Source organism: Nyctereutes procyonoides, unplaced genomic scaffold, assembly GCF_905146905.1.
Source record: "Nyctereutes procyonoides isolate TBG_1078 unplaced genomic scaffold, NYPRO_anot_genome, whole genome shotgun sequence".
Taxonomy (NCBI): domain Eukaryota; kingdom Metazoa; phylum Chordata; class Mammalia; order Carnivora; family Canidae; genus Nyctereutes; species Nyctereutes procyonoides.
This window is the reverse complement of record NW_026575142.1, coordinates 72,769,764-72,913,942: the sequence shown is the minus strand read 5'-3', so window position 1 is coordinate 72,913,942 and position 144,179 is coordinate 72,769,764. Positions and strand designations below refer to the sequence as shown.

At 48.3% G+C, this 144,179-nt stretch overlaps 1 pseudogene; it reads right to left on the bottom strand.

The window, feature by feature from the left end:
• Positions 1-61,219: 61,219 nt before the first annotated feature.
• Positions 61,220-129,620, bottom strand: LOC129498485 (inositol 1,4,5-triphosphate receptor associated 2-like; annotated as a pseudogene).
• Positions 129,621-144,179: the final 14,559 nt, after the last annotated feature.

The following is a 144,179-nucleotide window of genomic DNA, read 5'->3' as shown; positions in this document are numbered from 1 at the left end:
CCGAGCAGCAGATCTGGCCATGCCAAAAGTCCGAAAAGCTTCAGACATTTTCACTTATATGAGCCAGAAATTTTATGTTTGCTTGGTTGTCTCTGAGCCGTGTCTCCGTCATTTATATCCAGAGTTCTAAATAACAGACTCCGTTCTTTTGGACCGAGTCCTAATTTTGTCTATTATCCTAAAGATCTCTCGGTATATTCCACGGAGGACGGATGTGTGTACTCGTTCGACGGGACTCCCTGAGCGTCTTTCAAGTGCTGGAGAGGCAAAAAAAAAAAAAAAAAAAAAAAAAAAATAATAATAATAAAAATAAAATAAATAAATAAATAAATAAATGATAAATTAAAAATAAATTTAAAAAATAAAAAATAAATTTAAAAAGTGCTGGAGAGGCAGGGTTATCCCAGCCTTTGTTCCGTCTCCTGCGAGCTGTGAAATGCCATGACCAAGAGACGGATTGGACGTGCCCATGATCATAGCATGGAAGCCACAGAGGGGCCTGTGCTTTCGGAGAGGAGTTCTTTCCTCTGCCCTTGCGGATGCTCAAGATATCACCGGCATGTATGAGTGTGTTTGGAGGGACTCACGTTTTATCTGTGATTTCAAATGGACAAGCAGAGAAATGTCACGGAAGAGCCCCTGGGGCCCTGCCTCCAAGCCAGGGCAGTTACATTTGCAGAAGTGTAGTGATTGGTCCAGTTTCAACAATTTTTCAGCAGCCTTTTAAGTCTGAGATATTTGTGAACTTACTTTGACCCAGAAAAAGGGAAAAAAAGGACACTGTTCTTTCCGCCTTTTGGTTACTTATCCTCTCCTTCACTTGTGTCTGTTTGTTACATTATCAGCCAAGTTTTCATCATCATGCAGCATCACGTATGAACAGCTTTTTCATATTTTCATTTTTTCAAAAACTGGAAATTATCCCCTTACATGGCAATATTGATCTATAGCAGTGAACTGCTTGAAAGGGATCTTTAAGAGTGGATTATATATTTCCATATTTTTTTCAAAGCAAACTATAATAATAACATTAGCTACCATTTAAAAGATATTTAAGTAATCTCTACACCCAACATGGGGCTGGAACTCAAGACCCCGAGGTCGCGAATCGCATGCTCTCTGAGCCAGCCAGGTGCCCTCGGAGCTGCCATTTAATAAGTGGATTCCACGTGGTGACCCCTGTGTTGGCCGTTGATACTAGCGTCTCCCCTGGACCTACTCCCGTCATGGGGGAGATGCAATCCTGCCCCGAGGGAGGAGTAAGCTGAGTATCAGCGGCGTAACCCCGGTCACCAAACCGCAAGGAGCGAGCTGGGACTTGAACTCCGATCGGATTCCACAGCTGCCGTCCTCAGCACAACGTCATCATTTAGAACATAAAGCGCGTGCTCTGCGAAGAGGCTTCAGAGACCCTAAACTACCTACTAATCTACACTACTAATAGTGTAAATGGCCTCACACTATTTTTTCTTTTGGTTTACATCTGACATTCATAGTTTCCTCTCATTGCCAGGATGCTAAGCGCACCCTTCGCTGTTTTCGGCAGGCCTGGCGGGGGCGAAATGTCCTGCGTTCCAGTCACTGCTTCTTTGCTGCTTTAAATCTGAGCACATTTTGTAGGATGGCTGCTCCCAGGCCCTGCGTGGCCACCTGCAGACCGTAATGACGATGACGGCGGCCACGCGGTGGGCATGTGCTCAACACCCAGGAGCCCCCCTCGGTCGGGCCTCCACAGGGGACAGACGGGTGGCAGAGCCCCGGGTGCCGGGAGCCAGGGCCCTGTTGGCCATGGGCCCGTGCTGCTGCAAGTGGCCCTGCAGGAGCCCAGGGTGACGGTGTCACCCGACTCACATGTCGCTGCGCGGCCTCGGGGCCCAGAGCCACAGCACGTGGGAAGCTCATGCCTAATGAACACTTCCCCATCAGACCACCGCCACCGCCGCGGGATACCCCCCGGAGCCAGCGGGTGCTCACTCAGCGCCGTAAGGGCGCACAGGTTAAAGCATGAGTCAGCTTGAGAACGTTGGCAGTTTGCATCGTAAAGGTATCTCCTGTAAAATAATTTTTGCTGAAATATCCCCACCCAAGGAACATTCACAGTTTTCTTGATTTTTACACTCTTACCTAAATGCAAGTCAAGGGCATGGACTTTGATGCCTGTCTGGGTTTTTTTGTATGTTTGTTTGTAATTATTTAGTACTCTGCTCGTGTCTGACAATAGGGTCAAAGCAGAAACTAGAGGGGCGCTGGCTGGCTCCAGCCGTAGAGCCTGGGACTCTGGATCTCAGGGTTGTGACTCTGGGCCCCGTGCTGGGTGTAGAGATTTCTTAGGGGAAACAGAGAGACGAGCCAGTGGTTTTGGGGAAGGAGACAGGATGTATTGACCAGACGGGGTGGCCTGTTCATTTTCATCTGGGTTTGCTGACATTATCGTAGGTGACTGTATGTGGTCCCCAGGAGGGTCTTCTGAGCTAATCCTGCCAGGTTGGTATGTGCACATGCGTGGACGCTGCCTACTTGAATGCTGTGACTGTTTAACTGTCCAGATGTGGCTGAAGTCTATGTTTGAAGCTACATCTGCAAGTGGCTAATGGTGGTTCTCATGATCAAGTCACAGAGTGCTTCCCGTGACCGTTCCTTATTCGGAAGAGCCCATCCCGCTCTAGGGAGACCATTTGCTATCACCAAGTCGTAGTCCCACCCTCCGTGTCCTTGGGACGTCAAAAATACATTTGAGTGTTTGTACCCATGTTCCACTCCACCCCACTTGCTTCAAGCACCTGTGCCTCATTAGTATTCACCATCAGCAGCGCTTGGGAGGCCGCTGATGAGCCCTGAGCCCCCAGCCCCCTCTGGGTCTACATGGCCTTGGCGGGGACGGCGCTGACGGTTGCTGTCCCGGCCTCCGTCCGTGCCCGGACTGCTCTTCCCTGGGAAGTCTTCTCTTCCTCTCAGGGAACTATTTTTCATCATCTCCTGCCCTAGAGACTCAGCTCGGGGAGGTGTGTGTGTGGGGGGAGAGACTTCCCAAACTGCAGACTTAGAAGTGGGTTCTGGAGGAAGCATGGCCTGACTTCCGACTGCCAGCTGCTGCCTGGGCGACACCGCGCTCATCACGACCTCCCATCTTCTTAAAAATGGAACAGCGCATATTTGTTTAAAATCCTTTAAATAATACAGAAGAGCAGGAAGTAGAAAGCGGTCCCCTCCGCCCACCTCCTCGTTCTCATGTTCCCAATGTGACTACTCTCGGTCACTCGCTGTGGAGTATTTCAGACCTTCCACGATGCACATACAGGTCTACGTGTATTTTATTCATAAAAGGTTGACTTTGCTATATAGATATTGTGCCTTGATCTTTACACTCAGAAGTATTTCTGAGATTTCCTTCTGAATGAGTTTGACTTCATCTCCTTCATTCTTTCTATTGCACTGAAAGTGTTCTAGAATATAGTGGTGTGAGTTATTTTACTGAAGAACCCTCAGGTGGTCCCCGGAGTAATGCTGCAGTGAAGACAATTGCAGATAATATCCTTGTGCACTTGTGAAAGTATTTCTGGGGAATAAATGGCCACAAATGGAATTGCTGAGGTCTAGCAATTTTACTCAAGTATTTTTTGATACATTCTGCTGAATTACTCTCCAAAAAGTTTTCATTGATTTATTATCCCTCAAAAGTATATGTAAGAGTTGAATGAGTTTATTACATTGAACTCTAATTTTATTTTGTATAAAATGGGACTAAATTGACTTTTTCTTAAGGCTAACCTGAGAATTAGATGTAACACAGGTAAAGCATCTGGCACTTTGGTCAAGCATTTGGTGCTTGACCAGAAAATAATCTTTATTTTCTCCAATGGCTCTACTTTACAGAAAACAACAATGAAATTAATAAATAAATCCAATTTTTTCACCTATACACAGTGTCCCCCGTGCCCACATCTGCATCAGTGGTGGGTTTCTTAGTCCAGTAAGTTATTCTGGTCATTGTTGTTTCTGTGTTGGTCATCATCCTTCTACAACACGCGGTGCCCATTGTAATCAGAATTTCAGTATTTAAAAAGTCCTTTGCAAACCTCTTCTCAGCCTTTTGTTGTACCTGTTTGTTTCCATGTGATTTGGAGCTTTGAGACCTCGATTTCTGTTTTGAATGATAGAACACGGGCCTGCCCACATCTGTCTGATCCGATAAAAGATCGTACCAGAGGGTTCAAGAGATCCACACGTCCTAAGTTCTGGTGCTATCGCTATGTCCAAGCCGTTCACCTTTTTGCTGGAGGAGCCTGGGGGCATCTGGGCCCTCCTTTACTTGATAGGATCATACATACCCCCCCGCCTCCGCCCACCCCCTGTACTTCAGTTGACTCATCTCAAAGCTCAGATGAGTCTTGCCTGAGAAGTGAGATGCAATGCGTGACCGTTTGGTAAAGGAGAAATGCCTGTTTTTTCTTTCTTTCTTTCTTTGCACATGCAACTGAATCCAAATTTACAGCTTAACCTTAGACAACCATCCAGACCTGGACACGTAACCTCCAAGTCTCAGTGGGTTTTTATCTGTCAAAATACTGGCCCCCATCATCCCTACGAGATGTGCATTGTGCAATCACCCTCCACAGAGCTCATTTAAGCTTTGAACAGCTCTGAATATCAAGTCCATTTCTAAAGAAGTTAATAGGCACTTCTGCATTTCTTAATCGGTGCAGAGACCGTTCTGGGTGCTTTATAAATATTAACTTATTTAATAATTACTGGCTGCCCCTGCTTTTCTGGTTCCAACCCTTAAGGAAAGATAAAACATTTCTAATATCTTCTCTGTAAAACAGCCTTCAAATACTTGGAAGACAATCACCGGGTTCCCCAGGGCCTACTCTTTTTCAAATCAAAGAATTCCAGTTCACTCAGTTGTTTCACATACTGCACGATTATGAGTTATTTTATACCCTGACCACTCTCCTCTGAATGTCCTCTGATTTGTTAATGACTATTTCAGAGACTGCAAGCTGTCTGCTTCTGGCCCACAGATGTGGTTTGCTGGCACAATGTCTTTTTTATTTATTTTGTTAACTAAAACGGAAAAAGCAAGAGAGAACGGTAGCCTTTCCACAGGATATGCGTTCCCGGGCCCCAGGTCCCCGTTAGCACCTTGGCTTAGTTCTGGCTGCTCCCAGCTCGGCCAGGGCAGCTGAGTCTGGGACCCCTGCTGAATTCCACAGGCCTGAACCGGGGTGCAGCCTGGCCCAGGGGCCCAGGCCCCCCCACTGCAGACACAGAGCAGCACTACGGGTCTCCTGGCAGCGCATCTGTGGCTGGGGCCCAGCCTGCACAGGCTTCCGGGGCTGGATTTGAGCAGGTCTCCTCCAGAGTAAAGAATTACCTGCAACAAGTCACTAGCGAAGGGTAGACATGTTCTAGACACTTGAGAGATGGAGGCCAAAGGGTGGGCTTAAAAAGCCCAGGGTGTCCCTTCAGGTCTGTTGCCTTAGGAAACCCCAAGAGCTGTCAGGCTCCTCATCCCCTCCCAGCGCCACGACTTAGCTTTACTGCCCCTGCGGCCTTTCCCAGGCATTTTCAAGGGCTTCTCAATCTCTTCCCCCCTTTTCAAAGACTGAATTTATTTATTTTTTCATGGGAGACAGAGAGGCAGAGACCCAGGCAGAGGGAGAAGCAGGCCCCATGCAGGGACTTGATCCAGGGACCCAGGGTCACGGCCTGGGACACCAGCAGCCGCTCCACCCCGGAGCCCCCCAGGGCCCTTCTCAATCTCTTTCCCTAATAGCCCAGACAACTGGGGCCTGGGCCAGCTGCGCCAAACCTGGTGGTCACAGCACTGTCTTCTCAGCCAGCAGAGCCTCTGCGTGTCAGGAACTACTTTCCAAAGCAGGCGGCCGACGACTGGCACTGCTGGGCATGCCTTCCCGCCTGCAGTCGATCACTTGCTTTGCCCAGAGGCAGCACATCCCTAGTCCAGCGCCCTCCTTCTCCAGACGGAGAAGCCCGACCCAGAAGGGCCATATCCGTGAAGCAGGGGACACAGCTGATGGGTGGGAAGTGGGTTTCTGAGGCCAGCGGGCCTGTGCGCGCCACATTGTCCTGTACGTGCTGCCACCAGGAGCTCTGTCGCCGACCTGAGTGAGGTGATCTTGGCGATACGAAGTTTGCCCCTGTCTACACCCGAGCAGATCACCGACTTCCCCACCCCTGTACCCACGTTACAGTTGCGGCGTCCCAGCATGTGGCCAATCCGCTACAGTATGGTCCCGGGAGGGGTTTCAGAGTCACAAGACCTCACCTGCCGTCTAATCTGATCCTCCCCCCTCTTAGCCACGTGGAGGGTTAGAGCCGAGGGAATCAGCCCTTGCTGAGCCACAGAACAGCTTACTTTCGGGGGCTACTAGAAGCAGGCTGTCCTGGCCAGGCGGGTCGTCGGAGTCCACCCCGCCCTCATGGGAAAACAAATGCACAAGGCCCACTTCCCAGCGTCGTGTGCATTGACGGTGAAGGGGGTCGTGGGCCACTTACACTAATCTCTTAAGATCTTACAATAATCCTCACGTTATCCTGTTAAACTGGCCGTAGCCCTGTGCTTCATAGATTGAGATCTATTATTCATAATGCCACCTGCTCTGTTCAAATAACATTAACCTTACGACTAAAATTTTATGGATCCAAGCTCCACGTCATAGCATGTGAGAGGAAAAAGCCTTAGAACAAGGAGTGTGCACCTGGGAATTCTAGTCACCAGGCATCTTTTTCAAGTACCTCCCCTGAGCCCAGCGTGATCTTTGGCACCCGTGGAGGGTAGTTCAGAGGCGATATATTGCGTGAGACGTTGGAGACTAGCGCACCTTTGTCTCTAAGGAGGTGGGACGCTGGAATGGGTAACGGCACGGACTCAAGGTCACGTGAGGTGGGGTTTGCACCGTGGCTCTTTTATTTCTTCACTGCAGTGTCTTAGTTAAGTCTCAGTGTCCTCATCTGGGGACAAACATAATACTCTATGGGGTTATTTCCAAGGTTCTGTTAAAAGACAAGACCAAAGTCACTTAGCACATGCCTGACGTATGTTGCTCAAAAACGTCACTGATGGCATCACCTGCACAGGTCAAGGTGGAGGAGTCTGTGGGACGGTCCTGCCCTTGGAGAAATGTGCACAATTGTGTGTGGGGCGGGGGCTTCCCGATGGCTGCCACAGCGGGTGGTGTCCTTCAAGCAACTGAAAGTTTTTGCGATTCTCCAGTGGGAGTAAGCCACATGCTACCAGGGAGTTTGACAGCCATTAAAACCAGGGTTTCACGTTGGGAAATTCAAAAAAGAAAGAAAGAAAAATGTTAGCCGGTGTTTAAAATCTTTGTTATCATGTGCCAATAAAGTCACTTCCTGGGATCCCTGGGTGGCTCAGCGGTTTAGCACCTGCCTTTGGCCCAGGGTGTGACCCCAGGGTCCCGGGATCAAGTCCCACGTTGGGCTCCTGCCATGGAGCCTGCTTCTCCCTCTGCCTGTGTCTCTGCCTCTCTCTCTCTCTGTGTGTGTCTCTCATAAATAAATAAATAAATAAATAAATAAATAAATAAATAAATCTATCTTAAAAAAAAGAGAATATTAAAGTCACTTCCTTCAAAGCACATTAGAGAGAAAGACCACACATCTCGACACATTTACGGGAGGGAAACCTGAGCTTCAGATCCGAAATATGTAGACCTGGTATTTGATCGACTAGTGGTTGATTGATGGGCGGAGTTTTGTTCGTGTGCATCCGCAGAGCCCATTCGCCAAAATAGCAATCTTAAGCTTGGAGGAGGAATCCTGAACGTAAGGTGGAAATAGCAATCACCTCCCCCACGGGGCCATTATCCTCAATTTAATTTTAAATTATTTGTTCCTGTGAGAAGTGTCCTCCAGACAGACGTCCCCCTTTCTTTGTCAGGGTTTCCTGTTCTTGTGGTCCTCATTATATACATTTTCTCCTTTTTTTAAAAAAACATTTTGTTTATTTATTTATTCATTTATTTATGAGAGAGAGCAAGCATGAGCGGGAACAGGAGCAGAGGGAGAGGGACAAGCAGCCCTTGTGCTGAGCTCTGAGCCTGACCCCGCGCTCAGTCCCACTGTCCTGAGGTCATGACCTGAGCCGATAGTCCAGCACTCAACCCACTAAACCACCCAGGTGCCTCCTCCTTTTTTTTTTTTTTTTTAAAGATTTTATGTATTTATCCATGAGACACACACAGAGAGAGAGAGAGGAGGAGACACAGGCAGAGGGAGAAGCAGGCTCCATGCAGGGAGCCTGACGTGGGACTCGATCCCGGGTCTCCAGGATCACGCCCTGGGCCAAAAGCAGGTGCTAAACTGCTGAGCCACCCGGACTGCCCTTTTTTATTTTTTTAAACCAGAACAATAAACCAAATATAGGGAAGGAAGATGCCTTTAGCGATGCATCTGTATAATCTGAAAGAGAAAGATCATGCCTAATTTGAAATGAAATGTTTCTTAAACAACTCTGCAGTCAGGTTATTAATAATGATTTTTGCAAAGCTGGTGACAAACACTAGAGCACACTGGAATATTAAGGATCTGTGAACGGCTGTCAGTTTGAATTTGTATATTTTCTCTCACCACTAAAATTGCTGTGATCTACTTTGCAGGGGAAGAAAATCTCCTGGAAAGTGACGCTATTGTCAAACACGTTTGTGCCAGACCATTTGTGTGTGATTAGAGATCTCAGCACAGACTCGGATACTTAGTGCCCGGAAAAAGATCGAAGACCTGTGGCCTAAAATAATCAATTAGGACACCTTTTCTAGAGTCACCTAGACGTTGGTGTCTTTTTCTAGAATCTTCTAGACGTTCGTGTCTAGAGGAGTTCTCCTGCTTGTGTCCTACTCTGTTTGCATGCCTAGACAGAGCTTCTTTCAGAAAGTGGATCAAATAGAAGAAAATTCTGGCAAATAACTGAGCATCGGAAAGGCTGAGAAAAACCCTACAGTCCCATCATGTTAGGGTTGAAACCTGCACCCTGGACACCGACCCCACGCCATTTTTTTTAAAACATGAGAAACTATGCCCTGGACTCAGGAAATGCCCTGATGCAGCGGAGGGAAGGAACCCTTAGTCCCTGGAAGGACGCAGTTGGGCCTCGGGGTCTGCCCGGCACTGCCCAGGTGGGGTCCCAGGGGTCGTCCGGAACAGGGAGCGGCCTGGCTGGTCCTGTGTCCTCGCCCCCCCTCTGACTGCGCCAGCACCCCCCTGCAGCTGCAGCCTCCCCCTGCACAGGGAGCCCCCCTCCCCCCTGCCTGGCTGGTCCTGGGGCCGGCACCCCCCTGCAGCTGCAGCCTCCCCCTGCACAGGGAGCCCCCGCACCGCCGTCTGGCTGGTCCTAGGGCCGGCACCCCACCCGGACCTGCGGCCTCCCCCTGAGCAGATGCAGCCCAGCCCGGGTATCAGGGCGCGTGTGGCCCCCGTGGCACGGCCTGGGTCGGAGCATCCCACCCCCTGGGATGTGGCCTGGTGCCTGGGGAGGGGGGGACTGACCCTGGGGCTCTTCTCCTGAACACGCAGGAAACCAGGGATGGTGAGTGAGTGCGATCTTCCCGCTTAGTAGACAAGTAACCCCCCACCCCGAGGGTCAGGGCCAGACCCCTCCCACCCCGGTGTCAGGGTGGTCCTGAGCCAGGGCCGCCTCTGCTCCGCGGGGAAGGGGAGGAGCTGGGCAGGTGCCCCCAGGGGGCCCTGGGGTCCGGGTGACCTGGCTGCTCCCCCCGCGGGGCCCTGCCCAGGTACATGGGCCTCCTTAAGGTTCCCTCCCCTGGCTGCTCCTCCAGGCCCTGCTGTGCATGAGCCTCCTTTTTCTTCTTTCCCTGAAGAACAACAATGGGGGAGACAGGATCGTCTTCTGTGGGTCGAGAGGTCACCCAGGCGGGAGGGAGAAGGGAAACGGCTTGCGGACTCCCGTGGCCTTGGGACTCGAGGTCTCCTCTGTGACATCACCCCCACCCCACCCCCCGCCCAAACCCAGCCGTTCTCTCTCCCAGGGCTTCCCCGTCACGATGTTTCTACCCTTGGCTCAGCCTTGTGTCTTCCCCTGGCTTCTGTGATTCCGAAGCCCCCGGGGTTCGTTCCCAGGTCCCCAAAGCCTCCTTTAGGATGACACGTCTAAACTGGCCCTAAACTGCATGTGCTTCTCACAGCTGTATCCTGGTTGCACGTAAATTCCCAAATCCCCAGAGTGATCGCTCAGGTTTAAGTGCTCACGTTCACGGAGGTGGCTGTGGGAGCGACACCCGTCTCCGGGGTTGCAGCCTGTACCCCGCAAGGAGACGGTCTTTCCTCCATCTCGAACCCAGTGTCTCCTGGACTGGGCTCCTCCTCTTCCAGCAGTTCCACCCCTTCTCCGTGATCCCTCACCGACTGCACCCGACCCTGTCTCCCCACTTTGCAGGGCCTCGAAAGTCTGGCGATCCGTCACTTTTCCCTTATTCACCCCCCACATCCCTGAATCTCCAAGCTGAGTCTTTCTTCTCTTGTTAGCTTTGAGACCGCCGCTTCTCCTCGTTTCCACCCTCATCCAAGCTGTTGCGTCAAGCCGCGGACCCAATACCCGGTCTTCTACGTCCCGCTGCAAATTCCCTAAGTGAGCCTCTCCTTCCTGCTGGTCCCCGAGCGCTGTGGGCCCACTATGAGGTTTAGCACATCCTGCGCTGTAAGACATCACGGTGTGTACAGTTCCCATTACTTAACTGCAACCTGTGAGCGTCAGAGACCATATTATTTTGAACAGAATTCCTACTAAAACAAGACACGGCTCATCTGAGTAGACAGCGCGCACACACGTGCACGCACAGTGCAGGCGGCGTGGGCGTGCCCCGTGGTTTACTGTGGCTCGGAGCTTCGAGAGCACAGGTGAGGCCTGCGCCCGCCCGACCAGTTCGGGTTGGTCACCCGTCCGGCCCACACACGTCGTCGGTGCGTCACTTCGGCCAACTCCCAGCAGACCTGCAGGATCCACATTGTGGGAATTCGTTTGCTAAACACAGAGTGGCCCTGCAAACGTCGTGGCTCGCCCAGGTCACGGCCGTGAGGGCAGCCGGGGTCAAGCCCGGGCCCAGAGCCTCATAGTCTGCGCCGCGTGGGTCCCTCGGCTCCAGCCCGTCCTGCGCTCACTCGCTGGGGGCGGCGGCCCAGGGAAGAAGGGCCGCGGCCAGGGGAACGCCGTGGGCCCCCGAGAGCTGGCTCATTGCGAAACAGCAAGAGGTGCTGCCCGGGGCTCCTCGGCGTCCCGGATCCTGTCCTCGGTCCTCGGATTAAGAAATCTCCAAGGAAAAAGCATAAAATGACCAGACCCTTGGACTTTTTCACACGTTCTGATCGGGGGACTCCTGGGGAGGAACCTGACGGGCTGGCGAGGGCCTCGGCCCGCAAGGCCCACCTGCAAGGGGTCACCTGCCCAGGCGGGACTGGGGCCTCGGGCGGCACCGACACCGGCCCGTGGGCACCTGCGGGCACGGGACGCGTCCTCTGGTCCTCACGGCCACCTGTGTCCCGGGCCACTGCCCCCGGGGGGCCCGGGCTCCCTTCACGGAAATAGTGCGGACGCGAGCCCTTTGGTTTTAAGGAGAAGCAAAAGCATGAGCACTTTCTCCCCAAAGGGGCCCGTAAGTGTCGCGAGAGCCGAATGGCCTTGATTTGCAGTCGGGTCCCTTCCACGTCGGAGGAAAAGGAAGGATTTATGTTTTCCTAATAGTTTCTGTGCGACCCTGATGAGGAGGGCTCTTTCTTTCCTGTGGACCCACGCTTCCATACACTCTCCGATCTCTGATTTCCAGTTCCCCTCCGTGACAGCAGGTGAGGAAAAGCCGTGTGGTTTCCGGGTCTGACTGTCACAAACATCTCAGCCTTGAATTCTCAGAATTTCATTCAAATTTACCTACAGCCACAATGCTCTAAACGTCATTATTTTATTTTATTTTATTTTATTTTATTTTATTTTATTTTATTTTATTTTATTTTATTTTATTTTATTTTATTTTATTTTATTTTATTTTATTTTATTTTATTTTATTTTATTTTATTTTATTTTATTTTATTTTATTTATTATTTTATTTTTTGTTTGTGTTTATTAAAAAAAAAAAAAAACCTACCAGTAAGAGCCCCCTCGGCTCTTCCTATGCCTGTGGAACAGGGAACCTGATATCACACGGCGCTTCCTAGGAAAGGAGGGAATGTGAACGCCCGAAGGTGCGCCCGGCCGACGGGTTCAGCCGCACGGCTCGCAGGCCTCCGAGGCATAAAGTCTGTCACTTGCTCGGTCGTTGCCTTCGAATACAAATCGTAATAACTTCAGGGTAACGCAGCGTTTCAATATCTATAATTTAACACAAGCAAAAGCAGGACAATTATTATATCTGCCCGAGTTAAAATAGTCACAGGTAACAACGAAACACCAGTAGCAACGGCAAAAGCTTCCAGAAACGGGAGGACCTGTGATGCAGCTTCCACGGAGACTAAGGAAGGTGATTTCACAGGAAAGCGGCCCACGCGCTGCGGCGAGGAGGTCGAGGCCGATGTAGGGGAACACGAGGGGCAGGGGAGGAAAGCTTGTAATGCGACTGACCCATATTAGGTCACGGAAAGTGCTGCACGCACAGAGGTGGGGCGTAATCTATATTTTATCTGAACCGGTCGTCACCCTGAATCATCGTGGAGGTCGGTGGCAGAAGAACGGGGCCGGTTCCTGGTCTTGCTATTCAACAGATGAGACTACAAGGAACACGGTGTGACGATACGCTGGGAACCCGGGGGTCAGGCCCAGCGGTCCCAGGCCCTCGCTTAGGCCCCTGTGCTTTGCTCCCCTCGGTGTGGAAGCTGGGGGGGGGGTCACCCCAGGGAGTCCCTGGTGGGGGCCCGGCCTGTGGGTTTGCTGCGGGGCAAGGGGCAGAGGCCCCTCTCAGACCTCGGTCCTCATTCCTGGGCTGCCCCCGGCTCGGGCCCCCAGCACGCAAGCCCTGCACATGCAGCCCTGTACACGGAGCCCTGCACGCAAGCCCTGCACACGCAGCCCTGCACATGGAGCCCTGTACACGCAGCCCTGTACAGGCAGCCCTGCACATGCAGCCCTGCACACAGAGCCTGGCACGCAAGCCCTGCACACGCAGCCCTGCACATGGAGCCCTGCACACGTAACCCTGCACGTGACCCCTGCACACGCAGCCCTGCACACGGAGCCCTACACGCGGAGCCCTGCATGCAAGCCCTGCACACGCAGCCCTGCACATGGAGCCCTACACACGTAACCCTGCACGTGACCCCTGCACACGCAGCCCTGCACATGGAGCCCTGCACATGGAGCCCTGCACACGTAGCCCTGCACACGGAGCCCTGCACGTGACCCCTGCACATGAAGCCCTACACACGGAGCCTGCACGCGGAGCCCTGTGCATGGAGCCCTGCACACAGAACCCTGCACACGAGCCCTGCACACGCAGCCCTGCACTTGGAGCCCTGCACACGGAGCCCTACACCCCTGCACGTGGAGCCCTCCGCGTCTGTACATGGAGCCCTGCACGCAGAGACCTGCACGCGGAGCCCTGTGCACGAGCCGGGCAGGCGGCTGGCAGGTGCCAAACCCAGTCCCGGGAGGCTGGGGGGTGGGGGCCCCCACTTTGCCCCCTCCACGCGGCGTTGCCTGGCCGCCTCTGCTGCTTCCGAGCCTCAGGTTTCTCACGTGTAAAGTGGGAAGAGCTGGAGCACGCATTTCTCGGTCCTGCTCTGGGCTGGAGGTGAGCAGTGCCCGGGTGGCGCCTTGGACGTGCTGGGGCGCCGCCCGGCAGGCGGTGTGTGCAGAGCTCCTGAGGCCGTGCTGACCGGGGCCCGTCCCGAGCAGCTCTGTGCGTGGCCGTCGGCCCACAGATCCCCTGGGAAGGAAGCAGCGGGCCCGGGCGGGGGCCCAGAGCCGAGGTGGCGCGGCCGCGGTGAGGAGGGCGGCATGGCTGGGGGGCTGGGGGCAGCCCGGGCAGGACTTCGTGTCCTCGAGCCTCAGTTTCCCTCTTAGAAGCCTCCATCTAAGGTGATGCCCGCGCCACCGAGCGCTGCGACTCCGATTAACCCTCGTGAATCCGCGTGTAACACACAAACTGTGCGAGGCCCGGGGGCCTCCCTCCAGAGAGAGGGTATCGGGGCGCCTCCTCCGTCCTTATGGCTCTTTGTCAACCGCCCTCACCCTTGCTTTGCTTTTTGAGGAAAAATCCTTGTAGAGGATGGCCCGCTCCCTCGCTGTCTGCTGGGTCTTTTAGTGACGTGGGACCTGATTGTGATGCTTCGCCCTGTTGGGGAACGTGATCTCGCATTTCACCAACGGATTAGTAAAATCCGAATCACAAACCCAAAGCCCTTCCTATGTGCACCGTCCGTGCCACTTGACACGATTACCTGCTTCCGTCCTAATAATGACAACCGGCCCCACTTCTCGAAAGGCTACTTCCTGCTGCTCGACGCCAGCCCCCTGCCCCTGGGCGGCAGGTATTAAGGCCTCGTTTTATTTAGGAGGAAACTGAGGCACAGGGATGGGAACGGACTTGCTCAACAAACCATAACTGCCCCCACCCCCAGTGTCAACAGGAAAAAAAAAAGGGAGAAGACAGGAGCCCTGTTAACAGCGACGCTTCTCTTTGCAGCTTTGATTTGCCATCTTCCTCTATGAAAATACCCACAGCACTGAGCGCCTTCTTTTTTTTAATTTTTATTTTATTTTATTTTACTGTGCACCTTCTTATGGCATTTGTCTCCTAACCCCTGCATGTGACCTCCTCCAGGACAGCCTTTTTTTTTTTTTATAAATTTATTTTTTGGGATCCCTGGGTGGCGCAGCGGTTTGGCGCCTGCCTTTGGTCCAGGGCGCGATCCTGGAGACCCGGGATCGAATCCCACGTCGGGCTCCCGGTGCATGGAGCCTGCTTCTCCCTCTGCCTGTGTCTCTGTCTCTCTCTCTCCCTCTCTCTGTAACTATCATAAATAAATTTAAAAAAAAATAAAATAAAATCTGTTTTAAAAAATAAATAAATAAATTTATTTTTTATTAGTGTTCAATTTGCCAACATCCAGAATAACACCCAGCGCTCATCCCGTCAAGTGCCCCCCTCAGTGCCCGTCACCCAGCAGGACATCCTTTTTGCCTTGTTGGGACAAAATTATTTTTTTTAGCAGAGGGAGCATGAGACAACGAAAGCCTCGTTGGGCTGACACAGCTGAAGAGTGAAGACTAAGGAGGGACGTGAGCAGCTCAGCTCCTCCCCGGCCCACTCACGACCGACAGGACGCGGCCGCTCTGGAGCTCAGAGGCCGAGGCCTCCTGGTCCGGAGGCTTCTCCCTGCCACTGGCAGGAGGGGAACGTGGCTGAGGAGCCCAAATATCTACATTTTGTTTACAAGTTGGTTCTGAAAATCTCTCTGCTGTTCTGACCGGTGACAAAGATCCCAGCGAGGGGCCGCGTACGCGAGTTAGATCAACTCCGGGTACCTAACACTCAGGGGAGGAATTTGAGCGAGTTCGTGGGATGCCCAGAAGGGCCATAAACAAGAGACAATGAGCGTTGCTCCATTTCCCGCTGACCTTTATTTAACAGGACTTTCTTATTAGAAAAGAGCTTGCTTTAGCTTATTCTTAAAATTGCTGTTTGTTCACCTGCTTTGGAAAAGGAACAGGCAAGAGTGAGCACTTAGGGGGATTAAGGGTTTGCCTGGTTGGTGTTCTCTTGGTCTCTTTTCTCTCTAATATTATATGAATATGATGATAATATTATATGAATTATATAACATTTATGTAATATTATTTAAATATACATATATTTATATATATATGGGGTGAAGAGGCTGATGTGTGAAGTAGAGGCCATCACGGTGTGGGATGAAATGGTATTTTATTTTTTATTTATTATTACTTTTTTCCCATTGTAAATTTTCTATTTTTATTCTTTTATTTTTTTAAATTTATTTTTATTGGTGTTCAATTTGCCAACATACAGAATAACACCCAGTGCTCATCCCGTCAAGTGCCCCCCTCAGTGCCCGTCACCCATTCACCCCCACCTCCCGCCCTCCTCCCCTTCCACCACCCCTAGTTCGTTTCCCAGAGTTAGGAGTCTCTCATGTTGGTATTTTAAAGGAAAGTGTTCTAAAATATAGGAGGACTGCCAGATATAATGACATTTTCACTCTTGTAGGTGGAAATAATTGAATATTAGCAATTTCATATGGTTCAGCTTTTTATAAGACCCCTCGACTTATACTGACCCAAATCCTATAATGCAAGTGACACTATATCATTTAACAGAGACAAAGCTCAGAGACGTTAAAACCGTTTTCCCAAGGACACGCACTAGATGGATTTTGAACCCCGGTCAACTTTCTATTTCATAAAAGTATCTTCGTGTAAACACGTCCATGGAATCTGTAAGTAGAATTCTTTTTTTTTAAAGAAAAATGATGTATGTGCCTATGTAGTAAGTAGCAAAATATAAAACCTGCGGAAAGATCTCAAATCCTGGAGAGGTCCCCTCTAGCCTGGGGGACAAACAACGGGAAGGGAAAAGGAAGAGGAAACGGGTTGAGAGAAGGCTCCATCCAGAAGGGGCCACTGCAGAGGTGGTAGGAGTCTGACAGGTGGAAATGGGTTGGGGTTGGGGGGGGGGGTGTTTCTTGGTGTTGGAAGTGCGCTGGGCCACGGGACGGCGGTGGGTAGCGCAGTTCAATTGTAATATTGGGTGAGAAAGGGGCGGCAGAGATTAGGCTGGAAATCTGTCCGGATCCCCCCAAATTGGCAGACTGTGGTGTCCTGTCCTGCTGGATGAGACCCGATTTGCTGGCTAAGCGAGAGCCCCCGAAGAGCTGCGATTACGGTCGTTCCATGATCAAGGTCATGCTTTGGAGCTACTGGCTAGGAAAGGCTAGAGAGAGAGAACACGGCGGGAAGAGATTAGGACAGTTTCTTTTCCTTCCGAATGTATATATGATCGATCTTCCTCGGGTGCTTATTAAGGCTGCAGGCCTTACCCCAAAAGGTTCCGATGGAATATGGACACATGAGTTGGTATTTTGTGAAGGCTCTCCAGGTACTCCTGATGCCCGTGACTTAGGACAACTCCGGAAGAAGCCAGACTAGAGGCAAGGAGGTTGGCGAACAAGCGATCCCAATACCCAAGGCGAGGGCAGCCCGGGTGGCCCCAGCGGTTTAGCGCTGCCTTCGACCCAGGGTGTGATCCTGGAGTCCCGGGATCGAGTCCCACGTCAGGCTCCATGCATGGAGCCTGCTTCTCCCTCTGCCTGTGTCTCTGCCTCTCTCTCCGTGTCTCTCATGAATAAATAAATAAAATATTTAAAAATTAATAAAAACCATTAAATAAAAAATATTAATACCCAGGGCAAGAACAAAGGGGCTTTGCTTGTAGGACGGATAAAGGCACAGACGCAAAAGAATTTTGAAGGAAGACTCAGCAGGACTCAGGCCACCTGGGCCTATAGGTGGGGAAGGATTCAAAGAACAGTTGGCTTAGAACCTGGGCCATCAGGAGCCCAAAGAGTGGAAGCTTGAGGCAGAGCAGATGTGTTAGGTCTTAACCATGAGCTCGGATCTGCCAAGTGAGTTTGGCAGTGTAGACGGCCGCAGGGAAATGTCCACCAGGTGGCAGGCAACGTGGGACTTGGAGCAAGGTCACAGCTGGAGACATGGTTTGGGATGAAAGTCAGAGACTCTATTTTTTTGTTTTTATTTATTTATGAGAGAGAGAGAGAGAGAGAGAGAGAGGCAGAGACACAGGCAGAGGGAGAAGCAGGCTCCATGCACCGGGAGCCCGACGGGGGATTCGATCCCGGGTCTCCAGGATCGCGCCCTGGGCCAAAGGCAGGCGCCAAACAGCTGCGCCACCCAGGGATCCCCTCTATTTTTCAATTATTGAAAAATTGTAACGAAAAAATAAGGACAGGAAAAACAAGCTCTAGCAAAAGAGGAGAGCTAGGAAAGAACCGTAAACCAGGAAGGAGGGGATCTGGGGAGTGAAACATAATAAAAATCAAGGAAAGAGAGGAATTCGAGAAAAAAAGCCAGTTTCTCTCTCTGGGCCTCTCCGTACACGCGTATGTAGACAGATATGCACAATACCCGCACCCCGGGGTGATGGAGCGTCACGAGGGCTGTGAAAAGCCAAATTGGGTGCAAAAGCCAAACTGGGTGACTTCCCCGGGGTCACAGGAGACCAGTGTGGTCCGCATGCGTGGGCTGGTGCTTCAAACAGACGAACGGGGAGCGAGGAAACGGGGGCGGCGAGCGCATGCTTTTGCTCCAGGAGCGCTCACTCTCGTCCTGTCCCAGGTCCCCAACCTCCCCGCCTACCCCCTACCCCGTTACTCAGAGCCGAGTCCTAAACCCGTCCTCAGCGCTCTTCCTCGTTTGCCCAGGTCCTCCCGGACTTGGCCCATCACCAACTCCATCCCATCCTTGAACGCGGCTCCCACGATGACTGGGACAGCCCTCCCGCTAACTCCCCGGGGTCCCCTTGCCCGCCCCACGCAGCAGGTCGGGGCCAGAGACGGCCCCGCAAGGCACGGCATCTGCTCGGCCCCCTGCCCGGGCCTGGATGACCGTCCGTGGCTCTTGGCGCTGCAAGCAAACCTCCGCAGTGGCCGGGAGCCTGCCCGGGCCGGATGGCGGCTTCTTCAGGCCTCCCCCTGCTCTCAGCCAGCCCCCTCCGCTCGTGTAACAGTCTTGCTTCTAATCTCGTGCGTTAATTTTAAAGAACTGTCTTTCCCCAGCTCCCTGCCCCCTCCCACCGCCCCCACGCGCAGGTGTGATGCCTGGTAAAGGCCGATGCGAGGCGGGCGGGTGCCGCGCCTCAGCCTCGCACCTGCTGCTTCTCTGCCTAGAAAGCTTTTCCTCCAGTCCCTGCGATTCTCACGCTCGCTTTTTCTTTTCTCTTTCACGTTCATGCTTCTTCTTTAGCATCTCAGCCCTTCCTTCTCAGAGAAGCTTTCCCTGACATCCTCGGCTGCACCAGTGTCTCGCGGTAAACGCTCTTAGCGCCCTCTACATTTGTGATTTTACATCTATTCATGTGACGATTTTTTTAATTCTTCTTTTTATTCTTTATTATTATTATTATTATTCATGTGACGATTAGAAAAATAATATCCTTCTCGTCCAGGACTCTGATCTCCATGGTTGGGGATGGGGTCGTGTGTGATTTGGCCCAACACGGCCGCCCCAACACTCATCACAGTGTCCAGTCCACGGTGGATGCTCAGCAAACATTTGTGGAATAAATGAAGAAGCAGCTGAATAAATGCAGGCATGAAATGAGGCCTGATCAGTTAAAAGCTAGCAGAATGGAGGGTAGATATCTAATTTTTACTGTGGACACCTGATGAGCACATGGTTTGGGGTAAGACCCTCTTTCCGGTAAACAAACTGAACCGCGGAGGGAATCAAGATCGCACACCAGCCAGCTTTCCGCACAGGCACGTAAATCAGAGCGCGGCTCCTATTTTTATGCCAGTTTTTTCACAGTTTCATTGCAGCAGACTTCCAGATCCACTTGTCGGGGCGGGGGGGGGGGGGACAGGCCTAGGAGAGCGGGGAGCGGGATGTCGTAGACGGTCTCCGGCCGGCGGTCCTGGTACCGGGGCCACTGATGTGTCTTATGCACCCAGAGAGGATTTCTCAAATTCGGTGACACATTATCTAAGCCTTCCTCCTCCTTTAGGCATGAACTTTCTCTCTCTCAACTGTGTTTTTTTTTTTTTTTAATTCATTCCAACAGAGAATTGAGTCCTGTACTGTTCTATTTTTATGTTTTTAAAGCAAACAGCTACCTTGAGTTGTCCACACAGGAGCCCCACATGACTGTTGCCAAGCACCACACAGGATCAAATAAACCGCCGGGAAGCTGTCATCGGTCGTCCCCGCAGAGAGGAAGAAACTGGATCGATCCTGTTAGACTTTTGCCTCTAAAGTTAGTTATTATTTTCTTCCAGGTTGCTGGTTTTTGTTTTTGTTTTTTTTTTTGTTTTGTTTTGCTTTTTTTTCCCCTTCTTAATTTCTTTATTTGGAATATACCAGGAAATGAAAAAAAAAAAAAAAACCCAAGATGATCAGGGGCCCCAGACTACAGAACTGCAGTCCCTGGGAGGGAATCTCGGTTCACGTTGATGGAGCTGCAAATACTTCACATGGTCAGAAATTTTCAAATCCTTTTACAAAGCCCAACTCAAGACATTCACGAATTATCTCCTGGGCAACATTCATCGCGACGTGCGGGGCCCCGGGGGCTCAGCCGGGTCAGCGTCTGCCTTCAGCCCTGAGCTCGCCGGGATCGAGCCCCGGGGCAGCCTCCTCGCCCAGCAGGGCCTTTGCTCCAGGATTCCTTCTCTCCCTCCGCCCTTCCCCTTGCTTGTGCTCTCTCTCCCTCCCTCTCTCTCTCTGATAAATAAATAAAATCTTAAAAAAAAAAAAAAAAGATTCGCCAGTGCTTCTGTGTCTGCCTCACAAAGTGCTACATGCAGCAGGGCCAGAATGATCTTCTGCATCTAAGCAAAGCAACAAAGATCCTAGGTTTGCATTTGAATTGCCGTAAACACACACACACACACACAAAAAAAATTTCCTAAGAGTTTCGCTTTGAGACATATTTCACTTTTGTGCCTGAGAGTCACAGAGCCAGATGCTTGACCTCCACTAGCTTTCCAGTAAAAAATTTAATGTTTAAAGGACTTAAAAAGTCTAACCAAACTCACTATTTATAAAGTCCCGAACTATGGCGCAGAGTACAAAGGGATTCCCCAGACACGTGTAGGGTCGCGAGGGCTTTATTTCGACGAACCTCCCAACGGACTCCTCCTCTGGCCGGAGCCTACGTGCCCTGGGTTTATAAATCACTTCCAGCGACACAGTGTCTCTGAGTAACATGCCCCCGGGGATAAACAGGCAGCGTCCTCACTCGCGAGTCCCCTTTCCCTCCCCCTCCCGCGAGAGACCGTCTGCACCAGGGCGCACGGAGGGGACGCAGTGCAGACCTGCGCCGTTTCCAGAACCTTCCATCTCCAGCCACGCCGCCTGGTAAATAATGACACGACATTCACCTGGTTTCCCCAATACAGCTTGACCGCAGGGAATAGGGTGAAGAGAAGAGTCAGAGGTCACAATCCACAGGTCACCGTTAACAAAGATCCTATATATTCCATGCAGTTCTGTTCACGTGAGAATCATAAATGCGTCGTGTCTGCTCTCAAGGAGTTTACGACCTACTTACCAGGGCTAAAAATCGTACTGGAAACATCAGCTACGGGTTTTACTACTGGCCTAACTGTTCTTATTCACGCAGTGGGTTTGCTGAGAGCTGGAAAGGAGCTTCCGTGTCCAGAATATTCTGGAGTTTTAACGGCAAGGTGACCAGGAAGCGGCATGTGGCATCCGTCTGACATTTTCCCCATTTAGTACAAATGCTCGCACGTGTAAACCAAAGGCGCTGCCTGGTGGTAGGAGCATCTTCTCTCTCCCAGGAAGTCAGCAGGCCTGACACTTGGACACCCCGATTCAGGGCCCCCCACCCAGGCTGAGGTTCTCACGCAGCTCGTCTGTCACCCTGGCTTCCACGGGCTGAGGGGTTTGCTCTCTGGGGCCGTCAGACTTGGCGGCGGCTTCGAATCAAGGCCCCACCACACTCCTGAGAAAGAGCGTCGTGGCCGTGAGCACACGTGCAGAGAAGGGACGGGCGACACCCGCAGAAGCATCTGGAAGAAGCCAGAGACTATGAGGAGGAGAGGTGGGGGCTGGGCGGGAAGTCAGTGAGCACAGGGCAGGCCTCCTACTGCAAGGGAGCTGCACCGTGTCCTTGGGCCCGCAGGTCACAGGGACGCTCAGCGGGGTGGTACGGACCCCGCTCCCCTTCATCCCCTGGGGAACCGCAGCATCGGCTCCAGGCCTGGAGGCTGAGCTGTGACCCGGCCCGTCAGCCCGAGCGTCCCCCGGGGAGGAGCCGAGGGCCGGGGACGGCGGCCACAGCACAGCAGGCTGGGGGCAAACAGGAGCAACTCCTGCGATGGCTTCTTTTTATATTTATTTATTTGTTTGTTTGTTTGTTTATTTATTTACTTATTCCTGAGAGACAGAGAGAGAGAGAGAGGCAGAGACCCAGGCGGAGGGAGAAGTGGGCTCCGTGCAGGGAGCCGGACGCGGGACTCGATCCCGGGGCTCTGCAGGCAGGCGCCAGAGCGCTGGGCCACCGGGCTGCCCCTGTGAGGGTTTAACACAAAAAAAATCAAACCCTGAAAACTCTGTGACATTTTTAGGACAACGGCATGTGCGGCATGTGCACGCCGCTGGGGCCGGGCCGTGGGTTCCGCTGGGCCCAGCTGCCCTTGCGTGGATTTGAGGAATGACGAAGTATCTAAGGGAACAGAAGCACACGCACCGTCGGGAGTGGCACAGCCCGACCCTCAAGAGCCTGAAATCGTCGAGGCTGTTTGGCGTCCGACGAGGTCCCAAACCAACCAGAGGAAGAGCGGCAGGTGCCCGCTTGAGGCCGTCTCCCGGAGGCCTGGCGGGCGGCGCGCACTTTACCTAAGCCACGAAAGGAAACGGAGTTCTTTGTCTTAAGAGACCAGTGATGTTGGGCACCTGGGCGGGGGGGGGGGGTGGCTCAGCAGGTGAGCGGCCGCCTCGGCCCAGGGCTCAACCTCCTGGGGTCCCGGGATTGAGTCCCACGTCGGGTCCCGCAGGGAGCCTGCTGCTCCCTCTGCCTCTCTCTCAATCTCTCTCTCTGTGTCTCATGCATAAATAAATAAAGTCTTTAAAAAATAATAATAAATAAAAATATAAAAATAAAAACTTCTCCTATTCACAGGCAGCGTAGTCACAGACTACATGAAAGCAGGCTGGTCTGTCATCCGGTTCCGGAGGCATCTCTGCGGCCGAAGGGAGAGTGAATCTCCGTAGTTTGGTACGGGAGTCTTTGCCCTTGAGCAGCCCGGGTGGCTCTGACCCCTGGGTGTTCCTGTCTGTCCAAGGGAAAGGTCAGTACCTGTTACTCGACTACCCCGTGAGGCTAAGACGACGATACCGATGAGAACCGTGTTTTGTGAGCACGTCCCCTGTGCCGGGTGCCCTAGCGGGGCTCCGGCGCCTAGGATCACGTCCCTAACCCAAGAGGTCAGTGCGGTGACTGAGGCTCCCTAAGACTCTCAGAAGTCGCCCCTAGTCACAGAGCTCTGCGTGGAGAAGGTGCGACTCAGGTCGAGCCTGGCGTCCTTGCCACGTCACCCCACCTCCTCTCTGGGCCACAGAACCCTCTACGAATGCCGGGCGTTATTATTTGTACGCGTTTTGGACAATAAGACCCTCGGAGCCCACCCGAGTTATCTGAAGACACTGGGGACCGCCGGAGAGGTCGGGGTTAACGAGACCACGACGGCTCATACTGTCCTGGGAGTGACGAGTGACCCGCGAATGGCCGGGACCACTCTTAGTCATCGGTGCTCGATTCCTGTTGCCAAATACAGTCCCGGGGTGTGTTGCTCACAAAGGGTGTGACCCCACCCTATGTCCCAAGCTGCTGCTGCCACCCCCTGTCACCGCGAGCAGAGAGCAGAGGAAAGCTAGAACAGGTTTAAGCCCCCGGTGACCCGTCCCGATCTGAGAGGATGTCTTTTTGAAAAAGAAGTCCTCTTTGGATAAGATCAAATTCAGGCAAATGGAATTTTTATTTGCTCTGACATAGATTGGAATCAGTGATGTGGTATTTTTTTCCCTCCTGTGTAGAGAGGAGGAAGGAAATCATCTCGATGAATCTCCTTGACTTTCCTCAAGGTGTTGGGCCTCTTTCTCTTTGGAACGAGCCACGGGCCACATGGACAGAGCCCGGCCCTCGAGCTGGGGGCCTCCTCCCTGTGCGTGGGGCCTGGTGCTGCTGGCGGAGGTTGGCGGGGCCGGCAGCAGCTCCTGCATTCACCGGCCAGTCACTCATTGGCAATCGGTGCAGCAGGCACAGCCGGGGGCACGACCAAGTCCCCGTCCCAGAGCGTCTGTTCTAGCAGGAGCGATACACACACTCAACGCACACCAGGGTGGACGGGGCTTGGGGAGAAAGCAGGGGCTGGGGATAGGAACCCTGCAAGAGGACGAGAGAGAAGGGGCTCTTAGGGAAGCGTTCTCTGCCAGAGGGACATCTGGCCGAGACCCGGGGGAAGGGGGAGACTGAGTCCTGCGTAGCGGCCGTAGGCCCTGGGTGTGCAAGTCCACGGCAGGTTGGAGGGAGAGCCGGGGCGCCAGCGCGGCTACACAGAGCGCTCACGGGAGGACCGGAACCCGGGACCGATTGCGCGTGGGCTGTGCAGACCCAGGATCCGGCTTTGCTCTGCCGTCCGACGGCAAGACGTGGAAGGCTTTCCGGCAGGAGATCCTGTGACTTGGCTGCAGCCCCGAACAACCCCTGGCCGTGGACACAGGGCAGAACGTGGCCGCGGGAGCAGGGTGGCCACTTGCCCAGCGTGTTAGCCGTGGGCGTGACAACCGAGCTCTAGGTCCAGCTGGAAGATGGAAGCAATGGGCTTTCCTGTTACACATGAAGGGAAGAAAAGATCGAAAGAGGCCCCAGAACGTGTCTTGTGAGCAAGTGGAGGAAGGGAGTTTTCATTTACGTACATGGGGAAATGGTGGGAGGAGCACGTGTGTGGAAAGTCAGAAATCCGACTTCCAACGTGGCCACGCGAGGTGCCCGTGACACCCCGAAGTGGGGGTGTTACATAGTTGAGCTTGTGACGTTTAGAGGTTCGGGGACCGTCCAGGTTAGGGCCTAGGATCTGTGAGCTCTCTGTGTGTGCACAGTTCCCAAGGTCTTGAGACGAGGGAGTGAGCGAAGATGAGAGATTCACAGCTGAGCCACGGAGCCTTCCACACGTGAAGATTTAGAAGAGAGTCAGGAGCCAGCAAAGGAGACGAAAAACTCTCTACCTATAAAGTAGGGAGAATTACACCCTCACGCTCCTTTTCCGAGACACCCGGGCTAAGACGGAGGAGGAGTCAGTCTACTAGGAAGGATGATGCTGAGCTTTCCTTGATGCTCCAGCCAAGAAACCCAAGGAGAAAGGGGCCGAAATGGGGAACAGAGCCTGTGTGCCCGGTCCTGCTCGGACCAGCAAATGACCTCAGAATCTGGGGTGAGATAAAGTGGATGATATGATGATATGATGATATGATTACGATGATATGGTGCTGGGAGAGATGGCAACACGGTTGCAAAAGGAGATGAAACTGTCTCCGTCTCCCTGTGACTATTAATATAAAGCTGGGCTTTGAAAAAATTTAGTGACTCTATAAATGAAAAAAAGAATAAAATACACCAATAATACACAGTAAGATAACTTCTAACTTTTTTCATACCATTTCTGTAGTATTTCCACACACACACACACACACACACACATACACACAAATGTACGAGGATTGTATTGCATTTACATTAGAGTCTTTTTAGTTTGAAAGACTAGCAAGACTGTCTTGGAAAGATTCATTTGTTGTCCCCTTTTGGTAAGAGGACAGAGCTGATCAAAGAGAAGATTGTGTTAGTCTGAGAAATGTCTGGTCGGACGCCAACCGGTAAAGTACAATGACGCGTGCGTGTGTACACGAGAGGCACGGAGTGTGAGGGTGAGTGTGGACTCGGTGATTTGTGTCCTGGTGACTGATGCGTCCTGGCGGTGCTACCCGGGAGCCGAGAAAACAAGGCTGACTAGAGCTTCGCTTATTCCGCATGTCAGGGTGGGTTCCGGACGCGCTTTCTGGGTAGCTTGCGAATGCGGGTGTTTCATTACCAGATGTAGCAGAAACCCAAAGGGAGAAGTCTGCGTAACGCTCTGGTTGCTGTCTACTGATCTGAAGAGGTAACGAAATCAATTTATGATACAAAGTAGGTTGTTTTGGCTAAATTACTCACTTTGGCTTTCCCCACAGCTCACAAAAAAATAAATTCCATGACCCCCCTCTGTGCCATTTTTCACGTTGTAGGGTCTACTCTAGGCACACATACCAGAAAGCTTTGATATAGGAACTCCTTCCATAAGTCTGTGCACATTGTGAAAGGTCATTTTAGTTTATCAGTAAAAAGTGTTGTGAGCAGGATGACAGCAAAAATAATTTCTCCCATTGACCACTTTTATGGTGAGGACTGCCTCTAAAGTGCACGATGGCGTTACACTCGGAGGACACCGTAAGAGCAGAGCCGGCGAAAATCTCTCTCAAACAAATGAAATCCGTGAAAACAACAGAAATGACAGCCAGTTGTAAACTTCTGACAGCAGTACGTGTGTGTGTGTCTGTGGGTCCCGAGCTCTGTCGTCATGGGTTCTTGGCTGGTGAGCACAGGTGGCCAGAGAACGGGGCTTACAAGGTCAAGGTCGCGGAGCCCACCGGCCACGCAGATGCAGAAAACTGACACCGGCACCAACTGCACCAGACTCTCCACCCTCGTTCCAGGGATGTGCGTCCTGGTCCCACAGCAGCCGGAGCGGCCCGGGCTGCCCCAGTGTCAACCACACTATTAGGGAAAACAGACACACAACTTTAGGAACCTCTGCGGCCCCTACAGGGCAGCTCCCACCTGCGGGCAGGTGCACAGAGGCCGCAGGTGGATGCAATCTCGGGCTCAGGCCAGGGAGCTCCTGGGTCTCGGGGGTGGGCAGCTGTCACCCCTGGGTCCTCCGCCGCATCGGGGGGGGGGGGAGGTACGGCCTCACCGGGAGACCCTGCGCTGCATCCTCCGTGCATCCTCCCTGCATCCTCCCTGGCATCCTAGCCAAGCCGGTGCCTCCGGGCCTCGGGGTTTTCAAAGCCAAAAGCAACGTCCGCGCCCCTTGGAGTCATTGCGCGCAATGACGGACACGAGCCCCGCGGGCCGGGCGGGGACGCAGCAGCCTCCGAGCCCCGCTGCACACCTTGCTGTGGCCTGTGGGCCTGGGGCCAGCAGCCCCGGGGAGGCGCGGGGGCGGGCGGAGGCTCTGCGGCTCCCTCCTCCCTCTGCCCGCGGGGCCGCCTCCTCCGGGAAGCCTCCCGGGCGCTCAGCGACCGGGGCCAAGGGGGCGCTGACCCCGCCCCTCAGCCCGGCCGCCGGCGCCCCGGGGTCCCCAGCCCTCCTCCCGGCCGCGGGGGCTGCACCTGCCGAGGCTGCACCTGCCAGGGCCGCACCTGCCGGGGCTCCACCTGCCGGCGCGCACCGCAGCCGCCCGACCCCCGCGGATGAATTACAGCTCAGGGGTCCCGCGCGGGGTCCCTGCGCCCCGACACCGGCCCCGCGACCGCTCCCCCCCCCGTCTTCGGCCCCGCAGCCCGCTGCCCCCTGTGACCTCCAGGGCGCGCGGGCACCTCGGCGGCTGCACCGGCGGGTCCCGGGGGACCGGCCCCCCCGCGCATCCCCCCCGCGCATCCCCCCCCCGCACCTGGCGGCGCATCCTCGCACCTGGCCGCGCGCCCCTGCACCTGGCGGCCCCCGCGCACCCCCGCGCACCCCCGTCCCCTCCCCGCCCCGGCACCCCGCCCGCCCCGCCCCGCCCCGCCCCGCACACGGCCCGGCGGCCCCGCTCCCTTTGTCCGCCCCGCGGACCCTACCTCGGCCGTCACATCGCGCTCGGCAGCCGCCGTGGGTGGGCGCAGCCCCGGCCCCAGCCCCGGCCCCGGCCCCGGCCCCAGCCGCAGCCGCAGCCCCAGCCCCAGCCCGGCCGGAGGACGCGGAGGCACCGGCGCCCACGGCCCGCGGAGCAGGAGCGCGGGGCGGCGGAGGGCGGGGCGCGGCAGCCTGCGGCGGGAGCCCGCGGGACCGGGCGGCGGCCGCTCTGATAGGTCGGGGCCGCCCCCGCCTTCCAGCCGGGGGACCCGGGCACGCCCCGCGCGCACCCGTCCGGCCCGGGCCGCGGGGAGCGCTCCTGCTGCAGATGGCTCTCGCACCTGGGGGCAGCACCTGCGGGCCGGCGACCGCTGACTCCCGGGCCCCGCAGCTCTTCCCCTTACACACTGGAGTGCTCCCCGCCCCGTAGGAGACGCCCCTCCCCAGGACGAGGTCCGGCCGGGGCGACCCATGTGCCAAATCCCAGGGGAGAGCACGTGGGCTCCACGGATCAACGAGCGCGGACCGCGCAGCTTGGTGCCAGGGGCTCAGCCACCGTGTGTGCACCGTTGTGCGAGCGCACGGAGGAGGGAGGCCCCTGTGCAACGCTGTGCCAGTGCACGGAGGTCTGTGTGCAGAGCGGGGCGAGCGCACGGAGGAGAGGCCCGTGTGTGCACCCCTGTGTGAGCGCACACAGGAGAGGTCCGTGTGTACGCCACCGTGCAAGCCCTGGGGAGAGGTGTGTGTGCACCGCTGTGCGAGTGCCTGGGGAGAGGTGTTTGTGTGCACTGCCTTGCGAGTGCATGGAAGAAAGGTATGTGTGTGTGCACCGCTGTGCGAGTGCATGGAGAGGTGTGTGTGTGCACCACTGTGCGAGTGCCTGGGGAGAGGTGTGTGTGCACCGCTGTGCGAGTGCATGGAGAGGTGTGTGTGTGTGTGTGTGTGCACCGCCGTGCAAGCGCCTGGGGAGAGGTGTGTGTGCACCGCTGTGCGAGTGCATGGAGGAGAGGTGTGTGTGTGTGCACCACTGTGAGTGCATAGAGAGGTGTGTGTGTGCTCCGCCGTGTGAGTGCATGGGGGAGAGGTGTGTGTGTGTGCACCGCTGTGCAAGTGCTTGGGGAGAGGTATGTGTGTGCACCGCCATGCGAGTGCATGGAAGAAAGGTATGTGTGTGTGGACCACCGTGTGAGTGCATGGAGGAGAGGTGTGTGTGTGTACCACTGTGCGAGTGCATGGAGAGGTGTGTGTGTGCACCACGTGGGAGCGCACCGGGGAGGGGAGGTGACAGGGTGACCCACGCGGCAGCCAGGGTCCCGGGTGAGGGAAGAGGGCGGGCACCCAGGACGCTAGAGGCGCTACTCAGGAAAGTCGCTCAGTGTTTCCAAATAGGGAAACGGAAAAAGTTGGTGGGAAGGGGTGGGCCTGGCACGTCCAGGCCCAGGGGAGCCCTCAGGGCTGCTCCCCTCCCCTTCCCCCTCCCAGCCCGGCCTCAGCAGTTGCTATGGCAACTGAGAGGCGGCTGCAGGCGGGGTGGGGGGTGGGGGGGTCAAGGCCAAGCTGCCTCACCCCAGCTGGTCCAGTCGCCCTGTCACCCCCAGGCTTCCTCCCCTGGTGTGTGAGGACCCACTGATTTGTCTAGACGCCTAAGAAAAGAAAGCCACTCTTTTTTGTTGTTACTTTCTCTCTCTCTCTCTCTTTTTAAACTCCTGGTTGTCCGTGTGAACATGCCCCGATTGTATGTGAATTTTGTTATTACTCGACTGGTCGCTATGTCTTCCCGGGAACACGCTGTGATTTAGTGGGGACTCTCCCTGTGTCACAGCCCGTGAAACCACGTTTCATCCCCAATGAGCATCCTCGCAGCGGCTTCTGTGATGCAAAACCAAAGTCACAAAACACTGTAATTTAAATTTCAATGAATAATTCTGTTCCCGTGATGTTGGTAGGACAGAGAAGTTGCTTATTTTTTTTCCCCATTTTTCACATTTGCAGTTCCTGAAGGGAGGGGGGGATTTTTCCATATCCCATGTCCAAAACCTTTCATTAGCCTCGTGATCATGCAAAAGAAACGATTTCTTACCAGACTGATTAAAATGTCACAGCTGTGAGGAGTCTGGGGAATCGGCAATCATCGTCTTCAGTGCCTCAGTGTCATAGTTTGTAATTGGTGTAAGTGGCACCACCGAAGGGAGAACACGAAAATTCCAAAATGAAATTGTTTGGAGGCAATTCTTCAGGATTTTATGAAAATGCTCGTCTTGCACAGGCAGGCATGTCATCCAAACATCTGCAATCGAAGGAGGATTATTTGGGGGATAGAGGATCTACGATACTGTTTTTTTTAAATGATGAGAGTAGTGTTATAAATTGAATATCCCGGGTAGTTTTTTCCGATGTAGGAAAGTATTTAATGTTAATGGTGCTTCAGGGGTCGCACAGCGCCAACACCGTGTACAGTTTGGGGGGCAGGAGGGTGTAGCTGGATCCTGGATCCCCCCCCCCCCCCGCGTCCCACCTGAGGTTGATTTGGGAGCAGCTCCTCCTACAGGAGACAGGTGGGCAGGACTCGGGTGGCGGGAGAGGGTGGACCTGGGGCCGAGATGGCAGGTGCTGCCTCGGGGAGGCCTGTCCCTTGCAGAGCACAGGTCGCATGAGCTCCCTGAAGCCGGACGGGGTCCTGACAGGATGGGTCAGGTGGCCCAAGGTGCTTTGTTGGGGGTCGTGGAGGAGGACCAGGGCACGAAGACAGGAAGCAGAAGGGAGGGAAGGTGGGTAGGCCCAGATGGAGCGAGGGAGGGAGGAGGGAGTGGTTTCCCCAGGAGGAGCACTGTTAACCAGAGGACACAGCTCTGGAATGAGGAGGATGGACTTTGCCCCCTGGACCGTTACCCACTTGGCGTCTTGTGTGAAAGGGGCTGCCCACGTGGTGATGCTGCAGCCGCGGTGACCGTGGACAGGGGTGGGATGGTGGGGAGGGAGGCTGCTGTGTGTGCTGGTCCCACCCAAGCTGCAAGGATGAGGGCTCTGACAGGCAGGGGTCCGCGGGAGGACGCGGAGGGAAGGGTGGGCAGGACAGGCCGTGGGGCGGGAACACGGGAGGTGGACGACAAGGTGTCCTGTGGGATCACGGGACAGACTCCCCTCCTTATTGCCCTGTGTCCCGGATCCCATTTGAGTGTCGGGTTCATGTGAGTCCTGCCTGGGATAGAGCTTCAGAGACTCGGAGTGTTTGGAGTTCACACCTTTTTCAACAAGAGAAAAGCTTCTGCTGAATGCGTTGAAGAGCCTGTGGTACCACTTGGAAGCCGCTGAGCCGAGGGTTGAGCCAGTGGCTCTGAGCTTTACCGATTTGGATGGTTCCCTGCAGGACGAGGGCTGGGGCAGGAGCAGCACCCAAGTGGTATCGGAGCTGTAGAGCCAAACCCGTTCAGCCGGAGGACCCCACACCTCTGACTTGATAACACTCTCAACGGCATCTGTTCCCTGAATGCACGTAAAAAACTGGTTCTGGAAAGAATCTGATATTGTTAACAAATATCAGGTGGAGACGGGGAGCCTGGGCGGGAGGCATGTGGTTCCACATGCAGAGAATTTGCAGTCCACACACGCAGCCTGCAAGTGAACAGTTCAATGAACAGAACAATGAGTGCATAATCCCATTATGAGTCATCACTCATAAAAGAAAAAAAAATTTGATACGTAACCAGGAAGTGCAGCGTTCTGCTGCAGATGCAAGAGCTGATTCTACCCGGGAGCACACAATTCCTGCTCCGAGTAACTGCTCTTCCTTGGCTCTGACTCTTCTTCTAGGAACAGCAGGAAAGTCACTTTAGAAACCACTTCCTTCCTGTCGTATTCCTGCGAATGCTCACGCTGACTCACTGCGACGTCCAAGTTTAGATCCTTGAAAGAGACGTTCTCTAGTATAAACGTGGAATTTTGGCCCTAGAAAATAATGGCAAGAAATCAGTTGAAGACAATGTGACATTTGAAGCACAGCCAAGACGCAAGGAAACGCCTTTCATCGGTCCACGTCGCTTTTCACGAAGGAATTGCCTTCACATTAGAGGTTAAAAAAAAAAAAAGTTCAGAAAGGAAATGATCATTTCTAAAGCTAAGCTTTACATTTATATATATTCACACATATCATGTTTGATCATCAGGACAAAGCGACCGGAAGGCAGGGCGGATATGAATCGTCCCATTTCCATCTGGAGTGGCTGAGGATGAGGGAGGTCAAATGGTTTCCCCAAGACCATAGCCTGTAAGTAGGTCTGACGCAGAATCCGGAGCGATTTTTACTTGCTGAAAGTCTGCACCTTGCTCCAAGATTCCTCCTGACGTATTCACAGATAGAAGCTCTAGAAGAATTTTTTTAACCTTTTTTATAAAAACGTAGAAACGGGAGTGGACTGTCATACCTTTCTTTCTTTCCACCTGGCGTAAATTCATGCCTGATTTTGCACTTCCTATTTACAGCTCTTTATGATTTTAAGGTAGAGTTGGTAAACTCTTTAAAAAGATAAACTGTAGATTTTTACAATCCTGCCAACTACAGAGCATGGACACTGAGGATGATTCCATGTTAATGGCAGCAGCTGAACAAGATGCAGTGATCTACGGGCCGATAGGCACAAACCCACCTAGGAAGGCCATGATTTGGGTCCTCTTCTTGGATTCTTTTTTTTTTTTTTTAAGATTTTGTTTATTTATTCATGAGAGGCATAGAGAGAGAGACAGAGACCCAGGCAGAGGGAGAAGCAGGCTCCATGCAGGGAGCCCAACATGGGACTCGATCCTGGGACCCCGGGGTCACACCCTGGGCTGAAGGCAGCGCTAAACGGCGGGGCCACCGGGGCTGCCCTTCAAGTCTTTTTTTAATGGATGCATATTTTGTCGTATGGATCTTCCCTCATTTAAAAAAAAAATCTGAAAAAAAATTTAAAAAAGTCTGTAATTGAGCACACGGGTTATTATTTTTCCTAGCATCCTGAAGGGCTTTCTACATGAACCTCAGGTTGCGTCTCTGGTGACGTGTGCCTAGGAAGATTTCCTCATCTGCATCGTCGGCCCAAAGTGCCTGAGCATCTCCCAGGCTCTTGGTGCATTTTGCTAAGCTGCTCTCTTAGAAGGGGCACCGTGTCCCTGGTTCCCCCAGAGCCCGCGTCCCCCCCACCTGTGCCAGGGTGACCCTTGGGGGGGCAGTCATGCTCCCCTCCTTCATACATGGCCATTCCCCTTTCCTTTGGCTTTTGGGACTGAGGTGGAAGTCAGGAGCCAGGCAGAAGCAGGGGAAAGGGAGGAGCAAGGAAGAGGGTTGCTCGTGTTGGAATCCTGTTTCAGTCTCCTGAGGTGGAAATGTTTCCATCCCCGGGGTAGGGGGCTGCAGAGTCGGGGGCGTCCTCACACTGGTCCTACTGCTCGGAACACCGTCCCTCCCATGTGGCCTCTGAAGTTCGGGGCGGTCCCCCTCCTGGGAGGCTCTGTTGGGGTCACACACCCACGACTGAAATCTGGTGTATCTTCCCCGAAATCAATTCCCTTGAAAATTTTGGAGGCGGGAGTTTTGAATTTGCATGTTCTGTGAAGTTTGTAGAACAGCTATGAATAAGTAGAAATGCTTTCCCAACATCATTAGACCTGGAATTTTTTAGGTTAAGCTTGGCAAACAGTATCTTCAGGAAGTGGAAATCAATGGAAATCTGGAACTTTCTTTGTCTTCAAGGAACCATCGAGGGATTCATCAAAATGCACAGGGGATATGCCCTTAGCGAGAAGCGGGGATGCTCGTCCAGAAGGGTGGGAGCATGTGATGTCTTGGTAAAGAAGAAGGGAACTTTGTTGCTAATTATATGAAAATGGAGCTTGTTACCTTTCTAAGAATTGAGTAGTTTGGGGACGTCATATGTACAAAAATAGCTGCCACACAAATCAGATCAACATCCTGCCAAAATTTCATTCAATCAAATCTTAATTTACACAGGAGTTAGTGGTTTAATTCCCGCCAGTGAAGAAACTGAGATTGTGTGTGTATTTGTGTCTATGAGAGAGAGAGAGAGAGAGAGAGAGAGAGAGAGAGAGGTTTTAATGCTATTCCTAACTTACCTTTTAAAAGTAAAATAATTCTAAAATCATGTTTGCAACTGGGATTGCTGACTGGTAGTTAAACAGACTACAATTTAGAATTTTTAGACTTCAATTGTTTTTAGAGAGAGAGAGTGTGTGCACACGTGCAGGGGAGGGCAGAGGAGAGGCCGACTCCCCACTGAGCAGAGAGCCTCATGTGGGGCTGACCCCAGGACCCGGGACCATGACCTGAGCCACAGGCAGGCGTTTAGCCCCCTGAGCCACCCAGCATCCCTGGATTATATACTCTTCTTAAGTGAGCCTGAAATATTGGAGAATATGCAAGATAAGAAAGGAAATTCACAATAACCGGAAACCATTGAGTCGTGTCGGAACTGACATCCCTTCAGCTCGCTGCAGAGTGCTTGGTAGCAGCACGGCCAATAACATTACCCAAGTACATCTGGTAAATATGTAATAAAAAGCTGCAGTCAATTAAAACAGAAGTATAGGATGTACCCAAATGTTTGCTTAAAATATGGGTTTATTACTATAGTGATGGAAAATGACCTTTTATCTTATGCAAGACAACACTGGATAAGTATTCCATGAAGTCATCACTTGGCAGGGAAATTTAAATACCAATCATTCAATTTTAGAAGGAAAAAAAAATCCCCAGAATTTTGCCAACTAGAAACAAAGTCTTAGTTAGGGTTACTATAAGGCATTGCATTGTCACAATCAAGCCAACAAAGGTACCTGATGTTATCTAGAAGTTCAAAGCTTTATCTTTTCCATTTCCTTTGAAGGATGAAGCTCATGAGATAGAAGATAACTTGGTAAAATCTTAACTATGGGCATGGCCAGTGGCTGTTTGTGAAAATTAGAAAAAAGCTGTATTTTCATCAGGACACTTGTGAACCACTTAGTAGAAAATTGTATTGATAAGTCGACAAAAAGAGAAGAAGAAGGAAAAGGAGAAGAAGGAGAAAGAGAAGGAGAAGGAGGAGGAGGAGAAGGAGGAGGAGGAGAGGAGGAGGAGGAGGAGGAGGAGAAAGAAAGAAGAAGAAGAAGAAGAAGAAGAAGAAGAAGAAGAAGAAGAAGAAGAAGAAGAAGAAGAAGAAGAAGAAGAGAAGGAGAAGGAGAAGGAGAAGGAGAAGGAGAAGGAAAGAAAGAAACAACCTAGAATTTCTATGAAATGAAGGGTAGCCCCAGAATCCTAGAGTAGAAAACCAGCATGACCGCATACGGTGGCTTTGTATATCTGAACCGAGAAGAGGTAGCAGAGGAAATACAATGCTTCAAAATTTGTCTTTAAAAAATTTTTAAAAAGAATGGGATTAACCCTACTGTCTTTTTTAATCTAAAAAAAATCGCACAGTAACTGTCATACAGCACTGCCTCCGTTTCAGGTGTGCAGCGTGACTCAGTTTGTGTTCCTGTTGCAAAACGACCACCACAGCAAGTCTAGGTAACAGTTATCGTACGTAGTTAAAGAATTAATTTTTTTCTCGTGATAAGAACTTTTTAAGATCCATTTTCTTAGCAACTTTCAAATGCGCGTGCAACGCTCGTAACTATACTTGCCATGCTGTCCACGACACACCCGTGATTTATTTTATAGCCACAAGTTTGTACCTTTCAACTTGTTTACCCATTTTTGCACCTCCCACCCCCCAAGCTCTAGCAACCATCAGTCTGTATCTGTAAGCTTGGCTGTTTTTGATTTTGAAGATTTTATTTACTCATACGGGAAAATGAGAGAGAGGGAGAAGCAGGCTCCACGCAGGGAGCCCAATGTGGGACTCCATCCCAGGATCCCGGGGTCACGACCTGAGCCAAAGGCAGGTGCTCAACCGCTGAGCCCCCGGGCGTCCTTGGTGTCATATTCCACATGTAAGTGAGATTCTATGGTCTGTGTCTTTCTCCTCTGACTTATTCACTTAGCATATATGCCCCGAGGCTCCTCCATGTTGTCACAAATGGCAAAAGCCCATCCTTTTTCGCCCCTGCGTGTCCCCCATTGTATCTACAGACCACATTTTCATCTACTCATCCATCGAGGGGCACGCAGGTGGTTCCATATCTCGGCTACTGTAAATACTGCTGCAGTGAGCGTGGGAGGCGTATATCTGTTCGAGTGAGCGCATTCATTTTCTTCTGAAAAGGACCCAGAAGTGGAATTGCTAGCTTGTATGATGGTTCTATTTTCAGTCTTTTGAGGAACTTCTATAGCGGTTGCACCAATTTATGTTCCCACCAACAGTGCGCAAGGGTTTCCTTTTTTGCCGTATGTTCACCATTATTTCTTAGCTTTCTGATAATAGATATTCTAAGTGACAAGGCGGTATCTCATTGTGGTTTTGATTTGCGTTTTCCCGATGACGAGTGACGTTGGGCATCTTCTCATGTGCCCATTGGCCACCCGGATGTCTTTTTTTTTTTTTTTTTTGGAAAGTGTCTATTCAAGCCCTCTGCTCATTTTTTAAATTGGATTGTTTTTGTTATTTAATTGTAGGAGTTCTTTTTTTTATCTTGGATATTAACCCCTTGTCATAAATGACTTATGAATATCTTCACCTGTCAAGTATGTTGGTTGCCTTTTCATTTTGTGGATGGTTTTCTTACCCATACAAAAGCTTTTTAGTTTAATGGAGTCCCACCTGTTTAGTTTCGCATTTGTTGCCTTTGCTTTTGGTGTCAAATCCAACAAATCATTGCCAAGACCAATGTCAAGGAGATTACCATCTGTCTTTTCTTCTAGTTGTTTTATGGTTTCAGGCTTTACATTCAAGACTTTAATCCATTTTGCGTTCATTTTTGTATATGGTAAACTCTACTCTTTTCCTTAGATTTTCATGATAACTTGGATGTTAGTAATTACTCATTTTTATCTGATAGTTCATTATTAGCGATATTAATTTCTGTGATATGGATTTGAAAACTAATGATAAAATACATGATGAAAAAAATATTTAGTTAGCAATGTCCTTAGGAAAAACAAGAGTAAGTGCAAAAAAACGTGTAGATGAACCGGAGATCCTAAGCCTATAGTAAGCTGAGTGCAGCTCACTTCTCCATTCCAGTCTCCAATCAGAAATAGTTCTGTGCGGATTCGGCCTTAAGCTCTGTTGGACGTCCCATGGGGAAAACGCCAAGGAATGGTTGCATGCCTGGAAACTGACTTCTAGAAGTCACGGGGTGGACACAAGAAAATAGCATGTCCTAGAAGGCACGACCCCTGGGACCTATGAATTCCTAAGGAAGGTCCTTATTGGAATGTTTTTTTTATATTCTAAGGAAAGAAACAGCAAAATGTTTATATGGGTTGACTTCTCTCGGGCCCTGAGTCTGGGAGACACAGCACAGACGCATCTGAAAGAAAGGAGGCTCCTTTTTGGGGCCCAGGGAGGCTTTCTGTCCACTTCTACACCTAAGGCCTGTGGGAGGAGAAGCCACTGCCCAGGAGTGCTGCTCCTTGGCTTCCCTGAGGATCATATGTAAGCCCCAATCAGCCAGCAGAGAAAATAACAAATCCCTAAGGGAATTTAGCACTTAGAGAGAAAAAGATGATCTCAAACAAACTGCATAATGATGAGTAAAATAGAGCTTCCAGAGGAGACAAATAATATATTTACAGAGAGAGAGAGAGGGCATGTGGGCAAGAGCACACTGAATACATGATTTTCTATCTCAACGACCTTACTGGATATCGAGTGTGAGATACAGTCAAGGCACAGAACAAAATACAGATATAAGACTTGGGGATTTAACCCAGAAAACCCAAACAGGTAAAAACAGGTGTTACAGGGGCAGAAGAAGGAAACGTTGAAAAAAAAAAAGGGAGCAATTGTTTTCTTTAAAATACCAAGAAATTGGGGGCAGTCCGGGTGGCTCAGCAGTTTAGCGTCACCTTCGGCCCAGGACATGATCCTGGAGACCCGGGATTGAGTCCCATGTCCGGCCCCCTGCATGGAGCCGGCTTCTCCCTCTGCCTGGGTCTCTGCCTCTCTCTCTCCCTCTCTGTATCTCTCATGAATAAATAAATAAAATCTTTAAAAAAAATAATAAAATACCAAGAAATTGTTTTCCTTGAGCAGAAGAAAGATTTGAAAGCTGTGGCAGGCAAGACTTAGAGTAGTCTCTCACGATCGTCTTCAAGCAGTAGGACCCCAGTGGATTTTTGTTTAGTAAACAAATATTTATTGAAAGAACCAACCAATAGAGGCAGAAAGGGAAGATGTGGTCAGCAGTGACACTGGATGCGCACGTGGGAGGGGGAGGAGCTGACTGGCAGCCCGTCCGGGGCCCTGTGGGGACGGTCCTACGGAGAAGGGAATTTTGACCAAAGCCTGGAATGGAGAGGGAGAGGATACGTAGAAGCATCCGGAAGGACTCCTTCTAGGGGAAAGGAGGAGAGAATCAAGGATTCTGAATCTCCTATTACAGAGGACGGGGGAGGAGACCAGCTGATGAGTAACATCGCATCTCGGTTGTGGAAACAGAATGTTCTGGTGGGAAAAATATTTAGTATTTAAAAATAGGGAGTGTGGAAAGTCAAGATTAAATAATTGATGGAATGGAATAGTGCAGTAAAACTCCCAAATTAACAACAACAAAAATCCATCACACTGGATGACAGCATGATTAAACCAGCAGAAATTGGAAAAAGAAAAAAAAAAACTGCCAGTGTAAAATAAATAAGAGAGTGTGGAAAGGAAGACATAAAATCAAGTATACTGGTTATTTTATTATTTGTAAATGGTACTTTTCCTTTGAAAGACTGATGCTATCGGATGGGGTTAAAAACCAAATTCAACCCATGTACGTACTGTTTATAGGACAATAAAATTAAGGCAATACAGGTTGAAAGGGAATGGGTAGAAAAAGAGGAAGCAAATACAAGCTAGAAGGAAGTACAGGGTGCAGTAGTAATGAAGGGCAAACTGTTTATAAAAACACCACACGGGAGAAGACAAAACATCATATAATGGTAAAATGATCATTTCTGATAAACCTGTATTTACTCTCCGGTTGAGAGAAAAAAATATATAAATCAGCAAATTCATAAAATAACAACCATGAGCGATCCAGAGGAGCGCCTGGGCCCACGGAGCGCCCACCCAGCCGGCAGGCACCTGCCGCTCTGCCCCCCGCGTGCCTCTGCCTGCCCGAGGGCACAAGCAGGTCCCTCTGTTCCCGGGCCCCCCACCCGGGGGCCTGAGCAGGTGCAGCGAGCCGAGCGTGGACGGGGGTGGCCGGGGAATGTCGCACACCCGGGCCCGGGGCTGGCGTTGGCTCCCGGGACAGCGATGGGGTGACCGCCCGCCGCCGGCCTTGCCCTTGGGTGTTGGTGGTTTTAGGCCCCACATGTGCAGGGGCGACGGGGCCTGGGCAGCTTGCTGTGTCTGTACCTGCGAGCGCGTGTGTCCCCCTATTCAGGCCCCGGTGCGCTGACGGCACAGGAGAGACGACCCCGAAGCTCTGTTCGGTGACCTGGGGCGCCTCACCTGGCAGGTGCCACTTGATACCGTCTCGAGCATCCCGCGGGGAGGCCTCCTGCACTGGTGGCCCCGGAACAGCTGGCCGGCCCCCACCTGAGCTCTTGGACTTCAATCCTGAGGTTGTCCAGGGGCCACTCATCCTGGAGGGATTCAGGAAAGTTCCTTCAGTGAGCCCGACTCTACCCACAGCGGCTGAATCGCTGCTTCTCCTAGGATTTATTTATTCATTCATTCATTCATTCATTCATTTATTTATTTATTTATAGTATTATTAATTTATTTATTTATCATCTATTATCAATTAATTAATTCATTATTTATTATTAATCAATCTATTGTTTATTATTTATCATTGATTAATCTATTATTTATTATTAATTGATTTATTTATTATTAATTTATCTATTATTCATTATTTATTATTAATTAATCTATTATTCTTTATTTATTTATTTATTTATTTATTATTTGTTTATTTATAATTCTAGCATCTGCCATCTGCTAGCGTAACCCCGGGTGCGCAGGATTCTCTTGTTCTCCTGGAAACATGACTCTGCTGTCCCGTCTATCTGTCTGGTCATTAGTCACCACCAGAGTGTTGATGGTGTTGACTGACCATTCCTCAAAACGTCTGGTCCAGACACTGCTTCTCCAAGGAGAACGAAGAATAGCCAACATGCGGGCAGTTAGTAGCTTAAGTTGAATTGCTTTCTTCTAATTCGAGTCCACTTTTTGGGTTGTAATGGGTTGCAATGGAGATTATGACACTATCTGTAATCTGTGCGGCTCACGCTCCGTCACCCGGTTGGCCTGGGTGGGTGGGATGCAGCACGTGGAAGTCGACAGCTCGCCCTCCAGCCTCCCAGCCCATGTCAAGCATCGTGTTCTCAGGGAAGGGTCCTCTGACTCCATCCAGGAGGACTTGGGCTTTCCTTCTCTACTCATTTCTGTACTTTTCTATGTGCCTCCTTTCCCAGTAGGTGTTTCCTTCTGCTGAGAAGTGGAGATGGGTTGGGTGCGTCACGCAACTGCGCGACCCCATCTATTAATACAATTGGCAAATTCTTAGAAATTAGCAGATGCTCCGTGGAGACATAGTCTGACCTGCCAGCTTCCATAGTTCGAGCTCCTTGTGTCCGCCCTGGTGAGTCCTCGAAGAATGCAGGAAGGCCGCGGCCGGGAACATGCTAACGAGACCCTCCCGGGAACACTTCTTGGGAAGCACGGTCTTGAGGTGTGAGCACCGTGGTTGCAGGTAGGATATCTGCGCCTCGTTGGCGTGGCTGCGTTTTTTTGAACTGTAGCTCCTCGCGAAAGTCATGCACGTTGGGTCCTCCCGTCTGGAACATGGGGGTACTAACATACCACGGCCACCTCGTAAGGTGCCGTGAGAACCAGAGGGCGTCTGAGAGCGTAAGAAGCAATAGGCGGGAGAACGCTGGCGAGGTTGCTTCTGCTCGTTCTGATAGATCCAACGTACCCATATGGATCGTATAATATGAATCCTTTGCACTTAGACACCATCAGAAAAAATGTTGTGTCTGGGGATCCCTGGGTGGCGCAGCGGTTTGGCGCCTGCCTTTGGCCCAGGGCGTGATCCTGGAGACCCAGATCGAGCCCCACGTCGGGCTCCCTGCGTGGAGCCTGCTTCTCCCTCTGCCTGGGTCTCTGCCTCTCTCTCTCTCTCTCTCTCTGTCTATCATAAATAAATAAATAAATCTTAAAAAAAAAAAGAAAAGAAAAAATGTCATGTCACGCAAGCTGTCCTCAGCCCTCAGAGAGATGACGAAAGTGACCTGCCCTCCGGGCCTCGCCACGACTTTCGCAATCCCTCAAAGATGGAAATACGGCGTGATGCCAAAAAATGAGGAGCGGGTAAATGCCTGGAACATTCATTTGCAAAACTGGTGGCCGACTGCCTTGGGTTCTGAAGCTAAACGGGATTTAGGTCGCGTTCATCTGTGCAGGACTCCTCTGACCCCATCAGACCATGTGCGCGAGAACTGCACGGAGCGATGCCGAAGGACCTGGCACTCTTACCTCCTTGACATGAGGTCCTGGAAATCCCTTGTTTCGAAGGGACCATGTGGCTCTCGGGCAGCTTCTGCGGCTTCCCCGCCTTCTGCACGTTCTCCGGAGCTGCAGGTGGTGCCAGCTGGCCTTCCCTTCCCGGGGCGAGGGGCACTGAGCGAACACCATCTCTCCGACAGAGCCCGGAATGGCTTAGGGATCTTCAAATTTCACTTCCATTTGGGAGTCCCGCAGTCACTGCCAGTTTTACCAATTTCCCCAAAGCCTTCAAATAGCAGTTACCACTGTTCCTTTTTTTTTTTTTTTTTCCACTCTTCCTTTTTTGGAACAAAACTAGCTTAGAGACTGAATTACTCACCTCTCTCCTGAGAAGTTTAGTGCCCAGGGCCTTTAATTGGGACCCTGCACTGCTTTCTTCATCACTTAGGACAGGCAGTTTTTGGTCTATGGCCTTTAATTATTTTTATGCAAACTTGTTGGATTTAGGCTAACTTATTTCTTTAATCTGAAAAAGGATTTAAGGTCTATTATGGTGACGGTAAGGTGGTTGGGAACACGATGTCTGGACGCCGCGGTTACAGCATCCAGAGGAACCCGGCACCTGCTTATGTCCCTGTGCAGCGAAGTAAAGGAGGACACCAAGTGGAAGTGAACCTTTGGGCAAAAATTACCCGGCGGCCGTCATACAGAACACTTGATATTGATGGAACCAACCTAAACTCACTTCAGAAAAAAAATGTGGAAAGGACAACATTTGACAAAAAGACCTCCGGCAGGCAACTGCATTATGTTTGCTATGTGACTGTACCCAAAATCATAACCGAATGTTTGGGGAATAGGAGAATCCATGAATTCATTTCAAAATCATTAAAATCTAGGCTTAAAAAAATTAAAAAAAAATCTAGGCTTATGATCTTAATAAAGTATTCATCAATTTTTTTCTAAAATCTTTTTAAATTTGAATTTGAATTTAATTTTTTTCATCAATTTTTTTCTGAAATCTTTTTAAATTTAAATTTTTTATTTTTATTTTATTTTATTTTTTTACATCTCTTTCCCATATTATCTTTTTTTCGGTTGTAATTACTTGGTGTTTTATAACCGATATACTTAAGAACCGAATGCAATGAAAAGACATACAGACCAGTTCTCTGGAAAAGGACAGAGAGAGCCAACTGAAGGACAGAAACAAAAATGCAGTAAGATGGACCCAAAGTAGGATTTGCAGGGACGTCACACATTTCTCCACTGAACCCTTGGGAGGTCCCGGGTTCAGACGTCGGCTAGCACTATTGCCAAAGGTCGTTCTCTGCTTCTGTCTCTTGTCTGAGGAGCTTTGACCTCGGTCAGCGTCCTCCATGGGTCTCAGCACCCGTGTACCGGGGCTGTTCCCCGGGGTCGTGCCGACAGCTGAGCGGCCGTGGGATCCGAGAATGATTCTTGAAAACTGTTGGTAGCCCCGGGGGCGTAGCCAGTGACGCGGGGTAGGACGGAGGCCTGGGACGGGCCCAGGTCGCAGGCCAGCCAGTGACGCGGTAAGATGCTCTGGCGAGACTGTGAGGTCAGGCTGGTGACAATAGCCTATAAACCGGGTTTTACTCCTTTCACAAGATAGGCTCAGGGTCCTGGTGCCCTTGGTGATTTAGGGCAGGATCAGGAGCAGACAGGGTGAGGTCGCTGTCCCCGGGGCCGGGCCCGGCTGCGGGTGGGCGGGAAGCCCTGGGAGTGCCCGGGTGGCCTGGGGTCGCGCCCCCTGTCATCACAGGGGCCTCCGGGGAAATAGTCCCACAGGGTGGCTGCCTGCAGGGAGGGCCCCGAGCCCGGGACGTCCACCGCCTGGGCCCGGCTCTGCTCCCCAGTGGTGGCCCCGCGACCCCACGGCCTCAGTGCACTGGCCTTGGCTGGGTGTCTCACTTCCCTGGGCTGGGCCCCGTGGCCACAGCAGGCGGGGTTGGGGTGCGAGCCTCTCAGGAGCCCATCGCACCCTTCAGGCTGTGTCTTTGCACCCGGATGGCCGCCCCACGTGTGTCTCGCAGGGCAGGTGCAGGACGGCGTGCAGCCGAGGGCGCTAGTGCCAAACCTCAGAAGCAGCTCAAAACGCAGCCCTGCCGGCCGGGTGTGTAGCCTGAGGCCGAGCCTCCGAGCGTGTCCCCCCCCCGTGCCCCTCCTGGTGGCGGCCCCGGAGCCCAGGGCAGGAGGCCGTGCTGGCCTGTCACCCCTGGCCTGTCACCTGCGGCCCCTGGGCCTTCTCCACCTCATGCTGCGCTTGGGCACCTGTGGCCCTGGGCATGGATGGTCCGAGGCCCCGGGAGAGCCAGGTCAGCGTGCAGCCGCCTCCTCCCACCGGCCTTGTCCCCTGCAGGTCATCCGGGGTCCCGCAAGGACACCCGCTTAGGACGGGCCTGCTGAGGCCCGCGCTGTTGCTCCCGGGCGGGGGCACGGCGGGGCCTTGTGGAGTCTAGGTCTCCGTCCTCACGGGAACTCTGATCAGAGGGTAAAAGGGTCCCCGAGGCTGGTCCCCGGCAGGCAGGGAGGCACCTGCAGCCAGGCCGTCCCCCCCTTTTTAAAAAATTATTTATTTATTTGTTGTTTGTTTATTTATTTATTTATTTATTTATTTATTTATTTATTTATTTATGATAGTCACAGAGAGAGAGAGAGAGAGAGAGAGAGGCAGAGACATAGGCAGAGGGAGAACCGGCCATCCCCCTGAGAGGCGCTGGCCCCCAGCACAGACACCCAGGCGGCCAGCAAGGAACCCGCATCGCCCGTCTGCCTAATGCCTGCAAAGCCCCACCTGCCTCCTCTGCTCCCGCCTGTCTCCGTGGTCCCGCCCGCGGTGCACCCATGGGCCATCGGCAGGTCCCTAAGGGGCCGCGGGGTCCGCGCTCCCCCCGGGGGGGACTCCCACCCACACAGACCGTGATTCTTTCAGGCCTTAGACTCTCAGCAAGTTTATTAACGTCATGATTTAATTGTCTGTTTTAAAATGTTATGGTTTCCACTGTGCCTCACGATTTTATTAGTTTTTTATTGGCTAATGAGTTACGGATATTTTATTTTATTTTTTAAGGTATTTTATTTATTTATTAATGAAAGACACAGAGAGAGAGAGAAAGAGGCAGAGACCCAGGCAGAGGGAGCAGCAGGCTCCATGCAGGGAGCCCGACGTAGGACTCGATTCCAGGACCCCGGGGTCATGCCCTGAGCTGAAGGCGGCCCCAAACCGCTGGGACCCCCCGGGACTGCCCGAGTTACAGATATTTTAATTCATGGCTTGACTTTGAAGAGTCGCGACGCTACAGTTGGTCGCCAGAGACATCAAGACCTCGGCGAGGAGGCACGAGTGAGGGCAGGAGCGTGGGAGCGAGGCTCACTTGAATCCGAATCGTGGCCCCGCCGTGTCCTCGCTTCACGAACAGGGGAGTGAGCTGCTCTGTGCCTCAGTTTCCTCATTTACGACACGAGGTCGACTTCATCACCTTTGTAAAGTTGTCGTTAAGATTAGTCGAGTTACTGTGTGTGAATCTCTTGGTGCAAGTTGAGAGACGTGGGCAAGTTTTGATACATGGTGATTAGCAGGAGGGAGGATGGAGAAGCTCGACGACGCCACTTTGCAGCGGGGGGGCGTCATCCTGCTTTGCAGACCTCAAATCCTTATATGTAAAAGCAAATTTCCCCTTGTAGGAAAGATTGAAAGGCCTTCACTGTGCTCATGGTCCCGTTTCTTGAAAAGTGCAGAACAGCCGCGAGCGTCACCGCTTAGACTCCGTGGGAGCAGCCCTGCAGCTGGGGAGCCCCTTCGACGTAAATCTGGACGCCGCGTTCGTTTATTACTTATTTTCCAAATCTCTAAATGCATGTCCTGGGCCTTTACCTATACACGCGGGTGACGACTGAATTGCAGGAGCCTCCTGTGGGCGTTTCTGTTCGGGTAGATTCTGACAAACAGCAATACTGGGGAGAAATTGCAAGAGAGGATCGAAAGGATCGGTGGGGGAAAAAAAGGTGTTAGTATTTAAAGGTGATTAATATTTTGGTTTCCCGGGCGCTAAAAATAGGACTTCACAGATGGCAGATGTCTTTAGGTCGGTAACGTGGTGCCACGTCTGGAACGAAGAGGTGGGTGGGGGCAGTGTGGTCAGACCCGGGTTCTCAGATGGTACCTGGGCGGCAACCTGAGCTTTGGGACCGGGGGTGGGGGACGCGTGAACACGTAAGGTGCTTTTATCGCGCACGCACATGCCTTCCTCTGTTTTCTTGAGAAAATGTGACTTCTTCAGGTGAAATTGGACACTCGAGGGCTGTGGGATTCTGAGTGTCGGAACCAGAGCAACGTGAAGACCGTAACGTCGATGGCATCTCCGAGCTTGGGTCCTTGGGGGAGTGAGGGGAATGGCTGTGCGAGGGGCCCCGCGGGGACCCAGTGCAGTGGCAGGACAGGCCCGTGTCCCTGCTCAGGACAATGAGAATCGCTCATGGCCCCTTCTGAGACCCCGTTGAGCCCCCAGGAAAGGCATCGGGGAAACAAGGTAGCCCCCGGGGAGCTCACAGGTACATGGAGACACTGTGGCCGGAGCAAGGCCGGAGCAAGGCCAAGGTCTCTCAGCTCTGGCAGCGGGTGGCATTTGCACCCGGGCCCCAGCTGGTCCTCCGCCTTGTGCCCTCTGTGCTCTCCACCCTGCTTTCCGGGGCGCCAAATGGCAGAGCCACGCATGGCCTCAGAGATGATAAAGGCGACATTAACTGACACCTACTCTGTGCTTGAGCCTCCTCAGCTCCCTTGTGAAGCCCCCAGGACACAGGTTTCCCGACGGCTTTGGAACCACAGGGTCACAGCGGCTGAGGAACCAGCTCACGGCCACGCCGCGCTGTCGGTCAAGCCCACATCTTTCTGGGGCCAAAGCCCACATTCTTCCCATGATACCACCCGTCCCCACTTCATGGCTGGGGAGCGAGCCACTCCGTGCCTCAGTTTTCTCCTTTATGACGTAAGGTCAGCTTTGTCTCCTTTGTAGAGCTGCCATTAGCATTCAGGGAGTCGCTGCATGTAGATCTCGTGTAGAATTTGAGATACATCGTGAGGTTTTGATAAACGGTAACCAGCCGTAGTGATGGTGCAGAGATCGCGTGCCTACGTGCTCTGGGTTGTTCTCATTATCTTTAGCCCCAAGACAAGGATGGAAGGACACAGACATGGTTGCACGACAAGACTGTATATCCGTATTTTAATGTGGCTCCAAAACATGAAGAAATAGTGTGTATTAATATTTTTCCCTTTTATTCCCCCCCCCCACGCTGAAGCAGGGTGGTAAGTGGGAAGAGGGGCCATGTGGGTCTTAGTCCGAGTGGTGCCATTAAACGGTGCCACCATGGATAAATCACTTCATCCTCCGGGTCCCAGTTACTTCAGTAAAAATGAGGAGTAGACTAAAGTAGTCTTTGTTTGAATTTTCTTCCAGATCTGATGCTCAGAATCCTTCGCTAACACGAGCTCGTCGTCCCTACCAACCACCCCGTTTCCTGTGGAAGGTCGGGGTGCACGTGGAGCATCTAACTCATCTCAGATCCTCTCGGAGAGCAAATAGGCTCTCGCCCTCCTGATTGAGTCCCCGGTGAAGCTACGAAGTAGATGCGGAAGCACATTTTCCAAGTAATTACCAGTATTCATGAAGATAATTAACTCACGCAGACATTCGGAGGCATAACACAGTGCTTAGAAATATCATCCGAAGCCGGGAATGTTTACTGAAGACTCGTTTATTTCCCCAATCAGTGGAGGCACGAGGGGGAAAGAGAAGATACTCTCCTGGTTTTATGTGCTCTGTGGGTATATTCTTGGAAATCTCCCCAGCTTTATTATTTGCTTCCTAGACTCGTTAATTCTGCTGAGAAGATTAAAGAAGCAAGTGCTAGGAAAAGGATTGAAGACTCTAAAGCGCTCACATCGACGTACGTTATCATAAGGAGACTCTTGGTAGCTGCTGCTTTGTTGAGCACCTTCCGAGCACAGGTCCTCCACACCTATCGTGACCGCTTCTCGCGGTGACATCTTTAGGGTGGCATTGCCATCTGCTCTTCCTAATCAGCTTTATCGAGACGTAATTCACATGGGCATCTTCCTTTTATCAGCAGGGATAAAGCAAATCCTATGGAATTTATGTTATGTACCCCAAAGAGCCTTTTGTTAAGTGGTAAAAATACTACAGGAGCCCAGATATATTTTGTTACAAGGACTGTGTGTTTTCCATTACGTCGCCTTCAAAGGAGGGACCATGACCGCGGGAGGTCAAGAAGGAATAATGTAAAAAAATAAAAATAAGAAAAAAAAAAAAGAAGGAATAACGTTGTGAGATCAGCAATCCAGCTCCTTCTGTCTGTGCCAACCGCGGCACTCCTCGTGCCAGAGCGCGGGCGCTCACGGAGGGCTGCAGGGGGGCACGGTTTCCGGCTGTTCAACAAGCATTTCTCTTAAATCCTATACGCGTGTCTTTAAAGATTTTCTTCTGCTCGTTGTCCACCGTTATCGGAATCTTAGAACCACCGAAATTTAGAGCTTATTTGATTCAAGCTTCAATTTTCCAAACGAGACGAAGGACATTCAGGGAGAGGAAGTAAGTTACTCACGTGCTCGCCTAAGGCGGACTTGGCGTAGAGTGCACACAGCCATATTTAATTTGCTGCCCTCTATATCCTATTAATGTGGGTGAAAATCCACATTAATACTTGATCTGAGTGACCATGGGGCAAGCTCAGGCCTTTGGAGCCCTGGTAATAACCAACCAGGCCCCTGGCGTGTAACAGAAGTGCAAGTTTCCACGTCATGATTAAAACTTTGGAAGAAAGGGATCCCTGGGTGGCGCAGCAGTTTGGCGCCTGCTTTTGGCCCAGGGCGCGATCCTGGAGACCCGGGATCGAATCCCATATCGGGCTCCCGGTGCTTGGAGCCTGCTTCTCCCTCTGCCTGTGTCTCTGCCTCTCTCTCTCGCTCTCTGTGACTATCATAAATAAATAAATTTAAAAAAAAATTAAAAAAAAACTTTGGAAGAAAAAAAAGATTGAAAAAAAAATAAAACCTTTGAAAGACATTGTCTTGTTATCAGGAAAAAAGTTTGTTACATTGGGTTTAATCTAGATATCTTTTAGAACAAAGAAGGCATCTTCCGCTATTGGCTCTAGCAGGATAAATTTAGTAAAGTCCATAATTTAAATATATCAAAAAATTTGGAATGCAGGGGTTTCTATCTAGAGGTAGACTGATGAAATTTCACCTGGAACATTTCCATTCTCTCTCTGTGGTGGGTCCGCAGTATGGCCACAATGTCATGTTACTTAATCAACCCATACTTTTGATATTGTAGGAAGATACTCTTATTATGCTGCTAATTATTTTCCCACATTCTTGACTCTGCAGCTTTTGCCCTGGCCACTGTTTTTGTTTTACTTGTTTTCTTTAAAACACGCACACACACAACCTTTCGTAATATAAATAATTTGAAGCTTGTTGTCCCTGATACACGAATGCGAAACTTTAGGGGTGTTTTTACGCTTTATTTCAGGGCGTGCCACATTTCTGTTTCGTATTTTCAAGTTATTTTTTCTATTAAATGTCGCCTCAGGTTGGCTTCTCTGGAAGTAAGTGCGGAGATGGTGTCTCCGAGTCCCAGGGCTGCCAGGACAAAACACCACCAACTGGGTGCTTTAAACAATCGAAATGTATTGCCCAGAAGTTCTGGAGGCTCAGAGTCCGAGGTCAAGGTGTGGCAGGGCCAGTTCCTTCTGAGGCTGGGGAGGGATCTGGAAGGCTGCTCTCCGGCTTCTGGGAGTTTTCTGGCGATGTTGGCTTTCCTTGGTCGCAACAGCATCACCTCAGTTCCCACCTTCAGGTTCACGTACCCTTTCTCCTTGTGCGTGTCTCCGGCGCCAAGTTTTTCCTCTTCTGCGTCCTGCAGTCATGTGGGATTACAGCCCTCCTTACTTCAGTATGACCCATCATAGTTACACCAGCAATGATTCTATTTCCAGATAAAGTCACATCTGAGGCCTGAGGGGTTAGGGATTCAATATGTGGATTTTGAGGGTACTCAACTCAACCCTCCAAGGGAAAGGTGCAAGAAGCCCTGGGCGGTGGTGGAGGTTAAACCGCCACGTAGGCCCCACAAATCCTGAGAAAATCCGGCAGCAGGCTTCAGAGCAAATGCTGCCCATCGGCAGGTCCCTCCGAGAGGACTTTACACCTTGCCCATCTCAGTCACCAGGTACGGATTGCCTGGGAAAGGCTTCCTTTGGGCAAGACCCCTCGCGGAGTACAGGCAGGTCCTGAAGGAACTGGGAGCTGAAGCCTGGCTGTAGACTATGCTCCTCCGATGAAGGGGTGTCTGGGTGGGGCGTCTCCACGTCTGTCACAAATATAGCATTACTGGCCTCTATGGAGTCAAGAAAAATAAGTCAGTCGGAGAAGGACAAATATTATATGGTCTCATTCATTTGGGGAATATAAATAATAGTGAAAGGGAATAAAGGGGAAGGGATAAGAAATGGGTAGGAAATATCAGAAAGGGAGACAGAACATGAAGACTCCTAACTCTGGGAAATGAACTAGGGGCAGTGGAAGGGGAGGAGGGCGGGGGGTGGGGGTGAGTGGGTGACGGGCACTGAGGGGGGCACTTGACGGGATGAGCACTGGGTGTTATTCTGTATGTTGGCAAATTGAACAATAAAAATAAATTTATTAAAAAAAATAAAATAAAATAAATAAAATAAAATAAAATAATAGCCAAAAAAAAAAGAGAAAGAAAAACACAAACTCTTGATCTCAAAAAAACGAACAAACAAAAAAACAGAATACTCATAGAAATATCTCCATTTCCTGCCTAACTACCTAAAATGTTCTCCACGGCCAGGTTAAGGTATAAATCTCCCAATCTAACACTTAAGGCGCTGCGCCATTGGACTCAAATTTATGTTTCAGCTTCTCTGCTCTTCACCAGAATCCTCTGTTCTAGCCAAGCTAATTTTTCTCTATGTAGGGCATGGAACTCAAGCGGAACTTCTTTAATATCTTTCACCTATTGAGAAGTACAGAGATATTGAAAAGGTAGATTTCAGTCTGGCTGGAAAGGTCTTGAAGCCGGACTGAAAGGGCTATAATTAAATCTATAGTCTAAGCCAAGAATCGACGAAGTGTGGCCTGCAGATCAAATCCAGCCTGCCATCCGTTATGGAAAATACATGTTATGGGAACACAGCCATGCCCTCCCTCGTACACGTAGTCAGTGGCTGTTATTATGCTTCGATTCTGCAGAACCCAGTAGTTCCACAGGTACCGTGTAGCCCACAAAGCCTAAAATATGGACTGTCTGGTCCTTTACGGAAAATGTTTGCTGGCTCTTTCATCCAACCCTCCTTTTACGGTAGAAATAATATGACCTTTCTCTTGAAGTTTTCTGTGGTCCCTGCTCAGACTGGTCTTGACAACCTTTAATCTCATAAGGCACAGATCAGTTTTTCTGTGTTGGAATTTGCTTTTCCAAACTCTATGTCCCTATGAAATTGCAATTTATAATAAGAAATATATATATATATCTTTTAGTTTTCATCTGTTTCTCGGACAGAGCTTCTAAAATCTTTGGGATTTCCAAGGGATGAAAGAATCAAGGTGTCTTTTGTTTTGGCTTTGGAAAGTCCCTAGGTTCCCTAGGGGCTGCTTTCCAGGGAACTAACCAGGTGGTTAGAAGGTTGGAGGTTCAGTCCCCCTCCACCCCCGGGAAGGGTAGGGGGCTGCAGATTGAGAGCCATTGCCAATGGTCAATGATTTAATTAGTTATATCCATGCAATGAAGCCTCCATAAAAGCTCTAAGGAGTGGGGTTGGAGAGCTTCCAGGGTGGTGAACGTGGAGATTTGGGGAGAGTGGTATGACTCAGAGAACATGAAGACTCTACCCCTTTCCCCGCACCCTGCCCTAGGCATCTCTCCCATCTGGCGGGTCCTGAGTCCTGTCCATTTATAATAAACTGGCAAAATAGTAAGTAAACGTTTCTCTGAGTTCTGTGAGGCTCTCTAGCGACTGAATCAACCCCAAGGAGTTGGAGGAGGTGGGGTTGGAACCTCCAACTTGTAGACCATTATTCAGCAGAACAGGTGACAACCTGGAGTTGCAGCTGGCGTCTGAAGTCAGGGCTGGGGTCGTTTCCTGCGACTGAGTGACTCCCTCAGTCCGTGGAGGTCGATGTGTCCCCTGGGAGTGTCAGAATTGAGCGGATTTGTAGGACACCTCCGTCTAGCGTCAGAGGACTGTTCGGTGGGAGGAAAACCCCAGGCATCCGAGCTGGTGCCAGCTCCTCAATCTCATCGCCCCACGCAGATTGTGAGTGCGGGAGCACAGACCGTGCCTTCGTTTCAGTTTGGATTTTCCGCGGTGTTTTGCACAAAGTGTCTGTCGGTGACATGGAGATTCGCGTCACTTGCTTCAGAGGCAACTTGTTGGGATGTGGAAAAAAGGTCTTTGGAGGCCAGTAGCTCCAAGTCTGGGTGTTGCGTGTGTCCCCTTGTGAAGGACCTGATTCCTCTGGGCCCTGCATGGCCCTCCCTGTTCCAGAGCTGCAGGTGTCTGGCAGCCGGGCCTGGCCCTGGGAGAGAGATGCACCACCACGCTCCCGGGGAAGAGCTGGGTGGGGGGGGGCACTGGGCGGAGGGTGTGGTGGCAGGGGGCCATCTACCTCCTGCAAGAGCCAGAGGAACCCTTCCTCTGTGGTGCTTGGGGAAGGTGAGGCTTCGAGCCTCGGTCTCCTCATAAGACATGAGGCGCCTCCGTGCCCACCCGCCTGCTTCCCATAGGGGCCCTGCCCATCGCCGTTTCAGCCACAGGAGTCCACATGCGGCTCAGATGTCCCTTGGGCTCACCACCCCCTGGGCCAGTGGTGTGCTTCGGGTGGAGTTAGGGGTGGCACGAGCCAGGCCTGGACAGCACACCCTGCTCCACTTGGGTACTGAGGTGTTGCTCCGGGGGCGCCTGTAGCTCGAGGCTTTTGGAATAGCAGTGCAGCTGTGGCCTCCCGGTCTGGGGCGCTAGCCGTGGGCAGACCCGTGCACGTGTCAGGGCACAGCTGGGGCCCACTCAGCCGAAGGAGGCCCGGACCTGGGCCAGGAGGGCGAAGGGGCCTTGCCTTGTCCAGGCCAGAGCAGGCCCGGCTTCTGGCAGCAGCTCAGCCCATGCCTCCCGCCCCCGGGGCAGCGCTGGCCATGCTGGGGGCACCTGCGTGGGCCACACCCCCCCAGCTCTTCACCTACACTCCCTGGTGCAGCAGGTTTCAGGCAAAAAGAGCCTCCCGGCAGCAGAGCCCTGGCCCTCCTCCCGCAGGCAGCGGCGACCCGAGCGGGCCGCAAATCCACATTTCACTCGGGAGCTATCGTGCCAAGCTACGAGGGGGTCTATTCTTTGGGATTTGTTCTTCACCGAACATTTCAAATTAGCAAATATTTGCACTGGGCTCTTGCCGTGTTTGCTGTGCTCTCGCTTACATGCTAAAGGCTGCATGTGCGGGGCACCGGAGAAGTTATTTTCTTCCAGTTAATCCACTACGTGTCCTTCTGAGAGTGGCCTTTATGGAGTTAGGTAAGGCCCTTGCAGGGGTGACGGGGCGTGCGAGCCCGGGGAGCCTCTGGGAGGGCATTCAAGGGGTCCCTTGGTTCCGGGGTGGCTATAGTATCTGAATGGCACCTCCACAGCCCATCGTGTTTTTTCCAGCACAGTCTTAGGAATGGTTCTGGGAAGCAAATAAAATACTGCTTGAAAATGGGGGACTTTGGGTTTTCTTAAGCAGAATTAATGTGCGCCACTTACAGGAGCTCTCGTCGGGCCCATGGAGGATGCAGGGGATCATGCCCGGAAGGAGGAAGGAGCAGCAGGTGGGGGCCCCCGAGGAGCCACAGGAGTCTGTCTGCCGAGGTCAGCTGCCTCCCTCCCCGTGCACGAGGTCGCACACGAGAACTTTATGACCTTTACGTGCAGGTCAGTCCTGGCCACTTCCATGAAATGCTAGCGCCAGGCGTCCTCTTCCTTTGCTCATGACGCTTCCTTCCATGTGCTCCGGCTCTGACACCCTGCGACACAGCGGAGGCTGCAGTATTTGTCACCTATGTCCTGGCTTATCACACGGATCAAAGGCCATAGGATGCTTCTCCGGAATTACTGAAGTTTGCTCGTAACAAATGGCCCCGTCATTTCAGGATATGAAGTTCCACGGGAATCTGTAGTCTTTATATGTCTGTCTTAGGGTGTGGTGTTCTGGTGTGTCATGGTCTTCTTTTTTAAGGGATCCCCGGGTGGCTCGGTGGTTTAGCACCATCTTCAGCCCAGGGTGTGATCCTGGGGTCCTGGGATCGAGTCCCGCGTCGGGCTCCCTGCAAGGAGCCTGCTTCTCCCTCTGCCTGTGTCTCTGCCTCTCTCTTTGTGTCTCTCATGAATAAATAAATAAAATCTTTAAAAAAAATAAAAATTTGTTGCAATGGATTGGTTCAACCTACCCTAGATAAGACCGTTTTGGCCAACACGCCAGAGACTTCCCATTTTCCCTCCCCTTCTCTCCACTACATAGTGTCCCTTCGCACATGGTCACCTTGAAGAACGGCCTGATAAAATGAAATCCAGTCGTCAAGTGGGTGAAAGCGTGAGGAGGAGGAGAACACCACACTCGAAGCCCAGGAAACTGGATACTCTTTGCTTCCCGTTTCTTTGCCCAGTTTCTCGACTGGTTGAGTGGCAGTGGGCAAAGCGCTGTCAGCTGAGCTAAGGTGTCCCGCTTGCCAGACGAGCGCGTTGGGGGAGGGACGGGGTGTTCGACAAATGCACCAGCCTCCCGGGCCGCCCCCGTGCTGGGCGGTGTGGATCAGGCCCTACTGCCCACGGGACCACGCCTGGCTCATCGTTCTCCCCGACGGGGCTCCAGGCAGCCCCTCCGAACGAGCAGTTAGTGCAGGTTGTCTCCATCCCCTGTGGACCCCCGGGTGGCTCCTCCCGCTCCCCTTAATCACCTGTCACGCGAGGCCCTTCTCGAGATTTTCCATATGCAGAAGACTGTGGAGGAGTAGAGTATCGAGTGGGAAGCAATGACTTTCTGACAATACAAAGTTAGCGGAATAGAAGATTTGGATGAGGATAGATGGATGGTTGAGGCCTTACTGATGACCTTCCAATCAGTCCTATGCCTTCAGTATCACCCTGCACTGTCTCCCTTTCAAAGCTCATTCCGTTGAGACATTTAAAAAAAAAAAAAAAACAACTAAGGAATTCAGCTGCTTCCCTGCTGTTACAAGTTTCCCTATTACTTTAAAATTGAACTAATATTTAAAATGTTTTTTTTAATTTCAGTCAAAATCCTGACCACTATTGGATAAATATCTTAAGAGTCTTATTAGAAATAACTACAGCCCACCCCACTTTTTGGGGGGTAATGGGTGAGAAAAGAATTCCTAAAATATAAAGTGCTAGTAAAATAGACATGCTTTTATATTTTAATTTTGCCTCTTTGGCTAATGTTCTAATGATATGGAAAACCCAGCTGAAATCCTCATGAATGATTTATGGCTTCATTTAAATCCCTTTATTGAATGAGAGACAGATATTTCTAATCTGGGCACGATTACAATCTTCCATTTTAAACGATAAATTTAAAAAGTCCCTTAATGTTGTTTAATACTTTATGATAGAAAAATGTTATCTTGTAGGTTTGTTTTATTTGATTACCTTTTCATTTATTTAATCAACCAGGAGCCTATCACATTTTATTGTGACTTTATTTTAGAAAAGAGGAAAATCATGGGTATGGAGACTAAAACCCTATAAACCTGGCCTTATTGCCTTGGGGCTTTCACAGGCTGGATTAAAACTTCACCCCATTTCTCTGCCTTATTTGACTAACCACTGCTATTTTTATGAGCCTCAGTTCAGATAATACTTCTACGAGGGGGACTTTCTAAATCTATATGATAAGTGAATCTTGCTTCATGTTCCCTAACTGCCCAAGGTCCCATCTCTACAGCATCCTGGAGGAGAATTGACCAGTTTCTTGACCTTCTGTTCTAAGCTCTTTCGCCTACACTCTGTGCTTTTATTTTTTTTAAAATCATATTTTTGAGGTTAAATTACTTAGAAACAGATTACTTTTTATTTTTTATTATCTTTATTATTTATTTATTATTTATTATTTTATTTATTTTTATTATTGTTATTATTTATATTATTTATATTTTATTATTTGTTTATTTATTATTATTTTTTATTATTTTTATTTTTATTTATTATTACTTTTTTTTAAAAGACCGTATTTGAGAGAGAGTGTGCACAAGTGGGGGTCGGGGGAGAGGCAGAGGGAGAGGAAGAAGCAGATGCCCGCTGAGCAGGGATCTGGATGTGGAGCTGGATCCCAGGACCAGGAGACCATGACCTGAACTGAAGGCAGGGGCTTAAGAGACTGAGCCCCCAAGCTGCCCCTAGAAACAATTTCTAAATTTATTTTTTATTGGTGTTCATTTTGCCAACATACAGCATAACACCCAGTGCTCAACCATCAAGTGCCCCCCTCCGTGCCCGTCACCCAGTCACCCCCACCCCCCGCCCACCTGCCCTTCCCCCCCCCCCCCCAGTTCGTTCCCCAGAGTTAGGAGTCTCTCATGTGCTGTCTCCCTTTCTGATACGAAACGATGGGTTTTAACAGCGAGAGAATTGAGGGAACACTAAAAACTGCAACATTTTGGACAAATATAAGGGGTTCATACTGTAGTTGGGTCTCTGAATTGACAAGGATCTGGTGCTTGGCTCCAGCCCTCACCCGATAGGATTTTCACAGATGACACGATCTTTGTATTATGGTTAACCGTGTACACGTGCTGGGGACGCAGACACAGACACCCCCATTCATATTCTCTCACACGCACACCCCACTGCCCCCCAATCCTATATCTGGTTCCTCTCTTCCCTCTGTTGCGGAAGGTGCATTAGAGCTGGTCACAAGACACACATAGTCTCAGGTTGCCATTTATCTTGTACCCACTGGCAGACTTGTCTCTTTTCCCTTGTTTTTTTTTTTTTTTTAATTTAGATTTAATTTGATTTTTAATTTAATTTTTTTTGTCTATTTTCCCTTGTGATGAGATCCCAATCTTCTGTAAATTGTAAGCAGGACAGAAGAAAGCACCTGCTCTGTTTTCCATGTGTTTCTTTGTTTCTCTCAAACTACAGCCCTCCTTTAAACTTAATTTAGCCAAAGGACTCCCGTAACATGATGATGATATCACCCCAAACAAGCTCACTCCTCACAGTCACGCCCAAATCCTTGCTCCCAGGAGCCTCTGCATTTCCCTGCGCCCTCACCGGGATTTCATCCATAGTAAACACCGGCCACATTTATTGACTCGAATACAGTCTATTGTCATACAAGACATAAAAGTGTGCAAAAAAAGGAAGAGCAATAATGGAAAGAGTCCACGCGGCAGAACTGGACAAAGTTCAAGGGATTGTCTTCTGGCTCTGTCATCTACTAGCTTGTCCTACACAAACACTGGATCTTTACCGAGACTCGACTTTCCCACCTGGAAAATAGGAATAGATAATATTCTTCCTCAACTGCACCTAGCAAAGTTTCTAGTACATAACAGATGCTCGTAAATGGTTGTGACTTTATTACGTTATCGTTGTTGTGATTATCATGTAGTAGAGAGCAAAAATCCCAAATATGGGAAAATCCTAGAGCTTGGCTATTTCTGTCTCGGCTGGGTTGGGAATGAAACATTTCCTATAGGAGAGAGAGTCTGTAAGTCTGCTCTTATTTCTTAAGGTAGAAGAGGATCCTGTACCAGCTGGTGAAGTAAAATTTGATTTAAAATATATGGATTACGTTTATACCGACCCATAGGATTAATGGGCCTCATTAATACTCTCCCTGGAGCTGGTTGGTACAAGCAGCACAGAAAAACCCATTAACTCCCGTTTTAATCTAATTGTAATGCAGCCGTCCATGAGCAAGTGACGTCCACGGTGTGGAATTTTGCTGTCCGTCCTGCAGGACCGAAGTGACCGGCTCACGGCGCCGGAGGTACCCCGAGGTCGGTGAAGTGTCCCTCTCTGGACCGACCCGGTGCTGGTGGGAAGCCCTTGAGCCCGTCTGCTGCATGAGACCCTCAGACCCTTCCTTGGCTCACTCTCGATCTCGCTCAGGAACCACCATGGTTTTCAGTCTTGACGACGACGATGGTTATCAGCTGGTGCTAGTGAAGGGCTACCCCGCTCGCTTCGTTGTCGCAGGCGAGGGGAACACGGGCTGGGCATAGGCCCTGCCTTCCTGGTGCTTAGGGCCCAGTAGGGAAGGACACACCTGAGAGTCATAGAGCCTCACACGTCCTCCGACGGCTTTGTCTAGGGGCGAGGAGGGGTTGAAGGCAGGGGTAGTTACACCCAAATTCCAGATGGGGCCTCAAGGCCCTGTGACCTTGGGCCAGCCTAATGCTTCCGCCGCACCCTCACCACTTCCCACCCTACCCCATACGTACTCGTCTGTAGTCCTTGCTGTGTTAAACGGCATGTGTCGCCACCCTGTACTAACTCACGTTTTCCTGAGTGCTTTTGGTCGTCGCATTATTTGAGTTTTACCATGACCCGAGACCCCTAACTTGGTAGAAAGCCTAGACCTCGGTGGATGCTTAAATCCAGGTATCGTTGGAAAAAAAAGGGGTTAACATCTTCCAGGCAACATCTTCCTTCCTCGTTGAAAATTTTGGGGAGAGTCGCATTTCTTTTTTTCTTTTTTTTTTTTTCCAGCTTCTGCACCAAACTTAAGTTTATTTATTTATTTTTTTGAGATTTTTTCTTAATAATAAATTCATTTTTTATGGGTGTTCAATTTGCCAACATACAGAATAACCCCCAGTGCTCATCCCGTCCAGTGCCCCCCTCAGTGCCTGTCACCCAGTCACCCCCACCCCTGCCTTCTTCCCCTTCCACCCCCCTGGGTCGTTTCCCAGAGTTAGGAGTCTTCCATGTTCCGTCTCCCTTTCTGATATTTCCTACCCATTTCGCATTTCTAAAGAGCCACCTAATCAGTACCCGGTTTCCAGAGCACAGCGCCCGAGGGCAAAGCCTAAACGGTTCCATTTTATTAACCAACCCGCGTGGCTGGCGAACGTCCTCCCGGGAGCTTTGTGAGAGGTAGAGGTCGACGTCCCAGGGGTGCGGGGCCGAACCGAGGACTCTCCGCACAACGTCTTCTCCTGCAGGGCACCCGGAGGCCGGAGGCCCGGAGGCGACATCGGTCGTTTCCATCACAGATTTTGGACTCTCGCATCTGACGTGAATGCGGTCACGAAGCTCAGGGCGACAACTTCTGCCCCGGTCTCAAGAGACGTGCTTTGCAGAACTACGGTCTCGGGGGAGCACGCTGGAACGCTAGCTGGTGGGCGCACCTCTGTGCCCGGGCGCTGCCAGCCCGGCGAGCCCCCGTCCTCCCTCATTTACTCCACAGACAATCTCTGGTATTTGCTGTGCGTTGGCTGACGCCGGAAGAACCAGCCCGAGCTGCTGCATAGCCTCGGGTGGCTTTTCCCAGCCTTGACGCGCGGGGATAAGGCAAGGACAGCGGCCAGGTCTGGATGGTCAAGTGCACAACCGTCCTGAGGGCGGGCACACGTGTGCCGCAGCTCCGGCGACTTCTCCGTGGCAGCAAGGCCGGGACCGAGCTCGCTCCCGCCGCGGAGCCCGTCGGAGGACGTCGGTCCAGCTGCGCTTTGCCCGTGTTCTGACTCCCGTCCCCGAAACACAGCCTACGAGGTCAAACAACAACAACAAAAATTTAACTCCCTTCAAAGGGAGTTAACACGATGGCTGCCGTGCGGCACCAGGTTCTGCAAAAGGCGCAGCCTGGATGTCCCCAACGCCGTAAAAGGGGGACGGCCGCGTCGTCGAGGAATGTTGGGGACTTCTGCGAGACCCAATTCCTAGTTGGAGGGAAGTTAGAGCTGAAGAGGAGGGTACGGCCGGGCAGGTGCCGGATACGGTTCAGGGACCGTCAGGGTGTGTCCGCCGCATATTTCCAGGGGATGTGCCAGTCACAGGCAATTATATAAATATTTTAAAAGCCACACACAGACGCAAGAAGAAAACAGCAAAATGGCTCCTGAGGACCGAGCACACGGGCCGGGCATCCCCGCACCTCGGCGGACCGTGGCCCCGGGCGCCTGGGTGGGCAAGGACCGTGTCCAGGCTTCTCCTGTGCCGTGGGGTCTGGCGAGGTGGGGCGGGGGCCCGAAGACGTGTTTTAGGGCCAACAGAGGGGCCCTGACTCGAGAACGTGGAGGCGGCGTCAGGAAGGGCAGCACCGGAAGCGAAAGCTCACACGTGGAGACTTTAATGGGACCTGCGGGTGATGCCCACGGAGGGAGCCCCCCGGTTCTTACATTTGTCCACATACTCCGAAGACCTGACATCAAAGAGAAGGGGGCCCTACTGCCTTCCTTATTTAGGTGACCTTGACCAAGTCATTTGACCTTTGCAGAGAGGATTGAGTTAACCTGCAAGGTCTCTGGCAACGCTGGCGTCTAGGAGGCGAGAATCGCGACACCCAGTGGGGGTGACGGGTGTCACCCGCCCGCCGCCCTCCCCCGACAGACCCAAGCACACACGGACTCTACCCCAGAGACCAGTTCCACGCTCAGGTGTTAGATCCTTCACGAGCCATTAACAAATACGTCAAGTCAAGCACTTTCTCTGTCGTGGGGTGAAGAGAGATCCCAACAGGATCCCGTAAGGCCTGCCCTGAGCTGGCTGCGTCTCACCCTCAGGCCTTGGGGTGGCCGGTGCTCGGCTGACTGACACCCCTCAACGGGCCACAGGGTCCCCCAGGAGCCCGCCCTCCCGGCCCCCACACCCCCAAAGACAGGGAAGCCCTATTTAGCCGGCCCTACTTTCCCTTTCCTGTCGGGCGGCGTCTGCGGACACCTGCACCGCTGTGACTTCGCCGTCCCCGACCAGGTGGGCTCCCGGGGCGAGCATCCTTCATCCCTGAGCCGCAAGGCGGGCGCGATGCTCGGCGCCGGGAGATGCTCAACGGGGCCGAAGCCATGAGCACACGAGTGGCCTCACGCTGTTCGGGGGGAGATGCAGAGACTCAGCGGCATCTGCAAAGGACGACCCAGGACCCCGCTGCTTCTCCGAAGGGCCGGTTGCCAAGGAGCCATCACCGTCCCCCGGGGAGAGCCTAATAGCGGAGCTAACCCCCGTCACTTCCGCCGCGGGGTCTCATCGTGTCCCTTCCCCCAGGGAGCGGCCACGCCGACAGCCATTGGCAGCTCTCTTCTCCAAGATGCAGTTTCCTTCTTAAAATCAAATACGCGTTCCCAGGCCCTGCAGTTAAGGGGTGGCCCATCCCTGGAGCTCATGCTTTGGGGGGCACGCGGGTCCCTGTTCGGGGCCTGACCCTGCAGCCCGTCCAGCCGAGCCCTCTGAGCCCCGGAACATGCTGCTCCGTCTCCCCCTAACGCTCTGGCTGTGGGCCATGGCGGGAGGCGACCGGGCCCCGGACTGCCCGTTGGCCCGGGCTGGGGACACACGTGAATGGGGGCTGAGCCCGGGGGGCTGAGCATCTAGGACATCCAGGCCATCTCCTCCCTCCCGGGCGGGCGGGAGCTGAGGCCACCCCAGACGGTGACCCCACGGCCCAGGACGCCTGTCCTCGCCGGCTCCTCGGAGGTGCTTGTCCTGCGTGCACGGTCCGATGCCGCAGGGAGGACACCCCTGTCTTCTAGGGCCTCGGGGTTGGGGGTCGGGGGGGCAGTCGTAGGCCCGGAAGCTCATCTGTGGTAGCTGAGCTGCAGCCTGGTGGCCAGGGCGGCTCAAGGACACGCGGCAGGTAGTCCCGGGAACATACATGACAGGACGGGCAGTCCAGGGCCGGGGCCTCGGGGCTGGATGCGCTGCAGACACGGAGGAGCAGGTGGTCTTCACCCCACAGGAAGCACGTGAACCTGCAGGGCTGTGGCCGCCGACAGAGCCGTCAGGTAAACGCCACCGGGCTTCTGCCGATGGGCGATGTCAAGACGCAAGGCAGACAGGGCCTTGAGGGATCCTAGTGGGCGGGCGCCCTGAGGATGGGGGTCCCCGAGGATGGGGGGGCCTCGTGGATGGGGGCCCAGGAGGATGGGGGGGCTCCATAGGATGGGGGCCCAAGGATGGGGGGCCCTGAGGATGGGTCCCTAGAGGATGGGGGTCCTGAGAATGGGGGGGGCCCAAGGATGGGGGCCCAAGAGGATGAGGGGGCTCTGGAGGATGGGGGCCCTGAGGATGGGGGTGTCTGAGGATGGGGTCCCCGGAGGGGCACAACAGGCCTCGGTGGATGCAGCTTTTATATAGCAGGCTGGAGAAACATTGGGAAATTCGGCGTCAGAGTTCTGGGAGGGGAGGAGAAACTTGTGAGCTTCATAGATGGGGCCAAGGGTACCGGCACCCCGAACGCTGCAGCTCCCGTAGCGGCTCAGCCGGGATTGGCCCAGGTGCTGCGGGGTTGGGGCGAGAGACCCCGGGCAGGTGGGCGCAGGGACACAGGGGACTTTCCTAAATCACCGCGTGTGGGACCGTCGGGTTGGCCCCACGCTCCCGCTTGACTCTTATTTGTCACTTTGAAAAAAAATCTGGAAAATGTTCCCAGAATACAGCAGCTTCATTCCTGCGCCAAGAACTGTCATTTTGCCTTGTCCTCTGTGCCCTCCTGGTGACTTGGGGAGCGACCCATCCTGAGAGGCCCCATCAGGCCCTTTCCGTGGCCAGTCTACCCCTGCTCCTCCTCCTTCCACGTTTCCAGTCGATTCTGCCCCAAAGCGACCGCCTCCACTGGTTGTTACACTAAGGCGTTTAGAGTCAGGATCTTCCCGTATCATACGGTTCCGGAGGCGCTGGCCTCGTGTCCTTAGGGAGGTGGCCACGGCGGGAAGTCCTCTGGCACCCAGCGTGACGCCGGGACAGCACGTGGAGCTGACTGGAGGCGGGCAAACCGTGTCGGAGCCGGACACGGAAGGCAGGATGCCGGGCCGCGGGCCCCGCGGGCCTTAAATTGGGTCTCAAAATTGGTGGAGCTTTAGCTGCACTGTAGCCAGTCCTATCAGTCTTCATGGTTTATCATGACTTTTTAAAAGCCAATCACCATCATCTTGGGCATTTTTTAGTATATTTGGATTTGAGCCTTTCATTTTGCATTAAAAATATTGTCAACCTCAGAAAGTTTGGAGTAAAGTAGGAAACAATGACAGGTGACAAGCATAAAGATTATTTTTTTTTTAAAGAAAAGACTATTTAGTGTTCATGAAAGACACAGAGAGAGAGAGGCAGGGACCCGGCAGAGGGAGGGGCAGGCCCCACGCGGGGAGCCCGCCGCGAGACTCGATCCCGGGACCCGGGGCCATGTCCTGGGCCCTGAGCCCAAGGCGGACGCTCCACCGCGGAGCCCCCGGGGGTCGCAAGCAGAGTGTTGATGCCCCGTCACAGTTCAAAGCCTCTGCCCCCGTCCCCCGTTACACACAAGCCGTCAGGGCGCCTGAGAATTCAGACACCATTGTCCTTCTTGAGGGTTTCTCTAAATAAGTACGAGAAAAAGTTTTCTTTTGTGATAATCCCGGGTGGAAATAAAGGAGGGTCCGTGACGGGGCAGCTTCGGGAGCCGCGGGCTGCAGTGGGCAACGGCCGGTCTGCTCGGCGCGGTGCTCTCCGGGCTGCGGGGTCGTGTGCCGTCCCCTCCTCGTCGTGGGGATGCTAACGGCCACCAGAGCCGCCCGGGCCACGGAGAGCAGAGGCCACCACCGAGCCGTCAGGCAGCTCAAGGGGACCACGTCGGGACCCAGGGCCCCTGGGAAGCCGGCGCCGCGAGGCTGCGTCACGGCCGAGACCTGGAGAAGGCAAAGTGGTGTCTTAGGGCCGCTCCTGTGGATGGTCTGGGAAATCGCCATGACCTTTGTTGTCATTCACCAGTGGTGGTGGGAGGGGGACACGGGGGCCAGGGGGCCCGCCTGCAGGCCGTGCTGGGCCCCGGGTGCAGAGGCTCCCGTCAGCCTCTCCAGCACCCTGGGCGCTGGGTGCTGGGTGCCAGGTGCTGGGGAATGGCACCAGGTGCTGGGTGCTGGGCACCGGGTGCTGGGTGCTGGGTGCCAGTTGCTGGGTGCTGGGTGCTAGGCACCAGGTGCTGGGCAAGGGGTGCCGAGTGCCGGGTGCTGGGTGCTGGGCGCTGGGTGCTGGGTGCTGAGTGCTGGGTGCTGGGCACCAGGTGTTGGATGCTGGGCACTGGGTCCCGGGTGCCGAGGCTCCCATCAACCTGTCCAGCTCTCTGGGCGCTGGGTGCTGGGTGCCAGATGCCAGGCGCCAGGCACCAGCCTCTGGGCACTAGGCGTTGGGTGCTGGGTGCTGGACACTTGGCCTCGGGTGCAGAGGCTCCCATCAGTCTGTCTAGCTCCCTGGGTGCCAGTGCTGGGCACTGCGTGCTGGGTGCTGGGTGCCAGGTTCTGGGTGCTGGGCACTGCGTGCTGGGTGCTGGGTGCCAGGTTCTGGGTGCTGGGCACTGGGTGCTGGGTGCAGGCCAGGTGCTCGCAGCCCCTGTGGCCGCTGCCTGCCGCAGGCCATGGCACTGGCCTTCCCAAGCCCTGGGGGCTCCGTCCACCTGGGCCATGGGCCTCCGAGTCCCCGTGGGCACCACGTCCCCACGGCCCGGGCTCAGGAGTCCTGGCTCCGACTTCCCAGGACACAGGTAACTGACCCCCTGGCGGCTCCACAGGTCTAGCCCCCGGGTTTCCAGGGCTCCTTCCGACCTGAGCGTCAGGATCTGAGTCTTCCTTGGCTTTGCTTCCAGCTCACGGTCCCTTTACCTGGGGGCGGCCCACGGGCCTCACCCGGCTCTGCAGACACGGGTGCACTCTCTTCGTGGGGGCTGATGGACATTTGTCCTCCGAGGGGGGCTGCACGACGGTCCCCGGTGCGTCTGGGAGCCTAGGGGACCCGCTGCAGTGGGCCTCGCCCTCGTCGGGGTCACCGTGCTGACGCCTGGGCTACGACGTGGCCCCGGCTTTCCCATCCCAGAGGTGCGGCAAGCAGAGGCGGACCCTGAGCGCTGTCGAGCAGGCGTCTGTGTGGCTGCGGCGCAGGCCCCGTGGCCCTCGGCCCGCAGGGGACACGCGGATTGCCCGCTGGATGGTGCCATGCTTTCTTCTTTATTTTTAAATTATTTTTTTCTTTTTTATTGCACTGTAGCTGCTGTTCCATTAGGTGCAGGTCCCCGGTGGAGCGACCGGCCCCCCGGCCCGCACTGTGCCCCCCGGCTGCGCCCCTCCTCCGGGAACCACATTCTACGTGATTAAACACGATCACTTCCCTCTCAGAAGTACACTCATCTGCTGCTTTGCAAGAGGTTTTCACAAACCCGCAGCATTGAAGCAATGAGTCCTTTTTGCTTCATCTTGGATGAGAACCAGACCCTCCAGCCGCCCGCACCCCCGGCAAGGCAGCATCCAGGACACGCAACCGAGACGAGAACCCGGGTGGGAACAGAACATTCTCCGGGGTCGAAAAGCAAAAAGTCTCCACGTAAAGAATTAAAAAGGATGTGAACAGCGTCAATGCTTGATTTATCTGGCTTAGGGGCTTATACCAGAAACCCACCAGTTATTTACTTTGCCCTTTTGCATCGATCGGCAGCGTCTAAATGCTTTATCTTGGCGACACCCACGCATCCCCTGATTTTGTGATTTCAGACTAACAGTCTGTTCGTTCAGGGAAAAATCTGTGAATGGTTTGGGTTGAATTAACATTACTGGTTATTCATCTACGGCACAGTTGTGTCACACACCCGCCCCGTAGGATCTGTTGGGACAGCTCAGACGTGAGAGTTCGGTAGTAGGTCGAATGGTGCCCCCGCCCCTCAGGGAACCGTCTGCGTCCCAACTCCCCAAACCCGTGGCCCTACTTTATTTGGAAAAAGGGCCTTTGCAAATACAATCAGGAATCCTGAGCTGGGGAAATAGTCCCAGGTGACTCAGGGGAGCCCCAAATCCAGGATGTGCCTTGACATGAGCAAGGCGGAAGAGGGCCGGGCTGTGCCGGGGGGAGGTGAGGTGACCACAGAGGCAGCGGGAGGGCTGATGGGCTGCGGGTCAAGGACGCTGGCAGCCACCAGGGGCTGGGGGACGGGAGAGGCTAACTCCACCAGCTGGAAGCGTGGGTTTCATCCTACAACCTCTAGGCAGTTGGGAATTTGTCTTGAAGCGGGAGGATGCTGGGGTCAGATTATGTTTAAGAAGGATCGCTCACCGTGGCGTGATTTCGAGGGAGAGGGTTCTGGAAGCGTCAAGACTGGCTGGGGGGAGGCAGTGTCCGCCCAAGGAGCAGGGCTGCTGGAGCTGAGCTGTGTATCCTCTAAGTCCATCGGGTGACTTTCAAGCCCCAGGGCCTCCGAATGGGACTCTTTGGATATAGGCCTGACAAGGGCAAGTAGAAGAGGTCCTGGGGTGGGCCCTAACCCTATGAAGGGCGTCTTAAAGGAGGGGAGGCCGGAGTCTGACAACACGCAGACTGAGGGGTGACTACGTGGGGGGTGGCCACCCGCGGCCCACACCAAACCTGCTGACACCTGGATCTTGGACTTGTAGCCCGAGTGTCTCCAGATCTGTGAGGAAACTGCCTCCTCCATCCGCGTCACCCGGCCTGCTGTTTTGTTGCCTCAGTGAAGGACCGCCAGGCGCCTACACGAGGACAGCTCTGGGGCGCAGCCCACCGTTCGACCCGGACCCCTGTACCGTGTGCTGCGGTCGGGGCTGACCCCGACATAAAGCCCACAGCTTAGTTTCATGACCTCCCGGGGCACTTGTTCCTTCACCACGAAAGCAGGGTGCATCCTGGGGCACAAGAACAATAGCGGTTTTATAGTTGCTGCAATATTGCTTTGTTTCCAGTATATTAAACAGGATCTCTCCTGGCTCATAAGCTCCACGCATTTTGCTCCTGCGTTCTTGACCATAAATAACAATAGAGGACAAATGCTGCCTTCAGGTCTTTGTTGGTTAAGTCATGAAATATGCCCGTTGCCTGAGCTTCTGGGCATCCAGACACACTCATGCATCCTGATCCTCCTCTTCCTAACTTGTCCAAAATTTACCCATCAGTCAGGTTAATGCCTGATTAAGCTTGTCCTGAAGGTGAGCAGCGGTTGGGAAGTAAATGAAGCAGATATGGACCAATCCCGTAGTTAATATTGCAGGTTTCAAGGAAGAAAATTTTACTAGGACGTCAGGACGGAGTGATGTAAAGCGACTTGTCAAAATACAGCTGTGAGAATAGGGGCGGGAGCCCTAACGGGTTGCCCGGGGTGATAAGTGTGATGCTCTTAGCCCTCTACAGTGGGGGATTTACACCTGCAGAAAGCAAAGGAGGTAAGAAAACTCAGAATAGTCTTAACGTTTTTCCCATTTACACATTCCCCCCCCCCCCCAAGTCTCAAGGGAGACCAACTCGGCCTGCCTCCGCCTGGGCTGTATGTTATGGTCAGCCATAAAGCTGACTGAATCTGCTCAACATCCAGCACCACCCTATTTGTTCTGGGGGAGAAGGAAAAATCTGGGCTGTCATGGAGCTGATGATTAACCTGGGAGGCAGGTCACATACTTAATACCTTATCAATTGTTGGGAGTTAGCGTGGAACAGACGGAGCTAAAGTTGGCCGATTTGCTACAGGATATTAGATGGCACTGATTGTTTGATAATATTTGCTCGAGAATGAACCAAGTGAGATGGGAGCCATCTCTGTCCCAAAGAGCTCTTCGGGCACTTGAATACACAAGAATTACTTAAGTGAAGTAGCCAGGTAACGAGAACCAGGGCCCACATGTGTGGTGCTCTGTATGTGCTCGAGAATTAGGAATTTCAGAAAATCTCAGAGGAGTACGACGCCAGCTTAAGGTGTAGGAGGCTTCATGGAAAGTAGTGTTTGGGATGCTCATTAATTCACTTAGGATTCACTCACTTCCCATCCACACAGCAAATCTAATGAGCCGTATACGGTGATCCGGGTTCTGATAAGATGATGACGACAGACATGGTTCATATCCTTATGGAGCTTACGGTCTAATGGGAGATCAACGTCACACAATTGCACAGAACTAATTGTAAACTGTGATAAGTGTCTTGAAAGACCATTACTAGGAAGAACAGTCTGGAGGAGTGGATAGTTAGAGTGATACCGAGTCAGATGTCCAGAGGACGAGTCAGAGGGTCAAGCAGTGGGGGTGGGAAGCACTGTAGGGATAGGACACTGTGTGCAGAGCTGGAGGTGGAGAAGGCCCTGCCCGCCTGCAGAAAGGCTACAAAGCCAGGGTAACTGGAGCGTAGTCCCAGGGAGAATGGCATCCAGCGGGATGAAAAGATCATGCTTGTGGCTGACGTTCTGGGATCATGGACGTCTTTGAAGGTCTGTTGGAAGCTCTGCATCCTTTCTCCAGAAATCTGCACACCCATTTCCAGTTTAGGGAGTTCACAGATTTCCAGAAGCGTCTTTGTGAATGTCAGAGTAAGAAATCCTACCTTAGGGGCAGGTGTGATGGGAACCAGCTCTTGGGAGGAGAAAGGGTTTTCACAGCGAGAGAGGGTTTGGGAATGAGCAGTGTTTGCAGGGTTGTGGGAGGCAGGGAGTCTTCACGAGGCGGGGTTATCCCTTTTCTTCCACTTCGGTCGGTCGCATGCTCTCAGATTCACTAAAGTCAAAGTGAATAATAGGGGACGGGGTATTGCTATGCTTGTGCGCGTCTTGGGTTTGCTTGCAATGCTAATGGTGGCATTTGGCCTTTAGACGACGACTTCTCTCCCTCTCCTGGCAGCTCTCTCCTCCCAGTGCGGCTCCGTCTGCACCAGGGAGTCTGTGCAGCGTCTGAGGCTCTGGCGGAGAAGTAGACTTCATGGCATTGACTTTCTGACTCAACGGGCTTCAGACACATCAGCAAGAGTATTAGCGAAGCTGTTGAATACAAACCACCTCCTAATGCATTTTAAATTAGTATTTGGCCAGTTAAGTTAATTAATTTGTAAAATACGTGAAAGGAAAGGCCTATTAAAATAGAATTCGTGTTTGGTGAGGTAAACCTTTCTATAAACTACAAACCAGACACTTCCTCCAAATGGAAAATGTGGGCAGGCAGGTATACAGATCCCCTGCGGAAACTATTTTCAATATTAATTATCTTGCTGTGCCTTAAATGGTTTTTGTTTGGGTGTTAAAAGGCTTGTGAAGATTAGATCATTTAAATGGCAAAGAAATCAATTTTCTTGAACCTGGACAGTCTTTTGCAGTCAACTGTAAAAAAGCCAAAGGGGTGGAGAGAGAGGCGAGTTTTGTGCATCTCGTTTCTTCTTTTTAAACGTGAAAACAAAATGAATTGTCAGTGCAAAGAGAAGCAGGGTGTGCCTGGGAGGAAAGGAGGGGGTGTACGACGCAACTGCCTTTGTCAGGTAGATGCTGGTGTGGGTGGTCGGGGCATCCAGCTGCCATGGCCATGGCCAGAAGCCTCATCAGGGGTCGGACTCCCCGTGCTTAGTTCAGGTGTCAGGAGGGTACAGGGAGAAAACGAGAGATAAAAGCATGCAGCGTCCCTGCACAGAGGAGGGGCTGCAACGCGCCCTGAGAAGAAGGGATGCTGTTCGTCCAAGTGCAGATGCCTTCGGCTTCCCCAGGCCTGAGGCGTAGCTCCAGCGGAGGTTGACTTTGGTTCAGCAGGAGAGCATGACTCTAGTCTGCCAGAGGCCCGTGCTCAACTCTGGGCTGGCTCTGTCCGCAGAGAGCTTCCCTTTGGGCAGAGGAGGGGAGCCCCGTGCATCCGTACGGCGGGCACAGAGCAGGCTGTGCTACGCGGGGACCGTGCTCCAGACGCCCACACGTGGTGAGCGCGCAACCCCAGCTTGGGGAGTGGAGGAGTCTCGTAGGACTGCCACGACGAGATGCCACATGCTAGATGGCTTAAACTGCGAGCGGTTGTGGAGGCTGGAAGACCCAGATCAGGGAGTCAGCACGTCTGGCTGCCTGGCTTCTCCGCCTGTCTCCTTGGTTTGCCAACAGACACCTTCTTGCTCTGTGTTCTCAAGGCCTTTTCTCTGTGTGCAGACATCTCGGACGTCTCCTCCTCTTCCTGTGACGACACCACTCCTATTGGATTAGGGTCCCATCCTTATGACCTCACTGGCCCATGAGTCTTTTTTAGTTTTTTTCTCTAGGAATCCCTTCATCTCTTCGTCTGATCTTTCTCTTACTCCCTCTCTGCTCTTGACAATCATGCCTCTCTGCCTCTTCACCCAGTTTAGTAAGAAGCGTTTGAATATCAAAATGATAAATGAAATTTCTCTTTATGTGAAATCATCATATGGAAAATGTCATCCAGGCTTACCCTAATCCTCTACGCCATGACCTTAATAACCTCCCTTAAAGATCCCATCTCCAAACATAGTCACACTGAGAGCGAGGGCCTCCATATATGAATTTGAAGAGGTGGTAGGGGACACAATTCAGTCCATGACAGTGAGCGATGGATGACCGATGGAAGGAAAGAGGGAATGAAAAAGATACAAGTCTAGAGTGCCACGTAAATGATGAGGAGAAAAGATGAGTTTCGATTTGAAGAATTAGAGATATTTCTCAAAAGATCTGTAACTTGAGCTGGGTCTTGAATAACGGTGGGGACATTGGTAAGTTAGAATAGTAGTAGGGAAATAGTAGGGAAGGGAGGCTACATCATGAGAAATACACCGAGGGATTTTGTAGAAGTCCAAATTCAAAACAAGATCATTCCTTGTAACTCTTACTTCAATGCTCTCCATACGGGAATAAGATTGCAAATTGAATACTAAGCCTAATCATACGCTGGAATAGCGGGAATGCGTAGTTTTAATTTCGTATTATAGCAAATCGAAAATCAAAGGGGAAATAGGAAACTTTAAAAGATGTAAAATGCACATATGGGTGCACAGAGAAGAGAGAAGAGGAAAATGTGGTGAGGAAGAAAGCAGGGTGCGGCTGGCTCCCTTGGTAGCGCGTACAACTCCTGACCTTGGGGTTGTGGGTTTGAGCCCCACGCTGGAGGTAGCAATTACTTAAAAATAAAAATTTAAAAAAAAAATCTAAATAAAATAAAGTTTCTTTAGAAACAAAAGAGTATGGATCCTTCCATTCCCTCAGACTCTCATTTGGAGTCACAAAGGGGAAGCAAGTATTAAGCCCATTTCTTAATCATTCATCCCTCATGAGAATATGGAAACACCTCCAGTCTATCTCTAAGTGGGCGGAGTGTTGACGAACAAGCTTGAGTGATATTTTCAAATCACAAGGATGTTTCCTTTACCACTCTTTAAAAAAAAAAAAAATCAAAGTTAGGTAAAAACTAGCCCCAAACAAAAACAAAGAAACGACCCTAAAAGGCAGTTTCGAAGGAAAGTTATCTCCCAGCAGAGGCTGTAGAGAAGCAGGGAGGGTCTTTCGTGACTTCATTTTGGACATAATGGGAGGCCTAGGGGCCGACTGAGTATTTTTAAGCCTCAGGTCATACTTGCCCCAACTGGTGAACCTTCTTTTCTGCCTCGGCAGTTTCCCTGCCTGTTGCTTGCTACAGGCCTCTCGTTTCATGGCCACGTTGATGGAAGTCACCAAACCCAAGAATGTCCCTTAAAACCGTCCAGACACCGCGGGCTGATTCACCCGCTCAAGGGAAAGCTAGAAGATCAGAGTCTAGGTAGAAGAAGCACTAAAAGCAAGTACTTGCAGGAGAAATTTCCCAACCGATTTTAAAAAGACATTAATTTTTGAAACAATAGATTTTTTTTTTTAGGTGGATTGAGAACGCTTCTCTATTTCTCTCCATTTTCCTATAATACAGATGTCAGCCCTTTCCCAAAGGGGCTATTTCCATTAGTGTTGCATTTTATTGAGATCGCTGCTTCTCACCAGTGGGTTAGAGCCATTAGTGCTCCGATTTCTAGCCATCATGACCCCTCATTACCCAAGCTGTTTTGCCTCATGGTCGCATAAAGCACATAATAATAGAACCACTGGCATTTTAGATTTCATTACGATTCATATTCTGCTTAGCACTTCCCCCTCCTGTACGCTTTAATTTCTGTGCATGGCTGAACTGCCTCATTTCCACAGAAATGAAGTTAGACCCGAAGACTTCAGGCACTTTGGTCCTGGAGGTGATGCCTCATTTCTGAGCTTCTGTGTCTTTTACCGCCAGTGGGACGAGCACACACACGGCGCACAGAGCGCTTTAGCTTTTTCAGACTATGTTGTTTTCGTGACCTTTCCAGAAAGTAGATATGAAATAAATCTTTGCCCAATTGTCTTTAAGGCCAAGGGCCATTAGAAGTCACAGAGCAAGAGCACCTAAGTGCATTCTGGGCGGCCACGATAACCAGAGGCTCAGTCTTTTATGAGTATCTGCAACTTTGGGTTGAGCGCATACACGTACACACATGCACATAATTGCAGCCTTTTTTTTTTTCTTACTGAATTGACTTCTTAACGGATCACTCCATTGATCAGTGGATACAGGCTGACTGAAATGACCATCCCCTACTCCTCAACCCTGCTCCGTTTGATCTATCGATAGAATAGTCTTGGGACTATGGACAGTACACACACCTCAGCTACGTGTTAAAAATACCTTTGGCTTTCTCATTGTTTTCACGGTTGTAGAAACCACCATTAAAACTGAACAAAATCCGGGATCCCTGGGTGGCGCAGCGGTTTGGCGCCTGCCTTTGGCCCAGGGCGCGATCCTGGAGACCCGGGATCGAATCCCACGTCGGGCTCCGGTGCATGGAGCCTGCTTCTCCCTCTGCCTGTGTCTCTGCCTCTCTCTCTGTTTCTCTGTGACTATCATAAATAAATAAAAATTAAAAAAAAACTGAACAAAATCCTTCTGAATGAAGTAAGTTAGTGACCTCATATGTTACTTCAATGGAAACTACATTTTTTTTTTTAATTTAAGTAATGTGGGAATTATAGAGCTTCCTGCTACCACGTGTGGGGAACATCTGCTTGTAAGGACTGCTCCTCCCCAGAAAAACCATAAGAAACAGTGAACCTAGGCTGCCTCTATTTTAGCCTCAAGATCAGATCTTTATCCTTCCTCGTTCATGCCGCTGTTTTAGCTACCGGAACACCTGCACTTGAAGCCTCTGACTTGCTATGTCTTCATTTTTGTTCAGCATTTTAGATTTGACTCGTTTCCTCTTAGCCTTTCATTGGGTTTTCTGCTCAACCCTTTTCATCTTGTTGAACTTCCTTAACTTTTGGCCAACTGGGACTTTAGATAATCTTCATTAATCCAAAACAGCGTCTGGATCTTTGAACTTAAACCACTACGGATACGAATTCGGTTAAACGTGAGGACTACTCGTTCAAAGTGCTGAGAGGAAGGGTTTGTAACTTTCTGGAAGATGAAAAGTGGGTGAGAAAATTGCTGGGTGAATGAGCAGAGGGAAGCAGAGTTAAGAGCACCCTCGGGGCGGGGGGCACTTGATGGGATGAGCACTGGGTGTTATGCTATATGGTGGCAAATTGAACTCCAATAATAAAGGAAAGAGAGAGAGAGAGAGAGAGAGAGAGAGAGAGAGAGAGAAGAGAGAACCTTCAGGGAAAATTTGTAATGGAGGGAGGAGTCACTTTCTAAAGGAGGGCTTCCCCAAAAGGGTGACAGGGTATGTAAGGGGGTGAAGCAGGGTGAGGGATGGAAATCAAAGTGATTGCTTGGGATTATTAAGGCATGTAGCCTTCTCACTATAGTTTCTTGATTTGCCTCTTGGCCGGCAGCAGTGTTTCCCTCTAAAGAAGCAGAGAAGCCTAAGTGAGAAGAAGAGGACTGCAAAGAAGTCCTTCGTTATGTACGTACGTATGTATGTCACTTTAGGGGTTCTCCGACCTGCCTGCCTCTGACCCACAGGTGCAACGCAGTGGACGTCTATCAAAAGGCCCTGCCAACGGGCAGAGCTTTCCATCAGGGTGGGGCCAGGGAGGAGCTCTCTGAGACGAATTAAGGGATATATATACGCATATGGTCCTAAGAGGGAAGTACACAGCAGTACAGGCCTTTCTCAAGAAAAGCCTCAAATATGCAACCTAACCTTAGACCTGAAGGGGCTTGAAAATAGAACAGTATGAAAAACCTAAATCCAACAGGAGAAGAGAAATAATAAAGATTAGAGCAAAAACCAATGATACAGAAATGAAAACAAAACAAAACAAAACAACAACAACAACAACAAAAAAAACCAAACAAACCAGAACAGATCAAGAAATCTAGGAGCTGGTTCCTTGAAAGAATCAGATCGATAAACTCTTGGGCAGACTTATCAAAAAGAAAAGAGAGAGGAGCCAAATAAAGAAAAGCATGAATGGGAGGAGAGATCCCAACCAACCCCCAAGGGCTATGTGTCTTTGAGGTGGTTGTGCGGGAGGTGCTGCCTCTGGAAATGTCGGGCCGGGCGGGAGCTGCAGGGCTCAGTTCAGCCCCCGGGGGACACGGATGCAAGGGGCACGGACATGGGATCAAAGGTCCAGAGCCCAGAAAAGCTCTCCACGCATGACAAGGGAGCAGAGGCCTTAAGGCTCACTCCTGTTTTTTAAACTGTGAGGCTTTGGTATAAAAGGTCATCGTAAATTCTCATACTACATCTTTGCCATAAATTTAAATAAAATAAATGAAATTGGGGCTGGAAGTCCACCTGGTCAGCATCTCCGTCCCTAAGGTTAGCCCGTGACACGGATCTGGGGCTTTTCCGCGTTCCCAGGAGTACGGCGTGCGACCTACGGGCCGGGCTGTAGGGTAGTGATGAGGGGCGGCTACCGAGGGCGCCGCTGGGAGAGACCAGGGGTGCAGGCCCCGAGGAGAGCCAGTCGTCCGAGGGGTGCGCCTGGGGAGCCTGCGGGCAGCCTTGCGAATCCAGATGACCTGGGAATGCCCAGGATGCTGAGCACACTGCTGGGCGCAGACTTGAGGGAGTTAGAAAAACGGGGCGGTGGGGGGGGAGCTTTCCTGCATCAAGAAAGGAACACCCTGCGCCCAGTAAGACGGTGGGGTGAGGAAAGGCCTCTGCCAGAAGCCTCCCCACAGCCGGCCCGCCGGGCACTGGGCCCCGGAGCCCCCCTGCAGGACGCACCCGACGGGAGGGCCGCCCCGGACTGGTGGGCAGGCCCCTTCCTAGAATATCTTTCAGGCCTTGCTTGCATTGTCCCCTTGTTTTGGAACGTGCATCCCTTCCATGGGCTTGATGGCCCAGCTCGAGGAAGGGCCTCTGCCCTCAGGAAACCCTCCGGACTGACCCGCAGAGAGGCACGAGCTTGCTCTGTGCTCGTTTTGCCACTAAAACCCAGCTTTCCTGGTTCAGAGAAGCCACTCCTGTGTATTTGTGCAATTAGTGGCTTCCTTGTGAGCAAGGTGACCTGGAAAATGGGATTTATATTCCAAAGAACCTTGTGGTGGGGACAGAGGCGGAGGGCGGCAGGAGGAGGGACGGGCCTTCCTGTTCCTCACTGCTTACCGGGTGCGGTTGCCCCACCCAGGCCCACAAAGACCATCTTTGTGGGCCTCAGAGCTTTTTGGGCGGCTCCTTATTTTCCAGCGCTATCTCTTGATGGTTCCTGTAGCAGCTGCTGCAGACCTAAGATAACTTCCTTTGGTTCTTATCTTTTGGAGGACGGGGAGAAATAAGAAAGATACGTGTATTTGTTTATTCCAAGTTAAAATAATATTTTAATCTACCAGGTGCGAGCTAGGATAAAACAGGGTCAAATTCTGCTATTTTCTTAAGACTCTATGCTTCTTGCGCCACATTTCATTCCTTACAGTTGCAACTCCAGAGAAGCTTCTGGATATTAAGATTTCATTTCTGCAGGATTTAGGTCTTTGCATATTAACTTGATTGCACTCACTGTATGATCGAAAAATAATCTGACGTTCCAGCCAGTTACTGCATTAGGAATAAATATATATTAGATTGATATTGGTTTGTGGGAGTTTATCCTTAGGTCAAAATGCACTGATACGTGTACGGAGAGAAAGGGAAAACGTGGACCACGTGAGAATTTGTTTATGAGCCTCCAGAGCTATAATAGAGACTCAGAAATTTGTGAATAAAAACTCACGCTAATTGAGCTGGACAACTTTTAGGTGGTTTTTTTTCCCCCTTTTGTTTTATATACACTGATTCAAAGCTCGAAGTTTCTCCAGCCTCTGCAATTATAGCCGCCTAATTCTGCGTCTACCCTGGAGATACCAATGAGCTAAAAAGAGACTTTCTAATCAATTCTTATAATTATGCAGTCAGATGGAAAATACTGATAACTAAGTCTTATTCCTAGTTATGAGCTGCGCATATCTGGAAGTGGGCGGGTGGGCTGCAGCAAGACTAGAGCATAGGCCTAGGTCTGGAACGTACAAGTGACCTTCTAGGCCGACGTGTTAACAAGCCTCGGTTTTCACAGGCAGAAATACGAGAAGAAAAAATACTGCGTCAGGATTTGTACCGCACTTTCTCGCATCGTTCATGTTTATTTTTAATATGATCAGATCATTCTCGTGCAGTTGAGAGCGTTGTTGTATAGCCTGAAACCCAGTGTAGCGGATCCTCCTCCCTAAGCAGCAACGCAGGGGTAAGGCATAGCCCCGGGGTGGTTGGCACGGAGCTGACTCGAACCCAGGTCATTGACCGCGGCTTAGGCTGCTCCCCTTGACCCACTCCCACTCCTTCTACTCTTTCCAGCGGTTCCTGCCGCTTTAGGGAAACCCCAAGGGGGTAGATAAAACACATGCCCTCTGCGTGTGGATCACTGCAAGAATGTTGGGTGCTTCAGTCTCCCACGTGCCAGTACGAAGTCAGCCTCCTGACCCCCCCCCCAAGCCCTTGGTAGAGCTCGGCTGCTCTGAGGACGGCACCCGGACACGCGCCCCCGTGTCTCTACTCCCGTGGGCCTCCACAGCTACCTGCATAACTGATAGAGCTGGGCCGCGTCGTACCTGAGTACTTCATGACAGGGGACCCTCCCACCCAGCTCCTCCCCTGGTAATTGCTGTGACCAAGGGGAGTAATTTAAGGAAATCAAAAAAAAAAAAAAAAAAAAATCATGGACTCGGACGTCCCAGAGCCCTGGGATCTAGTCCTACCTCTGCCATTTGGTACTTGCCTCTTGGAATCTTAGGCATCCCTTGAATGCACGTCCTCCAAGGGTGATTCAGGGATTTAGCGACACGTGAAAAATTGCCTGACGCGTAGCAAACACTCAGAACCAGATTGAACCAAAAAGTCACGTCAGTTAAGGCTTAGGAATCTCAGACCCCATGCAGCTTAAAGGCTCTCACATTATTAGTGGTTCAGGATGTGCTGGGGCAACTAACTCAGTCTTCCATCTTCATCCCATATATCCTTGTCACCACGCCTTACGATTCCAGTTGGATATTTTGGTCAAATATACTTAGTTCCATGCCAGGTCTTTCCCCATCTCAGAAAATATGCTTTTCATTTACCTTTCAATCTATGATCACAGTCCTAAAAAAAAAAAATAATAATGTTGGAAAGGCTTGTGGGCTCTGGGAGGGCAGGGCCTGAGGCTATTTCGTTCTCGTTCTTATGAGCCTTAGTGGTAAAGGAATGAACGGAAGGCTGAGTTGGAGGGTGCTGGTAATTTGTACAGTTTCATTAGCGAAAGGGAACAGAAGTCCTGAAGTCAGTGCGTGGTGTCAGCGGGCCCGGGCATCATCCTCACATTGAAAGGGCAGGACATCCATTGTGGGCTGTCCGAGGTCCAAATTCACACTTTGGGTCTGCTGCTGACTCACAGTATGACTCTGGGCAATTAAAATTAGCTTTGAAATGGGGGGGGGGTGCTGATATTTGTCAAGGGAGGATGAACGAATTAATCAGTCTGACATACTATTCCATAGAAGTAAGGGGGTAATGAGTATGATCATTAAGCAAACTAGTTAATATTTCAAAAGTGAAAGCGAAATTACTGCCTGGATGAAATTTGAGATTTAGGATCCTTGGGATAAAGAGCAGCATGAGGGACTTGACCGCCACCAGCGTGTGACTTTATTGAAGTAGCACAAATCCTTGACCAGGTTGAGCCGTCTAGGAAGCCAGCGTCACTAAGGTACATTTAATCCAGGTTAAAAGCGGCACAAAGACACACCAGCTCTGGGTGCCATATACTTGTCTTCTTTGTCTCCTTCTTCTTCTTCTTCTTCTTCTTCTTCTTCTTCTTCTTCTTCTACTTCTTCTTCTCTCTCATTCTTTCTCTCTGTTTCTCTCTGCTTATTCCTAAATATGATTTTTGTCCTGAGTTTTTGAGTTTTTGTCCTGAGTTTCCTCCAAAGCACCAGGGACTTCAGAGGATGAGAGAACAAGTGATGAGAGAAGCCTGTGGTCGTTGGCTCCACACCCTAATCCCACCAGTTCTAGTCTGTTAAGAGTGGCTCTGGTCCTCTCCCTGCCTCAGGCTTCTCCATGCTTCTAGCAAACGCAGCCAACCTGCCTATTCTCCACTCACTGGTTTCCGTTTTGCCCTAGAATATCACACAGAAAAAACTACCTGAAGGGCAGTCCAGGACAGCTGTCCTGTCCCTACAGAGTCCGTCTCTTAGTAATAGAGCCTGAAACAGCTCATAATTCCACCACAGTGTAGATACCTGTCCCCTCACCGCTTTCCTTTTTTTTTTTTTTTGAGATTTATTTATTTATTTATGATAGAGAGAGAGAGAGGCAGAGGAGGGAGAAGCAGGGTCCATGCAGGGAGCCAGATGCAGGACTTGATCCCGGGACTCCAGGATCACGCCCTGGGACAAAGGCAGGCGCTAAACCGCTGAGCCACCCAGGGATTCCCCCCCTCACCACTTCCCTTCCATCTAGGGATGTGCTTCAATTTGCCCGGTTAGTCCATAGTTGACAGCAATGACTTGGCCCTGATCAAATTCTCCACGCTGAGTTGACTCTGCTTGCTCGCTGCCTTCATGTCCCTCCTGTCCCGGTGCTGTGACCCCAGGAGCGCTACCTGAAGACCTTGCCTGGAAGGGCCCTTGGGACAGTTCTGACTTTGCTCAGTAGAATCCCACAAACTCTGGTTTGGTAGCTCTTCGGGCTCAGCAGCGTGTGAGCCCGACCGCTGAGTCTGCTCTGGGCTCTGGTGACGCAGCTGTAGTAGGTGGATTCACATCACACTTGTAAAGAAGTTCTTTTTCATTCATCTACCCATCTTCCGTAAAATGCTTACGTAGAATTTATGATGTTAGGGTCTGGGTATTTACAGGTGGGCAAAACAGCATCTTCCTTCCAGGAGCTTCCTAGTCTAGTGGGAGAGATGTGCCCGTCTTTACCACTGCGTAGGACGGAGCTTGGTAAGGTGTGTTGAAAGCGCCGCTGCAACCAGCAGGAGCTGCACTGTGCCCCTACCTAGGTCGCCTTCTGCTCCTCTGGCCCTGTTCTTGCCATCCTGGCATCCTGTGTGTTCCCGGTAGGCCTTCTGGCCCCCACTGGGGCTGGGGCCACCTTCCAGCTCCACTGCGTAGGCAGGAATCCATCATTAGCCTGACTTCCTGCCCCTTCCTGCGGATCTGATCTGGTTCCCCTGTGTGGCTCTACATGGTGGCCAGATACTGATCTACATTCTCGTGAACTGGTGTTCGTCACGTGTATTTCCATCTGGTTTCCGTTGTGTAAACATGGAGTGGCTCACATGATGTGGATTACTCTACGTATTTTAATGTGCTTCCCTGCATATTAATGATGAATTTTAGGCAAAATATGTCTTTCCTTCAACCCTTTGATCTGCTCCACTCACATGCCAAGCTAACGGAGCCCACAAACCCAACGAACTCTAGCTCCTGATCCCAGTTTCTCCGGGCAGGCCGTCCTCCCACTTTTCTGCTCAAGTGTCCTTTCCTGTTCTTACATTTGTTCCTTCTTCCACAGGCTCTTGGTTTTGTACCCCAGCCCCAGACACATAACCCTCATGTTCCACTTCCTCATGGTGTAGAGATAAAACCTGATAACAACTTCTTAGGTAGGAGCAATGCAGTGTACTGGAAGGAGCAGAAATCTCGAAATTAGATAAACTTGAACGAATACCAGGCTATACCACTTTCTGGCTGCGTGAGCTTGGTTAAATGTAAGTGGCCCAGCTGATGTGACCTGGAGATGTCTTCTGTTACGTGGAGATAACAACTCAGCTCATGGATTTAGGAGGTCACTATGAGTCAACGCGTGTACAGCTCTTAGAACTTGGCAGATCCCCGGTACATACCTGTCCCTCCCTTCTCTTGCACGTCAACACAAAACCCCATCTGTGACTTCATGATTGCTCTTCTGACCCTGAACTGGGAACATCCACAGCGCATCGGTGTAGTCGCTCTGACTCGACAAAAACTGCTCTTAGGAGCCTTGGCAAGACTTTTATTTTGCCTTTAAAATATCGTTGAAAACATATTTACCGTTAGTCTAGAACAAGGTGTAGAATAAGGACACGTATTCTCTTGGAAGAAATTAAGATGGAGAGAATATGAGTGAAGACCACGTTTTCTGCTCTTTGTCTGTCCTCTGCTCCTGATGTGTGTTGTTTTCTCTGAAACCAGCCCAGTATGAGTACGTCCATGTCCTTGCACCAGTAGCCTCGTGCCGGGGGAGGGGGTGGGGGAGCAACAATTGCATGAACCGGACAGCTTGGCTTCAAATACCAGTAGTACCTCCAACTACGTGAATGATGTGGGGCTCAAGCTTTTTTACAGTAAAACATTATTAAAATGCTTCTAATAATACTATTGAATTGAGATTATTCTGAGGACAACCTGAGCTAATATGTATAAAGCTCTTCGAAAAGAACATGGCCCCCAGCAAGCATCTTACCAGCCTTTGCTTTGATCACTCTACCGTCGCCAGCAGTATGATCACTTAGGAAAGAAGTCTTTGTCAGTCTATTAGCAAATATATCTTATGTTAGCCCAAATTAAATTAATCATGAAAAATAGTTATTTTTCATTTGTGCTCTTTCTGGATTTATTTATCATTTGCAGTTTTGTAAAGAATTCATAAATTTTCTTAAAATGTATATTCATATTCCCTACTCATTTAAATCATTACACATTAATAATTTCAAATAATTTTTGTTAATGATCATATTCCATCACCTTTTTTTTTTATCTTCCCCGAAACATATATATTTTCAACCCAGAGTAGAATTTGCTTCAGGATAAAAGACAAAGTTTACTTAAAAGTCTCTAAAAGCAGAATATTGAAATTAAAATATCCTTAGCTTTTTAGGCACTTGTCTTGTATTTTATATTAAGGTAACACAGTGAGCTGACACAACTGGTCATAACCATTTAGATTGCAGCTGGTGTTTTAGTTAAGCAATCAATATCTAATTATGTATTTTATTAGAGAAATAATTTCACGAGCCTTAATCCGATCTTCACATAATATGGCCAATGTGCCGATCCAACTGGTTTTACGTAACTCTATTTTCATTCTTGACTAGTGGGCTTCAAAATTACACAAAGCTTTTTGGTGAAAAACATGGCAGGTGATGGGATGAATAATAAACACATATATATTGTTTTTCCCTAAGACAGTTTATTTGTTGAATTTACATAAAATATATGATTATAATCAGTTTCATGTTTTAAAATTATTTCTTATTTTATTTTATTTTATTTTATTATTTTATTTTATTTTTCTTCATTTAGTAAAGACTTTTCCTTATAATCTTCCAAATCAGTAGAAGACGTAGCCTGGAACTTTTTAGAAGATAAAATGTAATAATAGTGATTAATAGCACAGAGTTCTCACTATATGCCTGGGGCTGGTTTAAGCACATTAAACCTATTTACTTAGTTCCCACAGGCAGCAAATGTAGAGGGTGGAGTCATCCTCATTTTACAGATGAGCGAACTGAGGCACAGGAAGGCTGGCTTGCCCGGGAGCACCCAGCTAATAAGTGGTAGAGCCGGGTTACACCAAAGCAGGATGCTGTGGGGGCACTGAGTTCCCAAATGTTTCCTGTGAAGGGTCAGATGGCAAATGTGTTAGGCTTTGAGGCCATATGCTCTCTGCTGTAGCTGCTCTGTGGTCGTGGATAACACGTGAAAGGTCGTGAAAGGGTGTGGCTATGTTCCAATAAACCTTTAGCTATGCACACTGAGATTTGACTTTTAGATTTTCATCTGTCACAAAATATTTTCTTTCAACGTTTTTAAAACTATCAAAATTCTCATGAACATTCTTAGCACGAGGGCTGAGTACATAGCAGCCGGGGCTGCATTTGGTCCTCAGGCTGTACGCTGCCAGCGTCCGTTCCGTAGGGTAGGATCTTAGCACCCGGGCTTCCTCTGGCTTGCACATACCAAAAAGTGAGACGTGAGAGGTGGGCCTCACACTAACGATGCTACCAAATAAAGGTGACTCCTTTTTATTTTATTTAGGACCAAGTTAATTACCATGATCAGAAGATACTGTTTATCAGAACAGTTTTCTTTTGGCTTGAAAGTTGATCGGTTGGATTCTTAGACTTTCCCTGGGTGTTTGCATCTTTCACCCTCAGTGGTTGTAGGACCACCTTCAATTTAAATCTATGGAGTAGGGGATCCCTGGGTGGCCCAGCGGTTTAGCACCACTTTCGGCCCTGGGGTCCCGAGATTGAGTCCTGCATCAGGCTCTCTGCATGGAACCTGCTTCTCCTTCTGCCTGTGTCTCTGCCTCTCTCTCTCTCTGTGTCTTTCATGAATGAATAAGAAAATAAATAAATAAATAAATAAATAAATAAATAAATAAATAAACTTAAAAAAATAAATCTATAGAGTAAAAGTGAAGATATTTTGTAATTACTGAATTGGCCTTGCCAGAGTACAGACTTAATGGAATAAATCAGAGTGAGAAAATCCAACCTCGGGTTCTGAATGACGCCACTTTAAGGTCTACATTTCAGAATTAACCTGATTCGTCATCAAAACAGCATTTTGCTTTGTGTTGTGCGGATAGGACCTCATTCACAGCATCAGTTTCTGGCTTGGTTTCCTTATTATAGGAAAGGAATTCCCATCAAGCCTCCAGGCAGCATGATTAGATTTTTAAAATAACATTGGCATTGTGGCGACATCATTTTCATCGTTCTCTCTGCCAGCCTAGTTTCAGCGTGTGGCAACCACCTCATTCATTAGCACCTACCACCTGTCCAGCAGGTGCTCAGTGCACCATCTCCAAGACGGTTCCAAGCAATAAAGCCAGTTCTGTGTCTAGACAAGTGATGCGGACACATACTGTGACTGCAGCTCCTGAACCACGGCGTCGTCACCGACGGTCCCCTCTCTCTAAGGGTCATGAGCTTCTGTTCCAGGCGGGAGGACGGCCAGGGCTCCGAGGAGCAAGACAAGAGTCGTCGATGTTGTTTGGGAGACAGGCTTCTCGGCCTCCTAAAACTTTATACACTGTCCTCTTGCCAGATAATGTCAGAGCTCCATCGATTCGCCGGACCAGGAAGGCTGGGAGAGATTCTCTTGAGAAAATGAAGGCCTGTAAGAGCTTTTCAAACCAAAGGGCTTTACTTCATTGCATGGTGACAGGGTGGCCAGATAACTGCGGGAGATCTTTGCAGCAACTAGCACGTGTGGCTGCAAATGCTGGGTTCACTTGTTTCATGGCCCTTAACACCCGTCAGGTGCTTTCCATCGCTGATCTCTTTGGTCCTTACAGCATAACTCGGTTGAAGAGAGGAGGGCAAGGAACACGAAGCTGAGGGAAGGAAGCAGGGCCGAGATAGGGTTCATCGATCCATCCGAGGTGACTGAGCGTTGCTCCGAATTCCCGGCCAAACACTCCTGCTGTGCTACAGCATCTGTGCTACCAAGGAGTGGTTAGATATCGTCAAAGCTACTAGCCGTGGACCTGGGGAGAGGAACACAATGTGTAGTTGCTGACACTTCAATAAGAGGAAATTAAAGGCCTTGATTTCCTCTTCCGGAGACAGGGGTTTAAATTACCGAGTTCACACATTACTAGGAACACGAATCTGAGCTTGTCAGTTATAACCGTGAAGTCTTCATTCCCTCTTCTGTAAGATGGGAATAATCAACCTCAGTTCCTGTGAGTGTGGAGTGGGAATAATAAATAGTAAAATGGGAATAATAAATCTCACTACGTTACTGTGAGCGTAGAATGAGACAAAGCCAGCAGAAGCATCTAGTGCAGTGCCTAGCACTTAGTTGATGCTTAATAAATATAAATTCCTCCCTTTTGGAATTTTTCTCTGAAGCCAGGTGTACAGGGATAAAGTGCCAGAGAGATTTTCAGTCATCCATATGATCTCTAAAGAATTTACATTTTACAGAGCTCTTTCAGGTACCATTGTTATTTTAACCTTATCTTTTATTATTTTTTTTGATTTTTTAAAATAAATTTATTTTTTATTGGTGTTCAATTTGCCAACATATAGAATAACACCCAGTGCTCATTATCTTTTATTTTTAATACCTCCTTTTCTCCCCCATTGAACTGAAATATGCAGACCAACAAAGAAAAGCAGGATTATTTAGGAGCAGTGGGGGTTATTAAAAGCTGCTTTATATTTTTTAATGTTAAATTTTTTTACGGTAAAAAATGCATAACATAAAATTTACTATCTTAACATTTCAAAGTCTACAGTTCAGTGGCATTAAGTACATTCACACTGTTGTGGAGCCATCAGCACCATCCATCTGTATTTCAAAATCCCAAGCTGAAACTCTGTCCTCATTACACAGTAATTCCGTTCCCTTCTCCCGCAACCCCTGGCTACCAGCATTCTATTTTCTGGCCAGCAAAATATTTTCTGATATTTTCAAAATATCAATTTGACTATTCTAGGTATCTGATGTGAATTGCTTTGTGTCTTTCAATTTCTACTGGCACGTGCTGTTTCTTCAAAGTATCTAGGAGCTTAACTCCCATTTTTGTTGCATTATTGTATAAGTTGAATATGAAGTTACCTGATGAATTTTCATCCCAACGTTTAAAATTATATCTTTATCAAAAACTAATCTTACACTGTATGTTAGCTAACTGGAACTTAAATACAAACTTTAAAAAAAACATCAAAAAGCAATATTTCAAGAGAAAGTAACAGTAGAACTGAAAGGAAGGTTCAAAGTAATCAAAAATTTTCCGAGAGCAAATATTGCATCAATAGTAATTATTCCCAGGACAGAGTGAATACCTACAGGTGCACATGTTGGGTGGATGTGGAAAAGAAAAAGAAAATTACTGCCACATTAATTATCCAGAATGAAATAATATTAGCTAGTATTTTCAAGCCATTGAATGTCTTCTATATGGACTTCTAAAAACTGATGATAAAGTTAAAATCATTGAAAAACATTATATTCCGGGATCCCTGGGTGGCGCAGCGGTTTGGCGCCTGCCTTTGGCCCAGGGCGCGATCCTGGAGACCCGGGATCGAATCCCACGTCGGGCTCCCGGTGCATGGAGCCTGCTTCTCCCTCTGCCTGTGTCTCTGCCTCTCTCTCTCTCTGTATGACTATCATAAATAAAAAAAAAAAAAAAAAAAGAAAAACATTATATTCCTATTTTACATTTTTTAAAAAAAGGTATTTGATTATTTGTGGATATTTTTGTATTTTACTGTAAACAAGCATCTTACGTGTTTATTTAGCAGCATCGACGTTTCCAGTGGTCCCTCAATCCCTTTGAAAACTATTCTTAAAGAAGCATCTGGGTCGCTCAGTCAGCTGAGCCTCTGACTCTTAGTTTTGGCTTAGGTCATGAGAGTAGGGTCCTGGGATGAGCCTCAAGGCATGCTTTGTGCTCAATATGGAGTTATCTTGAGACTCTGTCCATCTCCTTCGGCCCAGCCTCCTGCTCGCACATACGTGCGCGTGTATGCACACGCAGCCTCTCAAATAAATAGATAGATAAATCTTAAAAACAAAGCTCTTAAAATCAAATCAATAATAACTACTACATGATATTTTAAATGATCAATAAACTCCATTTCAGAATTTTACGTGCACACACTTCAGATTCAGCTAATAAACTTGACGTGATCTCCATTATGCAGCAGCCCTGGGAAGAGATGATCACTTCCATTTTACAGCTGAGGCCATGGAGATCCAGTGATACCGGGTAACTGGCCTAAGTCATACCCAGCGTCCCTGTTGGGTCTGGGAACCAGACTCAGCTCCTCCCCACCCCCCCGAGTCACGGGCTCACTACCCTTCAGGCTGCGACATTGCACAGCTGTAGGAGACATTCTTCAGTCTACGCAGGTGTCCCCCTTGTCTTTTCCATATTATCACTTGTCTATGGCACTCACCGTCTTCCTTATATTTCTTTTAAGTTCTACGTTAGTACTTGGAAAGTACAGTAAGTACTTAAGTACGTAAGATTTTTTTTGCCTTTACAATGTTGAGAAAGCCACACACATTCAGCAGAAACTGTGCTTTGAAGTTTTATCTTTTCCCGGCCTAGTCATACGTAGCGCATCCTGGCTCATGATGCTGGGCGATGGGAGCGGGCTGCAGCTTCCCAGTCAGCTTTGTGATCACGAAGACAAACCACTGATACAGGGATGACCTTTCCGGTTCTCACTTTCAGACAATATTCAATAGATTACGAGATATTCACATTACTTTTTATTTATTTATTTATTTATTTATTTATTTATTATTATTTATTTTTAAAATAAAAAAAATTTATTCACATTATTTTAAACTAGGCTTTCTGTTAGAGGATTTTGCCCAACTCTAGGTTGATGTACAAGTTCTGAGCATGTTTCAAGTAGGCTAGGCTGAGCTCTGATGCTTGGTAGATTAGGTATGCTAGATGCGTTTTCAACTTATAGTATTCTCAGCTTACAATGTGCTTGTTGGGATTTCCCCGTGCAAAGTTGAGAAAGAGCTGTACGTTGTTTTACTGCATACTACCAATCGTCCATCCCCTTGAAGTCTGACATATTCTTAGCTACCTTGCTATCTTCCACAGGACCTCATATCCCACTCACTAAATGCTTCCTCAAGTGAGGCAGTATTGGTGCAGGTGCAGAGTATGCCAGGGGAGGCTCTCTTCCTGGTGTTAAAATATTAGGACAAAAAGGTGAAAATTTTAGCCAATTATCCAGATACTTTTCTCCTAAACCCCTATTTGGAAGCAAATAGGGCTGTAGAATACACGGCTGCGTCTTTTATTTTTTTCAAACAGGAGGATTCATGATGCGTAGCAACATCTTAAACATTTCAACTGTTGGTAGAGTGGAGTCTTGTTGCTATATAGGCTATATTGTCTTCATGGTGTCCAATTAGCTCTTTTATAAGATTTCAGTTAGATTACACCAATTTGGGAAAATTCAGCTTTGTCATTGGTAGTGGCATCGATCCCCATTTAATTGGGAGCTTGGTAGTGGCATCGATCCCCATTTAATTGGAAGCTTTGCCATTGGTAGTGGCATCGATCCCCATTTAATAGGTCCCATTGAGGTATAACGGTTGCCAGATTTTGATTTCTATAGTTTAGTAATGAGACACCCCCATGAAATAGGTTATCACTAGTGTGCCCAAAGAGCATGAGTGTTGTGAACTTAAGTTACAAATGAAATCCTAGACATTTAAGGAAGTTAGGTCTAAAAACTTCTATATTTAGGGCTCTTGATTAGATGAATATATTGTGGGTTTTTTTTAAAGGTTTTATTACTTATTCATTTTAGAGAGAGAGAGCACAAGCAAAGGGAGGGCCAAAGAGAGAGGGAGAGAGAGAATCCTAGGCAGACTGTATGCTCAGCGCCAGGTCCGACTTGGGGCTGGATCTCGCAACCCTGAGATCGTGACCTCAGCCATAACCAACTGAGCCCCAAGCACCCCTGAATGTATAAATGTATGCATATTCAGCTATGTCTTACAACTGAAGTCTCAGATTCACATTTCCTGTGGTATGTAAAACAAATCGAGGATATCGGCATAATGTGTCGCAAGGTATTTCCTTCTTTGGCATCTCAAGAACAGAGAAGCACTGGAGATCACTTGGAGCCTATGTGTCGTGTCTGCTGTATGTTATTTGAGCCTATATATTCATTTAATTAAAATTTCATAAAGCTTAAGATTATACTCTTTCCCTCGACCATGGAAAACAAGCCAGCTCCTGAATTCACTGTCGCTGTGACTGAATCTCCTCTGCCAAGAGCAGTGCTTTATATTCTTTGCGTTTCAGACCAGCTTTAATATGAACCTTCTCCCTAGATATTTTACAGCACCATATAACACAGTTAATGAGCTAAATTTTATTATCAGTCTTGGGGAGAAAAAGAAGGTGAGAGGTGTTAGCCACAAGGGAGAGAGATGTTTCTAGATGAGATCAGAAGCAAGACCAGGAGTCAATGCGATGCCTATTTCCCCAGTACCTACAGAGGCAGCACCAGCCCCAATTAGTATTGACCTGGTGGAGGTACAACCTCCTAAAAGCTTAAATGGCCTTTGGAGAAAAGAAGGTGCTTAGCAATTCTCCAACCAGCAGAAGTGGAGTCCTAACAGCCTGAAACTAATTGAGGCTGAGGAACCAGGCATTTCTCTGGAGTCCTCAGGTTGAAACAGGGCAGCTGGGAAGCTCCTTATGTAATCCTACAGATGTGCACTGTGTATGGTCCTACAAGCCCTTGTAGGGCCCTGGCCATGGCGTGCTGGACTGTGGGTGAGGAGGTTTAATTTCCTTCTTGGCTTTTGAGAATCTGCAGACTCTCGAAGAGCCGTTTCTCTGAGCTCGGGACCAACGTGCTTACCGACTCTGCCACACTGGTGGCTCCAGGGTCCCTTGACGTTGGTGTTGGTGACCTGGGGCCCATCCCCAGCGTCTCTTATCACTTAGCACTTTCCGGGGGGGCTTCCCCCTCCGTGACCTCGCACGGGGCCCGACGCCGTGAGACGGGCCTACCAGACCTGCACGTCCGGGTCTAGCTTCCTGGTAACCCGCTCCTTCTGGGCTACGTGGACGTGTAGGGGTTTTCAGGTCTTTGGCGTTGGGAATCACCCATCCTCCGATGAATAAAGCTTGGGAGAACAACTAATCAAGAAGCTCTTTTTCCTTAGCCAAATGGTCAGAAAAGACCCGACAAGGCCCACCAGACCTCTGTCCATGGAGTCGGCATGTAGAGCGGGAAACACAACCCCCCAAATGGGGGAGCGTCGATGAGAATGACTTATCCCCATGAGGTTGACCTCAGAGGACCCATTGTCCTTTTCAAAGACCAATTCTTCAGTTGTCCTTTCAATGCTGTGAGTTTCCCCATATTAAACCATTGGATTTTTGTTTTTAAAAAGAAAAAAAAATTAAAAAAATAAAAAGATAGGCTGAAACAATTCTTGTCGTTTCAAGGGCGATAACGTCCAGTGAAATAGGTGCAGCAGTAGAAGCTCTGGAAACTCCAGTCATCCCAGGTGAGGTTCAACAGGTAAGCCAAGGCCGCCCCACTGAGCCTGAGCAAGGCCTAGGAAAGAAAGCTTTTCCACTAATCAGTTCCCTCCGGGGAATGGGAAACTGGAGGAGGTGGAGCAAACAGGAACGGCATTGAGGAGACCGAGAGAAATGCGAGGAAAGGCAACACCGAGAGAAAATAATGATAATAATAATAATAATAAGAAGAAGAACTAGGTATTTGGATGCACGGGCCTCTCGGAAAGCAGCATCTCCACCAGCTCATCACCGAGACGCACATCCTGTCCGGTTACGTGACTAATGCTGTGCCGTGTGGCACTCGGAACCCAGTGCGGTCTGACCGACCTAATCCATCAGAAGTGACACGTCAAAAACGGGCCTGTCACTTTGAGTAATTGAAGAGGAGCAGCTCCTTGAAATTTCATTTTTAAATGAACTTCGAGAATGTTAATAAACTTGATCATCAACATTAAAAGAAAATATCCTTTTTTAAGAAAAACAAAACAAAAACGCCCTTTCCTGTCTCCATCGAGAGAGACACCCAAACCAAACATTTGGGGTCTCTGGTCAAGTCCCCAAAAGATGAGCCCCCTTGGATGCAGCCTCGGTGAATTTAGATACCCGGGATCACGCTGCCAGAAAGTCCTCCCAGTTTCATATTCTGCGATCTTCGTGTTCGACAGCCAAAGCCAGCTCGGTTCCTCTCTCGGCCCCACCCCCCCATCCCCCGCCGTGGAGAAGAGAGGGGTAGCCTGCAGCAGCCCCCCTGCCCCCTCCCCGTCTGGAGCTCACCGTGCACCCCTGCAGGCATCCCAGTGCTCCCTGCAGGGCCTCCCTCCCGGGGGAAGGGCTCGGGCGGGCAGACGGCGGGCGGGCCGGGCCTGGCCGTGCACCTGCAGCTCCCACGGCTCTGAGCCTGGGGCACCTGGACGCCCCGGGAGGCAGGCGGAGCTCGGGGAGGAAGGGAGCTGCCTCAGCCCCGGGCCAGCGGGTGCCAGGAGCACAGCGAGGCCTCGGCGCCTGGAAGCCTAAGGCGCCCTGCCGTGAGCCCCCCGCGGGCTGCACCTCTGCCTCAGTTTCCTCCATTGGACCCCGAAGGTCCTGCCCTAGCAGCTTCCGGCCGCCTGGCTGGGCCCGGCCTGCTGTCCCGGGCTGCCGGGCTCCCAGGGCCTAGGTTTGCACCCTAGTCCCACAGCGGGCAGAGGCCTGCTCCTGCTCCTGCTCCTAGAGCTTTCGGCCTCCAGCCTCTGCTCCGTCTGTGGCCCCCGGGCCTCCGGCTGGACGGGGCCTCGAGGTGCTGAGCGCCGGCCTCCAGAGGCTGAGCCCCGGGGTGGCCCAGCCAACGGATCCCTTTGCTGCCGTCGGGCCCGTTCCCAGGAGCCCGAAACCCCGAGCTTTGCAGCCCGCGCTGCACCCTGAGTTGGGTCGGGGTGCAGTGGTCGGTCGGTCGGGGGACGCAGGTCTGCAGGCCGCAGAAACCGGGGTGCTCCCGGAGAGGGTTGGGGAGCCTCTGTCAGGGGCAGGCAGGTGCGGTTAGCACGGGCACCAACTGGAGGGCTGCACTGTCTCCTGCGTGTGGGCCGCTCGCTCCCGAGGCTACAGCGGGCCTGCACGGCCGCCCTTCACCGACCAGAGAGCGGGGCCGTGGGGAGCCGCCCAGCTGTGTGTGCACACGGAGGACCCCCAAGTTCCACTGCACTGTTCTGCCTCCTGCAGAAGCGACGCACTCGCCTGCGCGGCCTCGGAGCGCCTTGGCTCTTCAGGCATGCCCGTGTTCCAGAATCTTCCTGCCCCAGCCTCAAAATCTTTCATTCAAAAACTCTTCACCTTTTAAAATGAGGAGCAAGGGGCACCCGGGGGGCTCAGCAGTGGAGCGTCTGCCTCGGGCCCAGGCTGTGACCCCGGGGTCCCTGCAGGGAGCCTGCTCCTCCCTCTGCCTGTGTCTCTGCCTCTCTCTGTGTCTCTCAGGAATAAATAAATACAATCTTTAAAATAAAATAAAATGAGGAACGAAACACTCCCATAGTTCAACTTCTTATTTTATTGATGGAGACCCTGAGTCTCTGAGACCTCCTCCGGACTGTCCTGATTCCAGCTCAGTTATTCCTGTTGTCCCAACACGTCCTCGCCCACTTCCGAGGCTCCTATGAAAAGTCGTTGCTTACACTCACGTGACCATTAAATTAAGGAGAATTTCCAGCGGATCCTGGTTGATGGAGACTCCCGGGAACATCTGCATTCAAGCCCGCCGTGCGAGGAGCTGCCGGCTGGACAGGGAAGGCCGGACTCGCAACCTCCAGGCTCTCCTCTTCCCTCATTTCATTAAAACAGCAGTGAGAGATCTTAAAAAGCATAAACTCATGAGGACAAAAAGGAATAGGGGAGGACCGGCGGGCGCGAGGCCCTGTTAAGTGTCTGGAAGCCAGGAAGCAGTCGGCCGGGGCGAGGTGGGAACCCAAGTGCTCCCAGGGCGCGGTGCCGGCAGCAGGCTCTCAGGTTGCTTTCTGGGAAAACCAGACAGCCTCAGGGAAAAGGCCTATAAATCCTGATGTTTTGGGATTTTCCAGGGAAGCATCAACTTTCACAGGATCTCACGGAAGTCCAGCCTTTGGCGAGTCCTGTCTCTACCCCCAGAACCTCCAGCTGGCTTTACACGCTCCACTTGTAGCCGAGAACGGACAGAGCAAGCGGGCATCGTTAGAGGTTCCCCGACGCCGAAGACAGACAGTAAGACGTTAAGAAAATAAATGGGGAAAAAAACTTGCAAAAGATGCATGGAGGACTAAGGGGAAGGACGCCTACACGTCGCGCCTCCAGGTCGGTGGGCAAAGGCCAGGCGTGTCTCTTGCAGTCCAGCCCCGGGGGGCAAGTGAATGACAAGGGTGGGCAACCTGGGGAACCAGCAGAGCGGCTCCTACGGCGTAAGAATGGGCGGCCTCCGGCCCTGACCAGGACGTGTTGGTTAGGACGACAGAATGCTTGTTAAGAGGCCAGCTTTTTAAGGAATTTAGGCTGGGAAAGTCTTAAAAAATGAGTAATGTCCAATATTGATAAGGGTGTAAGGAATCTAGCTTTCTTTTCTTCTTTAAAGATTTTATTTATTTATTCATGAGAGACGCAGAGAGAGGCAGAGACACAGGCAGCGGGAGAAGCAGGCTCCATGCAGGGAGCCCGACGTGGGACTCGATCCCGGGACTCCAGGGTCACGCCCTGGCCCCAAAGTAGACGCTCACCCACTGAGCCCCCCGGGGATCCTGGAATTTGGCTTTCTGATACGACAGTGGGCAGAACGTAAGCTGGTGTAGTTCTGGGTACTTTCATCATCTCAGACCATGCCTGTGTCTGGTCTCGGTGACTGCACGCCGCGTCCCACAGGCACAGCCCGGCTCCCGCGTCAGGAGCGACTCGTGGGCGCAGAGGCCGCCCAGGTGCTGTGGGGGGCAGAGCGGCCACGGCCTGAGCCCCACCGCGTGGCCGCCCCGTCTCACAGGAGGGTGATGTGGGTGTTAGTAGGGAGGACGCGTTTGAGGGCACACACAGAGGGACTTGTTGCGGCTGCAATTTTTTGAAATTCCTCTCATTGATAGTGTAAATTCTGAATTTTGCATTTTTACCTGCTATCTGTGTATTTATGTTAATACATAGGTAATAGTTAAAATTCCTTAATAGAGACCAACGCAGATGCTCCCAGAACGGGGAGCTTTCTCTCGTGTGGCTTCTAACCTTAGACTCAGGATGTGCAGATCCTGGAGATTTGGAGAAACCATCAAACAAGGGCCCAAGAGGGAAGGTAGGATCACGGGAATTCCAGGGCAAAGCAGCCGACCTCGGCCCTCGGCGGGGTCAGAGCATCTGCCCCAAGGGCCGGCCGGCCTGGGGCAAGCCTGGGCTCAGAGCAAGCAGGCGCTCCTCCCGAGCCGCCCTAGCGGGGCTTCTCTCTTAATCTTGCCTCTTCTCTGTCCCCACCTTTGCCTTTTTCCCTGAAAAGAAACTTCGTGCGAGTGAGCGCGAAGTGCATCTTAGAAACCATCACTTGGGTTCTTTCACCGCCTGCTCCGTGGCAGCAGGGCCGGGGCTGGGTAGGCAGGGCTGAATCACAAGCCCGATGCGGGGTCGGGCCAGAGCGAGCACCTGGCCCCCTGCGGACGCCGCCTTCTCCCGGCGGGACGGGACGAGCGCACATCCCCGGGCCTACCTCCCACTCCAGCGACGCCGCTGAACAGGGTCCTGGACGGGGCCCAGACCCGCCCGGCCTGCCTCATCCGGATGGCTGAGGAAGTGGGGCTGGAATCCGCATCCTGAGGTCCCAGCACGGCTGCTCCCCCCCGTGGAAGAGCCAAGCGACCAAGGACACAGTCTACCCCGCCAGCCTTTTCGTAAAACCGCACAAGCGAAATCCAGGCACCACGTGGTACTGTGGTTCCTACTCGCATTTTCTTTTCTGCTCCTGGTTTTCCCCGGTGTCGACTGCTCTATTCGAAGTGTGAACTGGGCCCACTGTTGCCCGACCCCGATGCAGCCCCAGAGCCCGCGGACCAGACCCTGCTCCTCTCTGGCCCCGCTGCCCGGCCGTCAGCGCCCTGGCCCCTGTGTGAGCGCCCGCCCAGCTGCGGCAGGAGGACCAGCGAGGTGCGGATGTGTTGGCTCAGGTGCAGCCTGCAGGGTTATTTTCCCAGCCAGGCGTTTCCATGGAAAGAAGGAAATTCTTCTTCATCACCTTCCAGCCCCCCCTACTGTCCAAGACCTCTGGCTCTTCAGTGATTCAGGAGCAAGAAAGTATAGTCTCCCGACCTCCCTCTGCAGCATCCTCCACTGTAGGGAAGATAATTAGGAAGGAGCAGCCTTTAATTAACTTCCAAGGCCTTCAGCTCCGGCTCACATTCTTCCTTCTCCTGATTCGGTGTTTGATCTAGTTCTCTTTGGGAGGGCACAGCATCATCACTGCCACAGTTTTCTGGGGACTGAGAGGGGATTGTTTTTTGAGATTCATTTATTTGTCTTAGAAGCAGGAGGTAAAAAAACCGATTGAGGTTCATCTGTTTTCTTGCAGATGCGGAAAACCTCGGGAAAGCATCATTAAGCTCTTCTGTCCCATGCATTTTAGATCTGGCTGCAGACTCTTGGATGGAAGTTAATTGGAAGACGCTGCACGAACTACCTTTGGTCAGACTTAGCCATTCGGTTAAACCTTCTTAACCCACCTTCGCAGAAAACCCTTGGTATCGTCACCCATTCCTTCCCTTCTCTCGCTAGCAATGTCCAGTTATACCCGGGAAAGGTAACGTTGTTGTTCCAAATCTCTCTAGTATCAGTTTATTTATAAATTCATTTGAATATTTGTTGAAAAGTAGAGGGCAAGCTATTTGAAGACTTTACCAGAGGAGATGTATTAAAGGCAAATAAGGATGTGAAAAGGTATTGAACGTCACTAGTCTTTATGGAAATTCGCACTAAAGCCACAAGGAGTCATCACCACATACCTGTTAGAATAGCCTAAAAATGACGATGCCAACCAAGTGCTTGTGAGAATGGGAAAAACCCGGGCTCTCATCCACTGCTGTGGGAATGCAGAGGGGTACCAGGCTTCGGGCTACGGTGTTCCGGTTTCTTGTTAAGCTAAGCGTGTGCTTATCCTCTGACCCGGCACTACCACCCCTCTAGAGCCACCTCCAGGCCTCGCAACTCTCCTCTTCTCCAATCCATTTCCATGATGTTGTCAGAGGAATCGTCTCCTGATGTAAATTTGGCTGTTTCTTCCCCGCGGTCGTAGTGTGCAGTTCCGTGATCGTGGCCTCTTAGCCCCTTTAGGACACCTTGTCTATGTTTGGGATTTCCCACGTTATGGGTTTTTACTGCCCAAGTAGAGGCTAGAAACTCACATCTCCAGCCTCCCTTGCAGTGATGGTGCTGGCGTGAGACTTTGGCTCTACCAATCAGAAGAATACGTGTAAGACTTTGACTTAAAAGATAGCGATGTGTGGAAGGAAGTAGCGTGTGGGATCAGTTCTGTGTGAAGTGACAGAAATGGCATTCTTGGAGGGATCGGTGAGGTTTTGCCAACGCATGCCCAGGGGCTTTGGTGTGTCTCCCAGAGTCTGCGCTCAGTGGAGGTGACGGTAGACCTTGCTAGAGCCTGCAAGCCCGGACTCTGTCCCTTCCAGAGTTTCTCTATCTGAACTGCTTAATATCCTTTAATAAATTCTTTTTCCCCCCCGTTAATCTAGAGCATTTACTTTTTCTCATTTACTCAACTGATACACCTGCCCACAAACTTTTAATAACTTCTTATCACCTTCAGGAAAAAAAAAATCCATACTTTTCACCTAGCATGCAATGCCTTCAACATCCAGCTCCAGTGTCCCCTTCAGTCTATGCTGTCCTCACGGCGGCCCACATTTCCGTCGCCCTGAGCTTGCTACCAGGGGAAACACCGCCTCCTCACTGATGTCTTCGTGCCTTTGCAGATGGTGTTCTCCTTGCTTTCTCTTTGCTTAGCAGCCCTCTTCTCATGTTGTCCCTATTCACTCCTCGTCTTTATTCACCTTTCAAAATCCGCCATAAATATCACCAAACTCACATGCCTTCTGTGAAGCTTCCCTTGACAGCCTAGTGCCCTCAAAGATAGTTGTTGCCTCTTCTCTTGGAGAACTTCTCATATTGTATTATAATGAATTCAATAATACTTACTGAGCAAATACCGTGGGCCGGGCAGGAAGGTAAAACCTGAGCAATGAGTAGGACCTAATTAGGTAAAGGATGGAGTAGAATGGGTTTGCACAAACATGGGGAGTCTGAGCATCTAAACACGGGGGTGAACGGGTGAGTGCCCTTCATGCTTCTGTGAATCCTTTGAGGCGGGAGCCCAGTCTTACTCATCTTTGTGCCTCTGGCGCGACCGAGCCAGACATGGAGTAAACATTCAGGGAAGGTCTGCTACACTAATAAATAAATGACCAGATCACGTGTGTCCCCAAGACTTTTGTGTCTGATGCTTAAATTGGAGGAAATAACTTAAGCTTGATTTCCTGTTCATCAGTACAAAGCCATGTTATAAGAACTGCCTTTAATTATTGAGCAAAATTTTCTGAATCCTCACATTAATAATCCAGTGTTGCATGGATATGATAGTGGTCAATCAACGTCAAAAGTATTCTTGGATGTGACTGTTCAGGAGCCATCGGTTTACTCATCTTTAAAAGCCTATTAACACAGCAGATATTTCTGATCCTTTTTTATTTTTTTTATCTGGTCCTGTCATCATAGCAACCTCATAAATCAGCTCTTTGCTGCGTTCTAACATTATAGCTTGGGCGAAAAGAAGCAAAAGGGTTTCCTGCTTATGACCGTGGAAATCAGATGCATCATCAGGAGTCATTCTTTCCTGAACCTCTCATGCACAGCCATGGGCCATCTTTTGGCGAGAGAGGTATCAAATGAAGCCGGGGCTGCTATATTTAAATAGATCTGTGTGTCGCGGTGTAGACGCCTCAAGTAGCCCCATACCTCTAAGGTCCAGAAGAGAGGCTTTCTGGGGAGGGTGTAGTTGGAGGCACTGAGCCGCACAGAGCTTGTAATTGATATGCAAGCCATTGCTGCTTTGGACAATTCTGAAAACCTGCTCCTACCATCAGATAGCAATGACTTTCCTTTGATTTGGTACCAAAGTTAAGCTGAATTTTAATCACCCTCCTTAATGTTTAACTTCACAGAGAAACAGACTGAGTATTGGGGATATCTTTTTGATGTTTCCAATGAACCAGAGGAACAGACTTTGCTGTCATCTCCATCCAAGGACAAATCATAATTGGCTAGACTAGCAAATTGCTTTTTCTTATTGGAAACCGCCATTGGCACATTAGATTGAAAGTAAAATCCTTACTGTATGGGTGTGATGTGGTTCTTCACCATGCAGCTGTAAGCGGAAAGTTGTTTTTCTAAACGAATGTTTATGGAGATAATTCAGTTTGTGATACTGAGAGATATAAATTTGGGAGATTACCGAGGATGATTCAGCCTTCTTTTTTTTTTTTTTTTCTTGAACTCCTGCAATTGCCTTTCTTTTCCTCCTTAAACGTAAAATGGTACATCCATCTTGTTAGGAGCATCCTCAGAGGATATAAATGAGCAGTCTTCCTTAAGAAGAAAATGAGAATTGAAAGGAAGAATATGGCATCATCACAAGCATTGTCCCCAGATGGCAGACGTGGGACTTCATATTGGCATCATTAATCATGGTGGGGCCCCGTGGCTGTCTCTGCCACACGACTCCCAACTAGACATACTTCTATGTGTCTCGGAGGCTTGTTTGTGGATGTTAAAGATGGTGGGCTCTGTGCTGTCCTGGGGCTCCGGCTGTGAGTGGGGAGCCCTCTACTAGCTTGAACATAAGGCACCGCAAACAATCTCCTCATTAATAAACAAGCTTCTGAAGCAGAATAAAAAGGTCCTTCCAGTGTAACCAGCCATTCTACATCTACCTGAGAACACATGGCCGACTCGAATAAGCTAATAATGATGGTGAGGCTTGAACATCTATTATTAGAGTCCAGTTTGATACTCTCAGAGCTCTTTACTGTCTTCCACGTCTATGTCACAGATAAGCCTTATAAACAAGCGTCATGGCACAGCAGAAACAGTAGAATTTGGAAGCAAACTGTGCAAATCAGGCTCCGCCAGGAAGCAAAATTGTGTAGCTAATGGACATTTTCCGTCACATCTGGTATTCACTAATATCTTGTCCTCCAGGAAAACAGAAGTTGAGTTCAATAGCCAGGTGTTACCCTAAGCTCTTGGGTTCCAGTTTTTTTTTAGCTGTGTCCTCTTATACAGTGAATTTTATAGTCAGACTGTTGAGGAGGTTTTGATCAGGGCTTCACTGTTTAGTACTATGTGGTCCTGGGCAAGTTATTTGGCCTCAGTTGGCTTATCTCTAAAGTGAGGACAAATAGCATTTTTGTGAGGACTTTTTTTTTTTTAAGGATTTTATTTTTTTATTCATGAGACACACAGACACACCCACAGAGGCAGAGACACAGGCAGAGGGAGAAGCAGGCTCCATGCAGGGAGCCCGACGTGGGACTCGATCCCAGGATCATTCCCTGGGCCAAAGGCAGGAGCTAAACCGCTGAGCTACCCAGGGATCCCCAGCCTTTTTGTGAGGATTAAGCAATACCTGTTAAATACTTAACACAGTGCCTGGGACCTGGTAGGAACTCAATAACAATAACTATTTTCTAGACCTTGTAACATCTCTGTAGGTAGAAGATTTGTGCCTCTAACCCCCAGTCCTATGCCTGGGTTTTGGTTTAGCTACTGCCTGTCTTCCTGATGTCATCAGGCCTACCTGATGTTTCCGAATCTTATCAGGAGTATTGGGTGGTAAGTAGACTCATTGCCTATTTCCATCCTTGGTACGGTATCTGAAGGATAAAGCAACCCAAAGCACTAGATATCCACTCACTAGGCAGGCTGTGAGGCAAAGGCTACACCTGTATATGCGTGTGTGTGCGTGCGTGCACATGGAGGGGCATTAGACCTTTCCAGAAGATGTGAAATTGGATGGTCAGTAACTGAGGACATTTTAATAGAAGGCTAGGAGCTATTGGAAGAGTCGACTAAAGTGTGAAGTTCTTAGGCTTTGGGGAGATATGCAGAGATGATAATACCAATTCACTACGAAGTACAGAAAGGGTCGGAGGTTGACCCGGGCGTCTGCTCGTCAACAACGCAGGGGTTCACTGTAGGTGTGGGTGAGAATAAAGCAGTGTGGTTATTGCTGACCCATCTGACTGATGGTGCGCTCCTTGAGAGAAGGAACATAGCTTCTTTGTCTTTGACTCCCCGCTGTTGGCCTAGTGTCTGGCATAGAGTAGGTGCTCACTATAAGTTTACAAAATGAATTAAAGAATGAATAAGTGGGTCCCCGAGAGGAAGGATTTTCTATAAGTCACATAAAGGGTTTTGGGGTGGCAAGTTTTGTTCTACTCTTGGTGAGCTTGTCATTCCATTAATACCCTAATACTCTTGAGGGATCCAGATCCAAGTAAGTCTTTTTAATTTTTTTTATGTTCCTCTTTACTTGGGAAGCATTCAACTTTGATTTTGGGGGCAGAAACAATCTTCTGAGTTGGAAATATGTCATGAAGCAAATCTGGAAATGGAGCATCCTTGTATCATTCTCAGTCCCATGTTTTCCAGTATGGGGTTGTGTTTCATCTTGGTGGTGATTAATCCACAGAGTTAAAGTTTGGGATACCTGCTGCCATTGATGTTGCCAGACCTTTAAGCTGTTCTTTAGAGTCATCAACTCGTTTTTGTAGTAAATGGTTTTTCCTGGCAGGGGCGAGTTTAAGATTAAATGAGTTCATGGAAGTGTCTGAATTTCTGAATGGATGGATAGAACTGTGTCAGAAGAAAAATAACAAGCAGGATGCCAGTACTTTGTGAACAATAGTTTAAAGAGGTTGAAGCTCCTGTGCATATTGATAAGATGGTGCTAGGCAATAAATCAGTGGTTCTTCCATATACCTGGTTGAGCGGACAGTTAAGGAGCTATTTGTATACATAAACATCTTAAATTGGCTGATTTATCTCCCTGGCGTTGAAGCAATGGTGTTAATAGACCAATCTGAGATTGCACAGGACTTTTTGACCTCAGAAAGTTCTCATGTCCTCCAGAAATAGAAGTCCCTTGGAGCTCTGTGCTGGGTCTAAGATGATAATGAGAGTCACTTCAAATGGAGTGTGCTGATATGGGTGACAGAAGTAAAATTAGGATTTACAAATGATAGTACAAAAATCATGGATGATGAGCTGGGAAATTTTCCATGTATTTCTCTTTCTGAGATCATATAATTTTCTTTATCTCTTTTGGGCTTCAGTTCAAACTTAATGGACAGCTTAGTTCATTGGAACTGGCCCAATAATTCAGAGATCAAGAGCAATAGTATTTTTTTTTTTTTTTTACTGATGATTACATTTAAAACCTGTAATTTCCCACCTCTGTTCTTTCTGATAACGAAAACTCATATTCCTAAAATCCTGCTGGAGGGGTTAAGCCCTACCTGGATAAGCATGTGTTTCACAATTTGGATAGTTTTCTCATCTGTAAAATGAGAGAGCTGGACAGATGCCTGGGTCTAGGATTCTATGTCCCATAAAGCTCCATTTGCAGGGATACCTGGAGAACACATGTTCACGACAAGGATGATATGCATTGGCACGACACTGACACATTCACCTTAATAGGACCAAGGAGTCTTTGATTGATTGACTTAGAAGAAGACTATCAGACTGTATCCTTTCATCAGGTGGCTGCTTTCTGTTGCCTCTGGTGCTCCTGACAGTGTATTGACCATCTCCATGACTGAGCAATGCTGACAGTCACCTTGGAATGTGTCAAAGGAAAGTACTTTAAAGTTCTCTTTCTCTCTCCCCCACCCCCAAGCCCCTGCCACCATCATCTGCCCTATGCATTTTCCTGACTGACTCTTCCAGAGAGCAGAGTCTTATTGTCAAAAGATCGCACTATTAAAAGTCCATGATTCATTGTGTATACAACGTGACTCGGTAGTTTAGGTCCACTCAATTTAAATCACAGAGTCGTAAAATCTGAAGCTTGGAAGTTAGGAGACAGATCTACTGTGAAACCTTAATTCTCTGAGGGTTTCTGTTAAATTATGTGGCATGTGGATTAGGGACCCAGATTCAGATGTCTCCACAGAAGCACATACTTTAGTTCAAGCCTCTCCAACTGAACTGAAAAAAAAAAAAAAAAAAAAAAAGAAAAAAACAAAAAAACAAGACAAAAAACAAAAAACCCACCCTCAGATGCTCCTTTGGACTGGGTGCATGCAGCTAGCTGGAAGAGCAGGCCTGATAGATGAGTCTCCCTCTCCCCCAGAGACAGCAGCGACTACAGATCTCAAAAGAGCTGCTTTGTATCCCCTTCTCATTGAGGGATTGGAGAGTGAGGAGAATGAAATCCACTGTGTGGGGATGTGAGGACTTCAGTCAAGTTTTGTCAAGAAGGTAGACTTGAGTTACGCAGAAATCGGGGTGGGAAATCATCCACACCGGCTCTCCTGTGCAAGCCCGGCATTCAGCTCATGACTAAGAGATTTTGGATGAGGTGACAAAGGATGAAAAATAGGTATCACCATCCTAAAGTATTGATTTTACTTAAAATGACAAAGTCTAAAAATCTAGTAGAAGATGGTATCCTATGAAAAGGAAATATAACCTCTGATTCTCTCCTTAGAAAGTAGAAATAAAGCCTACTGTTTTCACTTACAGACTCTTGGTTATTATTTCATAAATAGCAGATAACATATAGTCAGAATATCTTGGCAAGATTTCCTAAGTGAGGCAAGAAGTAATATGTCTTTATATTTTTAATGATTTTGAACATAAGCATGAGTGTACGTAAGAGGGAAGAAGACAATAAAGCAGGCACCTCTTTTAGCCATGCTTTCCTTTTTCTGGTTGCAAAGAAAAATAAATTATATTTTGTAAGATGGAACAATCTGATTATGCCTTGTGTTTCTATAGAGTAGTGAAAAGCGGTATTTGCAGTGATGATGAAGATAAATGTGTCAAAGTGTAGTCAAACATGACAGCCATTAAATGCTTGGTTGGAGAAAGATCTTTAATTACACAGGACATTAGATACAGTTGGGTTGAGAAGGATTTTTGGCCAAGTCAACAAAATTATTTTTTGAGGCTAAATCCATGTTATTCCAGTGAATGAGATCAAGATGTACACTTCCGGCCACCCTCAGATTTGAGGCTGCTGGTACACCTTCCTCACTGTCCCCCCATGATCACTGGCCAAGCCTTCTTGAGGGGGACAGTGTCCTACCTGGTCACTGAGGCTTTGGGGAGCGTGTGCTCTTAGGATACTTACTGAGAGTTAAAAACAAAGAGATCTGTTAGGTTTCTTAGGTAGGAAGGCTGATGGCCTAGAAACAAGCAATTTGGGACAAGCGAGGGAAGGTGGAGGTCTGGAAGGACTCTGTCTCAGGCTCTGTGATGGGATTTCTGTCTCGGGGACGGGATTGGCAAAAACAAAGCTGTCTTCCAGTCCTGGCTACTCTGGAAGAATTGTGGGCTGAGTGGGTCAAGAGTAATAATATTAGCTAAAGTATATTACACGCTTATCCTGTGCTAAACACCATGCACACCTCATTTGATCCTCAAAATGATCTAATAGGATAAATACTAAAGTTTGCCCATTTAACACATCAGGCATGGTTCACAGTTGCAGTTAGGAAGCGAAGTCAGGGTGACAACTAGCAGATTTTGCCCCGAACTTGCAGATTGCCCACGACTGTAGACGTTGAAAGCTGAAGCCAGGACAGTGCCAGGCAAACCAGGATGGGTTGGTTACCCTAAAAGTGGTGGAACCAGACTCAAACTCAGAGGCTGACATATTAATTCTCTTGCCTCTTACTGTCTTTCAAAGGCCAGGGATTCAGGTTCAGGACAGGGAGACAATGACTCCAACTGGCAAGTGTCTGGTACAAGGAGGGGGGTCTTGTCTTGGGGGTGAGGCTCCGCTACAGCGCGACCAGAAGAGGCAGCAAGGCGAACTTAATGTTGATTCACCTCCTAAATGAGTGAAGAACGGGCCAGAGCCTTAGAGGGGAGGGGCTGAGTTCGTAGGTCTGGTTAAGAAATTACACGTACAGAGAGGTTCCTGAGAGCAGGAAACCCTCAGATGACGTCCCGGTCAGGAACATCTGACGTTAAGCAGGATTAATGTCCCTGATTTATCCTGGACATTGCCTTTGACTCTAATGCCATATGACATTAATAATAGATGATGACCGGGACCAACAGAGTTCTACTGGAATGTCCTTTTGCAGGATTCGACCTCCTTGGGAACGGCCTTGTTGGGTGTCTCTGTTGTTCCCATAAACTCAGGGCAGCTGCTAGGACCGAGCGTGGCACTCGGGCCGCGCTTAGCTGACGTAGACTAGATCCTGGACAGGAGCAGGGGAGAGATCCCGAAGCTTTGGCATCCACTCTTGGAACCCTGTTGCCTATCGTCTTTGTCTGATGTCTTCAGAGCAAAATTTGAGCTCGGGTAGTTCTGTCGTTGAACACTAACTCTGGCTTCTATTGGCCGCTTGGGAAATTGACTTAACGTCTCTGAATCTTGGCTCTTTTTAACTGTAAAATGGGAATTTACATTAGTAGACGGTTATCTTAAGGATTGCGAATAATGTGTGCTAAACGCCCAGCACATCCTAGGCACTCAGCAAATGGGACCTAATATAAGACCCTAAATCCGGACCCATAGGTTTCAAAATGGAGGCTTGGAACTTTTTTTTTTTTTTTTTTTTAAGTGAAAACTATGGCCCGGTGTTGGTTTTATCATTTTAGCCCAAGGCTGACACCTTGTGGAAATTCTCTGACAAGTAAAAACTTATTTGCTGGTCTGTATATGTTACGGATTCTTGTCTGGAGGTGGAAGCAGGTTGAGGGGTATATACCGGCCACCTAAGGGAGAAGAATGGACAGAGCAAAAGTGGATTTACATTTTAGAGCCATCTTGGGAGGTTATTTCTTCCAAATTAATCAATATTTAATTTAATATTAATTTTTTTGGTATTATTTACTTATTTAGTGTTTTCCCACAAAGTATATTAATGCAGGATTTTAAGCCTCCACCTTTGCTTCAGTTATCCATGCAAAGCCTAGCATGCGTCCGTCTTCTCCACTGGCTCCCCGACTGCTGCTCACTCAGTGCCCGCCCATCTGAGAGCCTCTGTGTCACTTACAGGCAAAAGCAGAAGCATAATTTGCAGGACCCAGTAACAAACGAATTGAGCTCTTTGTTCAGAAATCATTAAGAATTTCCAAGTGGCGATAGGAAGGCATTAAAAGCAAGAGTGGAAAAAAAAATAAAAATACAAAAAAATAAAAGCAAGAGCGGGAGTCTCCTAAGCATGGGCTTTCCATCTCTTATTAAGTACTTTTAAAAATACTTATCAAGTTGGAAAATAATTCTTTTTTTATTTTAATAAATTTATTTTTTATTGGTGTTCAATTTGACAACATGCAGAACAACACCCAGTGCTCATCCCGTCAAGTGCCCCCCTCAGTGCCCGTCACCCAGTCACCCCCACCCCCCGCCCACCTCCCCTTCCACCACCCCTAGTTCTTTTCCCAGAGTCAGGAGGCTCTCATGTTCCATTTCCCTTTCTGATATGGAAAATAATATTTGACTAATACAAACAAAAGATATACATTTTTCTTTTATTCTAATTTCTAAGACCGTTTCCCCTTCCTGGAAGCCTTCCTATTGGAAATAAAGGCGTACGTGAGGCAGAAATTCTATTTAGGTCTCACTTCTACCCAGATAAAGCTTAGAGAGGACAACCAACCTGGTTGTGGGGCAAGAGTAAATGGCAGGTAACCCGTCTTGAGGCCGCATTAGTAGAAGAAGCATTTTATTTTATATCCGTATGGTTGTTCGGAGGAGAACGTTGTGGGGGGTCACTGATGTGGATCACGGAGGGGCCAGATTGTCCGTAAACTCCCCCTGTGAAGAGCTACATTCTTCAGCCCAGAGACCAGATTTTTCCTTGCGGCACATCGAGGCAGGTGCCAGGCAGGGTCAGACGTCCTGGGGGAGGATCAAAACCAGGGCTTGGAAGGGACAAGCGGGAGGAGACTGCTCGCCAGGTGCGGTGACCTTGGCTCATAACGATCCTTTATTCAAGTTAAAACCACTTAGGCTTTTGATAGGATCACTCATCACTGCGCTTGGGGCACGACAAGTGCCAAGTACCCGCTGACGCAGTGGAGAGAAGGATCCCCGAGGGCTGAGCGTGGCTGGAGGCTTGAGCGCGGCCGTCACCGACTGTGGCCACTGCGCAGCCCAGAGCTGGCAGGCACCTGCCGGGACGAGAGCGGGGCCTGCGGTTAGAAGCAGATGGTCCCCAAAGGTGGACAGTAGGGGCGTTCAGCTTTTTTTTTTTTTCCCTCTGTTTTCCTTAATTCTCCTTGCCCTCTATGCTTCTATAATTCTGAACCGTCTAACACCCTAGGGCACCTGACTCGCTTTCCTCCGGGCCTTTGCCTGGGTTGTCTCCTCGGCTGGGTCACCCTGGTGTGGTCCCATCCCCCCGGCCCCGTCCCCCCAGCTCATCCCCTGAGACTGAGCATCAGCATCCCCTCCTACTTCACTCGTTGTCATCATTAGTATTAAGAAAAGGAAACAAAACAAAACAAAACAAAAAAAAAGAAAAGGAAACATTTCACCTAAGTCTCTCCTTATGTGGTACTGGGATAACATGCTTTTTTTTTTAATATAAATTTATTTTTTATTGGTGTTCAATTTGCCAACATCTAGAATAACACCCAGTGCTCATCCCGTCAAGTGCTTTTCACCAGTTTGAAATTTTAGAACTGTTCTTGTAGCGTTTTTTGCTTTTATTCCTGGTGAGTTGTAGGAATAATGTTTAAAAAGGGGAAAATGAAATTATTTTGATACAGAATTTATGTAATAGTTTTTCTAGAATTGAATGAAGTATAAATGGAAAGAGTTTTACTAAAGGTCTTCAAGGATCCCTTCCCACGGAGACTGAGATTCTAAGTCCCCCGAACGGTCTGATTTTGGGTGAAATGGCTCCAAGCTGTGGTCTCTAATTCTCCATGTATTTATCCAACTGAACCAAGGCTTAGAGCACGTCGTTTGCAGACGGGGAGCTGTAACCCGGGCGGGCGCGGGGCCGGGGGCGGCGGGGAGACGCCAGCCGGGGTCTCGGAGCTGCCCTCATGCCCCCTGCAGCCCAGGCTGTGACCCCGGGGCCTGGGATCAAATCCCCATGGGGCCCCCCAGCACAAAGCCCGCTGCTCCGTCCACGCAGGTCTCGGCCTCTCTCTCGGTCTCTGGGAATAAATAAATACATAATCTTTTAAAAAAATAAAAATTAAAATAAAAAAATAAAATGAAAGCTGCCCTCCACGCACACGTGACGGCCTTCAGTTACTTTCCGAAGCGAGGTGGACGAGGAAGAGAGGCTCCGCTCCCACACGCCCGCACCCAAGGCACCTGCACCCCCGCACCCCTGGCCTCCCCCACGCCCAACCCCGCCCTCACTTCAAGGACCGGGCTGCACACTCACCCATCGTCTCCTGAGTCATTGCCCGGGCCTGGACCCCTTCCTCCCCTTTTCTCCCACTCCTGCCCCATCCCTCAAGCCTTGGGCCTGGACCCCCGTCTCCCCTTTACTTGCACCCTGCAGCATCCCTCAAGCCTCGAGCCTAGACCCCCACCTCCCCTCTTCTCGCACCCCTGCCCCATCCCGCAAGCCTCGGGCCTGGACCCCACCTCCCTTTACTTGCACCCTTGCCCCATCCCTCAAGCCTCGGGCCTGGACCCCCACCTCCCCTCATCTCCCACCTCTGCCGCATCCCTCAAGCCTTGGGCCTGGACTCCTGCCTCTCCTTGTCTTGCACCCTTGCCCCATCCCTCAAGCCTCGGGCCTGGACCCCCACCTCCCCTTTACTTGCACCTCTGCAGCATCCTCAAAGCTCGAGCCTAGACCCCCACCTCCCCTCTTCTCGCACCCCTGCCCCATCCCTCAAGCCTCGGGCCTGGACTCCTGCCTCTCCTTGTCTTGCACCCTTGCCCCATCCCTCAAGCCTCGGGCCTGGACCCCCGTCTCCCCTTTACTTGCACCCTGCAGCATTCCTCAAAGCTCGAGCCTAGACCCCCACCTCTCCTCTTCTCGCACCCCTGCCCCATCCCTCAAGCCTCGGGCCTGGGCCCCCACCTCCCCTCGTCTCCCACCCCTGCCCCATCCCTCAAGCCTCGGGCCTGGACCTCCGCCTCCTCTCGTCTCCCACCCCTGCCCCATCCCTCAAGCAGGGCACAAAGCAGGACGTGAAGACGCGTTGGCTGAACGAGCGCATTGGTGGATTTGTGGGTGCGGGAGGCGGGCTGCAGGCACCCCAAGGCCGGCTCAGGCCCGAGCTCAGGCGCCCACCGGCCGGTCGGCGTCCTGAGGCCAGAAGGCCTTCCACGTCCCGCAGGTATTTCAGGAAACACTGAAAAGTGGGTTCATGCATCACTTGGGAGCCGCGTCCTCCGCCGGGTTTCATATCTGAAGTCGTGGCTAAGGGAGCGCGTGGGCCTCTGCCGGGGGCCTCTGCTGCGAACGTCCCGCCTGCGCCCGGCCTGCCATCCGGTGTCAAAGGCGCTCTTCGGGGTACTTTCCTGACGGTGAAATTCTGCTCCGCGTTACTCCTGTCCTAGAAACCTCATAAAAAATTAGAATTCTGCAGATGAGAGATTTATTGATTTCCCATATTTCTCATGGCCCCACGCGGATTTACAGCAGCGCCTCAGGAAGAAATGGAAACAAACAGACAAAACCCGACAACCTGTCTCGCAGCATCTTGTCTCATCAGGTCGCAGGACCGGAGGCCTAGAAGGGGCTGTGACCGCGTCCCCAACCTGGCGGGGGGGGGGTCCCTGAGACCTAACGCGGGTGTGGTGAGGGGCACGGGGGACCCCTGGCAGCCCGAGGGGTCGTGTGGCAGCCGAGGCCGGTGTGCGGCCGCCCGGGGGCCTCCCCAGACCACGACACCCGGACCCCAGCCAGCCCCGCCGGTCGTGCAGCAGAGATTGGAATTGAGTGGGGCGGCCTGTGCCCACTGACCCTGCAAGCAGGCGACGAGGAAGTGATTCCCGGGCTTTGGAGTCCAGACTAGGTGACCACAGGCCTGCTGGTCACTCACCTGCTGTTCACACGACCTGGGAACTTCAGAACCCCCTTCCTTGTCTGTCCGCAAAAATAAAAATAGAGGGAGAGGGCAGACGAGCCGGTGCCCCGGGGGCTGCCGTGGACGTGGGCCGGGGCCTGTGGGCCGGGCTCCCTGGGGTCCCACCTGCACTCGCAGCATCGCACCTGTGGGCCGGGCCGGGTGGGCTGGGGTGCACAGCAGCTCCCTTACCTCCGCCTTGGGCATGGCTGCCCCCCACCCCCCGTGCCAACCTGCTGCCTATGGTCCTCTTGGTTGGCGCTTTCCACAGGCTGCCGGCAGCACAGTCCCCCTGGACAGCCTGGGGGGTTCTGGGGGTCCTGGGAAGGCCTGGGTCTCCTGGGGGTCCTGGAGGTCCTGGGGATCCTGGGGTGGGGGTCCTGGGGAGGCCTGGGGGTCCTGGGGGGTCCCAGGGGTCCTGGAGAGCCCCCGGCCTAGACGTCCCCACTCTGCCGGCCGGGGCCTTCCTGGCCAGTCCCAGGTCCCCTGGTGCTCCCGGGCCCAGCCCCCAGCCCCGCTCTCCAGCCTTGCCCGGCCCTGTTCCCGCGGGGCCTACCCGGTGTCACCTGCTGGACCTGGTGGGAGGATCCGCACCGGGAGCTGGAAGCATGGGCCTCTCCCCATATGATCCTGCGGGGCGAGATCTCATCAGCCCTTGTCCTTGATGAGCAGGTGAGACGCGAGAGGGAGATTTTGCTATTAGTGTCTCTCTTTTGAGTGGGGAAAGCCGGAGGGGGCTCTGCCGCCCTGCAGGCCCCGCGGTTTCACAGCAGGAAGGACGGGGTCCCCGTGCAATAGGCACGAACGGGGCTCCCTGGGGGGCTCTGTTCCTTCACCCATGAGACGGGAGGGCGGCCTCAGGAACCCTTCCGGGGGGGGCTGGGCCCACCACGCAGCCCCTCGCCTGGGCAGCCTCAGGGGACGGAGGAAAGAAGTCGCAGGTAGACTGGTCTGTGGGCCACGTCGTGGGGCGTCCTGTTGTGTGGAAACGGACCTGGGCGTCGGGGCCTCAAGTACTTTGGCCTCCTCTTTTCAGGCCACGATTTCTCTGTCCATAAAACAGTAATAGCGATGGCGCCAGCGTCCCCTCCAGCGCTATCCTAAGGGCCCAAGACAAGAGGGGTGGCCGTGTCAGCCTGCGGGGCTGCCCGGGTGCCTTCGCCCCCCGACCGCAGGGCCGGCTCCTTGGGGGCCTCCGTCCTGCACCCTCGGTCCCTACGAGGCCTCCCCGCGGGTCCGTGTGCGCACTGCCCCTCCCCTGGGAACACTAGTCGCCCTGATCGGGGCCACCCGGAGGGGCACGTTCTAAGGAAATCGGGTCCTTCGAGGCCCCGTCTGCAGGCACCAGCACAGGCCGGGTCGCAGGGGTCGGGGCTTCAGCTCAGGACTTGGGAGGAGGCGCGGCGCGTCCCACAGCCCTCGCGCTTCGAGCTCTGCACAAACATGGCTTTAGGCTTATTCTTTCTGATGTTATTTTTTGCTTAAAAAGATTTACTTACTTATTTAGGGAGTGTGAGCAGGGGAGGGACAGAGAGAGCATCTCACGCAGCCCCCCGCGCCGAGTGCAGAGCCCCCCGCGGGTCTCAGTCCCACACCCGGACACCGTGACCCGAGCTGAGGCCAAGGGTCACACGCTCAGCCAACCGAGCCCCCCCCGGGCGCCCCCCGAATCCTGTTTTTAAAGCCGGGTCCCGCCTTCTTGAAGGTCCCTCCCTGCACCTGCGAAGCCCGGCGCCGCCCCGCAGGGACCCTTGGGGGCCTCCGGCTGGGTGGGCCCCGCGGTGAGGCCGTCTCGGGAGGGGCAGCCGGCAGGTCCGGGGTAGGTGGCTGCAGCAGCTCCTACGGGGGGAGGCGAGTTCGGGCAGCACCAACCCCAGCGCCCCAAACGATGTCTTCGTCGCTGTGCAAGGACTATCAGTCCAGTGTCCACGTGTCTGTATGTTGATGCGTACCTTTTTTTTTATTTTAAAGATTTTATCTATTTATTCATGAGACACACAGAGAGAGGCAGAGACCCAGGCAGAGGGAGAAGCAGGCCCCATGCAGGGAGCCCGACAACGGGACTCGATCCCGGGACCCCGGGGTCACGGCCTGGGCTGAGGGCGCCACCCGCTGAGCCCCCCGGGCGCCCTGTACGTGCTTCACGGAGCAGAGGCTGTGCCCCGGACACACGCGTGTGCTCTTCGGCCACGAGCATCGTTCCGCGTCTACCGTCTCATGGTTGAGCTGCGATCTCTAGTCTGGGGGACAAAACACCCTCCATTCTCCGCCTGCGGGCGCCGGGTGGCTTCTGCTTGCATGAGTCAGGCCGGGGCGTGCATCTTTATATATTCTGGATTCCTCAAGCCATTCCCTTAGGACACATTTGTAGAATTGGACGTGAACGCTTTTCGGTGGGTCGGACTTGAGGCTTAATCACCCCCAGCCCCCCTGCCACGCGCTGTAGCCGGGACAGCGCTCGGCTCCGTTCCCATGCACGGGACAGGGTGCCACCTGCTGCCCGGAAAACGTCACTTCCCGCAATTCCCGGCTTATTTCCCCAGAACACGACAGACGAGGTCACCGCCCATATAGGAGCTGCTCCCAGGCCGAGGATCAAATGACAGAAGGGTGGTCATTGAGTGAAGCCACGGCCCACACGTCGCGGGCAGCAGGCTCCATCTCCTGGCTCCTTAGGGCAACAGCCCGTCCCCATAACTGGGTGGGGGAGCTTGTGGTGTGGGCTCTGGTGAAGGGCTGCGGGGCCCAGCCCGGCCGGTCCTCCTCCCTCCTCCTCCTCCTCCTCCTCCTCCTCCCCCCCGGTGCGGCCCGACCACCTGCATCATTGCTTTGCTTTCGGGTCCAGCTCAGGGCTTGGGCCGTTCTGCTCTACCTATGACATGGGTTCCTCCAGTAGCCCCGATTCTAGGCGGCGTTGGAGCCTCGCCTCAGTGTCCCCTGCTCCTCCCCGGGGCCTTCCTATCCCTTTCCTATCGCTACTTTTTCCTACCCCTGCCACGTCCCTTGCAGTCGCCACCGTGTCACCTCCCGCGACTGCTCTGTGACTATTATGTGGGGTTTTTCTAAAGAGCAACTGGAGCCGACTTTCTAGCACGGATGCTCTTCGCCGGTCGGCCCCTGATGGCTTATCCAGCCTTATTTCTTATAATCAATTCCTCGTTTTCAGCGCCCAAGGACGGCCTTGTCCACACAGCATGTAGTCCTACACGTGCCTGAGGCCACATTAAAGTAGGAAGAAAACCCCAACAACCAAGCTAGCCACCTTACGACACCAGGAGGTGGCCCAATCTCTCTCTCTTCGCCCCACCGTCCGACCGGGTACGTGCGTCTGCGTTTCATCCGTCGCTCTTTATTGTAACGTATTGATGTATTGGTTGGCGTTTGTGCGTGACTGTTCACAGCTCTCTACCTGGTTCTGAGCTTCTGAGGGCAGAGGTGCTTGGTCCCTCACCGTCCCGCTCTCCCCGAGTCCAGAACGAGCATGTTCTCACGGTCAGCTGCGGCCAACGGATGGAGCTCTGTTGACTGAGTCATCATCGGCCACGGGACCCCGAGTCACCTTGCACAGCTTGAGTACGAGCCTGATGGAACGGTTTAGCTGACACCCCAGTGTTGTTGTTTTTATTGTTCCTTTTGGCTCAGAGTTAGAAGCAAACTGGAACAACCTGAAAGAAGAGGAAAAAAAAAAAAACATTGGCGCCTTGATTTTTTTTATTTAAATTTATTTTTTATTGGTGTTCAATTTTCCAACATCCAGAATAAGCCCCAGTGCTCATCCCGTCAAGGGCCCCCCTCAGTGCCCGTCACCCATTCACCCCCACCCCCCGCCCTCCTCCCCTTCCACCACCCCTAGTTCGTTTCCCAGAGTTAGGAGTCTCTCACGTTCTGTCTCCCTTTCTGATATTTCCCACTCATTTTTTTCTTCTTTCCCCGTTATTCCTTTTCACTATTTTTTTTAATTCCCCAAATGAATGAGACCACAGAATGTTTGTCCTCCTCCGATTGACTTATTTCGCTCAGCATCATCCCCTCCAGGTCCATCCACGCCTTGATTTTGATGCCCGTCTCCACCCTGATTTCCTGGGTATTTTATGAAAATTGGCTTTTCAGATTAAACCGAAGATACTTAAGTGTTCAAACTGAAGGGCCCTCATGTTTTAAATAAGGTGTTTTGTTGAGAAAAGCGCCTCCTCCACAAAATGTGCTCAGATGTGTAGTGAGGCGTGACTCAGCCTCATTTAGAGTTAGATCAGATTCCCCTCCTCATTAGAGTCTCCTTCCTGTGCTTCTGGAAGGAAGCTATGGGGGGAGGCTGCAGCCAAGATGCCTGACATTGTCCTTTGTGGAAAGTAGAAAAAGGTCACCTTTCTTATTTTATTCCACTTCATTTCATCTTAGTTAGTTTTTTTTGTTTTTTTTTTTTTTTTAATGAGCAATTTGAGACTCTTTAATTCCTGATGCTTTGTGTAGGAAAGAAGCAATATGACGCCCCCTCCCCGTATGTGTCATATGACCCCATGCAGAGTCATGCAGATGACACAAGATCAAGTCTTTTTTTTTTTTTTTTTTTCACAAGATCAAGTCTTGTTTACCAATGTTGCATGACGTAGGGAAGAAAGCTGCCATAGCATTCCCGGATCCTGTTTTCCCTAAGATTAGAGATTTGTTACTGAGACCAGGTTAAGTATTAAAATGAAATATAATGTAAAATAAATACAAAAATAAATATATTTGTTCATCAACCCGTGTAACTTAGCCTTACTGCTTTGAATCTATATAGATATATGTCTTTGAAGTACGTCCATTTTATACACAAGTATAGATAATGGGATTTTTTGATCTATAAAAATGTTTGGGAGTTGAATGATAAAATATACAGGCCCCCAAATATGAAAAATTTGGGGCAAAAGTAAACTTATTTTTTTAAGAGGTATATAATTTTTTTTACGTATTTTTTTTTAACTGGAGTTGAATTTGCCAACATATAGCATAACACCCAGTGCTCAGTCTCAAAACATAACATTATGTGAATTTGGTGCGTAGGTAATTAATATTCATAAACATTTTATCTTATTTGATCAATTTGTGGGTTAATGCGTTTACAGCACAAGACATCTTGCGTATGCGCCGTGATTGCTAGCTACATGATCATTGATCCTAAATTGGAAGAGTTAGCCATGCTCAAGTAACTTAAAATGCAAAAGTCTAAAAAATCGTGTAAAAATTTCTATAAAATATTTTATAGTGAAAATAATACTTACTTGTAGGTTGTGGGGACATTGTAATGGATCTGATATAGCCCTGGGGCTTACCGCGGCCTTAGGATGGCCCTAATCTTTAAATTTTTAATTAATAGGCTTAATTCCACAGTAACAGGAAAGTGAACGGCAGGGACAGAATTCCTCTTGCCCCTCCCCGCGTTGGCCTCTTGCATTATTAGCCCCTCGGCGTTGTGAGGTAAATGCATGACAATCGGTGGCCCAGTATTGTCCGGGGGGGCGGGTGGGGGGGCAGCGCAGTTGCCCTGCGGCCCGCGTCGAGGGGCGGCTCTCCCGGATCCTGTTGCTGACCATCCCCGACGAGGACGCTCTGAGCTGCTGTCTCCCTCGCTGGTCTTACTCTGTTTCCTCTTATTTTATTCATTTAATGGCTATTTATCTGGCTTGGCTCTTGTTCTTTTCATTTAGTTGTTTTCCCTTCCAGTGGCATCATAATGAGTCAGTGTCACGGTGACTAACTGCAGCTTCTGGGGGGTGGTTCCAACGGCGGGGACTTAAAGGGCCGTATGCCGTCGGGGCCAGTCCGTCCCGGGTCACCCAGTGCCGGCAGGTGCCCAGCTTCCCTCTCTGCTGGTCGCCGAGACGCTCAGTCGTTACTGCCTGTGTCTCCCAGGCCGTGCGGATCCTTGCTGCTGTCTGGGTGCCTTCTCTCTGGGCAGGCTCCGTATGTATGTTCCTTCTGACCTAAAGGGCGCGGCATTAGCTTCCTTTTCTAGAAGGAAAGGAACTGAGTGACTCACCCAGACACCCTCCTGTGCCCGCGGCCTGTGCCTCCCAGTCTAGAGCCCTTGTCCACACCCGCGGCACCAGCTCCCACCGCGTCTGGAACCAGCCACAAGCCTCTCCTCTCTTTCCGTGACACTCGCCCCTCGCAGGCCCCGGGGCCCCGCCGTCCGCATGTGCCCGCTGTCTCGCACACGGTCCCTTTCTTTAAGCTCCTCCTGCTTCCCTTTCCTAGATGGGACTTTTGCAATAATCTCTTAGTTTTTTCAACTCGCCCTGCACTGAGCTAGACTAACCTTCATGACATTCATCCCGTACGGGTCACAGGACTCTGCAGGGGCTCGGTACTGGGGACGATGAAGGCTGAATTGGCCAACCCTGAAGGATCTCAGGTCTCGTTAGTTCCATCCTGAGATCACGGCAGGCCGGGTGGTCGCGGGCCTATCTGACAAAGAGAAACCAGGGCTGTGCGTCCAGCCAAGAGAAGGTGATGCCAGTGTAGACAAACAAGGCCCTCCGGGGTCTTCTCCCTGAACGTTTAACCTGCTTTATTAGCCTCAGCACAACACTCTTTCTTGTGCACAGCCAGCTCTTTGCACGAAACTTGGATGTGCTGTGCTCGTTTCACCCTGTCCCTTTGCTTAAGGTGCTTCCCGATCATTCAAAGAGCCGTTCAACACACATTTATTGAGCACTTCCAAGGCAAGAGGAACGTGAAGATGCAGAGGATCCCGCCTTGCCTTAGAGCTCAGAGGGAAGGAAGGAGGAAGGTACGCGGTTAATCGCAGTGCGTGGCAACAGGTGCCACCGCTTGTGAGCGTCTAACGGGAACAGAAAGAAGCCAGAGCTGTGGTCGCGGCAGGTAGCAAAGCCGAGGCGGTGGAGGCGACATCTGAACAGATCTCCTTCCCCTTGATCTTTCCAGATCCTTCCGGGTGTCCATGCAGTGGCGCCAGGCCTCTCGAATGCCCGGGGCCTCCATCGAGGTGTCAACCGACCGTTGTCACCTCTCATAACTCCCTTGCAAGTGACTATTGTTATCTCTAGCTTTGGCGCTGCTCCTCGCCTGCGCCTCCCCGTTCCCTGGGGGCTTTGCTCAGCGCCTCCGATGAAGCCACAAACTCTCAAGCACCGCGGACCGCGCTTTGTATCCCTTGGCACCCACCTCCAGACACAGAAACGGAATCCATGTCTGTTAGATTCTTTTGATCCTCTCTGTGCGCGTTGATTGTCACGACGACCGTGCAGTCACACGTTCGTAACTGCGAGCTCCGACGATAAAAATGGATTTTTCAGAGGGAGGCATGCACTCTGCTGAAACGCGGTTATGATTTCTGGCGGAATGTCTCACCAGATGATTCAGGTTACAGTACGGCAAATCCTAAACCGATGGTTACGAAGGTGGTGACTCTGGGACTTAGTGCTCAGGGAGAAATGGACACACACCTCCCACACGCACCGCAGGCAAGAGAAAGGGATGGCGTGTGGTCAAAAAAAACATGCAGTGTTACCGCAGCAAACATTCTGGTTGAATGCGATTGATTTGTTTAGACCCCAAGTAGGATTTCAGGTCTATAAAATAATTCATGTTGTGTATCATCATCTCGTTTCCTTAAATACGGGCACTGCTCTTTCCTGATGCTCTTTTTGTGCATGATTACCAGCCTGCACCATCATGAACCCTCTTTCGTTCTTCCCAAGTACTTGAGGAGAGTGTGAGAGATGACTATTTTTGCTTCACTTTCTATTTATTTATTTATTTATTTATTTATTTATTTATTTATTTATTTATTTATTATTTTGAGCCTTTAGTTCTCTTGTCAGGGGAAGACGGAGGCATAGCCCGAGGTGGCCATAGAGCCCAGGGTTCAGCTCATGGGGTGGCCAGTGGACCCGGCCAGCGGGTGTCACTTTGTGCTTCGCCACAAAGGAGGGTGACCCTTGGAGACTTAAGACTTAGAGACGTGGGTATGTGTGGGTGGGGTGAGAGCCGTCTCCCCAGTCATTTCTGTGTGGAGACGCCTCGACACTCTCAGTGCAAGAGAAACAACATTTTCGGTAACACCTGGAAACTAGGGGAGGCTGTGACCTGGGTCTCCGCTTAAGGCCAGGGCCCAGTGTCCTAGGAGCTCCCCTCGGTGCATCTCTGCGCCTGCTGCCAGGACGCCTGGGGGCACCTCCCCTGCCCCACTGGGTGGGCCTGAGTTGTGGCCAGGGGGGCCCCTCCTGAGCCATGTGGCGCAGCGTGGATGGGGCGGGAGGGCCCTGACACCCTGCCCTTGGTCTGGAGTCCTGGGGTGACAAGAGAAGGGGGGGAGCCAGAGAGCTGGGGGGCAGAGGCGGAGGCTCCCTGACCTTACACGTGCATAATGCCAAGGGGCCCAAAGCAGCTAAAATGTCAACCTGGCCCTGAAAATACGTGAAGGTCCACTTGTTCAGCTGGGTGTAGGGATACTACATTCCACATTTGTCTCGCTCGACTTACAGCTTCACATTTTTAGACGCAATTAGAGGCCTTCATTTTTGCTCTTGCCAAAACTTTGTATAGATGGGAGTCAGCTTTAGAACATTTCCCCTCAACTTTTTATTTTGAAAGATTTCAAATATGTAGAGAAGTTAAAAAAATATGACCAAAAAAAAAATCCTAATATCTAACATCTTGGTTCATAATGGTTAACGTTTTGCCAACTTGGTTTATTTCTCTATTTCTTTTGCATGGCCGTTTTGTATGAAGTGACAGCCATCAAGCAGATTTACCCCTAAATATTTCATCAGGAATCTCCCCCAAATAATGACAGTCTCCTCAACTATAACGCCATTATCTAACCTCAGAAAAATAATTAATTAAATAATATTTAAAGTACAGCCTTATACATGTTTACTCAAATTGTACCAAAAATGTCTTCTTATGCTATTTAAAAAAAAGAAGAAGAAAACCAAAAAACTAGGGTTGACAGAAAGCTCATATTGCATTTTTTTGGTCTGTCTCTTTAGAGATGAATGCTCAACTCCTCCCTCCATTGTTTTGAGTTATTTGAGTCCAGCCCGTTGTTTCTTAGATGCCCCAAGTTCCGGAGTTGTCGGATTGTTTCTCCGTTGTGTCGGTTAACTAGCTCCTATGCCTTCTTTATTCTCAGTAAATCGGAAGTTAGTCTTGATTAGGTTCAAATTAAACACCCGGGCAAAATATAGGCACGATGCTCATGTCGTGTAACATAAAGAGGCGTGTGATACCAGACGGCTCCATTGTTAAGGAGGCTAAATGTGATCATTCGAGCGACTCTCCATAATAAAGTCTTATTTTCCTTCTTTTAAGTAGTTTTCTATGGGGTAAATGGATAAATAAATACTATGGGGTAAATACTACTCTTCTACCCCAATGCCCATAGGCATCATGTGACTACCTTGTTCCTAGAATAACCTTTACTGATGATTTTGCGACCATCGATGACCGTTGGCTGAAGAGCTTATTACAGGGGGGTTGTCAGTGGTGATCTTCTAACTCAGTCATTAACTGTTTATGTTTTTAATTGAATAAATTATGTTAACTTACCCACATATTTATGGTCTGTTGATCTTCATGCTTCATCCATTCAATGTATATTTCTGAATTCTATCTGAATTCATTTCCTTTGCCTAGAAGATGCCCACGTGATTTTCTTTATAGAGTGCTTTCATTGGTAGTATCACTCCATTTTGTTTCTCTGACGTCTTTATTTTGTCTTCATTCTTTTTTTCCAGGAATAGGATTCCGGGCGAGTTATTTTTATTTCAGCACTTTTATATTCTAGATTCCCTGGTTTCTAGTGAACAATAAGCTGCTAATGTTACTGTTGCTCCTCTAGGATTGCGTATTGTATTTCTCTGTGTGTTTTTCAACCTTTGTCTTTGTCTTTGGTTTACATCTGTGGTTTGTTTCTTGTTTAATATTTTGCTTTTTTTTTTTTTAAATCCTGCCTGGAGTTTGTAAAATCTTTCAATTGATTTCTTATTTTTCACTGGTTTTGGGAAATTCTTGGTCAGTATTCCTTTCAATAATTTCTGCCTCATTTTCTCTTTTTTTCTTTTTCTGGGATTCCCATTACAATTATGACAAATAGTTTTCATCATTTTCTATAGTTTTCATTTTTTTCTCCCTGTTTCAATATGGCTAATTTATTTGACCTATCCGCCAGTTTGCAAATTCTCTCCATCTGTTTCTAATCTATTTTTAAATCACTCCGTTGAATACTTAATTTCAATTATTTTTCCAGTATTGAATTTCCATATGAACCTCCTTTGTTTTTTCCTCTTTTTTAATGAATATTTCTCATTTCTTCTTTTAATTTCCTGAATATATTAATCACTGAGTTTCCCTCACCTTGCCTGATTCCTCCATTGTCAGGATCTCCCATGGATCCATTTCAATTTTGCTGCTCCCCCATCCTTCCCTCTTTTCCAAATATCTTACTCTTATATATCTGAATATATTTTTATTGAAGGACAGACGTTTTTACAAGATATATTTCAGAGATGTCTTGAAGGTCCGTATGCCTTTTTTCTCCTGAGAGGGTTTGTTTGGCTCTGCTAGACAGCTTGGCAGGGGCACGCCACCTTATTCCATTCGAGAAATGAGATCATGAGAAGCTGGGTTTCGGTCCTTACCGGGTCTATTTTCAGTTTTCCTGTGCCCCAGAGTGCACGCTCCCAGGAGACCCAGGAATGTGTACTGGATCTCCTCTCTAGTGAGACTGACCCCCCATTTCCCCTCATTTTGCCGAAAGCTCTGCTCAGCCTCAGACTGTGCGCCTTGGCTTTAGGAGTCAGCAGCCCCACACTGAGGAAGAGACCACTGCCACGCCCCGGGCGCACCTCTTCCATTTATTTAATCTTCCTGACCCTGGCTCTGCAATGTCTCACTGTATTAATAATTCTCCAATGTTTTCCAATTGATTATTACATTTGGTCCCATTTTCCCAGTTACACTTGCCCTGTGGTTTGACTGAAACAACCTAATCTCTCCCACGGAAGGCAGAACATCTATATCTTTAAAGCCTTTTGCTTTGTTTTGTTTTCTCAACAGAATATCCCAGGTTCACCTTCTACTTTGTGAGCTCTAGCTGTGGACGTCCCCATTTCTTGACATTTCCACATAGTTCCTTTCAGGGAGGATTAGCATCTTGAAATCAAGACCTTAGTGCAGGTGCGTTTGTTTCTGAGGAGGCCACTACCTCCAGGGCGCTTTGGGCCACAGAGCTGGGAAACACAGTTAGAAACCATGGATTCGCCTTCATACTTCGGATTCAAATTCATTATCTGGAGTTATTTTTATAACTTCTTTTATCTTTTTATCTTTTTCCTTTTACATGGAAAATTTTTTTTCCTGGTTACCAGTATATTTATTTGAACGCTTCCTTTCTCTATATCCATAAATAGTGTCACATTACCGGTGTATTATCATTGAAAATAAAATATGACTTTGGATTTTTAAAGGGTCTCTACAATTTCTTTTTGTGGTCTGCAGGTAACATCCTGTTAAGGATGGACATGTAGAGAGAGCACTGTACCCGAAAGTCATCCGGTGTCATACTTCTTTTCTGTGTAGTTGTTATCAATTTGATGTGTGGTTAGATTTATTTGTTTCTCTTTGTGATTGATTTCAGGGTTTGCTATTCTTTTTGCTTTTTATATTTTTATAATATGTAAAATATTTTCTTAAGTCAAAACTAAGTTAGCTTGAAGTTTACTTAAATATTGATTCCGTCCCTATTTGCCCCACCTCATTTCCATATTCATACGTAGGTAATAAATATTGTTCCTTTCTAGTTTTTCTTTCCTGTGTTTTTAGAAAAACGAGGCAAATATGCATATAGATAGATAAATACTTATTTCACCTTTATTCTTACACAAAATTTATGTGCTTTATAAAACTCAGTATACGAGGAGCACCAGGGTGGCTCAGTCATTTAAGCGTTCGACTCTTGATTTCAGCTCAGGTCATCATCTCAGGGTTGTGAGATCCAGACCCGTGTGCCTCGAGCTCCCATGGAACCTGTTTAAGATTCTCTCTCTCCCTCTTCCCCACCTCAAAAAACATAAACAAATTAAAAAAGCCTCAGAGTATACTAAATTTTGTGTAAGAATAAATCAGTGTGTCTTGCTTTTTTCCCCCACTCAACTTTTCCTGTAAATCAGTTCATCTTAGTGCCGAGAAATTTTTCTTGCTCTTTTTTCATGATTCTATGGCATAGACCTGTTATTGCACCACTGTTTATTCAATATACCCTTTGGTAATATGCTTTATTAATTAGAATCAAATACAATTTTCTTATTATAAATGGGACCTTATGCATAGGTTGCTCAGTCTTTGTGGATTTCCATTGACCATTGATGTATAAGAAGTCCTGTTTCTCTATAACTTCACCAACAAAATGAGTTTTCAAACTCTTGGATTTCTGCCATTCTGATAGTTAACTAATGATATCTCTATGTAATTTTGAGTTTCTGTGATTTTGAGTGGTGTTAACCCTTTAAGGACCACGGGCATTTTTGTTTTATTTTCTGTGAACACTTTATTAATGCCTTTCAACTTTAAGTACTTAAAATTATATATATATTTAAAGATTTTATTATTTGATGTGGAGAGAGAGAAAGGGAGCATGAACAGGGGGAAAAGCAGAGGGAGAGAGAAAGGGAGAAGCAGAGTCTCTGGGGAGCAGGAACCCGATGTGGGGCTCCATCCCAGGCCCTGGGATCATGACCTGAGCGGAAGGTAGACGCTTAACCGCAGAGCCACCAGGAGCCCTTATCTTTTATTTTTTAAAACTAAGACATACAGAAGAGTCATGAAAATAGTGCAGAATGTTTCCATCTACTTTTTGCTTACTTTCCTACATATTAGCGTTTCACATTACCATGGTATGTTTAATGAGACTAAGAATTTAACCTTGGTACAATACTATTCACTAAAATAGAGACTTAACTCAGATTTTGCCAGTTTTCCCCACTCATAGTATTATTTTTTTGTTTCAAGATCGAACCCAAAATGCCACCTTGCATTTAACTGTCATGTCTTCTTAATCTCTCTTCCAACCTGTAACTGTTTCTGAATTTGTCCTTTTTCATGACCTTGACACATTTGAAGAGTACTAGTTAAGTGCTTTGTAGGATGCCTCTTGACCTGGGTTTTTCTGATACTATGTCGTGATTAGACTGCGTTATAAATTTTTGGAAAAATACCGCAGAGCTGAAATTCCTTCCCATTTCATCATATCAACGTGACTTGTAACTGGTGGTGTTAACCTTGGTCACTTGGCGAAGGCAGTTTCTCTCAGGTCTGTCTGCTATAAATTACTCCCCTCCCTACCACATGTGAACACCGAGGAGCAGAGTTCAGCCCACATCCAAGGGAAGGAGGATCACATTCTACCTTTTGAAGGGAAACTGTAAAACAGTCAGCGGATATATATGTTAAAACCACCACAGTAATTAAAAATATTTTTATAGAGATTACTTTGCAGATATGAAAATATCCTGTTTCTCCTTACAGTTTTGCTCAATGATTTTAGCATTTGCCTGTAGCAATTATCACATGGTGTCCCAATGCTGATTTTCTATTTCCCCCACTTCATCTACATTTATTATGTGGAATTCTTCTATAAGGAAAATTTGTCTATTAAATTCCATTTAGCTATTTATTCAATCGTTTCTGTATATTAGTGTGGACTCATTTGTTTTAATCCATGCTTTAATCCATCATTATTGTTATTTATTGCATTGCTCAGATTGTTTCAGGTTGTCGGGAGTTCTTTCGGATTTGTGCACTCGTGCGTGTGTGTGTGTGTATTTTACTATCTTACTTTCTAGGACTACAAAATACTTCAGGCTCATCTTATATTTTACCTGTCATGTTCTATAGACACATAGAAATTTTAAAAACTTTTTATTCGATGCTCCAACACATAGAAATTTTAAAAACATTTTAAAGTTTTAAAAAGTTTTTTTTATGCTACAAAAGATTTGCAAAGATAATAGAGAATTCCTCTATAGCCTGCATGCAGCTTTTCCTAATGTTAACATTTTATATAACAATAATGCAATTATCAAAGTGAAACAGGTATTTCTTCCATCTTTCCTTATCTTTCATGAACATGACACTTTTGAAATGTACTAAGGAAGTATTTTGTAGAATTAGCCTCAATCTGGGTTTATTTGATACACTTTGTGCTTAGACTGAGGCTATATATTTTAGGAAAAAAACGCCACAGGAGTGACAAGACACATTTAAAAAAAAAAATTCTTTGAGCCTCAGTTTCCTTATCTGTAAAATGAAATAATACATATACCTTCCTCAAAGGTCTGATGCGATAATGAAAGGGGCAATAAAATAACATGTTCAGTGTAAGACTTGATGCATATAAAGGTTTTGACTAATGTTAAGTATATAATCATCATTATTATAATTGTACTGACAATTTTTTTAATTAAAATTTTTTCTCCAACTGCTTCTTTTTAGCTTTTTTAAAAAAGATTTTATTTATTTATTCATGAGAGATACACAGAGAGAAAGAGAGGCAGAGACACAGGCAGAGGGAGAAGCAGGCTCCATGCAGGGATCCCGATGTGGGACTCGATGCCGAGTCTCCAGGATCACACCCCAGACCGAAGGCAGACGCTAAACCGCTGCCCTCTTTTTAGCTTCTGAAAGAGCAAGTGAAAATCCATAACCTGAAATGCACAAATTTTAGAATGAAATTTTTAAATATCCCAATAATTACCACATTATAGAGTGAAAATATATGCAATCAGTTTCTAAGTTTGTTGTTAGAAAAATCAACCTTTTGATGCAGATGAAAGATATGAAACCATTCTTCATGGCTTTTGTATATTTAAATTCTGCATAATTTGTGTTTTAAATTTGATACCTCATAATATATTTTCACTAAATTGTAATCTTTAGTATTGTTTAATATCCTAATTTAAGTATTTCTTTTTTTTTAATTAAAAAACATTCAGGGTGAACATCTTTTTTTTAATTTCAGTATAGTTAATATATAACATTATATTAGTTTTGAGGATACAATAGAGTGATTCAACAAGTCTACACATTATTCAGTGCTCATCACAATATGTGACTCACAGTCCTCTTCATCTACTTAACCCCCATCCCACCCACCTCCCCTCTGATAAACCACCAGTTTGTTCTCTATATTTAAGAGTCTATTGTTTGTTTATCTCTCTCTTTTTTTGTTCCTTTTTTTGTTTCTTAAATTCCACACCTGAGTTAAATCATATGGTATTTGTCTTTCTCTTACTAATTTATTTCATTTAGTGTTATACCCTCTAGATCAATCCATTTTGTTGCAAATAGTAAGATTTCATCTTTTTAGGGCTGAGTAATATTTCTTTGTATACATAAACACCTCTTCTTTATCCACTCATCCATCAATGGGCACTTGGTTTGCTTCCATACTTTGGCTATTATAAATAATGCTACAATAAACACAGGGGTGCATATACTTTTTGAATTAGTGTTTTTGTATTATTTTGGATAAATATCCAGTAGTGGAACTACTGGATCATATGGTAATTCTATATTTAATTTTTTGAAGAATCTTCATACCTTTTCCCATAGTGGCTGTAGCAATGTGCATTCCTATCATCAGTGCATGAGGGTTCCTTTTCCTCCCTCACCAACACTTGTCAGAATGGCCGAAATCAACAACACAGAAGCATCAAGTGTGAGGTGATATTACACTGCAGTTTTGATTTGCATTTCCCTGATGGTAAGTGATGTTGAACATCTTTCCATGTGTCTGCTAGCCATCTGGATGCCTTCTTTGAAGGAATGTCTGTTCAGGTGTTTTGCCCATTTCATTTTTATTGGATTATTATTATTAGTATTATCATTATTATTGCTGTTGAGTTGTGCAAGTACTTTATATTACGCTGGTAATTATTATTATCACTATTGTCCTAATTTCACCATCATTATTTCAACTAATATATATTGAACATTTTTCTGTGCTCATCTCATTCCTTATTCTCCTCAAAGCCATCCTACACATATCTAACAGAGTGATCCATAAGAAACTAAGCATATATTTATCTGATCAAATTATTCCATTCTTTAAAATCTTCCTACTATATAAGTGACTATTCATCACCTAGAGGATCAAGTTGAAACTTCTTTTTTTTTTTTTTTCAAGTTGAAACTTCTTAATGTGACATCAAAATCATTTATATCTTGGATCCTGCCTACTTCTTCAGGTTTATTTCCAACTAATGCTTTGAAAAAATTTTTGCAGGTTCTTACAGTGAGGATGGCCTTCTCTCTGTTTCTTAACTCTTGTGAACTCCCTGCCTATTTTCTCACAACATTCCACATTTCCCCAGCACAGTTACACTCATCACTCAGGACTCAGTTCTTATTTAATCTCTTCCCAAAGTTCTTCTTTCACTTTCATAACTTGTGTTGAAAACCTGTTCCCTATATTTCCATAATGGAAATTTACTCATTTATAGATTCAACAGATATTTATTACATACTTTGTTCTAGGTTGGGTATTAGCAAGAAACCATGATAGGGGCAACTCTATAAGAAATAGGATTGCAGGTGTCCAGCAAGAAAGCTATGGCAAGAATTATGACCAGCCACTTACATTCTGGATTGTTCTACAATCAGATTGCTGGTGGAGGTAGACAAAAACCAACCAACCAAAAATAAAAATAAAAATAAAAATAAATAAAAAAAATAAAAAATAAAAACAAAAACAAACCAACCAACCACACACACACACACACACACACACACAAAAGAAACTCAATTTCTTTTGATTAAGTTGAAGTTTTTAAAAGAAAGCCCATATTAGAAGTTTCTGAATACCAAAATTCAGAAACTTAATATTTATTTGAGGGGAGTCAGAAACTTAAGCAGTAAACTTTCTTTTGAAAAAATTATTCCCATAGGATTAAAGGAATGGAAGTTCCAAATTTAGGCAGAGCATTAACTGTAGCCTTTCCTGTAAAAAAGCTATTTTTAGAACTCAAAGATCATATTCAGAAGGAATATGATTAAAGTTAGATTGTGAAATTGTTACCTATTAATTCAATCTTCAAATTTTTTCTTATGCTTTTTATAAGTCAAAATAAATTATTTACCTGCTAAAAGTTCTCTTTTTGTCCTGTGGAAGCACAATATTCTCATATTTCCCAACAATATCTGATTATTTTCAAGGGACCAAGTTCACTTAGATGGGAGCCAGTGTTGTTAAGAATGATAACAAGAGCTTGAAGCCTCTATGGATATCTGTAGTGTCCTCAAGTGCAATTATAATTTAATAAATTATTATAGAAATGGTGTTTGACACGTATAGATTGAGTAGCAATGATACATTGACAGTATTTGCTGCTTTTTGTTAAATTCCTATGTGCCAGTGACTATGCTGGGTACTTTACAAATATGATCTAATTTACTTCTTACAATAGCCCTTCAGATTAACTATTAATATGTCCTTGTTGAGAAGAGCCTCAAAGATATTGTCACTTGACTATGGTTGGCTGGTTAACCATGGATCTGGGACTTAAGTCCACATATTCAGGATTTGCAATTCTGTGCTTTTCCCCTATAGGAATCTGTTGTCAGAAAAGTGGTGGGATGAGGACAAAGGTGTGGGTGAAATAAGATATTAGAGCAGGGAGTCCCTCACTTGGTCAAGCATCACAGTGATTAGAAGCAGCTTTCCCAGGATCTCCTGAGATGCCCAGTTGTATTCTAGAGGCTCCCGGGTGATTTAGACTCATCCTTTCTATGGAACAGGGTTAAGCAATTCCTGAAATGAAATATTAACAAAACATTTGGATTCTATTGGATAGAAAGACAAGGACACTTGTCCTTGGAGGGGACAAACACATAGCCACAGGGCGAAGAATTGCCTGGGAATTCTATAGAAAGAAATCACATTTAAGGCTGGGAAAATAGGTTATGATTTATTAATATGATATCCTAATTTAATTTCTCAGAAGTTACTTTGAATGACTTTTGGCTATTTTAAAACATGCACCTCGGAGAATTATAATTTACTACCACTGAAGCTATTCAATAGAATGTGCTACAGGCTGTTGGAGGTAATTTCTAAATAGGACTTTCAAAAATTGAGTGATGATGACTTTGTGCAGTTTCTCAAAGGAAGAGGGTAGGGCTAACTTGTATGGATCTGACACAGGTCTCAAAGGAGATCTTCCTTTAAAAAAAAAGATTTGAATGGTTCTTTATTTCAATAAGTTTTAGCAAACAATATATATCTTATATATCTCTTCCTCAAAAAGCTTATGAAAATATCAGAGACAGAAAAAAAAAAAAAAACCCACAGGCAGGCTTTTTCCCCATTGTAGTTTAATTGGGGAAGTAATCTCAAGGGAAATGATGTAAAATATCCCACAGCAATTCTGAGAACCTCTGGTTCCACACTATAATTTCCCAACTGAAAGTTACTTATTTATGAAATTCAGTTACTGAAACTTTAAAAATGATGATACGCATATTAGAATGTGCTGTAGTCACACTGGTGATGGCTTGTGTCGAAGTCTGAGAAATTTCTGCGAAATATGTTCTAGGGACATCCAGGAGTCCCTGTCCTGCATGGGAATGGCATCCAGGGACATTTGGGGGAAACTGGCTCATCAAAGCTACAAAAAGTATAATTAATACAACAGAAAGCCAGAGTAGCCTTTCTGATGGAAGTCCTGTTGTCCAGGAAGCTACTATGTCATAACTCAAAGAGACATCCCATTTTGATGGGTTACTTCTCTTTTCAGAAAGACTTGGCTTGGCGTTCTTGTCCTTCATACTGTTTCTTCTCCAGATAGTTCTTACTCTCCTTTAGTGTTTAATGTACATTTTTCTTCTTCAGCATCTGCCTGGGAATAGGAGCTCATAAATCCCTGTAATGAGGGATGGTGTTTACTTTGCTGTGACCCCAAAATACACCAACTGCATCATCACCCCGGCCACCATTCCTGCATTTCCAATATTTCTGGGTAAAGAAGCAACGAACACTCTTTGAAGAGAAAATGGCTTGGTGTTTAGAAAAGTTGAACTATTTAAAAACTTGGTAGTCATCTTCATCTACAAGAAAGTTAAAGACCTTTCATTTTGTAGAAGAACCTGTTTTGGCTCTTCTGGTTCAGTATGTTTTTTAAACATGCATTCTCTTCAGATTTTGTTCCTGCTGAGTCATCGTTTCAGCTGCTTGACTAACCTGGCTTTCTTGATTAATAGCTTCCGAGAGCTAAGCCCTCCTGGCTGCTCACGCCATGGACTGGCTTTGGAACATTATATTCTTCTTCAGCTATTTAATGATCTCCTGGGCCTGGCGGTCGTCTTCACAGAATGATGTTAAAGACTCTAATAATAGCTTTACACAGTTAGATATGCCTTTCTTCAAATTTTCTTCTGCCGAGTCACAGGACCTTTCTTCAAAATTCACTATTTTCCTCAAGGTAAACCAGTTGCATTTAAATCCTACCAATAATCTGAGAAGTTCAGCCTTTACCTCCTCCTTATTAAAAGTGTTGTCATTGGGCTTTTCCTATTCTTAAAACATGTTTCAAATAGTCACATAATTTCACATCAAAAGTGAATTATTAGGGCTTAATTTACAATTTAAAATGTATCCCCATGCTATAAAATAACAAGATTGAATAGTCATTTAAATGGAAATAACAGAAATTTGGCATTATAATTAAGGGATAGTAAACATGTTTAAGAGGATGGGATTTTATTCTCCATATATCAAAAGGTTTATAAGGCATGATTTGTAGGACCGATATAAGGATGTTTCTTATTTTGAGATGGAATCTGCTCTTTCTGGCTTCTACACATTGCTCTCTATTCAACTTCCTAAGACCTTACAAACTAGATAATCTTTGCCACATTCCAGCCATTAGAAGTCTAGTGACAAAAATGTTCATCCCTCTTTAGATCAATTATCTCTATTCCTCTAATTGGTCTTCGCATAGCATTATTTCAGGTCACCTCAGCATCCCAGATGTGCTCCCTTGCAACAATTCTAGTTGCTTTGTGTTCCTCTCAAGTGTGTGTATCCACAAGCATTTTTGAAATTCAACAATGTAAATACTTCTCATCATATGGTGTCATGGTGATGGAGTAGAAGGATTCCTCATTACTATATAGAGGATGATTTTTTATTTCTCCATTGATAATCTCTCTTCCCTTATTGGACTCTTAGCTCTTTGGGGTAAGGGAATAGATCTGTCTTGGTCATCATTCTATTTTCCATGCTTAGCACAGTGCCCATCTGATGCAGTGTTCTGTAAGTATCCATTAATTGAATGAATGGATGGATGGATGGATGGATGTATGTTAAGGTCTATAGCATCATTTTTATTTTAATTCAATAATAAACTATTTACCTATAGTTTCAGTAGGGCTCTGATATAAACTGGTTTATGATAGTATCTCATAACTATTTCCTTCAAGAGCTATAAACTCTGTCTAGCATGACTTTTTACAAGGGAGAAACACTATATATCAAGAGGATGCATCATAGAGGGTAAGGTGACTCTGTGATTCTGACCTATGGAGTTTCCAAATTATTGATGCCTATTTTTCCTTGTGAATTCTTTTATTGATATCACATTTTGGAAGGAGGTGAAGTATTAGGGAACTATTGATCTGAAATAGGCTTGATAATAACATTCCCTCACTCAACATTTTAATCAAAATTATGGATCGAGAGATTTATGAGAGGCTCATCAATATGCAAATAGCATGGATCTGGAAAATACTGTGAATCCTCTGTAATCTTTTTTTTTTTTTAACTCTCTAATCTTGATCCAAATTGATCTCAGTAGATTGGAATTGTGATGCGGTTTTCTTCTTTTTCACAAAAAGGCACACAAAAGATATAAGAATAAGCCATAAACGACACACCCTGACTTAGAAACAAGAGTTTGTGGTAGACCAGAAGCCACGAGGCAAGTAAAAGGAGCGCAGATAGGATGCGGCATTAGGCAGCTTGGTCTTCAGCAGTGAGCTCTGCAGTCTACTGCAGAAAGTATCACAGGATCTCTCTGGGAGAACCTTATTCCATAAAGCAGCACAGGATCAAACAACTGAAAGAGATATGTAAAAGTCTACCGAGGTTTTGCTAATGCTCAGAGGAGAAGAAATGCTATGTTAGGCTGCATTAATAGAATAGGGAGGTGATAGTTCAGTTTTCTAATATTTGGGGTTTTATATTCCTTACTAGGTGTCATTATTATAAAAGCAAGATTGAAAACCAATATGCCACAAAGACTAGAAGAGACGGAGAGGATATTTTGGATTTTATCAGTCAAAGGACTAAAGAAATTAGTACAATGGTTCTTAACTTGGCATGTGCTGCAGAGTCTTAATTGTTGTTGTTGTTTTTTAATACATCTACAGATAACCCTATTTCTAAAGATTCTTATTCCTTAGATCTGGAATAAAGAGAGGATACACATTTTTTTCCCAAAGTTTTACAGGTGGTTCAAATGCATAACTCTAGTTAAGAATCATCAAATTAGAAATAGATGAAAGAAAAAAGGTAGGTGGGATGTTACCATCTACAATTGCAAAGATGGCAGTTTTACTCTCTGAATCCTGGGAAACCGGTGGATGAATTTCCACCTGGGGTCTTTTGCTCTATCCAAAAATGACAGCTAAGCAGTTGTGGCTGAGGGCACTGCTCTGTAGGTCACTGTCAGCAGAGCGGACTGGCTGCGATGCTGAGGTGGATATTGTTGGACAGAATGACTGCGCTGCTTTTCCTCTATGTTCTACAGCCAGAGGCTGAGAAGGCATTTTCTTATCCCCTTTCTCTTTCTCCTTCAACACTCATTTGTACCAGGGGAGCCAGGCCCTGGGGGTGGGATGGATCTGGACTGGCAATGGGGCTTGGATGGGTCTGACCTCAGAGTGCATGTGTTTCAAGATATGAAACCCAGGGACTCCTTAAGTTTAGTGACTCTCTTTCTCTCCCTCCCTCCACTCCTCTTCTCTCATTATTACCTCAGCATCAGTTTTCCAAACAGGCTTTACTCATTCCAAAAAGTTGCGACTCTTCTGTCCCGCCATCTTGGCCATCGTGCTTGAAAAGTAAGATGATAATCTGCTTTGGAAAACTCTGCCAGACTTCTTATTTAGGTAGGTAAAGTTAGTCACCCATGTGCATAACTTCTTCACTCTTCCCTCTGTGTTCACTATGCTTTACTCTCCTGATTTGGTAATTCATGCTTGAGTAGAAGATTTTTCTAGTTGTGTTTGTGGTTATCTGGCTTTATAAAAGAAGGAAGGTGAAGTCTCAGCTGCATTGATAATTTCTTCTCAAATTTTCTCCCCTTGGAAAAAGGAAGGCACAGGTCATGTCAAATTTAGTTTAGAATCTGAGCATATCTTGGCTTATAAAACATACCATACTTATACTCCAGCATGTGAGACCCGCCCAGAGAAGGTTTTGTTTGCTTGAATATTGTCAAGGGTTGTCTTTCTAGGTAAGCTACCTCAGTCGAGATTGTAACGTAACAACCCTGAGAGGAAGGGACTGCTTGCCTCAGGTCTGCTTCTCGCCAGAGAAATGGCGGGTTAGAGGAAGTTTGGAGGTGGAATGGACTCTTCACATTTTGTGTCTTTGGAGGAGGCTCTGAGACCACAGTATAACCTGCCACTTCCTCTAAAAAGACAAGACATATCTGAAAATAAAGGCTCAGGGCAGTCAACTAGCTGCCGAAAGAATCTTTCGCATCCCTTCTGTCAACAGACCTTCCATCCTAAGGAAGAAGAAATGCCTGGCCACCCACTCTGGGACCAGAGAGATGAGAATAGGGAAGCAGATATGAGGCTACTTTATCTTTTCCATGGTTTTCTGCAGCAAATAAATAATCCTCCTTCCTTACCACTCCCTACTTTATTTTAGAATATAAAGAATTGCTTATAACCCATTACTCAGTTCCTCGTGCTATAAACTAGCCTCCTATACTTTCCTTTAAGAAAGGTGCCAATAGCAGTTCTTCCCATCTCAGGATGAATTTAAGACACAATGGGTACCTCTCTCACACATGTTTATACATTAAACCTCTTATTTTTTAGAAAAACAAACCTTAGTCTTTTATTAAAGAAGTTTCAGACATGGGGGACTCAGGTGGGGTTAGTGGGAACGTGGGGTACACTTTCGAGACTATGGTTGTTTAAGGGTCTCTACATTCATATCAAAAGGTAGAAGCAATACCAAGCCCTAAGGATGGCACACAGCAGACTCCTACATCAAAATCTCTGTCGCTCCTGCGCTTTTCCCAGTTAATACTCCTGATACACACAGCAGTTTCCCCTTAAAAGCACATCAATGACTTTGGTCATCTACCACTAGCTCCATTTCTCTATTGGAAATCTCACCCTGACAAATCTATCTTATCGTTTTCAAACGATTGGCAGAGACCTTTCAAGTCAGTGAAGTTAGAGTTCATAGTGATTTGGGGTTTGGGTCTTAAGGTCAGAGGAACCTAGACTTGAATCCTAACCCCTTCACTGGTTAGAACACCCAAGACAAGTTACTTAACGTCCCTGATTCCCAGATTCTTTACCTATAAAAGGGAGATAATGATGCTCCATCCACGGGAAGAGGCACTGATTGCCTGCCTTAGAGTAAGCAGCAGGTAGGTGATGGCTAATGTTTTGATGGTCACCTTACTTAGGGGCAGCCCGGGTGGCTCAGTGGTTTAGCGTCGCCTTCGGCCCAGGGCGTGACCCTGGAGTCCCGGGATCGAGTCCCGCGTCGGGCTCCCTGCATGGAGCCTGCTTCTCCCTCTGCCTGTGTCTCTGCCTCTCTCTCTCTCTGTCTCTATGAGTAAATAAATAAATAAACCGATGGCCGGCTTGCTCCATCTCTTCTCATTAGTAAAGCCAAGGTACTTAAAGCCATAGTAATAATGAGTATAACAGTTATTGATAATAATTATATTCTCACTTTACATTTACTAGAGTGCAAAATTTATGGGCACCATCTGGCACATAATAAACATCCTTACCCTTATATTTCATAGCAAATCTGAAAATTAAGGCTGAATATTCTAAATATAATTCACACTCACCCCCACGGCCACACCAGAAAGAAATTCCCTAGTGTTTTTGCATTTCAGTCTTTTTTCTTGTTTAAACTTTTTTTTTTTCCTCCAGAAGGAATGTCATAAAAAAAAAATCTGACTGTGACATAGAAGTAGAAAAGGTAATTTTAGGGGATGATTTAAGCTGGAAACACATTTGTTTATAGCACTCACATTATCCCAGGGCATCCTGGACAGAACGAGGGCTGCCTCAGGCTACCAGCTTCTCGGGTATTCATTAATCCCGAAGAAAGCTTCAGGTCGAGGCCATTACCACTTAATTACAGTTTGTGATTACTGGCACATTCTTTACTGACCTTATTCCATGTGCTGGCCTGTTTGTTCACTAGAGAATCCGTGCAGCTGGAAATTTTGGCTGACTTGAAAGTATAAATGGGGATTTGGGGGGCTTGAATTGAAACCATTCTTGCTGAAATGTCAACACATTTTTCTCCCATCTAGAGATGGCTAATCACGGTGCTTGCTTTGATGTACTTTTTCCATAAGCTGTGCTTTTGAGGTGCGCCTGAACTTATCAAAATGCTATTTGAAAGCAGAGCTTCGAGCAGAAGTGCTTGTCTATCATTATTTACTCTTTGTGGGCATAACAGGAGAGGTTTCTTAGGGATACTTCAGCGTATTAGAGCTCGTAGTCCAGGGACCATCCAATTTCTTCCTATGTAGGAACTGGAAGGAATTTTAATTCCATGAGTCCTCTAAAAATGTTGTTCTAAAATCATAGGGAAGGGAGACAGACCATGAGAGACTCCTAACTCTGGGAAACGAACTAGAGGTGGTGGAAGGGGAGGAGGGCGGGGGGTGGGGGGTGACTGGGTGATGGGCACTGAGGGGGTCACTGGATGGGATGAGCACTGGGTGTTACTCTATATGCTGGCAAACTGAACACCAATAAAAAATAAATTTATAAAAAAAGTAAGGAAGTAAATAAATAAACAAATAAAATAAAATAAAATAAAATAAAATCATAGGGAAGGAGGCCTAATCTAGTAGCAAATAGTACTTGGCTAGGAACTGGAAAACCTGGCTGGCTTCTATGCTTAATTGTAACTGATTTTTGGGCAAAATAGTTTTACTTATTCACATATTGTTCATGTCATAAATAATTAGTGAGTGTTTCCTATGTGCCATACACTAGGGAAGGTATTGTGGATATTGAAGTCTGTGGGGCATGGAGTAGTGTTTTCTCTTTGTAGCTATAATATCTTCCACAGTGTATGATAATATGTAAACAAATGAGTGTAGCTGGGCTTCAATAAAATTGTATTTATCAAGGATAAAATTCGATTTTCATATAATTTTTTTTGTATGTCATGAAATACCATTTACTTTTGAGTTAAGACTATTTAAAAATGTAAAAACTATTCTTAGGTCATAGACCTAAGACCTAAGTCAGAAGTATGGATTTGGCCTACAGGCTATAGTTTACCAACCACTGATTTATAACAAACACAACCCACAAAGCCATGATCACCGTCGGCAGTAGATTTTCTGGGTTTTCTGGAAGCATGAGGAGCTCTTGGGTGTCTGAGTCTTTCCCAAGGAGGAGTTATATGATAGGACCAAAAGGATGAGAAGCGATGAGTCAGTTGGGACCAAAGAGAAGAGCATGTTGCAAAGTCCCCGAGGTAGAAGAATACATGTAGTGAATGAATGACTGAAATACGGAATATAGGAAATAAATACAGAATATAAAAAATAGTGATAAACGTACAGTCGGCTTAAGTGAGCAGGGGCCATATTGTGAATAGCTTTCCATGGCATTTAAAGGGTTGGAGCAACAGGAAGCCTTTGGAAGGTTTTCAGTAAGGTTTTCAGTACAAGATTAAATTTGAGGCTTAAACTGTCTCTGTGGATACACACGGAGGATGGAACAGACACGGCTGTACCTTAATATGACTTTATTTACAAAAATAAGTGGCCGAGCAGATTTGTCTGTAGACTCTCTTTTGCTAAGCCCTGCTGTAGAGTCAGACAACCTGATTGAAATCTTGTCCCACAACCAACTATTTTTGTTTCGCAATTTACTAAGTAAAAAACAGTAAAAAAATTTTTACTGTTATGTTCTGTTCAGCTCTTCTCCTTTAAGAAGTTCATCAGAAATTGATAGATATAAACGAAGGATGGACAAACTTTCATTTTCTATGTTGAGAGAAAGCAGCAACTGAGATGTTGAGACGACAGCTACTGTATTTCATGGCATCAGATGTTACTACCACCCCTTCCCAGGGATTTGTCCTTAATTTGTCCAACCGCTGGTTCTCCGTGACCTTTCCTGCCCTTCTGAATCCTGATTTCTAGCTGATGCTATTGAGGTTCCTCCATGACACTGGTTGTATTTTCTTGAGTTATAAGACACTCAGCCAACCCACTTACAACCCAGGCTCAGTTTTCTAATCTCAGTGACTTCAAATACAAGTAGAGAATGGCAATGACTGTCTGCCAGATTATTTAATTGTAAAGGCTTCTTACTAATCTTGATACAGAAATAACAATTTATCTAGTGGTGGCATCCCCAAGACAAGCTATAATACATGCATTTATAAGAAACGAAATGACAAAGAATAATAGGTACAGTGAGGGCGCTGGTAAAGGTAAATACGGGCAAACTCTATAGAAGTAAACACTTCTTTTCACCAAATATCGACAGAAATATCCAAGGTTGAAAGTTTTGGCTATAGAGACAGAGCTTAGAAATGTGAAAAGTCATGAATTACGGCATGTTTGACATTCTAAAAAAAATCTCTGTGATTGTATTTCTTTCATTTTTGTTTTTTCTTGAAATTAGAGTTTTATTTTTAAATTAATTGCCATATAATGTATTTTTTGTTTCAGAGGTAGAGATCAGTGATTCATCAATCCTGTATAGCGCCCAGTGCTCATTACGTCACGTGCCCTCCTTAATGTCCACCACCCAGCTACCCCGTCCCCCCATCCCCGTCCCCTCCAGCGGCCCTCAGTTTGTTTCCTGTGATTAAGAGTCTCTAATGGTTTGTCTCCCTCTCTGATTTCATCTTGTTTATTTTTTCCTCTCTTCCCCCTGATCACCTGTTTTGTTTTCCTAAATTCCACATATGAAGGAGATAAGTCAGAGAAAAACAATTATCATATGATCTCACTCATATGTGGAATATATTTGTCTAAAAAGAGAAAGAACCCAAGGGATCTTTTCAAAGATACATCAGTATGTTTAATGTGTATTGGAAAGACCCCAGTTAAAGGTCAATATGACCAGTGTTCTAGTCTAATATCTGCAATTAAGCAGTGGCTATTTGACTTTGAACAGATGTTATGATGTCCTATGAAACGAGAAAAAAGAGAGTATCGCTATTTTTTACTCCCATATCTGCTCCCTACTTTTGCCACCTTATCACCCCAGAGGAAATCTAGACTTAATTAAGGCAGTTTTCCAACCTTAGTCAGTGTGTATGCTCACAATATTATATCAGCACAACCATAAAAACAATAATTACTCTTAAATTAATCACTCAAAAATTTTACAATAAATCGTCTATGAAAAGATGTCTATAGGTGAAAATTCTTCCAAAATTGATCTGTAGATTTGAATCCCAATCAAAATTCTAGCAGTTAAGTTCTGCTTCTGAAAGCTGCAAAGAAATGTTGTTCCCATCCTAAAAATGACAGAAAGCCAGATGATTTACGAAATTATCACTTATCTCAAAGCTATCAGGGTGCTGAGACAACCGAGAAAACTGAATTCTATAAAGAGACAGATCCCTTGGCAGGAGGAGGGCAGACACAAACCTCAACCTTGGCCAAAGCACAGAAAAGCTATGTAGCTACCATAGAAGCATGTAAGATAAAAACTCAATTAATACTGTAAATGCTTCTTAAAGGCCAAGAGTGGGCAAGGATTTCAGTTTAGAAAAACAGAAAGCCCCAGAAACAGGAGATTTTGGCCTCAGTCACAGACTCTTCCCCACGGTCCTTAAGGCCTCACACAGAGGGTGTGTGCAGGGCAAGAGAGCCTTCCCCACTCAGACCCACGACGGGATGGGCGTACAGGGAGTGACTGGATGCCAGTGGCTGATAGGCAAGAATAGGACTCACTTCACCAGCTCCTTCTGTCTGAAACAAAAGTCTTAAGCCACAAAGAGGGTCAGTCCATCAAGAAGATGTAATAATCTTAAGAGTTTATGTACCCAGTTGCATTATTAGAGTTGGTAGGTGGACCTCTCAAAATAAAAACAGAAAAATCTACAAAGATAGTCAAAGATGTTAATACACCTCTGTTAATAATTAACAGAAAAAAATAGAAAATCAGAAAAAAATCTATAGTAAGTATCCAAAATCTGTAGTAAGACCATAGAAAACCTGAGAAGCACCATCCAGGAACCTAATGGACACTTAGGGAACAACCCACATAGTAACATCACAGAACACAATCCTCGCACGTGCATGCAAAACATTTGCTGGGATAGAACGAGTTCCTGGCTATGAAACAAAGTATGATAAATCTCCATAATGAGCTAATGCTAGAAATAAATAACAAAAAAAAAATACAAAAAAATGCTAGAAATAAATAACAAAAATACAAATTCTCATACATTTGAAAATCAAACCATATATTTTGAAATAACTTTTGTATCAAAGGGGAAATCCTAAACGTCATTTGAAAATAGCTTCATTTTAATGATAAAACACAGCATTGAACTTTATGGTATACAGCTAACACAGTGTTTACAGAGAAATCTATAGCAACAAATATTTAGAAAAGAAATATTAGAAAAGAAGAAAGATTTGAACTGAAAAATGTAAGGTTTCACCTTAATAGCAGAACAAAAGCAAAATAAATCCAAAGCAAGCAAAAGGAAAGATGTAATAAACTTATGAGTTGAAGCAAAAGTAATTCAAAACAAGAAAATAGAGAAAAATCAATGAAACCAAATGTTGCTTCTTTGAAAAGGCCAAACTGATAAACTTCTAAATACAGATGACAAATATCAGGAAGGAAAGGACGTCAGTTTAGATCATACTGACCTTGAGGATATTAAAAAGGAAACATTAACACATTTATTTCAATCATTGGAAATGTAGATACAACGGACAAATTTCTAGAAGGTCACAGTCTATCAAAGCTAATTCAAAAATTAGATAACTTAAATGGTTTTATATGTAAGATAACCGGTGCAGAAAGTAAACTCTAAGTGAGATGGCTCCTGATAAATTCTACCAAATGTTTATATGCGACAAAACATTCCCCAGATAATTGAAGAAGGAGGGATATTTCCAAATTTATGAGGCCAGTGCTACCCAAAGACATTACAAGAAAACTGCAATATTCAATACTCCTCATGAGCCTAGATGCAAAAAAAAAAAAAAAAACCAAAAAAACCAAAAATGTTGAAAATAAATATCATATTTTGTGAGCAGAAAATATCTTCAGAAGGTATTTTGGTGGCTGGAGCAAATTTCCACCCTCTAACAGCTCAAAACTCCTAGGTCAGACTTCAACTAATTCTATTTGCTAATTTTGTCTCTAATCATATTTCCCCAGATTGCAGATACGTTGTAAATACTATGACACCAGAGATCGTATCTTCTGCTTAAGTTTTTCCCACTAGCATAGCAATTAGGTATTTAATTAATATTTGTTTAGCAGTTTGATAGACGCAGAGGTAGAAATCAATTGGATCTGTCCACAGATGAACTGGTTGTGCCCTGAGATTTTGACACTGGTCTCAGTCTGACAGTTACCTTGGGCGGATTCTCTCCCTCAATACACACTTTTAATTTTCCATCCCCAAAATGGGTAGAAATAAAAGGTAGCAGAATAAACTTCACAAAGTAAATAAACCCATATGACCAGCCCCCACATCACAAGCGGACACCACCCATACCCCAAAGGTCCTCTTCTGTACCCTTACAACTGCTAGACCTCTAAGAGTGACCACTTTCCTGGCTTTTAGCACCTTTGGCTAATTTCACCTGTTTTGGGAAGTTTTGCCAATAAAATTGTACCATACGCACTCTCTTGCTCTCCATCAGATTAATCCACGTTGTTCGTGTGTGCATTCTCACTGTCGAATAGCATTCCTTACGTCAATACGACTATTTACTTACACCTGGTGGACTGTTGATAGGTAGTTGGGTTGCTTCCAATCCTGAGATATTGTGAACAGAGTCATGACCGACCCACTTGTTTTTGAGCTTGAATCTACCAGAGTATATTTTGGATTGATCGATACTGTTATCTATCAGCTACCGATCAATCGAGAAATGTCAGCGAAGAAGTATTTTATGTAGAGTGGACTTGCAAGCATTCCTCTCCTTGGTGCTGACACATCTTTGGGTAAGTGGGCATCGGGAGGCCTGGAGAGGAAGATCTCTTGATAATTAAAGGAAATCTGACTCTCATTTGCTTTTGGGAATCGAGCCCTTAGAAGCATTGGAAAACCAGAGCGCAGCTGACCGTCCTCCCAACACGAGAGAAGCGAAGTAGAAACAGTGAAGGGCCTTTAAACACGTTAGTGATGATTTTTCTCATGCCTGACTAGCGTTGTTGCCAACTCAAGTAATGTAACTAAAGCATGGCTTTGGGACTTTTCTCGGAAAACCACGAGAAAGGAACTGAAAAATTGTTTGGCAATTCACACCCAGAAAATTGTGATTTGTTCTGAAATGAAGTCCTGACCTAGATCACCAGCCCGACTCCTGTTTCTGTGCCAAGGGTGGAATTTGAACCGATGATGTCATAGCTCCCCCGGCGAAGGCAAACTCATAGGGGCAAGGCCCAGGGCTGAGGCCTGCAGGTAACGACACCAACCATCTCGGTCCTTCTTACTGCCCGACACTCTGATTGGCATTTTGACTTTCTAATTAGGCTTCAGCAGTGTTTGTGCACACAATTATTATTTTTTTAATCTAACTAATTGCCTTAACACAAAGCTGAAACATTAGTAATATTTTAATAATAGTTAAGTCTTCCCGGGGAATGCATTTGGATTTTTTTTTTTGAGCTGAAAAATTTCCTGAAGTTGATCTGAAATAGTGTTTGTTTGTATGTATGTTTTTATTTTTTTTGTATGTATGTTTTTAAAGAAAATTTGTATCTAAGCATCATTCAGATCTGGTACAAATAATGTAACACACTTAAATAATAAGAGTTAAGGATTTAAGAGATGTTTTCTCTAATTCTAATTAAAAAATAACATGTATTTACTTTTTCTGATTATAAAGATAATACTTTTCCGTGCAAAAGTTTAAAGAGACCATTCTTTTTTTTTTTTTAAGATTTTATTTATTTATTCATGAGAGACACAGAGAGAGAGAGAGGCAGAGACACAGGCAGAGGGAGGAGCAGGCTCCATGCAGGGAGCCCAACGTGGGACTCGATCCTGGGTCTCCAGGATCATGCCCTGGGCCGAAGGCAGGTGCTTAACCCCTGAGCCACCCAGGTGTCCCAAAAGAGACCATTCTTTATCATTTACGCAGAGAAGGGTTAGCACAAAACCTTATATTTTTATAGGATATAGACACACACACACACATACATGTTTAAATTGGATTTATATTATGTATTTTATAAAGACTTTCATTTAACTATATGTTAAGAGAAACTTTCCTTGTCATTACATTTTGTATAAAATGTGATCTTAACAGGTATGGAATGTAGAAAATGTATATGCTAAAATATTACTGATGAACATATAAGTTAGTTGAAACTTTTCACCATGTTCTAAGAACCTCTTGTATATGAATCTTTTTATTAGAGTAATTTCTTACACAAAAGAAATACAAGGGAAAAATTCACAACTTTCAGGCTCTTGAATCATGGTATCAAACTACTTTTCAGAATGGCAGTGAGTACATGAAAGCATTGATTTCACTGACAATTGCGCATTTAATTATCTTTCCCAACTTCACAGTTAAAAATAAAAAGGTATTTCTGTGTTCTTTTAGCAGTATTTACCATTTGGCAATACCAGAAATTTAGATAACTGTTAAAAGTGTTCATTGGCCATTTGTGTAAACTTCTCTCTAGTGAATTGTCACTGTACATACCTACAGTTATGTTGGGAGGTTTTGCCATTAACGAGACCCCTTCTTTTTTTTTTAAGATTGATTGATTGATTGATGATAGACACAGAGACAGAGAGAGACGCAGAGACATGGGCCGAGGGAGAAGCAGGCTCCATGCAGGGAGCCCGACATGGGACTCGATCCCGGGACCCCAGGATCGCGCCATGGGCCAAAGGCAGGCACCAAAAAGCTGAGCCACCCGGGGATCCCCAACGAGGCCCGTTCTAATAGAAGGGCTTCTAGCCACTTGTCTGCCATATATGTTTCTCTTTGTAATTTGCCTATTAATTTTTCTGATGTAATACAGTTTTCACTACTTGCATAATCAAGCTTATCATAGAAATACATAGAAAGCTATCATTTTTCTTGGTTGTTTCCCCTTTTGATTCTGCTACAGTTTCTTTTCCTATAGCTTCTTCTTTTGCTTAAAAGTGCCTCTTATTAACTCCAAAATCAAATAGGTGATGATCTACATTTTCTTTTACTTTTTTAGTGTTTCATTTTTTTTATATTTAATTCTTCCATCCATCCGGAATATGTTATGTATGGGGTGTGATAATTATCTAACTTAACTTTTTTCCAAATATACAATATCATATGTCAAATTTTTACATATTCTAGATCATTAAAAGGTGTTCTTTCTGTTTGTGGTCTGTCTTCTCCATATGCTGTTTCACTTACTGTTTGAGGAAACATTTTTTTTATTATTTTATTTATTTATTTATTTATTATTTATTGGATACATTTAGATAGCTGGCGAGGCCGATTCTCTTTTTACCATTCTTTTTTCAAAATGTCTTGAATATTTTCACCTGTTTTTTTTTTCCTCCATGTTAATTCAAAGATAATTTTTTAAGCTACAGAAATAATCTCACACAACTTTTCAAAAGTCTGAGTAAGCTTAAAAAATACAAAAACAAAATAAAAGTATGAGTATTCTATATGGAAAGGTCTTCAAGGAATATTGACAGGTTAAACAACAACAATAACAACAACAACAACAACAAAACAAGATAAGTAGCTATGTATAGAAAACTACTTTTGGTGTTTAAAAAAATGAATAAAAATTGCATTTGTTTGAATATGCAAAGGTTTTCTCTGGAAGGACACATAAACCATTCTTAGTTTCAGGGTTGAAAACAAGGACAGGTGGGAAATTTATTTTTCAGTAAATATTCTTTTGGATTTCCATGTTTTATATTATGTATTATTACTTGTTGAATAAAACAAATTTGAAAACATCGGTGATCAAACAACAGCCCTGTAGACAGTTTTTAAATTATTCTGAGCTTTACACGTTGGGAGAATCAAAGCTGCAAGGGTAAAGCACCTGCCCCAAATCATGTGCTCAGTGAATGGTGTAGCCGGGACCCCCTCAGGGCGCCCTAGAATGTTCCCAAGGGGCAGGGCAAAGAGAGGACCCACAAGCAAACCTGGTCCAGGAAGCACGCTTTTTACTGCCTCCTGGTTTTTGCTGGAGTCATCTTGAATTCAAATTTTTAGCTTGAATATCATTCAGTGTCTGAATGCAGCTGTACGGTGAGGACATGATTGAGGAGAGGAGCTAGACTGAAGGGGCAGGAGGGCTGCGGAGACCAACGTAGGAAGGTCAGTGGCTGAGCCCCACGGGGACGTGACCCAAGTGGTGTTTGGTATGAAAATTCCCCCAGTGCCCTGAGCCTTCACCGTGAGGTGACGTGTGACGGTGACATAGAGGAAGGTCACCTTCCTGCACATCCAAGCAGCCACTTTCCAGTTGGGTGTCAAGTAGGAAACAGGCAACAAGGGGCTTCCCTGCTCCCTGTGTGGAGAGCAGCAGAGCGAGTGGGGTCCCCTCTCTGGACCCCCGAGAGACCAAGCATTCCACGCATGTTAGAGGGAGGAGGCTGACCGTTCCCAGGGTGCGTTCGGAGACAAGCAAGGCTTTTCGTAGCAGTGGACTTAATTACTCCGAAATATATCTTTTGACTGTTGAAGTCAGATAAAACTGGGTTATACTTCAGCCCCAAATCGTGCTGTTTGACCTTGGATGAAGGACTTGTTCTTTGTTAACTTTGAGGCAAGCCAAGATCACCAAGTCTTTGATTTTTTTTTTAAGATTTTATTTATGAGAGACACAGAGAGGAAGAGAGAGGCAGAGACCCAGGCAGAGGGAGAAGCAGGCTCCATGCAGGGAGCCCGACACGGGACTCGATCCCGGGTCTCCAGGATCACGTCCTGGGCTGCAGGCAGGTGCTCAACCGCTGAGCCACCCAGGGATCCCCAAGTCTTTCTTTTTTCTTTTTTTTTTTTAATCTGTCAAATATTTATTATAATACTTTCATCATTCACCCATTCATTCAACAAATTACATATTAAGCACTGTTCTTGTCACTGGCTTTACAGTGGAGGAGAAGAAAAAAAAATGTCCCTGTCTGGCTCCATGTTCCAGTTGGGGAAAACTAAATAAAATAAAAATGATGAAAAAAATAAAAAATAAATAAAAATGATGCAGTGTTTGCTAGAACACTTGGTACAGTAAACCCTAAGTGAATGATATTATTTATGTTACATTTATTATGAAATTGCATATGTATGCAGTAACATTATAGATTATTTTTGTTTTAGCAAGTTCCTACCCAAAATTCAAGTGTGAATTTTGTTTTTTATTTTTTTTAATGTTTATTTATTTATGAGAGAGAGAGAGTGAGCATGAGTAGGGGAAGAGGCAAGAGAAGAAGGAAGGAGAGATTCTCATGTGGACTCTGCACTGAGGGCGGGGCCCAAAGGGGCCTCCATCCCTGGACCCTGAAATCATGACTTGAGCCAAAATCAAGCGTTGGATCCTCAACTGACGGAGCCACCCAGCCGCCCCTCAGGTCTGAATTTTAAGGTACTTGACACAAGCCACATGGCACCCGCAGCATTGGAATGAGACAGAAGCAGAACCCAGTCCCTCCGTTTCACTGGTGTGAAAAGCACAAGCAAAAACAAACAAAACCCCAAAAACCTCCCGTGGTCCTTAGAAGAGAGTCATACAATCTCAGAACCAACCTGATATTCTTTTTTTTTTCAACCTGATATTCTTTGTCAAGTTCTACGTGTTATAAACCACGCGTAGTTCTCGTATTGCACGTTTGAGCTCTTTGCAATGAAACCTACCATTTTTTTTTACTATTTATTAAGTCAAAGAATCCTTTTAATATGGTTCTGTATAGATACCCAGATTTGGGAGAACACAATTCTGTAGCGTGAGTAGAAAAATAAGAGCAGAATTTTCTCCTAGTAGAGCTACGTGTTTCCCCTTGTAGTTAGAAAATCGTAGTTTGATGAGCTTAAGAAAGTGCACCTCTTATTATTTATTTATTTATTTATTATTTATTTATTTAGATTTTATTTATTTACTTATAAAGATACAGAGAGAGAGAGAGAGAGGCAGAGACACAGGCAGAGGGAGAAGCAGGCTCCATGCAGGGAATCCGACGCGGGACTCGATCCCGGGACCCCGGGGTCATGCCCTGGGCCGAAGGCGGCCCTAAACCGCTGGGCACCCCCGGCTGCCCAGTGCACCTCTTTCAAAAGAAACGGCGCCCTTTCTCCGCCGTCTATACCTCGTTTCACATTTATTGAGCAAGTGTCCCACATGGCTCAGAAAAGAATAAGGAAAAGGCGCAGCAGCGTATGGAGTTTATTCTGATTTTGTGAAGCTTTTTGTACTGACCACACGCGGGTGTTTGAGCTGAGACTGGCGGCCAAGTGGCGACGTAGGAAGCCCCGACGTTCGTCCCTGAGCATCACGGATCGCTTGTGCCCCGGAGCCCGCGGAGTTGTCCTCGCAGGTAAGAGGATGGTGTTTCCGAGAGTGCGGAGCGGTGCACCTGCGGGCCACGGTGGGCCTCGACCAGCCCACGGCCGGGGCACCCAGGTACCACCGAGGGCGAGGCGCTGGGACGCTCCGTGAGGTCGGGGGCCGGGCCACAGACACAAACAGCTGTTGTCCTTTTTGGCGAAGACCTTTGGGCCGCTCGTCCCCACCGGGGTTCGGGGTGGACATCCGCACCATGGGGCCTGGCCGCCCTGACCTTAACTGGGAAACGTGGGCCTGTCTTTAGGGTTCACGGGGACACCCAGGGGAGCAGGGCCGTGGGCCTTCCCGCCTGCCCCCTGTCCCCAGGTCACACGGGCTGCTCAGCACACCTGCTCGCTGTTTCTAGGGGGTTCAGTGCTGGGGCTGAAGGTGAGGAAGAGGAACCCCCCCGGGGGGGTTGGCACTCTTGAGGGCCCCCTGCACCTTACAAGGACAGGCACGTGGCCCGGGCGAGAGCTAGGTGCCCACGTCTGTGAGGGACGCGGGGGCAGCCGAGCCTCCCCAAGGTCTCCCACTCCCTTCCTTCAGCCAGAGGAGGATTCGGGGGCCACCGCCCTCTGGCAGCTGTGCTTTGGGGTGGGGGCTCCTTGAGATGGATGTGGAGCGGTCCAGCCCCCTTTCTGCTCCTGTCCTGGCAAC